Genomic DNA, 121896 nt, shown 5'->3' on the forward strand with positions numbered 1-121896 from the left:
CGAGCAAAAAACATGTTCTAAAATTCTACAACAGATCGACGTCAGAGACATAGGTCTATAGTTTTGCGCATCTGCTCGACGACCCTTCTTGAAGACTGGGACTATCTGTGCTCTTTTCCAATCATTTGGAACCCTCCGTTCCTCTAGAGACTTGCGGTACACGGCTGTTAGAAGGGGGGGGCAAGTTCTTTTGCGTACTCTGTGTAGAATCGAATTGGTATCCCGTCAGGTCCAGTGGACTTTCCTCTATTGAGTGATTCCAGTTGCTTTTCTATTCCTTGGACACTTATTTCGATGTCAGCCATTTTTTCGTTATGTGGTTTTGGCGTGTGTTCGCCCCAGCTAATTGACTAACAGATCAACAGAGAATGCAAAACTGCCGAAATATCGGATAATGCAAAAAAAAGTTACAAGGCCCTGTGACTCCTGATTTAACTACGGTGGCGGTGTTGACATTAATTCATTCAGAATTGATCAGATGCAGTTGAATAGCAGAGAAGTCAGTGATGATGATGATGTGTGACGTCAATTGGCTTACGCCATAAAATTGTTGTGGGTGTTTAGGATACATCTGTTACGAAATTTTTGAATTTTGAACAAAAACAGAAGTTGCTCAGTTGTCACTAGACTAAATCAACAGTGATATAGAACTATTCAAACGAGTCATAATAGGTGATGGAACATAAGTTAACGGATGTGACACTGAAAATAAGGCTCAGTCGTTCCAGTGGAAGCAGCCTGGATCGCCAAGATCGAAAAGAGCTCGACAAGTGCGGCCAAATGTAAAGGTTATGCTCAAGACTGTTCGATTCTAACATTTACAGTGTACCATGACCTCTTACCACAAGGTGAAACGAACAATAAGCAGCACCTACTGCTTACAAGTTCAATGTTGTTTGCGTGAAGCAGTCTGTAAAAAAAGTCTGGATCTGTGCCGGAGGAATTCATGGTTTTTGCACCATGATACTGCACCTGCTCACATTTCGTGTATTTTTGCCCAAAAACAATACTTAGGATGCCCTCGTTCCATGTGACAATTTGGTTCCCCCCCACCCCCCTCCCCAAAAACACTTTAAATGCAGTCTTTTATAAGTATAGTTAAGACTAAAAAAGCGGCGCTGAGAAGACTAATAGCCGTCTCAATGTTTCTTCTATAAGTGTTTCGGGTTTTGGAAGACGCTGGCATGAGTGTACAATATGTATTGGGGAATAATTTGAACAGAGTAAGACTAATAAACAAGGCCAGCCCTAGACCCAATGTTCACCACAATAATCCCATTGTTTTTAGTTTAAACTAACTGTAATACCCCACCCGTCACTTATGTGGTTTTGGCGTGTGTTCGCCCCAGCTAATTGACTAACAGATCAACAGAGAATGCAAAACTGCCGAAATATCGGATAATGCAAAAAAAAGTAACAAGGCCCTGTGACTCCTGATTGAACTACGGTGGCGGTGTTGACATTAATTCATTCAGAATTGATCACTTTTAATTAAAAAGGGGTGCACATTGATGTTATATTCAGCTATTGAACACTAGATGCAAATGTTGAACATAAAATTAATTAAGAAAGTGACATGGGATTTCAACTACTTGATTGAAAACAGATGCAGTTGAATAGCACAAATTTATTTTAACTCCTGACCTTCAATCATCACATTACAAGACTCTCCTACAGGCAGTGGTAATAAATTGCGTTTGCATGGAGTAAAGCGCGGTAACTCAAAAGTAATTCCTATCGACTGACCCAGGTGTAATGCGAAGTGCGAGAAGATTTCTACAATACACGTCCCACGAAACCCTCGAGGAAACTTTGCTGACGTGATCCAACGAATTAATCAGTGGCCGGAGCGGGCGCAATATCACCGAATACAGCGTGACAGAGTAGCGTCATTGTGCGGACGTCGGCCAACCTCGTGGTACTGCAAGGCTGCGCTCGTCTATTCACTCCTAGCTATCTTGCTCAGTACATAGCTGAACCAAAACTTCCTATCTCCAAGCTCAATCGTTCCATTTGCTAAGTCCTAAACTGCAGAGATGCTCACTCTTTCTCAGGCAAGCTGAGTAAAGAACGCCACGTCCGCACTCTAGGCAAGCTGGGAACGGAAGACCACTACGGGGACTTCTCCCAGTCCGCTCTTCGCCTCGGTTTCCCCTCCAGCAAAATCACTTACGCCAACTGCAGCGCAAGTCACATTAATTATGCGTCGCTTCCCAGTGCCGACCAATGCCTGCTCTGGGAAGTGAACAAATTCCCACAAAATTTCCCTTCCTCTCAACTTCTGCTATTTAGCTCCTCCCAGGCCACCCATCAAGGTTAGCGTCTGCACAAAACACCAATTTTTCCGGAATTCTGACTCCCAGGAGAGTACTTCAAATTCCTTGGTCCTTGTTCCCATCGGAGGCCAGCATATTTCATTCTGTCGCTCTTCACCTAATTTACTTCAGACTCTGCAGACCGTGAATTCAATGTGAAGTTGCTATAGTCACGAACACGCATATTTTGGCCTCTTTTGACCGCTCCACCGTAGCTTTGCGCGGCTTACTCTCATTTTTCACTGAAAACGGGACGACGGACATTTATCAACAGGCATACAAGTTCAAGTGTCAACCACCCACTCACTGTCACTCATCTTAAGCCAGCTGGAGGCCGCGCCCTGTTACCGCTTTCCCTGAGCTTGAGCCACCCTAAGCTGCCTATTGTCGCTTCCCTTCGCCGCTCCCCAGCCGGCCACGGTCAACTCGAATACTTCCCTGGGATAAACTAGCCTCCAGTAAATCGACGTGTTTCCACAAAGTTTTCACGTCGTGTGAATTACTTCAAAACCATCATCCGACACTAATTATTCCAATACGTCCATACTATACCCTCTATTAGATGCATTGTGCCTTGTCAGTCAATTTTGTTGAGCCCTGCTGTTCACTCAACGTGAGTTAGGTGATCTTTAATGACTTCATGTAAGGGGCATAGTTCTTGCCATCTTACATAACGTTGTCTATTACATCGTCAACCACAGGATCCAGACACTTTCTAAAAGTAAAGTTGTTTTACACCAATGTTTCGTCGATATAAAATAACTTTCCGTCTTACTTGTATCAAGTATTCGGAAAATTTATGGTTAGTTCCTATGGGACCAAACTGCGGAGGTCATCGGTCCCTAAGCTTACACAATACTTAACCCAACTTACGCTAAGGACAATACACACACCCATGCCTGAGGGAGACTTGACCCTCAGACGGGGGGAGCTGCGCGAACCGTGGCAAGACGCATCAGACCGCGTCAAGTATTTGTATTGCCAGTCAGTTACATTAGTTCTCTTTACCAGATTGTTTTACTTACAGATCTGTTCCAGTGAAGTCCCATTTCCCGCACTGTCTTGCGTGAACCAACTTTCTGCCAAGGAAATTGGATTTGTTTTGTTTTATTGGAATACGTCATCTGCGTAATGCCGGCAAAAATTTTTTGATTGATGCAAAAGTTCTCAGTCATTTGTCTAATTACTGATTCTTTATAGCTGTCTGTAGTGATGGGTTTCTTCAAAAATCCTTAGTGCGCTTTCTTGGCGATTCGTGTAAACCGTGGGATTTATTTTCGCGTTTCTTTCTAATGCGTCCTATTGCGGCATGGCTGACTTTTTCATAAAACGCAGCCATTTGTTTGGGACTGGCAACATTAGCCAATAGTTGCTTTTGTTTCAACTCTGATACAAGCTGTAATTACGTTAGAGGCGATTAAACACACTTTACACTTAAAAAAAAAAAACACTCCTCTTTGTATTGTGTACATTTTCTTACGATGTAGTACGTTTATCCATGGGTTCTGAATAACTAAGTATATCACAAAATACACAGACTGAATTGACTCATGCTAGTAATTAAAATCGCATGAGCAGAATCGTTGTGCACAACACATTTGGACAGGAAAACGGCAATCAGTTTTGGTTGTGCCTGTAGGGCAGCTGCAGTATCCTTCCCCGAAAGGCCACTTTCCCCACCAACTGTGCTGCTCTCTCATGAGTTTGCCAACAGACTATACTGACCCCATATATTTACTTTTTTCTTTCTTACTATTTACTACATTGATGACAAAGACATGGGGCATATTTTTAGTTTGCACAACAGCTCACAACATATTGTGGTCAAGTTGAATGAATTATCTCAACATATCCATGTGGTCATTTACTTTATGGTAACCACAGATGATTTAATTCAAGAATGGGTTTCATCTGGCTTATCCTGTTGTACTCCTTGTTGAGAGGAGTCGTCTCGTTAAGATGTACCATAAACGACTAGCAGCTTCACTCTGAAAAGACAGCAATATGTGATGTAATAAAATCACCACCGTGTATTAAGTTTCTTTACACCATCTGTGGGTATTTTATATAATACAAGAGCTAAGGAAAATGCCAAATCTGTTGATCATTGCATCCCTGCAGATAATTTAATAGTAATTTCTAACTTTTCAGCATTGTAAAATGATGATGTTTCAAGATAGTAATACAAAAAATATTGAAGCTTTATTACAACTTTTATCTTCAATCGTATTTGGTATACAGGAAATAAACACGAAGCATATCTATGAAATCCGCAAAACTAAGATATTTCACCCCACAGTTTTTCCTCTGATAAACCAAGTCTAGTGAAACTGTACCAAATTACATTCTTATCAAAGAATGGAACAAAATATAATGAACTGCAATCTGTTGTGATCTCCTGCTTACCTTGTGTGGGCATGGGTGGCAGAAAGCAACTCAGAACAATGACCCTTTCACACAGTAGTATGCAAAATATCGAGCCCAACTGTCCACAACACTCTTTGAGAAGCTGCAGTCTATACATGTAGACCTATAGTTGGTATTTAACAAAACATCAATCATTGTGTCTTAAGACACTAGATGTAAATACCAACACACAAAACCTCTTCTATCATTGTCACTGATGTTGACCTTCAAGTGATCTGAAAAAGTTTGCCAGTTTGTATGGTATAGGGTCAAGTTCCACTCACAATAGCCACTGCCAACGCTTTCCTTTTATTAAGAATGTCAATGCAGTGCAGCACATTAATGTTGTGGCCAGTATGTCTTCCAGGTGTAAATGTAATAAAATTATCTAGTATTAGATTTGAAGACTTATTACAGCTAGGTTATATCTCCAAGACTATTACAAAGTTGGAGAATTTTCATTGCTTGATTATCATTCCTCACTAGCTCATCAATAATCTCACTGAAGTCACATAGTTCAGTGGTACAGCAACGATGGATGTTCACAGGGACAGAACACTATCAAGGACACTGTGTCTATGGCTGCTTCACTTACTTTTGATCTATTTCTTGGTGCAAAAATCTGTCTCAACTTGTCTAACAAATCTACCACAGCAACTGCAGAACTGTATTCCATAATTAATAGGTGGTCCATATTATAAATTAACTTTTTCCTGCTTTAACGTGTTGACTGCCAGATGCTTAGTGATGGATGTTTCACCTCCAGGCCAAGCACACAGCACGACTGCTGCGACCGCTGGCTTCAACTAGGTGTCAGGCACGTAGATCTGCTGTGGCCAGCAATGGATACACAGTAGTCAGTGTGTTAATAGCTTATCAGACAGCAAGATCAAAGCAGGCATACAAGTGTGTTAATCTCTCTTACTAAGTTGCAGTATGATTCGATCATCATATCCTGTGCACTTGTTTCTTCTTATAAAATGTTTAGTACTACTCCTACACAGAACACTGGATAGTGTCTATGCAGGATTTGACAGTTCTTTCACATACATTTTCCAGTGTTAGGTCTTGCCCGAGCAGGTATGATACATACATATGCAGAAGGAGTACTAGTACTAAAGGCAGAAGATGAATACTAGAGAAAACAGGTAGTTACCTAGGCACAACAATGTTGAAAAGATTGAGTTTCGGTAAGTAACTATGGTCAGAATATTAGATAGCATTTATCTCCCTTCATGCAGTAGCTTACAATAGCTATAATCCTATCAGATGAAGTGCGTGGACTCTGGTCACTTCTATGGAAAACTGAAAGAAATGCTCCTTGGGTAAGAATTAATCTAATCTGTATACAACAAAGGGAGGTGATTTGGAACCAAGTGTGAACAGAATAGAGAAGACATTGAAAGATGTAAAGGAAACAGGTTAATAGTAGTGTCTCTATTTGAAGTGCAAATATGACTGCCACATATATTCTTTTAATGAATGGCCACAAAAAGTGACTGTCAAGTAATATTAGTTTCAGCATAATTTTTATGGAAGTGTACTAGCTGTCTCCAGAAAAGTGAAGAGTTGTAACAAAATGACATTCTATTTGGAGTAACATCATATGAATCTGAGGAAGAGTATTAAGCTAAATGATCAAGACCCACAAGAACGTAAACAAAAATATGAATTTGCATCACACAAAGGTCTGAGTGCTTGTTGCTCTCAGAAATCTTCATTTGTCTTGCCATGTTGTTTGTAGTTGCAGAATAACAGAGGTGCAGTAGTTAACCACCAGAAAAATGCTCCTACTGGAGCACAAATTTGTCAGTAAGTTTACATCTACATTTATACTCCGCAAGCCACCCAATGGTGTGTGGCGGAGGGCACTTTACATGCCACTGTCATTACCTCCTTTTCCTGTTCCACTCGCGTATGATTTGCGGGAAGAACAACTGCCAGAAAGCCTCCGTGCACGCTCGAATCTCTCTAATTTTACATCCGTGATCTCCTCGGGAGGTATAAGTACGGGGAAGCAATATATTCGATACCTCATCCAGAAACACACCCTCTCGAAACCTGGACAGCAAGCTACACTGCGATGCAGAGCGCCTCTCTTGCAGAGTCTGCCACTTGAGTTTGCTAAACATCTCCGTAACGCTGTCACGCTTACCAAATAACCCTGTGACAAAACGTGCTGCTCTTCTTTGGATCTTCTCTATCTCCTCTGTCAACCTGACCTGGTACAGATCCCACACCGATGAGCAATACTCAAGTATAGGCCGAACGAGTGTTTTGTAAGCCACTTCCTTTGTTGATGGACTACATTTTCTAAGGACTCTCCCAATGAATCTCAACCTTGCACCCGCCTTACCAACAATTAATTTCATATGATCATTCCACTTCAAATCGTTCTGTACGCATACTCCCAGATATTTTACAGAAGTAACTGCTACCAGTGTTTGTTCCGCTATCATATAATCATACAATAAAGGATCCTTCTTTCTATGTATTCGCAATACATTACATTTGTCTATGTTAAGGGTCAGTTGCCACTCCCTGCACCAAGTGCCTATCCACTGTAGATCTTGCTGCATTTCGCTGCAATTTTCTAACGCTGCAACTTCTCTGTATACTACAGCATCATCATTTACGAAAAGCCGCATGGAACTTCTGACACTATCTACTATGTTATTTATATATATTGTGAAAAGCAATGGTCCCATAACACTCCCCTGTGGTACACCAGAGATTACTTTAACATCTGTAGAGAACAACATGCTGTGTTCTGTTTGCTAAAAACTCTACAATCCAGCCACACAGCTGGTCTGACATTCCGTAGGCTCTTACTTTGAGTATCAGGTGACAGTGAGGAACTGTATCGAATGCCTTCCGGAAGTCAAGGAAAATGGCATCTACCTGGGAGCCTGTATCTAATATTTTCTGGGTCTCATGAACAAATAAAGCGAGTTGGGTCTCACACGATCGCTGTTTCCGGAATCCATGTTGATTCCTACAGAGTAGATTCTGGGTTTCCAGAAATGACATGATACACAAGCAAAATACATGTTCTAAAATTCTACAACAGATCGATGTCAGAGATATAGATCTATAGTTTTGTTCATCTGCTCAACAACCCTGTTTAGTTACAAGACTGACTGAAAAGTAGGGTACCAGCTGCCTCATTCTACCTTCCTCAGCACCTTTAAAATTTTTACCAAAAATTTTGGCATGCGAACATATTTGTGCTTTTTGTAAATGCAACTCGCTTCAAATGCCCACAAGCTCATCTAACTGTAACACACCTTCTAGTCTATCACCGAGAGTCACTCATACCCATCCACTCCCAGTTGCCCTTTCACACTGTTATTATGTCTTTGTGTGTGTGTCATTGTCTCCTGTGTCACAGCCACAGGTCCCTTTGTTCTGTGCTACTACTTAAGTCACCACTCACCATCTTTCTCTCTCTTACTGTTAATCTCTCATTCCTTCCTTTCTACTGCTGCTGTCTCTTCTCACTGTCACTTTCTCTCTCTTCCCCATTCTCACTGACATATATTTACAGTCTCTCATTATCACTGGCTCCCACACACTTCCACAGTGTTTATTCCCCTCCCCTTCCCACACCACCTCCTGACACTGTCTCCTTCACTTTCTTCCTAGCACTTTTCTTTCACTATCAACTATGTTCCACTGCCACTGTGTCCCTCTTTCTCTCATACTACCATTGCCTCCCTCCCTCTTTTTGTAACACAACCTCTGTCTATTATCTTCCAGTATTTATTACTTTTCTGTCTGCCACCTCCAGTTTTCTCCTCTATCAGCATAAAAAACTGCACATATGTTCACAAATTTTTGGGAACATTTTTCTAAAGGTGTTGAGGAAGATAGAATGAGGCAGCTGGTACTACACTTTTCAGTCAGTCTTTAAAGTAAACAGGAAGATATTTGCATTTTTTGTGCCTCAATAGGAGCATTTCTTCACTGGTTCCCTTCTTTTTTCTGCTGCAACAGAGCATGTAACTCATTGAAAAAAAGAATCAGTAAAATTTAGATAGTTTTGTTATATGAAACTGAAATAATGCAGGACTAATTTTACGGGCAAAAAAAAAAAATTGCATGTGCTTCAGCACTACAACATGGAGTTCACAGATGATAACAAAGACACTTTGCAGCACATTTCTCCATGCTACATTGCTTTCTAAACTATATTTTCACCTCGCACTGGATTTTGTGTGTGTATTTTACATGTGTAAGTATGGTAAATTTGAACCTTTGTGTCTCAGAAATGGATAAAGATGTGAAGAAAATTTTCAAGGTCGCTTGAGGTTGCGATCTTATGAACATATCATAAAAATTTCAGCCATTTGCAGTGCATTTGGTATCACATGCTGTTGCGTGCTTACTGGTCATGTGTTACATCAGTAAATGGGTAGTGACAAAAATGAGGGTGGAAAAAGGCTGAAAAGACAAGTGAAAAAAGACAATGACAAATGTGCATGCATGTGACATCCAGATACAAGCATAAAACGAAGATGTAACCACTGATGTTTTAATCTAATAAAACTCAAAGGATATGGTGAAATACACTTTTTTGTTAGATGCATGCACAGACCTAAAATGGTTTAATTAATTTACAAACCTTGCCTAAGGTATCCACAATATACACAACCTGTTCCACATTGTCATACATAGGACACATTTACTTGCATGGGATTCAAATATAAATTGACTAGGAAAGAACGCAAAGAGTGTGTGTATAGTCAAGAACGCCTAGAAACAGAGAGAGAGAGAGAGAGAGAGAGAGAGAGAGAGAGAGAGAGAGAGAGACACCCCCTCCACACACACACACACACACACACACACACACACACACACACACACACAGGATTTGCTAATCAACGCACAATCCATCTACATAAATTACGAGGGCAGTTCAATAAGTAATGCAACACATTTTTTTTCTGAAACAGGGGTTGTTTTATTCAGCATTGAAATACACCAGGTTATTCACCAATCTTTTAGCTACACAACACTATTTTTCAACGTAATCTCCATTCAATGCTAGGGCCTTACGCCACCTTGAAATGAGGGCCTGTATGCCTGCACGGTACCATTCCACTGGTCGATGTCGGAGCCAACGTCGTACTGCATCAATAACTTCTTCATCATCCGCGTAGTGCCTCCCACGGATTGCGTCCTTCATTGGGCCAAACATATGGAAATCCGACGGTGCGAGATCGGGGCTGTAGGGTGCATGAGGAAGAACAGTCCACTGAAGTTTTGTGAGCTCCTCTCGGGTGCGAAGACCTGTGTGAGGTCTTGCGTTGTCATGAAGAAGGAGAATTTCGTTCAGAATTTTGTGCCTACGAACACGCTGAAGTCGTTTCTTCAATTTCTGAAGAGTAGCACAATACACTTCAGAGTTGATCGTTTGACCATGGGGAAGGACATCGAACAGAATAACCCCTTCAGCGTCTCAGAAGACTGTAACCATGATTTTTCCGGCTGAGGGTATGGCTTTAAAATTTTTCTTGGTAGGGGAGTGGGTGTGGCGCCACTCCATTGATTGCCGTTTTGTTTCAGGTTCGAAGTGATGAACCCATGTTTCATCGCCTGTAACAATCTTTGACAAGAAATTGTCACCCTCAGCCACATAACGAGCAAGCAAATCCGCACAGATGGTTCTCCTTTGCTCTTTATGGTGTTCGGTCAGACAACGAGGGACCCAGCGGGAACAAACCTTTGAATATCCCAACTGGTGAACAATTGTGACAGCACTACCAACAGAGATGTCAAGTTGAGCACTGAGTTGTTTGATGGTGATCCGTCGATCATCTCGAACGAGTGTGTTCGCACGCTCCGCCATTGCAGGAGTCACAGCTGTGCACGGCCGGCCCGCACGCGGGAGATCAGACAGTCTTGCTTGACCTTGCGGCGATGATGACACACGCTTTGCCCAACGACTCACCATGCTTTTGTCCACTGCCAGATCACCGTAGACATTCTGCAAGCGCCTATGAATATCTGAGATGCCCTGGTTTTCCTCCAAAAGAAACTCGATCACTGCCCGTTGTTTGCAACGCACATCCGTTACAGACGCCATTTTAACAGCTCCGTACAGCGCTGCCACTTGTCGGAAGTCAATGAAACTATACGAGACGAAGTGGGAATGTTTGAAAATATTCCACAAGAAATTTCCGGTTTTTTCAACCAAAATTGGCCGAGAAAAAAAATGTGTTGCATTACTTATTGAACTGCCCTCGTATTTTCAGTGGAGGAGACAGCTATAGAGATGTCAATTGTAATATGATGTGAAAGGTTTACAGGAGTGGATTTTTAACAGTCTGTATCATATGGGCAAATAGTTGACTTAACTGATAAGAAAATCATACAAAGGGAAAAAATAATGAGATATCACAAGTTTGTGCTACCTGAACCAGCAAATACTGGAATTACTTAGGACTGAAAAGTATGGGGGAGGCAGCAGGGCAATACCAGCTGCAATAATGAGAGTGTAGCATACATCTGTCACTTTGGTCATCAGGCATGGCATGGTAGCTCAGTTCGACAAAAAAAGAAATTAAACACCTTCTTTGCCATATCTATTAGCACTTTGGTAGGCCTCCTAATTGCTGTTACTGATGTGGTCGTTCCCATTCATGTCATGTGGACTATGAAACTTAGCTTGTCTATAATGATTTCCATGCCTCAAATTGCATGAAAAACATTCGAAGTATGAAATGGAACCAAAGATGTTTGGGTCAGACATCCTTCAATCAATGCACAAAAATACACTAAAGTACATAACAGTAATCAATTTTTACATAATTTTATTTAACTCCTGTACATGCTTTGGAGTGACTTAACTCCATTTCACTCACAGGGAAAACTATTACTTCACTTCAAGTTTACAAAAGCAGTCGAGTGTCTCAACAAAGACGTATTGCTGAGTACAAAGGGTTTACCAGATTGCACTCACAAGCATGTTCCATTTCCTGTAGCTACGAACTAAATAATATGTGGTACTAGTTTTTAAAAATCTGGGCATAATGGGGTATTGAGGAGTGAAGAGGGACAGAGTTACCTAGGAATGTTTTCAAATAATTTATTTAAGCATCAACACCGCAATAACAATGTTCTCAGAGAATTTAAGTGCACAGAGTGGGATACTGATCAAATAGTTTGAAAATAAGTTTTTTTATATAATTTACATTTCTGTACAAAATGACTGATATATAAAATTTGTAAAAGATGAGGGAATCACATGCTGTAGATATTAACAAATGTTTATTATTACAGGTAAGTAATAAACATACCTCAACAATGGCACAATGAAAAAATGCAATGAACAAATGTCCACACCGGAGCATTGCTCCACACTCCATACTTAAAGCTAGTTAACTCCTTTCGTTTATTCTTAAAATAAAAAAAAAAACAAAGATTATGAACAAAGTTAATTACAAAGATTATACCCGTAACTTTATCAGAACAATGTAACTGAATTAAAAATCTATGAAAATTTGGAAACTTGACTGCATAAGATTCCAATGAATCTTAAACAGATGAAACAACCCATATTACAAATATTTCAATAGATTTAAAGCATTTACCACTGGAGCCACAACTTCTTAGATTCACAATATTTCCTTTTCCATATGAACTTTGAGAATATTATACACGAATTCCTAGATTTTTTTACTTTGAAATGGTTCTCTTTCAAAGTATTTTTATGTACATATCAAGGAACAGGAATTTCACAAATTTATGGTTACAAGGCAACTACCACATGTGAATAGTTCAAGCTATTACTGCCAACCCAACCAAAGTATTTACAAAAATGGGTAGAACACACAACTGGTTTAAGAAAGTTCACACCAGTATGGATAAATGTAGAGATGCGCTGGTTTCAAGAAAATCACAGGTAATTTGAGGAACTCTAGGCAGCTGTTATTAACATCAGAAATGACAAGACATTTCAGATGTGTTAAAGGCACTATCAATATGAGTTTGTCTTAACAGAAAAAACGGTAATTTTACACACACACACACACACACACACACACACACACACACACACACACACAGAAAGAGAGAGAACATCTTCAAGTATGGAAAAAATGACCAACATTCTTTAAATTTGATAAACAACATGGCACCCTTGTGGAGCTCTATAAGAGTTACATGAATGACTACAGTATACAAGTGCTCATAAAATATGAGTGGATAAATCTCTAAAAAAGAGTTAGTATGGAAAATCGTAAGTTGTCAACAACACTACCCAGATATTCACTATATCTCAGTGTAGTAATTGACGTATTGAGCAAATTACATATAATGATCAAACAGAATTTAATTTCATAAAAGAATGGAGTGAAGTTGTGGCCCCAAGGTGAAAAATTAATTATTACATACAGACCATGGATGGAGAAATGGGCCCCTTCTCACATTTAAAGACTTAATGCTAATGAAACTTGCAGACACACAAGAAACTTATTTCACCACATACAAATTAAGCTTTTATAATAAATTTTTCACCTAAGTGACAGTTGCAAAAATGCATTGATTATATCAGGAATAGTCTTATGTTTTGAATAGTTGTGCTCTTGGTCAACATCCCAATTAAATGAACACTACTATCCTCAGATGAAAAATGTCTCAGACTTTCAATTATGAAGCAATTTCTTCATGTTTTCTTTTTGGGGCCCATGTCTGCAACCCGTGTAGTTATATTTTTCAGTTTTTGGTCTTCATATATATTATGTACATCTATTTACAGTTTCCAAAATGAGAAGGTGGAAAGACAATAGTAGATAGAGAAGGCTAACTCTGCAGTCTTATACTTCATAAATATCACATAATGACATTTTCATATTTGCCCTTGCATGTTATATCACAAATTTAATTGTAGAGAAGATAGACCTTGAAAAGCTTTCATTATGTGTAATGTTGCAAATTAAAATAAATGGTTAACACTTACCAGGAACAAATACTGAAACACTAATAGCCTAATTTATAGACTGATAACTGTAAAAAAGAAAGCAAAGCAAAAAGGAAAGGCACTGTCAGCAAAATTGAGGAGCAGGTCAGTCACAAATTGCATTCCATTTTTACTGCAATTCTTCAGATGGCATAATTACCATTTCTGTTGTTACTAATCTGGGCTAATCATGTGAGTGACTTGCTCATCTCTTTTCTTGCCCTACAACACCGCCTTCCCTCATCTTCTCCTTCTGAAGATTAAGCTTAGATAGCAAAAGTGATGGGACAGAAAAAGAATGGCCATTTGCATATATATTTTTGTTCTTGTGAACATAGTTACTTTAGCAGTCATTATTAATTTGAAGAACATTGTACATGGTTTCCTTGTTGTTCCATTATTATTATTATTATTATTATTATTATTATTATTATTACTGACACACAACATTTCTAACACCTTGAGTCTATGTATGCACCAATGCACCACAGTCACATCAGTCTCCTTCAACACTCCATCACCTATTGTCCAATACGCTTATCTTTTTGTTCAACTGGGAAGCTGCAGGGTAGGTTCTGTGATCTTTCCTTAATCTTCCTTCCGTTAGATAAGTGCAGGGGGCATTTTGAGGAATGATATTTACTTTGTCCTTTCTCATAAAAAATTTGGTAAGAAAGATTTATAAAAATGTAGTACGTTACTAAGTAAGATTTACAGAAAATGCAAGTTCATTTGTTACATCAGTCATTTAGGCACATGTTGTCATTTTCTGGAAATAATGCTGGGAAATTATCTTCACAATAATTCTAGTATATTACGTGTTCTTATGATTGCATGGTGTGGGATTTCAGAGTTCGGGGGGAAAAAAAACTGAACTTACACTGGCCTTCCATAACAAGATCTAGACATATCATTTCAAAAAAGAATGAACAAACAAATCACAGCTCACTTAGCAGATGCAAGTTTGGAACTGAGAATGTAACACTCAAGGTAGAGGTTTCTTAGATATTTTTTTTGTCACTATTTCTGTTTGTTATGGCCTTTCCTTCACCTGAGGTATTCAAATTATTTTTCAAGCCTTTTAAAAATCTTGTGTCTCAACTGTAATTATTGTCTGAATCATACTACTAATTAAGTGTGAAACAGCAGTGAAGTATAATATACATGCACTGTTCTTTACATAGTATATGGGCATTAAGTGACAAATTACGTGAACTGTTTAATTCAATTACACACAGAAGTTACAATGAATGATACAATATTAGAAAAGGTTGAGTAAAATATGAAGAAGAGAATGAGTGAAAATAACCACTCACTATATGGTAGAGGCATCGCGTTGAATATAGGCACAAATAAGGAACATGGTACTTCAACTTGTTCTTTGGAGTGTGCCATTTATTTCAACTACATTACCGTGGATACTTATTTTTCTAATATTGTCTAAAAGTGATGTTTTGAAAAGCAATGCCTTGCAATTAGCTACATACATATATGCCAAACTTTGCATGTAACTTATTACTAAGAACATGGCCATCGCTGTCAGGCCTGAACATTTGAGCAAGCTATCTTCAACAGGAAGACAATCCAATTAAGCACAACATATTTCTTTTTACAGTTAAAACTTTCATGATTAAAACTTTATTTTCTGCCCATTCAACTAGTCAATATTTATGACAGCTACTGTCTTATTCTGAATTTTATTGTCTATCAAGATAACCTGTTGGATGTGGTTATTTCTTTGCTAATTGCAAAAATTAGCATTTGGCATTTGCAAAATGAATGTAGCTGCCAGCAACTTCAGAGCAATATTCGTGTGGTTCAGAATATGTAGTATATATGTATTTTACTTCAAGATACAACAGTCAATTTTACTGCAGACAACAATTTATGAACATATGTATTAAACAAATTGTGTTCCAAACACCAATCAGTATACAAGTGTATCATATTAAGTTTCTTCAAGGTCTATCTTCTGAAAGCAATAGAGGGATATTTACAACATATTCTTAACTAACCACACATAGAGGAACCACAAAGTAAGCATGGTATATCAGAAAGTGCTATAAGGATAGTGCAATCCCTTATAATTTTAGTTTATTGATCCTTACATTTACTTATACATGGAAAAAATATTGAAACCATTATTGAACAATAACAAATTCTGAGGTTTCAAAAACTGCATGGATTACATATTTTTATAGTAAGATGTTTAAAACTTTGTATAAAATGTAATTTCAAAATACTGTATATAAGTTTTAAGAAGTTTTGTACAAATCACAAAAATGTGTCTTAGTTAAAAAAAAGACTGATCACAAAAAAGCACACCAATATAAGGTGGAAAGTATGATTTTATTGATAAGCAAGCTAAGTGGGGTAATGTTTTATTTTCTTTTTTAGAAAAAGTACGCATTCCTTAGGAGCATAACAATGTCCTCAATACCAGTGATCAAACTCAAAACACTTAAAAATGAAACTCCTATACAGATTACCTTTTCCTTTTCCACCTTTTTACCGAAAATAAAAGACTGTTAGACTAATGTAATTTTACTACTTCTTTCATAAACATTCATAACATTAAAAATAATTTAACAATTAAAGAACAACACATTAAACTAGACTACAAATATTGTCAATTTATTTCATACAATGTCATGTGCAACGTAAACACAAGAAGCAGCTAAAATTACCTTTGAATAAATCTCAACAAATCAGAAGTAGAGTAGGTATTTAAAAAAAAAGGAGAGAGAGAGAGAGAGAGAGAGAGAGAGAGAGAGAGAGAGAGAGAGAGAGAGAGAGGAAGAAGAAGAAGAAGATGAAGAAGGGAGGTAGCAGAGAAATAGGTAATCTCTTTCATAACAGCAGATCATTTATCCCTGGCCACCACCATAACCACAACACCAACCAGGTCCTACAGCTCCACTCTCTTTTTCTTTTTTAATTCCAACACACAGCTATCCTGCATAGAAGGACTTTCATAACTGCTATTAACGTAAACATTCATTTCCACTGCTGCACGTTTCAATACAATAACACATTTATACTGATATATCTGGTATTTAACTGTACTGTAATTCAATACTTTTATGCAGTCCTTCGATTGGTTAATTTTGAAGAAGGAAACAACTTTCAGGGATTGCCATTTGACATTGACAAAACAACTAATGAGTAGCCTTTAAGAAAACTGCTTATGGACAAGTAACCACAGATCACAATGACAAAAATTATTGTGAAACTAGAAAATTAAAATAAGTTTCTAATGGTTACCATCAGTGCAGGGCAGCAACATTAAACAGCGGAATATGAAAGGGAAATCTTAATGCATAGTAACCGCGAAACATATCACCAAACAAATAAGTTTGTTACACATATAAGCAGGGATATCACAAAATTTGGTCTTACAGCTCACTTTCCTTATACTTCGTCAGAATGTGTCTACTAAGATATTAAATAAAAGCGAAAGGCGGAAAAGTGAAAGACAAATACAACACATACAGCCACACTACCCTATAAGACCAGGAGGCATTTATTGCCGAAAGGGATATTACATGGCATTTCTCCATCAACAAAATGATGTAATATTATTGCTCTTTACTCCATTTGCCATTTATTGAGCAACAAGATGGGCTTATGACTCACTTCCCCTGTACTATATCATTATCTGTTAGTTAACATATCAACTAAAAAAGAAAAATCATAAAATTAGAAGAAAGATTGGTTAGTGAAAGATGAGTACCATACATATAGCAAACTACCCTACAAGTCCAGAAGGCATTTAGTGCCTAAAGGAGTATTACATGCCATTTGTCCTTCAACAAAATGGTGTAATGTTATGACTCACTGGCTCTCTTGCCATGTTTTGTTCAACAACATGGGCTTATGACTCACTTCCCCTATACTTTATCATTATATTAGTGAACATATCAACTACAAGGGAAAAATCATAAAACTAGGAGGAAGTTTGGTTAGTGAAAGAGAAGTAACATAAATATAGCAAACTACTCTACAAATCCAGAAGGCATTTAGTGCTTAAAGGATTATTACATGCCATTTGTCCTTCAACAAAATGGTGTAATGTTATTACTCTGTGAACCTCTTGCCATCTGTTTATCAACAAAATGGACTAATGACTCACTTCCCCTATACTATGCCATTATGTTTTAACTAACGTATCAAGTGGAAGTTAAAAATCAGAAAATTAGAGGAAAGGTTAGTTAGTGAAAGAAAATTACAATATATACAGCAACTTATCTATAACGCCAGAAGAAAGAGACCAATTACTAGTTAAAGGTATTTTACGTGGATCACCATGCCATTCTTTATCAGAACTGTTAACTAACACATCAAGTATATGTAAAACCCTAAAAATTAATACAAAAGTTAGTTACAGAAAAATTTCAAGAGATATAGCAAACCACCTTTTGCAGCCAAAAGAATTTTGTCACACTTCACGAATCATTTTACCATCTCCCCACATTCCAATTTTCCAAAGAGTAGGTAAGGCCTTCAATTTGTAAGATATGCAACCATCTGGACTTGATGTGTATTAATTCCATGAAAATGTCTTGATCGCTAAAAACTTTATTTATTAAGTGGTCGAGTAATCATCATCGGATAACATATGTTTAGGAAAGTTCAAGCAACTGAGCAATACACGAAAATTGTACAATCTCGTGTACAATTGCTGTTAGGTGTATTTGCAAAAGATGTTATATATACTCAATCATTATGTTAGTGAACATATCAACTACAAGGGAAAAATCATAAAACTAGGAGGAAGTTTGGTTAGTGAAAGAGAAGTAACATAAATATAGCAAACTACTCTACAAATCCAGAAGGCATTTAGTGCTTAAAGGATTATTACATGCCATTTGTCCTTCAACAAAATGGTGTAATGTTATTACTCTGTGAACCTCTTGCCATCTGTTTATCAACAAAATGGACTAATGACTCACTTCCCCTATACTATGCCATTAAGTTTTAACTAACGTATCAAGTGGAAGTTAAAAATCAGAAAATTAGAGGAAAGGTTAGTTAGTGAAAGAAAATTATAATATATACAGCAACTTCTCTATAACGCCAGAAGAAAGAGACCAATTACTAGTTAAAGGTATTTTACGTGGATCACTGCCATTCTGTATCAGAACTGTTAACTAACACATCAAGTATATGTAAAACCCTAAAAATTAATACAAAAGTTAGTTACAGAAAAATTTCAAGAGATATAGCAAACCACCTTTTGCAGCCAAAAGAATTTTGTCACACTCCACGAATCATTTTACCATCTTCCCACATTCCAATTTTCCAAAGAGTAGGTAAGGCCTTCAATTTGTAAGATATGCAACCATCTGGACTTGATGTGTATTAATTCCATGAAAATGTCTTGATCGCTAAAAACTTTATTTATTAAGTGGTCGAGTAATCATCATCGGATAACATATGTTTAGGAAAGTTCAAGCAACTGAGCAATACACGAAAATTGTACAATCTCGTGTACAATTGCTGTTAGGTGTATTTGCAAAAGATGTTATATATACTCTATCATTATGTTAGTGAACATATCAACTACAAGGGAAAAATCATAAAACTAGGAGGAAGTTTGGTTAGTGAAAGAGAAGTAACAAATATAGCAAACTACTCTACAAATCCAGAAGGCATTTAGTGCTTAAAGGATTATTACATGCCATTTGTCCTTCAACAAAATGGTGTAATGTTATTACTCTGTGAACCTCTTGCCATCTGTTTATCAACAAAATGGACTAATGACTCACTTCCCCTATACTATGCCATTAAGTTTTAACTAACGTATCAAGTGGAAGTTAAAAATCAGAAAATTAGAGGAAAGGTTAGTTAGTGAAAGAAAATTATAATATATACAGCAACTTCTCTATAACGCCAGAAGAAAGAGACCAATTACTAGTTAAAGGTATTTTACGTGGATCACTGCCATTCTGTATCAGAACTGTTAACTAACACATCAAGTATATGTAAAACCCCAAAAATTAATACAAAAGTTAGTTACAGAAAAATTTCAAGAGATATAGCAAACCACCTTTTGCAGCCAAAAGAATTTTGTCACACTTCACGAATCATTTTACCATCTTCCCACATTCCAATTTTCCAAAGAGTAGGTAAGGCCTTCAATTTGTAAGATATGCAACCATCTGGACTTGATGTGTATTAATTCCATGAAAATGTCTTGATCGCTAAAAACTTTATTTATTAAGTGGTCGAGTAATCATCATCGGATAACATATGTTTAGGAAAGTTCAAGCAACTGAGCAATACACGAAAATTGTACAATCTCGTGTACAATTGCTGTTAGGTGTATTTGCAAAAGATGTTATATATACTCTATCATTATGTTAGTGAACATATCAACTACAAGGGAAAAATCATAAAACTAGGAGGAAGTTTGGTTAGTGAAAGAGAAGTAACATAAATATAGCAAACTACTCTACAAATCCAGAAGGCATTTAGTGCTTAAAGGATTATTACATGCCATTTGTCCTTCAACAAAATGGTGTAATGTTATTACTCTGTGAACCTCTTGCCATCTGTTTATCAACAAAATGGACTAATGACTCACTTCCCCTATACTATGCCATTAAGATTTAACTAACGTATCAAGTTGAAGTTAAAAATCAGAAAATTAGAGGAAAGGTTAGTTAGTGAAAGAAAATTATAATATATACAGCAACTTCTCTATAACGCCAGAAGAAAGAGACCAATTACTAGTTAAAGGTATTTTACGTGGATCACTGCCATTCTGTATCAGAACTGTTAACTAACACATCAAGTATATGTAAAACCCTAAAAATTAATACAAAAGTTAGTTACAGAAAAATTTCAAGAGATATAGCAAACCACCTTTTGCAGCCAAAAGAATTTTGTCACACTTCACGAATCATTTTACCATCTTCCCACATTCCAATTTTCCAAAGAGTAGGTAAGGCCTTCAATTTGTAAGATATGCAACCATCTGGACTTGATGTGTATTAATTCCATGAAAATGTCTTGATCGCTAAAAACTTTATTTATTAAGTGGTCGAGTAATCATCATCGGATAACATATGTTTAGGAAAGTTCAAGCAACTGAGCAATACACGAAAATTGTACAATCTCGTGTACAATTGCTGTTAGGTGTATTTGCAAAAGATGTTATATATACTCTATCATTATGTTAGTGAACATATCAACTACAAGGGAAAAATCATAAAACTAGGAGGAAGTTTGGTTAGTGAAAGAGAAGTAACATAAATATAGCAAACTACTCTACAAATCCAGAAGGCATTTAGTGCTTAAAGGATTATTACATGCCATTTGTCCTTCAACAAAATGGTGTAATGTTATTACTCTGTGAACCTCTTGCCATCTGTTTATCAACAAAATGGACTAATGACTCACTTCCCCTATACTATGCCATTAAGTTTTAACTAACGTATCAAGTGGAAGTTAAAAATCAGAAAATTAGAGGAAAGGTTAGTTAGTGAAAGAAAATTACAATATATACAGCAACTTCTCTATAACGCCAGAAGAAAGAGACCAATTACTAGTTAAAGGTATTTTACGTGGATCACCACGCCAATCTTTATCAGAACTGTTAACTAACACATCAAGTATATGTAAAACCCTTAAAATTAATACAAAAGTTAGTTACAGAAAAATTTCAAGAGATATAGCAAACCACCTTTTGCAGCCAAAAGAATTTTGTCACACTTCACGAATCATTTTACCATCTCCCCACATTCCAATTTTCCAAAGAGTAGGTAAGGCCTTCAATTTGTAAGATATGCAACCATCTGGACTTGATGTGTATTAATTCCATGAAAATGTCTTGATCGCTAAAAACTTTATTTATTAAGTGGTCGAGTAATCATCATCGGATAACATATGTTTAGGAAAGTTCAAGCAACTGAGCAATACACGAAAATTGTACAATCTCGTGTACAATTGCTGTTAGGTGTATTTGCAAAAAATGTTATATATACTCTATCATTATGTTAGTGAACATATCAACTACAAGGGAAAAATCATAAAACTAGGAGGAAGTTTGGTTAGTGAAAGAGAAGTAACATAAATATAGCAAACTACTCTACAAATCCAGAAGGCATTTAGTGCTTAAAGGATTATTACATGCCATTTGTCCTTCAACAAAATGGTGTAATGTTATTACTCTGTGAACCTCTTGCCATCTGTTTATCAACAAAATGGACTAATGACTCACTTCCCCTATACTATGCCATTAAGTTTTAACTAACGTATCAAGTGGAAGTTAAAAATCAGAAAATTAGAGGAAAGGTTAGTTAGTGAAAGAAAATTATAATATATACAGCAACTTCTCTATAACGCCAGAAGAAAGAGACCAATTACTAGTTAAAGGTATTTTACGTGGATCACTGCCATTCTGTATCAGAACTGTTAACTAACACATCAAGTATATGTAAAACCCCAAAAATTAATACAAAAGTTAGTTACAGAAAAATTTCAAGAGATATAGCAAACCACCTTTTGCAGCCAAAAGAATTTTGTCACACTTCACGAATCATTTTACCATCTTCCCACATTCCAATTTTCCAAAGAGTAGGTAAGGCCTTCAATTTGTAAGATATGCAACCATCTGGACTTGATGTGTATTAATTCCATGAAAATGTCTTGATCGCTAAAAACTTTATTTATTAAGTGGTCGAGTAATCATCATCGGATAACATATGTTTAGGAAAGTTCAAGCAACTGAGCAATACACGAAAATTGTACAATCTCGTGTACAATTGCTGTTAGGTGTATTTGCAAAAGATGTTATATATACTCTATCATTATGTTAGTGAACATATCAACTACAAGGGAAAAATCATAAAACTAGGAGGAAGTTTGGTTAGTGAAAGAGAAGTAACATAAATATAGCAAACTACTCTACAAATCCAGAAGGCATTTAGTGCTTAAAGGATTATTACATGCCATTTGTCCTTCAACAAAATGGTGTAATGTTATTACTCTGTGAACCTCTTGCCATCTGTTTATCAACAAAATGGACTAATGACTCACTTCCCCTATACTATGCCATTAAGATTTAACTAACGTATCAAGTTGAAGTTAAAAATCAGAAAATTAGAGGAAAGGTTAGTTAGTGAAAGAAAATTATAATATATACAGCAACTTCTCTATAACGCCAGAAGAAAGAGACCAATTACTAGTTAAAGGTATTTTACGTGGATCACTGCCATTCTGTATCAGAACTGTTAACTAACACATCAAGTATATGTAAAACCCTAAAAATTAATACAAAAGTTAGTTACAGAAAAATTTCAAGAGATATAGCAAACCACCTTTTGCAGCCAAAAGAATTTTGTCACACTTCACGAATCATTTTACCATCTTCCCACATTCCAATTTTCCAAAGAGTAGGTAAGGCCTTCAATTTGTAAGATATGCAACCATCTGGACTTGATGTGTATTAATTCCATGAAAATGTCTTGATCGCTAAAAACTTTATTTATTAAGTGGTCGAGTAATCATCATCGGATAACATATGTTTAGGAAAGTTCAAGCAACTGAGCAATACACGAAAATTGTACAATCTCGTGTACAATTGCTGTTAGGTGTATTTGCAAAAGATGTTATATATACTCTATCATTATGTTAGTGAACATATCAACTACAAGGGAAAAATCATAAAACTAGGAGGAAGTTTGGTTAGTGAAAGAGAAGTAACATAAATATAGCAAACTACTCTACAAATCCAGAAGGCATTTAGTGCTTAAAGGATTATTACATGCCATTTGTCCTTCAACAAAATGGTGTAATGTTATTACTCTGTGAACCTCTTGCCATCTGTTTATCAACAAAATGGACTAATGACTCACTTCCCCTATACTATGCCATTAAGTTTTAACTAACGTATCAAGTGGAAGTTAAAAATCAGAAAATTAGAGGAAAGGTTAGTTAGTGAAAGAAAATTACAATATATACAGCAACTTCTCTATAACGCCAGAAGAAAGAGACCAATTACTAGTTAAAGGTATTTTACGTGGATCACCACGCCAATCTTTATCAGAACTGTTAACTAACACATCAAGTATATGTAAAACCCTTAAAATTAATACAAAAGTTAGTTACAGAAAAATTTCAAGAGATATAGCAAACCACCTTTTGCAGCCAAAAGAATTTTGTCACACTTCACGAATCATTTTACCATCTCCCCACATTCCAATTTTCCAAAGAGTAGGTAAGGCCTTCAATTTGTAAGATATGCAACCATCTGGACTTGATGTGTATTAATTCCATGAAAATGTCTTGATCGCTAAAAACTTTATTTATTAAGTGGTCGAGTAATCATCATCGGATAACATATGTTTAGGAAAGTTCAAGCAACTGAGCAATACACGAAAATTGTACAATCTCGTGTACAATTGCTGTTAGGTGTATTTGCAAAAAATGTTATATATACTCTATCATTATGTTAGTGAACATATCAACTACAAGGGAAAAATCATAAAACTAGGAGGAAGTTTGGTTAGTGAAAGAGAAGTAACATAAATATAGCAAACTACTCTACAAATCCAGAAGGCATTTAGTGCTTAAAGGATTATTACATGCCATTTGTCCTTCAACAAAATGGTGTAATGTTATTACTCTGTGAACCTCTTGCCATCTGTTTATCAACAAAATGGACTAATGACTCACTTCCCCTATACTATGCCATTAAGTTTTAACTAACGTATCAAGTGGAAGTTAAAAATCAGAAAATTAGAGGAAAGGTTAGTTAGTGAAAGAAAATTATAATATATACAGCAACTTCTCTATAACGCCAGAAGAAAGAGACCAATTACTAGTTAAAGGTATTTTACGTGGATCACTGCCATTCTGTATCAGAACTGTTAACTAACACATCAAGTATATGTAAAACCCTAAAAATTAATACAAAAGTTAGTTACAGAAAAATTTCAAGAGATATAGCAAACCACCTTTTGCAGCCAAAAGAATTTTGTCACACTTCACGAATCATTTTACCATCTTCCCACATTCCAATTTTCCAAAGAGTAGGTAAGGCCTTCAATTTGTAAGATATGCAACCATCTGGACTTGATGTGTATTAATTCCATGAAAATGTCTTGATCGCTAAAAACTTTATTTATTAAGTGGTCGAGTAATCATCATCGGATAACATATGTTTAGGAAAGTTCAAGCAACTGAGCAATACACGAAAATTGTACAATCTCGTGTACAATTGCTGTTAGGTGTATTTGCAAAAGATGTTATATATACTCTATCATTATGTTAGTGAACATATCAACTACAAGGGAAAAATCATAAAACTAGGAGGAAGTTTGGTTAGTGAAAGAGAAGTAACATAAATATAGCAAACTACTCTACAAATCCAGAAGGCATTTAGTGCTTAAAGGATTATTACATGCCATTTGTCCTTCAACAAAATGGTGTAATGTTATTACTCTGTGAACCTCTTGCCATCTGTTTATCAACAAAATGGACTAATGACTCACTTCCCCTATACTATGCCATTAAGTTTTAACTAACGTATCAAGTGGAAGTTAAAAATCAGAAAATTAGAGGAAAGGTTAGTTAGTGAAAGAAAATTACAATATATACAGCAACTTCTCTATAACGCCAGAAGAAAGAGACCAATTACTAGTTAAAGGTATTTTACGTGGATCACCACGCCAATCTTTATCAGAACTGTTAACTAACACATCAAGTATATGTAAAACCCTTAAAATTAATACAAAAGTTAGTTACAGAAAAATTTCAAGAGATATAGCAAACCACCTTTTGCAGCCAAAAGAATTTTGTCACACTTCACGAATCATTTTACCATCTTCCCACATTCCAATTTTCCAAAGAGTAGGTAAGGCCTTCAATTTGTAAGATATGCAACCATCTGGACTTGATGTGTATTAATTCCATGAAAATGTCTTGATCGCTAAAAACTTTATTTATTAAGTGGTCGAGTAATCATCATCGGATAACATATGTTTAGGAAAGTTCAAGCAACTGAGTAATACACGAAAATTGTACAATCTCGTGTACAATTGCTGTTAGGTGTATTTGCAAAAGATGTTATATATACTCTATCATTATGTTAGTGAACATATCAACTACAAGGGAAAAATCATAAAACTAGGAGGAAGTTTGGTTAGTGAAAGAGAAGTAACATAAATATAGCAAACTACTCTACAAATCCAGAAGGCATTTAGTGCTTAAAGGATTATTACATGCCATTTGTCCTTCAACAAAATGGTGTAATGTTATTACTCTGTGAACCTCTTGCCATCTGTTTATCAACAAAATGGACTAATGACTCACTTCCCCTATACTATGCCATTAAGTTTTAACTAACGTATCAAGTGGAAGTTAAAAATCAGAAAATTAGAGGAAAGGTTAGTTAGTGAAAGAAAATTACAATATATACAGCAACTTCTCTATAACGCCAGAAGAAAGAGACCAATTACTAGTTAAAGGTATTTTACGTGGATCACCACGCCAATCTTTATCAGAACTGTTAACTAACACATCAAGTATATGTAAAACCCTTAAAATTAATACAAAAGTTAGTTACAGAAAAATTTCAAGAGATATAGCAAACCACCTTTTGCAGCCAAAAGAATTTTGTCACACTTCACGAATCATTTTACCATCTCCCCACATTCCAATTTTCCAAAGAGTAGGTAAGGCCTTCAATTTGTAAGATATGCAACCATCTGGACTTGATGTGTATTAATTCCATGAAAATGTCTTGATCGCTAAAAACTTTATTTATTAAGTGGTCGAGTAATCATCATCGGATAACATATGTTTAGGAAAGTTCAAGCAACTGAGCAATACACGAAAATTGTACAATCTCGTGTACAATTGCTGTTAGGTGTATTTGCAAAAGATGTTATATATACTCTATCATTATGTTAGTGAACATATCAACTACAAGGGAAAAATCATAAAACTAGGAGGAAGTTTGGTTAGTGAAAGAGAAGTAACATAAATATAGCAAACTACTCTACAAATCCAGAAGGCATTTAGTGCTTAAAGGATTATTACATGCCATTTGTCCTTCAACAAAATGGTGTAATGTTATTACTCTGTGAACCTCTTGCCATCTGTTTATCAACAAAATGGACTAATGACTCACTTCCCCTATACTATGCCATTAAGTTTTAACTAACGTATCAAGTGGAAGTTAAAAATCAGAAAATTAGAGGAAAGGTTAGTTAGTGAAAGAAAATTACAATATATACAGCAACTTCTCTATAACGCCAGAAGAAAGAGACCAATTACTAGTTAAAGGTATTTTACGTGGATCACCATGCCAATCTTTATCAGAACTGTTAACTAACACATCAAGTATATGTAAAACCCTTAAAATTAATACAAAAGTTAGTTACAGAAAAATTTCAAGAGATATAGCAAACCACCTTTTGCAGCCAAAAGAATTTTGTCACACTTCACGAATCATTTTACCATCTCCCCACATTCCAATTTTCCAAAGAGTAGGTAAGGCCTTCAATTTGTAAGATATGCAACCATCTGGACTTGATGTGTATTAATTCCATGAAAATGTCTTGATCGCTAAAAACTTTATTTATTAAGTGGTCGAGTAATCATCATCGGATAACATATGTTTAGGAAAGTTCAAGCAACTGAGCAATACACGAAAATTGTACAATCTCTTGTACAATTGCTGTTAGGTGTATTTGCAAAAAATGTTATATATACTCTATCATTATGTTAGTGAACATATCAACTACAAGGGAAAAATCATAAAACTAGGAGGAAGTTTGGTTAGTGAAATAGAAGTAACATAAATATAGCAAACTACTCTACAAATCCAGAAGGCATTTAGTGCTTAAAGGATTATTACATGCCATTTGTCCTTCAACAAAATGGTGTAATGTTATTACTCTGTGAACCTCTTGCCATCTGTTTATCAACAAAATGGACTAATGACTCACTTCCCCTATACTATGCCATTAAGTTTTAACTAACGTATCAAGTGGAAGTTAAAAATCAGAAAATTAGAGGAAAGGTTAGTTAGTGAAAGAAAATTACAATATATACAGCAACTTCTCTATAACGCCAGAAGAAAGAGACCAATTACTAGTTAAAGGTATTTTACGTGGATCACTGCCATTCTGTATCAGAACTGTTAACTAACACATCAAGTATATGTAAAACCCCAAAAATTAATACAAAAGTTAGTTACAGAAAAATTTCAAGAGATATAGCAAACCACCTTTTGCAGCCAAAAGAATTTTGTCACACTTCACGAATCATTTTACCATCTTCCCACATTCCAATTTTCCAAAGAGTAGGTAAGGCCTTCAATTTGTAAGATATGCAACCATCTGGACTTGATGTGTATTAATTCCATGAAAATGTCTTGATCGCTAAAAACTTTATTTATTAAGTGGTCGAGTAATCATCATCGGATAACATATGTTTAGGAAAGTTCAAGCAACTGAGCAATACACGAAAATTGTACAATCTCGTGTACAATTGCTGTTAGGTGTATTTGCAAAAGATGTTATATATACTCTATCATTATGTTAGTGAACATATCAACTACAAGGGAAAAATCATAAAACTAGGAGGAAGTTTGGTTAGTGAAAGAGAAGTAACATAAATATAGCAAACTACTCTACAAATCCAGAAGGCATTTAGTGCTTAAAGGATTATTACATGCCATTTGTCCTTCAACAAAATGGTGTAATGTTATTACTCTGTGAACCTCTTCTCATCTGTTTATCAACAAAATGGACTAATGACTCACTTCCCCTATACTATGCCATTAAGATTTAACTAACGTATCAAGTTGAAGTTAAAAATCAGAAAATTAGAGGAAAGGTTAGTTAGTGAAAGAAAATTATAATATATACAGCAACTTCTCTATAACGCCAGAAGAAAGAGACCAATTACTAGTTAAAGGTATTTTACGTGGATCACTGCCATTCTGTATCAGAACTGTTAACTAACACATCAAGTATATGTAAAACCCTAAAAATTAATACAAAAGTTAGTTACAGAAAAATTTCAAGAGATATAGCAAACCACCTTTTGCAGCCAAAAGAATTTTGTCACACTTCACGAATCATTTTACCATCTCCCCACATTCCAATTTTCCAAAGAGTAGGTAAGGCCTTCAATTTGTAAGATATGCAACCATCTGGACTTGATGTGTATTAATTCCACGAAATGTCTTGATCGCTAAAAACTTTATTTATTAAGTGGTCGAGTAATCATCATCGGATAACATATGTTTAGGAAAGTTCAAGCAACTGAGCAATACACGAAAATTGTACAATCTCGTGTACAATTGCTGTTAGGTGTATTTGCAAAAGATGTTATATATACTCTATCATTATGTTAGTGAACATATCAACTACAAGGGAAAAATCATAAAACTAGGAGGAAGTTTGGTTAGTGAAAGAGAAGTAACATAAATATAGCAAACTACTCTACAAATCCAGAAGGCATTTAGTGCTTAAAGGATTATTACATGCCATTTGTCCTTCAACAAAATGGTGTAATGTTATTACTCTGTGAACCTCTTGCCATCTGTTTATCAACAAAATGGACTAATGACTCACTTCCCCTATACTATGCCATTAAGTTTTAACTAACGTATCAAGTGGAAGTTAAAAATCAGAAAATTAGAGGAAAGGTTAGTTAGTGAAAGAAAATTACAATATATACAGCAACTTCTCTATAACGCCAGAAGAAAGAGACCAATTACTAGTTAAAGGTATTTTACGTGGATCACCATGCCAATCTTTATCAGAACTGTTAACTAACACATCAAGTATATGTAAAACCCTTAAAATTAATACAAAAGTTAGTTACAGAAAAATTTCAAGAGATATAGCAAACCACCTTTTGCAGCCAAAAGAATTTTGTCACACTTCACGAATCATTTTACCATCTCCCCACATTCCAATTTTCCAAAGAGTAGGTAAGGCCTTCAATTTGTAAGATATGCAACCATCTGGACTTGATGTGTATTAATTCCATGAAAATGTCTTGATCGCTAAAAACTTTATTTATTAAGTGGTCGAGTAATCATCATCGGATAACATATGTTTAGGAAAGTTCAAGCAACTGAGCAATACACGAAAATTGTACAATCTCGTGTACAATTGCTGTTAGGTGTATTTGAAAAAGATGTTATATATACTCTATCATTATGTTAGTGAACATATCAACTACAAGGGAAAAATCATAAAACTAGGAGGAAGTTTGGTTAGTGAAATAGAAGTAACATAAATATAGCAAACTACTCTACAAATCCAGAAGGCATTTAGTGCTTAAAGGATTATTACATGCCATTTGTCCTTCAACAAAATGGTGTAATGTTATTACTCTGTGAACCTCTTGCCATCTGTTTATCAACAAAATGGACTAATGACTCACTTCCCCTATACTATGCCATTAAGTTTTAACTAACGTATCAAGTGGAAGTTAAAAATCAGAAAATTAGAGGAAAGGTTAGTTAGTGAAAGAAAATTACAATATATACAGCAACTTCTCTATAACGCCAGAAGAAAGAGACCAATTACTAGTTAAAGGTATTTTACGTGGATCACCATGCCAATCTTTATCAGAACTGTTAACTAACACATCAAGTATATGTAAAACCCTAAAAATTAATACAAAAGTTAGTTACAGAAAAATTTCAAGAGATATAGCAAACCACCTTTTGCAGCCAAAAGAATTTTGTCACACTTCACGAATCATTTTACCATCTCCCCACATTCCAATTTTCCAAAGAGTAGGTAAGGCCTTCAATTTGTAAGATATGCAACCATCTGGACTTGATGTGTATTAATTCCATGAAAATGTCTTGATCGCTAAAAACTTTATTTATTAAGTGGTCGAGTAATCATCATCGGATAACATATGTTTAGGAAAGTTCAAGCAACTGAGCAATACACGAAAATTGTACAATCTCGTGTACAATTGCTGTTAGGTGTATTTGAAAAAGATGTTATATATACTCTATCATTATGTTAGTGAACATATCAACTACAAGGGAAAAATCATAAAACTAGGAGGAAGTTTGGTTAGTGAAAGAGAAGTAACATAAATATAGCAAACTACTCTACAAATCCAGAAGGCATTTAGTGCTTAAAGGATTATTACATGCCATTTGTCCTTCAACAAAATGGTGTAATGTTATTACTCTGTGAACCTCTTCTCATCTGTTTATCAACAAAATGGACTAATGACTCACTTCCCCTATACTATGCCATTAAGATTTAACTAACGTATCAAGTTGAAGTTAAAAATCAGAAAATTAGAGGAAAGGTTAGTTAGTGAAAGAAAATTATAATATATACAGCAACTTCTCTATAACGCCAGAAGAAAGAGACCAATTACTAGTTAAAGGTATTTTACGTGGATCACTGCCATTCTGTATCAGAACTGTTAACTAACACATCAAGTATATGTAAAACCCTAAAAATTAATACAAAAGTTAGTTACAGAAAAATTTCAAGAGATATAGCAAACCACCTTTTGCAGCCAAAAGAATTTTGTCACACTTCACGAATCATTTTACCATCTCCCCACATTCCAATTTTCCAAAGAGTAGGTAAGGCCTTCAATTTGTAAGATATGCAACCATCTGGACTTGATGTGTATTAATTCCACGAAATGTCTTGATCGCTAAAAAACTTTATTTATTAAGTGGTCGAGTAATCATCATCGGATAACATATGTTTAGGAAAGTTCAAGCAACTGAGCAATACACGAAAATTGTACAATCTCGTGTACAATTGCTGTTAGGTGTATTTGCAAAAGATGTTATATATACTCTATCATTATGTTAGTGAACATATCAACTACAAGGGAAAAATCATAAAACTAGGAGGAAGTTTGGTTAGTGAAAGAGAAGTAACATAAATATAGCAAACTACTCTACAAATCCAGAAGGCATTTAGTGCTTAAAGGATTATTACATGCCATTTGTCCTTCAACAAAATGGTGTAATGTTATTACTCTGTGAACCTCTTGCCATCTGTTTATCAACAAAATGGACTAATGACTCACTTCCCCTATACTATGCCATTAAGTTTTAACTAACGTATCAAGTGGAAGTTAAAAATCAGAAAATTAGAGGAAAGGTTAGTTAGTGAAAGAAAATTACAATATATACAGCAACTTCTCTATAACGCCAGAAGAAAGAGACCAATTACTAGTTAAAGGTATTTTACGTGGATCACCATGCCAATCTTTATCAGAACTGTTAACTAACACATCAAGTATATGTAAAACCCTTAAAATTAATACAAAAGTTAGTTACAGAAAAATTTCAAGAGATATAGCAAACCACCTTTTGCAGCCAAAAGAATTTTGTCACACTTCACGAATCATTTTACCATCTCCCCACATTCCAATTTTCCAAAGAGTAGGTAAGGCCTTCAATTTGTAAGATATGCAACCATCTGGACTTGATGTGTATTAATTCCATGAAAATGTCTTGATCGCTAAAAACTTTATTTATTAAGTGGTCGAGTAATCATCATCGGATAACATATGTTTAGGAAAGTTCAAGCAACTGAGCAATACACGAAAATTGTACAATCTCGTGTACAATTGCTGTTAGGTGTATTTGAAAAAGATGTTATATATACTCTATCATTATGTTAGTGAACATATCAACTACAAGGGAAAAATCATAAAACTAGGAGGAAGTTTGGTTAGTGAAATAGAAGTAACATAAATATAGCAAACTACTCTACAAATCCAGAAGGCATTTAGTGCTTAAAGGATTATTACATGCCATTTGTCCTTCAACAAAATGGTGTAATGTTATTACTCTGTGAACCTCTTGCCATCTGTTTATCAACAAAATGGACTAATGACTCACTTCCCCTATACTATGCCATTAAGTTTTAACTAACGTATCAAGTGGAAGTTAAAAATCAGAAAATTAGAGGAAAGGTTAGTTAGTGAAAGAAAATTACAATATATACAGCAACTTCTCTATAACGCCAGAAGAAAGAGACCAATTACTAGTTAAAGGTATTTTACGTGGATCACCATGCCAATCTTTATCAGAACTGTTAACTAACACATCAAGTATATGTAAAACCCTAAAAATTAATACAAAAGTTAGTTACAGAAAAATTTCAAGAGATATAGCAAACCACCTTTTGCAGCCAAAAGAATTTTGTCACACTTCACGAATCATTTTACCATCTCCCCACATTCCAATTTTCCAAAGAGTAGGTAAGGCCTTCAATTTGTAAGATATGCAACCATCTGGACTTGATGTGTATTAATTCCATGAAAATGTCTTGATCGCTAAAAACTTTATTTATTAAGTGGTCGAGTAATCATCATCGGATAACATATGTTTAGGAAAGTTCAAGCAACTGAGCAATACACGAAAATTGTACAATCTCGTGTACAATTGCTGTTAGGTGTATTTGAAAAAGATGTTATATATACTCTATCATTATGTTAGTGAACATATCAACTACAAGGGAAAAATCATAAAACTAGGAGGAAGTTTGGTTAGTGAAAGAGAAGTAACATAAATACAGCAAACTACTCTACAAATCCAGAAGGCATTTAGTGCTTAAAGGATTATTACATGCCATTTGTCCTTCAACAAAATGGTGTAATGTTATTACTCTGTGAACCTCTTGCCATCTGTTTATCAACAAAATGGACTAATGACTCACTTCCCCTATACTATGCCATTAAGTTTTAACTAACGTATCAAGTGGAAGTTAAAAATCAGAAAATTAGAGGAAAGGTTAGTTAGTGAAAGAAAATTACAATATATACAGCAACTTCTCTATAACGCCAGAAGAAAGAGACCAATTACTAGTTAAAGGTATTTTACGTGGATCACCATGCCAATCTTTATCAGAACTGTTAACTAACACATCAAGTATATGTAAAACCCTAAAAATTAATACAAAAGTTAGTTACAGAAAAATTTCAAGAGATATAGCAAACCACCTTTTGCAGCCAAAAGAATTTTGTCACACTTCACGAATCATTTTACCATCTCCCCACATTCCAATTTTCCAAAGAGTAGGTAAGGCCTTCAATTTGTAAGATATGCAACCATCTGGACTTGATGTGTATTAATTCCATGAAAATGTCTTGATCGCTAAAAACTTTATTTATTAAGTGGTCGAGTAATCATCATCGGATAACATATGTTTAGGAAAGTTCAAGCAACTGAGCAATACACGAAAATTGTACAATCTCGTGTACAATTGCTGTTAGGTGTATTTGAAAAAGATGTTATATATACTCTATCATTATGTTAGTGAACATATCAACTACAAGGGAAAAATCATAAAACTAGGAGGAAGTTTGGTTAGTGAAAGAGAAGTAACATAAATATAGCAAACTACTCTACAAATCCAGAAGGCATTTAGTGCTTAAAGGATTATTACATGCCATTTGTCCTTCAACAAAATGGTGTAATGTTATTACTCTGTGAACCTCTTGCCATCTGTTTATCAACAAAATGGACTAATGACTCACTTCCCCTATACTATGCCATTAAGTTTTAACTAACGTATCAAGTGGAAGTTAAAAATCAGAAAATTAGAGGAAAGGTTAGTTAGTGAAAGAAAATTACAATATATACAGCAACTTCTCTATAACGCCAGAAGAAAGAGACCAATTACTAGTTAAAGGTATTTTACGTGGATCACCATGCCAATCTTTATCAGAACTGTTAACTAACACATCAAGTATATGTAAAACCCTAAAAATTAATACAAAAGTTAGTTACAGAAAAATTTCAAGAGATATAGCAAACCACCTTTTGCAGCCAAAAGAATTTTGTCACACTTCACGAATCATTTTACCATCTCCCCACATTCCAATTTTCCAAAGAGTAGGTAAGGCCTTCAATTTGTAAGATATGCAACCATCTGGACTTGATGTGTATTAATTCCATGAAAATGTCTTGATCGCTAAAAACTTTATTTATTAAGTGGTCGAGTAATCATCATCGGATAACATATGTTTAGGAAAGTTCAAGCAACTGAGCAATACACGAAAATTGTACAATCTCGTGTACAATTGCTGTTAGGTGTATTTGCAAAAGATGTTATATATACTCTATCATTATGTTAGTGAACATATCAACTACAAGGGAAAAATCATAAAACTAGGAGGAAGTTTGGTTAGTGAAAGAGAAGTAACATAAATATAGCAAACTACTCTACAAATCCAGAAGGCATTTAGTGCTTAAAGGATTATTACATGCCATTTGTCCTTCAACAAAATGGTGTAATGTTATTACTCTGTGAACCTCTTGCCATCTGTTTATCAACAAAATGGACTAATGACTCACTTCCCCTATACTATGCCATTAAGTTTTAACTAACGTATCAAGTGGAAGTTAAAAATCAGAAAATTAGAGGAAAGGTTAGTTAGTGAATGAAAATTACAATATATACAGCAACTTCTCTATAACGCCAGAAGAAAGAGACCAATTACTAGTTAAATGTATTTTACGTGGATCACTGCCATTCTTTATCAGAACTGTTAACCAACACATCAAGTATATGTAAAACCCTAAAAATTAATACAAAAGTTAGTTACAGAAAAATTTCAAGAGATATAGCAAACCACCTTTTGCAGCCAGAAGAATTTTGTCACACTTCACGAATCATTTTACCATCTCCCCACATTCCAATTTTCCAAAGAGTAGGTAAGGCCTTCAATTTGTAAGATATGCAACCATCTGGACTTGATGTGTATTAATTCCATGAAAATGTCTTGATCGCTAAAAACTTTATTTATTAAGTGGTCGAGCAATCATCATCGGGTAACATATGTTTAGGAAAGTTCAAGCAACTGAGCAATACACGAAAATTGTACAATCTCATGTACAATTGCTGTTAGGTGTATTTGCAAAAGATGTTATATGGAGACACATCTTTTGCAAATACGTCAAATGGCAATTGCACAGAGATTTTATGTTTTTCTTGTACTGATCACTTGTATGAGCTTTCTTAAGCATATTTTATCTGATGATGACTACCCGAAATGTGTCATAAATAATGTTTTTAGCAATTAAGATGTTTCCATGGAATTAATACATCACAAGATTAGATAAGGTTTGTCTACCACAAATTGGAGCTTACTTCTCTAATTGATGCAATGTTACCAAGGACAATAAAAGGTTATTTGCAATTACACTTTTACATAGGAACTACAAAATGACTAATGATCACAAAATATCTAAGTTTACTCTGAATGACAACCACAAAGCAGATTAAGTAAAGTCAATCTCACCTCAAAACTGCTGAAACATAACACCAAAACATAATACACAGTTTTGTAGCAACTTTCACTTATTCTTTGAAAGCTATACCTTACCTTCTCATTTCAGTACACATTCACAAAATTTGTTAGTAAATATATTAAATGCTAGTAACACTCAAAATTATAAATAAAGATAGAAAGAGAAGCTCACTATAAATTAACATTACAGATACATTAACACTTGTTCATAACAAAATCTATAGACTATGTACAACTACAAAACACCAACTGCTGCCTCTCGTATTTTTCAGTTATATGATGTGGTTGTGGTTATGATGGACAAAGTTATTTATGGACTAAAGATTTTTTACTGCAACAACAAAATTCTCATAAAAACTGTTTTGAGTTTGATTCTGGGCACTTATCGGTATGTCTTCATTACCTTTGTAAATGGACAGGTTGGAGTTGTAATAATCAACTATATGCACCTGGTACAAGCTTAAAATTTACAGTATTTCGCAGTGATTTCTGATACATATGTGATTTGGAATTACATGCAAGAAATCATCTTTCAGAATTTATTACAAATCTGGAGGTTGTAGCATAAGTCTGCAAGGGAAGAAAGAAGACAAGAATCAGCTCCTACTTCCATTTCACACCACACACAGTGCATCTTAGCACATCACACTTAAAAACAAATCAATTGTTACATTTTTGAGAAGTACTAAGGATAGTAAACCTTAAGGATACACAAGATCAGTAACAGAAATATATATGCAGAGTCAATATGAAATATTTACCCACTGAAGATACACAAATTTTCTGAACAAACTTTCAACTTATAAAATTTAGTGTGAAACTACAGATCACCCAAGCACAGGGAGAAGGGTGAGAGAGGGACAAAAATGAACACACACACACACACACACAAACACACACACACACACACACACACACACAGACAGAGAGAGAGAGACTCAACAAAGATCTTCCTTCCTATTTGATTTGACTACTAGTCATGTAGAAGTAACCAAGAAATTATACAGGTAAAGGAAATATCTAGGATTTCTCTATAAAAATTTTTTGCAGATGAATTATGATCTAGGACAGCTGCAAACAAATGCAGCAACTGTTATTCATCTGTATAACTTCTCACTTCAATACTACCATATTCAAATTTAACAAATTATTACATTATAACCCTTACAAATATTTATCAGAACTTCTTGTTATGATTATAAATGTCTTTTATGAAAATTTTCAAAAACTTCTACTGAAGCTGATATAAATAGCGCTTAAATTTTGTAAAGAAATTAATAGGTTCACAACTGCCTTGGTAAATGAGAAATGAGGCAGGATGTGGGTATGGGGTAAAAACACGGTAATGGACATACACTAACAGAAAGTGTAGGAAACTTTAGTTTCAACAGCGTATTTAACAGGCAACAAACTCACAAAATATTATCTGCATTTTCCAGCAACTTGTGACAAATTATCCATGCCATACCACTGTGCAATGAGCATTTGATATATAGGAAGCATTCACAAACAGAATATCACATATTATGCTCAAGCACACTTTATCATCCGCAAATAGTTTTCAGTGCCAACAAGCAAACTTCCCTTAAGTTAATCGACACACTCAAAACTGTAACAATTTAAGATGCAACTATTACAGGTTTCACACTTCAGCATCATTTAATAGAATATCAGAGAGTAAACAGTAAATTCCAGTGGTTTTCTTGTAGAAAAATTAGTATAAAACTTAATTACAATGATGTACGGAAACCATACCTATGTCTGTTGATAGAACTTGCGAACAAGTTGTGTAAGATTCATGACTTCTCCATGACCCTTTGTTGGATCCATATTAATAAATTCTTCAAGATTGTGAGAACAAGCTGGAAGATAGAATGTAATATGACAATACAAAATAACTGTTCACATTTTTATCTTCATTATAACAACCAATACTTTTACTTTACAAAATTTTTGCTGTTGTTAGAAAATAACTTACAAGGAGTTGTGATAGGGGGATAGTCAGGTGGAGCCTTCAACCAAGCACCATCCAAACGTTTCATGTGTCTTCTGTCTGATGCAAAGTGTTGCAAAAATACTGGTGCTGGCACAACACGAAAATACCTAATACAAATAATAGATTTGATTAAAATTTATTAATACAAATGACAGAACTGAAAGTGTTTACAATGACAAAAATATCAAAATAAATTGAACACCAGTGCCAAAGGAAGGGCCAATTTGTTCAAAAAATAACAGAAGAGAGGATCGTTGTACGTTCAGCTCAAACTCTTTTTTGCAATGTGAAAATTGTAACTTAATATAAAACTACTATTCAGACAGACATCACTGTCATGACCACAACTCAATCGAAATTTTACTTTCAACAAGCAGTTTACACATTTTGACCAGCCTCTGTGCCTTCATTTACTCATGCAACCACTCTTACAATGGCATTAAACACAATCAGCTGCACTAACTTTAAGATGACAAAGAACAACCATATATTGAATGTTAGTTTTTGTTAACATCAATACAGGACATCTATACAGAATATGAACTTGCCATATACTCACATAATACGGCATGAGTACCCTAACTTGGATGGCCACAGAACAATGAAAATTACAAAGCTATACTCTGAGCAGTATTTAGTTGCAAGTACTGTAATTATTCCATGCATACTGACATGTCAAGGAGCATGTAGATCACAAACAGCCATGCAGAATATCCAGACATTTGGAATATTGTTTGAGGCTGTTCACAAGTTTTGTATGTACACAGCCCAACTGCTCTCTCAACACGAATTGTAATTTCTCTTTGTAACATATATGTCCAGGACATGCCATGCATACTCAAAATAAGATATGTACCTTAATCTCCACAATCTTATTATAGCACAGGAGACCAGATTCATTTGTGCAACAATGCAGGAAGTAACTAGCTGTGTCAACAATGCAGGAGCATACGAATGGGAAATGCTACTGCATGCCAGTGCCACTTCCATTCAAGCTCTCTTAGGTCAGCTTTCACGGAGTGTTGTCTTGGCCCAAAACGCTCTCGCTTTAATGTAAGAATCAGTTTCTGTAGCATGCTCCTTGTAAATATTCATAGGAAAGCTGCTCTGCTTTTAAGCAGTTGTTTAGTGGCATATGATGTGGAGTTGTATGACAAAGTATTAATAGGAATAACAAGACTAGTTGAATTGCAGTGCTTCTGTTCTTAAGTGACAAATCCTGAAAATTCAAGTGATAAGTACTACAAACCATCTTGCCATGACACCATCTGAGCACGATTTTTGTCTCTGGAAGGATGAGTGGGTGTTAGATCTGTTGATGTTGTTGTTTTCTTCAGTCCTTAGACTGGTTTGCTGCATCTCTCCATGCAACTCAATCCTGTGCAAGCGTCTTCATCTTCAAATAACTTTCACAACTTACATCCTTCTGAATCTGCTTACTGTATTCATCTCTTGGTCTCCCTCTACAATTTGTACCCACCACACTTCCCCCAGTACTAAACTGGTGATCCCTTGATGTCTCAGAATTTGCACTATAAGTCAATCCTTTCTTATAGTCAGATTGTGCCACAAATTTCTTTTCTTCTCAGTTTTGTTCAGTACCTCCTCATTGGTTACATGACCTACCCATCTACTCTTCAGCATTCATCTGTAGAATCACATTTCAAAAGGTTCTGTTCTCTTCTTGCAAAAACTGTTTACTGCCCATGTTTCACTTCATTTCAGACAAGTACCATCAGAAAAGTATTTGTAACATTTAAATTTATATTCAGTGTTAGCCAATGTCTTTATTTCAGAAATCCTTTTACTTCTATTGCCAGTCTTCATTTTATATCCTCTGTACTTTGGCTAACATCGGTTCTTTGGCTGCCCAAATAGCAACACTCATCTACTACTTTCAATGTCTCATTTCCTAATCTAATTCCATAAGCATTTCTTTAATTCAACTACAGTCCAGTATCCTTTTGTTAATGTTCATCTTACATCCTCCTTTCCAGAAAAAGTCCATTCCGTTCAACTGCTCTTATAAGCTCTTTGCTGCCTCTGATAGCATTACAATGTGATAGGCAAACCTCAAAGTTTTTATTTCTTCTCCCTGAACTTTAATTCCTATTCCAAATTTTTCCCTTGTTTACTTTACTGCCTGCTCAATGTACAGATTAAATAACATCAGCAATAGGCTACAACCCTGTCTTACTTCCTTTTAAACCAGTGCTTCCCTTTCATGCCCTCCCGACCCTTATAACTGCAGTCTGGTTTCTATATAAGTTGTAAATAGCCTTTCAATCCCTGTATTTTACTCCTGCTACCTTTGGAATTTCAAGAAAAGTACTCCAGTCAACATTGTCTAAACCTTCTTTCTTCTAAGGTAAGTCATAGGGTCAGTATTGCCTCGTGTGTTCCTCCATTTCTCTGGAACCAAAACTGACTTTCCCCAAGGTTGACTTCTACCAATTTTTCTATGCTTCTATACAGAATTCATGTTAGTATTTTGCAAGCATGACTTATTAAAGAACATCTACTGGGCCCTAATTCAACAAATTTGCAAGCTAGCTCATTCACAGGATAGCCTCACTCTCCAGTATCTCAGCAATGCGGGAAATTCATTAGGATGTATATTATTGCCCAAGATAAATAATTCAGGGCTCACTACACAATAAGAATTCTAATAAACATGAAACCATTTGCCTGTAACTGAAGATATGGAACAGAATTTGTGCACTGTGCACAATATTTGCTCACATAATGACCCCAAATTCACCACAATTTTCATTCCATTTTACTTTTGTAAATGGTAAAATGTTTGTCATTATTACCACAAAGGAATATGTTTAGTCATACATAAAGATTCATCTGGGAATGTAGCCCTGGATCAGTGCCATTTCTTCCAATAACAATTTTCAGTATATTTCTGGAATCTGACAGTATGGGCAGATGGGATCAAGTGGGCATCTCAGAACACTGTCCAACATTTCGCAGTCATTGTCAAATAATTCTACAAAAAAACATGGGTGAGTGAAAAGTAGCAATTTTGGGCTCAAGCTTGTTCAATTGGAGTACTTGGAATATTTGTGGATCACCTCAGCTTCTTGTACACCTTCCAAAACATACACACACAAATGCACACATTTGGAAACTAACTACTACTACTACTACTACTACTACTACTACTACTAAAATAGGTTCCTTCTGTCAAAAGACCAGGCTTTTTTGCTACTCTCACTGCACTTGAAATGTTGGCAAGACTAATTCATCACAAATCAACTAAATGTCTTTACACAATCATAATCACTCATCTGACACCTTGTAACTCTACCTAAAGGCTTACAACAGTTGCAGCCTATAGGCATTATTTTTCAAAAGACATGACCTCTAATTCTGGTGATGCGTGTACCACATATGTATGACATAAAAAGCACCATACAGATTCAGCAATTGACATGTCTATGATCACTGTCGACTATCAGGCAGTTTAGATACACGAGAAATGCAGGTTAACTGCATTCACCAGAGATGAAATAAGAGATGAATGACATAAAACAATCAGAAGACCAGTTAACTATTTAACCATGAACCTTTGGATTTGTAATCAGGCACTTACACACTCTTTCCGCATTCACACTGCCCAACAACACAAGTCAAGTATCCAGAAGGAGAGGAGGAAATGAAACTACATGGGTTGAGAGGGTATGTGGCGTTATTTCAATGATTACAATATCCAGTCAAATTTAGATAGACTTAGCAGCACGAGCTCACTTACCAATATGGTATTGCACCCCCTGTGGCCTGGATTCATGCTCCAATTTAGTTAGGAAGGGTATAGTAAAGCCAATGTTTCCTCTAGTGAGGCAAGCTGGCCTACACCTGTTGTAACTGGCCCTCAATATCCCAGACACTTGCACTGGGACCAATCTGAGGCTGAGCTGGTGCCACAGATTTTATACTGGGGAAGATCGGGTATCTTGCTGGCCACTGGAGTACTTCATCATCATGCAGACAGTTCAGTTCATAGAGAGACATGGTATGTGTGAATGAACACTGTCCTATTGAAACATGGCACTATGATACCATTGCATCAAAGGTAACATGTGAGGATGTAGGTCTGTAACATACTATTGTGCCAACAGTGATCCCATAGTCACAACCAGCCACAGCCTGAAGTCGTACCCAATGGTGTTCCACACCATGAAACATTGTGCTTATCCAAAACATTGGAAGAATGTTACCTCTCACCAGGTTGCCACCATTCTCACTGACAATGGTTATCTAAGGTAGTGCACAACTGCAAATCATTGCTGAACACAATTTGACACCTTAATCAAAATTCCATGCTTCCCAGTCATGCACCACTCCGAATACAAGTAATTTGTGGTGTGATATTAACAGCAGCTTACACACGAGATAGTCCAACACGGTGCCACTGTCACATCCAAATTCACCACAAATCTGGATACTGCATGATTCAATCAGCTGGTCAAATGGAGACCCACAATGGAGGACCCTTTTCAGTCTCTATCAGGTGCTGTTAATGTTGTCTCACACAATGCTGTTCACACCTCTTACATTCCCTACTAAACACATACAACACTAATGCACTCTGGTAGCCATTCTACCTATTACAGAGAATTGCACTTCTAATCATTTAAATATCAACTAACGGATAGTACTTAGTACACTTAGTTACATTGGCACTGGACCTTATCTTCTGGGTGCTTCATATTTTTTGTTGGGTAGTGTATTTAATAATATAAATTACAGGATGAAATGTAATTTGTCACTTAAAAAAAAAAAAAAAAAAAAAAAAAGGAAAACTGTGGGCTATTAAATGTATTCAAATAAACAAAGTGGAGATTCGTTTTCCACTTTTTGAGAACAGGGAGCCCCAGAAACAAAAGTAATGATGTTTACGAGTGTGGGTTAGTGGCACTTTCCTCTTAGTGCTGTGGCTAAAATGGTAAAACTGTCTCCATACTGACTGTATCAGACATGCTCTCTTCATTCCTGCGCAGAACTGGTAAGCATAATTATTATGTAGCTGTTAATTTGAAGTCACAGTCCTTGAAGCTGTCATATTTACCTTTAGCTGATATGATGAAAATAATAACAAATAACAATGATAATATGCAAACTCTGACTAACAATTTGAGTACATGCCACCATCCTTCGCTATTAGAAAAAAGTTTAAACATTCTTGGCATTTGTTAAAGGACAATTTCTAAACACCATGTGCACACTTTAAACATTTATTAGTACTCATGTGTACAACCCAGCAGTCAGTGGCATCTGGTAATGAGGACACCAAAAAATTGCATGTGTATCTACATCTAGAACAGGAAAATTGTATACATGACAGAAGAAACCTAAATCTACCAACATTATTACAATGACATGCATGTCAGTTATAACATCCTGAGACACTTGTGTCACTTATAACACTCTTACAACAAATTGAAAGAACATAGTTACAGAACAACATGAATATATATTAAGCTCGGTTAAGGATCTCTCCACCTCATGCATGAAGAATTGTCTATTTGACCTGAAATGTTAGATTACCCTTGGATCCAAGTCCAAACTACCAACCTCATATGACAGTGATTCTGCATTAAGGCCAACTACCTCAATATGTAATTTGCAACAATAAACATCAGTTTTTATCTATTTTGTATACATTTTTACAATTTACAATTTTATGCTTAAGTCCCAAGCCATTGGCAAAAAAAAAAAAAAAAGCACAGGTGACTCCTGTATAAAAGAAGGGTAGAAGACTGGACCCGCAAAATTACAGACCAATATCTTTAACCCTTTACCTACTACGAGGCCTCAGAGGGCTGTCTGTGATGTTTAATACTGTCTCTATTAGCAACCATATATTTTATTTCAATGAAATTTTATGAAATTCCCTAATTTGTCACATTAGTAATAATTTTGGAAAAAAATTATAAAAATTTACACATGTCTTTGTGTTAAAGTGTTGGTGTGTGTTTCCTTCCGCACGGGCATCACAGACAGTGCAATCAGAAGCAATTTTTCAACATCCAGATGTCTGTGTATGCAGGGTCTGTTACACCATTTGCCACTGTTGACTCCTGCTACTGCTCTTTCACTATTCAACAGTCCTCCTTGTGATAACCACATGTTTATTGTGGTGCATTATTTCATAACAGTTGTCTGTTCTATAAACTGAAAATGTTATGGAGAAGAGGACTACCACATGAGGAGATAAGGGAATCGTTTGAGCAGCTTTCTGATTCTGAAAACCCACCTGGTGAATGTGAATCTTCCAGTGATGATGATAATAAGGTTGATGTCACTGAAAACTTAGAACTACACAAAGAGGATGATCATGAAAAAGCCCTTTACAAAGGTGAAGAAGAATAATTTAGTGCAAATTCTGCTGAGTGTGACATCCTGGTTTTTTTTGTTTTTTTGTTTTTAGGGTGCACAACTACAGTGGTCATTAGCGCCCAGACTAAATTATGAATGCACTGCGAGGTACAATGGTAAAACAGCAACTAAAAAGGACAACACTATTAAAGGCACATTAACAGGCAAGGGATTAAAAGAAAACAGCATAATCAAATGTCCTTAGACAGGTTTGTCAAGTGGATAAAACGAATAACACGAGCAGCTGCTCCTGGGTCATCCGGTAAAATTTCATCCAGAGTACATGGCAGGCCAAGATCAATGTGCAGTGTATTAAAATTCGGACAGGATGTTAAAATGTGGTGTACTGTCAGCAATTGCCCACATAGGCAGAAGGGCGCCGGCACAGCCATCAGCAAATGGTAGTGGTTAAACCGGCAGTGTCCAATCCGTAACCGGGCCAAAACGACCTCCTCCCGCCGAGAAGGGCATGAAGAGGTCGTCCAAGCCGTGGGGAGAGGTTTCAAGGCCCGAAGCTTGTTTTCAGTAAGTGTAGACCAATCGGCTTGCCACAGCGATAAAATGCGCTGACAAATGACGCTGCTAAAATCAGATGAAGGCACACAGTAAGAATCTGTCTGAGGCTGGAGGACCGCAGCCTTGGCCGCGGCATCTGCAGCTTCGTTCCCAGGGATACCGACATGGCCAGGAACCCACATAAAGGTAACTGGAGAACCGTCGTCCGCCAGCTGCTGAAGAGAGCGTTGGATGAAGTGCATGAAAGGGTGAACCAGATACGGATCACTGAGGCTCTGGATGGCGCTCAGGGAATCAGAGCAGACGACATAAGCAGAATGTCGGTGGAAGTGGATGTAAAGAACAGCCTGATAGAGGGCAAATAGCTCAGCTGTGAAGACCGAACAATGGCCATGGAGCCGGTATTTGAAATTGTGTGCTCTGACAATAAAAGAACACCCGACACCGTCATTGGTACTAGAGCCATCTGTATAAATTAAGATCGTAGTAAGGAACTTCGAACGAAGTTCGACAAACCGCGAGCGGTATACCGAAGCTGGGGTAACCTCCTTTGGGAGCGAGCTGAGGTCAAGGTGAACCTGAGCCTGGAGTCAAGGTGGCGTTTGGCTCTCGCCCACTCTAAAGGTTGCAGGGAATGGAAAATCAAGTTACCGAAGGAGGCGATGAAAGCGAACTCCAGGGGGTAGCAGGGCAGATACATACAACCCGTATTGATGGTTGAGAGAGTCGTCAAAAAAGGAACGATAAGACGGGTGGTCGGGCATTGATAATAGCTGACAGGCATACCGACAAAGCAGTATATCACGCCGGTAGGTTAGTGGCAATTCACCAGCTTCAGCATGAAGACTCTTGACAGTACTAGTATAGAATGCTCCGATCGCAATACGTAACCCCCGATGTTGTATAGAGTTGAGGCGGCGTAAGATGGACGGTCGTACACAGGAGAATACAAAGCTCCCATAATCCAGCTTTGAGCGGACGATCGACCGATATAGGCGAAGTAGGATGGTTCAATCCGCTCCCCACGACGTACCGCTGAGAACACGGAGGACATTTAGGGAACGGGTACAACAGACAGCCAAATATGACACATGTGGAGACCAGCTAAGTTTCTTGTCAAATGTAAGACCTAAAAATTTTGTTGTCTCCACGAATGGGAGAGCAAAGCGACCGAGATGTAAGGACAGTGGGAGAAACTCTTTGTAGCGCCAGAAGTTAATACAGACCGTCTTCTCGGCAGAAAAACGGAAGCCACTGGCGACACTCCAGTAGTAAAGACGGTCAAGACAACGATGAAGACAGTGCTCCAGGAAACAAGTACGCTGCGCGTTGCAGTAGAAGGTAAAATCGTCCACAAAAAGGGAGCCTGATACATCAGCTGGGAGGCAATCCATTATTGGATTGATCGCTACGGCGAAGAGAGCGACGCTCAAAACTGAGCCCTGTGGCACTCCATTCTCAAGGCATCGGACAGGACAGAACCCACACATACCCTGAACTTTCGATCCATTAAAAATGCATGAATAAAAGGAGGGAGGTGACCGTGAAGGCCTCATGCATGCATGGTGCGGAGAATGCTCGCCCTTCAACAGGTGTCTTAAGCCTTCTCCGAATCAAAGAACACAGCCACTGTCTGGCGATTCCGCAAGAAGTTATTCAAAATGGAGGTCGACAAGGTAACCAGATGGTCAACAGCAGAGCGGCGCCTACGAAATCCATGTTGTACATTGGTAAGTAGGCGTAGAGATTCGAGCAGCCAAACCAAATGAGAGTTAACCATTCATTCCATCACCTTACAGACACAGCTGGTAAGGGAAATGGGTCGATAACTGGAAAGCAAGTGCTTATCCTTCCCCGGCTTAGGAATCGGGACAACAATAGATTCGTGCCAACATGTGGGAACATGACCCTCAATCCAGATGCAATCATAAATACGAAGAAGAAAACCGGGCAAATGCACTTTCGAGTTCCCACATGGTGAATGAGGCATTATAACTTTCATGATTCGAGGAGCAGAAGTTAGGTGGCCCTGCCTCCTCTGCCTGTTTTAGGGGGAGGAAGGCAGGGTGCTAATGAGTGGAGCTCGAAACCTCTGCGAAAAATCGGCCGAAGGCATTGGAGACATCCTCAGGGGCCACAAGCACATCATTCGCGACCGTCAAGCCAGAAACTGGTGAGAGGACCTTAGTGCACGATAGCCGGCGCACGCTACCCTAGACAACAGAAGAAGGATTAAAACTGTTGAAGGAGCTTGTGAAAGCAGCCCAGCTGGCTTTCTTTAATAACATGACAACACTGCGCATGTAATCGTTTATGACTAATACAATTCGCCATCATAGGGTGGTGTTTAAAGGTGCATAAAGCACGTCGACGAGCATGTATAGCGTCTCTACATGCTGCGGTCCACCAGGGGACCGGTACGCGACGTGGAGAAGAAGTAGTATGAGTGATGGAATATTCAGCAGCAGTGAGAATGACTTCCGTGAGGTGTGCAACCTGACTATCGCAGCTTGCGAAGTTTTGATCCTGAAATGTCGCCCTGGAAGAGACGAGCCCCTAATCTGATCTGGAGATGTTCCAACTAGTTGAGCAAGGAGATGGGGTATGATGGAGGAGATGGATAACACAAGGGAAATTGTCGCTCGAATACGTATCAGAAAGGACGTACCACTCAAACCGACGTGTAAGTTGGGTAGTACATATAGAGAGGTCTAAATGGGAACAGGTGTGAGTTGTGTCCGAAAGAAAAGTAGGGGCGCCAGTATTGAGACAGACAAGATTGAGGCGGTTGAAAAGGTCTGCTAACAGGGAGCCTCTCGGGCAGGATGCTGGAGAGCCCCAAAGGGGATGGTGGGCACTGAAGTCTCCAGTCAACAAAAGTGGTGCAGGTAGCTAAGCAATAATTTGCATCATGTCTGCCCTAGTAACGGCAGACGACGATGGAGTGTAAACAGTACAAATGGAAAATGTGAAAGTGGGGAGAGTAATTCGGACGGCAACTGCCTGCATATTGGTGTGCAATGTGATGGGATCATAGTAGATATCATCCCAGACCAGCAACATAACCCCTCCATGAGCCGGAATAACTGCCACATGGGGTAGGTCAAAACGCACAGAGGTATAGTGTGCCAAGTCAACACGATCACATGGACGTAGCTTCGTTTCCTGGAGAGCTACTACGAGTGGACAGTGCAAGCGTAGCAGCAACTTTAAGTCCTCTCGGTTGGAGCGAATGCCACGAATATTCCAATGAAGAAGTGCCATCGTGAGAAGAAAAAGAAAAAGGAGAAGCATAAAGGGGTCACCTCGAAGGCCGCTGAGGGCCTGACTTCGAGCGAGCACTGCTGCCGCTATCAATAGGCGGAGAGTCTTTGTACATTTTTTCAAGAGGTTCGTCGGCCACCATGTTAAGATGGTCGGAAGTGGGAGCTTCCTCCGCCGGTGAACGGCAAGATGTTCGGCTACCAGCGGTGCAGTCAGGCAAAACGGATGACGGCCTGAGGTGCAGGAGAAGAAACACGCTGTGGTGGAGAAGGAGAACTTTTCTTCCTATGAGCCTTCTTGGAAGGTTGTTTAGCCAAAGTACTGGTCGAAGGCTGGGAGTTCGGGGTATGTAAGGAGTCTTCATGGGACAGTTCCCTCTTGAAGGCCCATGCATCTGACTTCTGGGTCTTAGTCTTGGCAGAAGTTGATGAAGGTGCTTGTGTCTTAGGGGTGATGGAAGGAAGAGGAGACATTGACCAGGCGATCTTCGCACTGGCCGAACGGACGACCGTAGCGCTGAAGGTCAGATCGCATGTCTGCGTCGATACTTACCTGGTAGGCTGAGGAGAGCCGAGGATGGTACTGCATTTCCCCACTGGGAGCAGTGTGGGCTTCCTACTAGGAAAAAGCTTGCGAGCAGCCGAGGTGGACACTTTCTCTTTGACCCGAATTTCCTGTATACAGTGTTCATCCTTGTAGATAGGACAGTTGCGAGAGGATGCCGCATGGTCACCCTGACAGTTCGCGCAATGAGGAGATGGAGATAGTCAGTCACCCTCAAGGGCGTCCCTGCCACAAGTGATGCATTTAACCGCATTAGAGCGAGACTGGCGGATGTGATTAAAACGCTGATACTGGTAACAGCGCGTAGGTGTCGGGACATAGGGGCAAACAGAAATAACCTCATAGCCCGTTTTGATGCGCAACGGCAGCTGAACACTATTAAAGGTCAAGAAAAGTGCCTGGGTCAGACAAGGTCATTGTCGACCTTGTTCATGACTCTATGGACAGCCGTCACGCCCTGCTCAGCGAGGAAAGACTGAATCTCATCAGTCAATCCGTCGTGTGATCTAGCAGATACCACACCGTGCGATGAATTCAAAGTGCGGTGAGCCTCCAATCGGACAGGGAACGTGTACAGGAGTGTGGCCCAAAGGAGTTTATGTGCCTGAAAGGTGCTCTCAGTTTCCAACAACAAGGTACCGTTATGCATCCTGGTACAAGACTTGACAGGTCCGGCTATGGCACCTACGCCCTTCTGAATAACGAAAGGGTTGACAGATGAAAAATCCTTTCCGTCCTCAGATCTAGAAACTACGAGGAACTTTGGGGCAGGTGGTAGTACTTTTGTCACTGGTGGCTGGTCAAGTTTCCGTTTTTGGGCAGAAGTCGAGAGAGAAGATGAAGAGAAATCCATTGCAGATGAACCCCCCATGATTGCCAGCGTCACCGATGGCGCGTTCCTTCCTTGTGGGGTCCCTCTCGGATGGCGCTCCCACCTTAGGTGTATGTTTACACCTCAGGTCATACCACCAGAGAAACGGACGGAGGGACCAATCGGCATGGTCGGAAGGTGTCAGCTCGGGTAATCACTCCTCCCCAGGCCTGACCTTTACCAGGGGGTACGCACGGGCCCTACTTGTCTACTCAGGGCGGGGAATTACGCTTTACCCCGTCACCGGCTACGCGTGCGAACATGTGGATCGGTCTTCAGGCATGCGCAGGGAGGATAGAAGAATAGGGAAAAAAAGGAGAGAGGGAGAGAAAGGACAGACTGTCTCAAACGCCGAGGCGGAGACCATAAGGTGGATAAGAAGGCAAGGTAAAAAGTAAGGAAGACAGTGAGAGTGGGAGAAGGACAAAGAAAGGAAACAAACAAAGGAAGGAAGAAACCAGAATAAGCGAAAAACCAAAATGACCACAAATGTAAGTCGTTGAACCGTCCGTTTCCGGACATAGGCGCAAACTACCACCTTGAGGGGGAGGGACTCCTTTTAGTCGCCTCCTACGACAGGCAGGAATACCCCGGACCCGCAGGGGGGCCCGAGGGAAGTGTGATAGGATAACTGTTAATTTCTGTATACATAAATGATCTGGTGGACAGGGTAAGCAGCACTCTGCAGCTGTTTGTTGAAGATGATGTAGTGTATGGGAATGTGCCACAGTTGGGTGACCGTAGGAGAGTACAAGATGACTTAAGACAAAATTTTAGTTGGTGCTAGCTAGTTCCAAATATAGGAAAGTGAAAGTTAATGTGTATGAGTACGAAAAACAAACCCATAATGTTTGAATACAGCATTAGTAGTTTGCTGCTTGCTACAGTCACTTTGATTAAGTATCTACATACAACGTTGCAAGCAGTATGAAATGGAATGAGCATGTAAGGATTGTAGTAGGGAAGGTGAATGGTTGACTTCAGTGTATTGGAAGAAATTTATGAATGGTTGGTTCATCTATAAAGGAGATTGCATATACGACACCTGTGTGACAAACTGTTAAGTACTGTTCAAGTATATGGGATCTGCACCAGGTCAGATTAAGGGAAGACATCGAAGCAATTCAGAGGCAGGCTGCTATATTTGTTACCAGTACGTTCAAACAACACACACACATTATGAAGGTGCTTCGGGAACTCAAATGGGGAATCCCAGAAGGGAGGGTGACATTCTTTTCAAGGAGCATGAGTGACAAAATCTAGAGGAATGGCATTTGAGGCTGACTGCAGAACGATTCTAGTGCTGCAATGAACTTTTCCCATAATGGCCTTGAGGATAAGATTAGAAAGATTGGCGATCATATGGAGACAGACACACAGTTGTTTTTCCCTTGCTGCATTTGTGAGTGGAACAGGAAAGGAAATGGCTAGTAGTGGTACAGGGTGCCCTCCACCACACATCACATGGTAGCTTGAAGAATATGGGCATAGATGTTACTGCTAGTGAACTTCTCAAACTAGCACTTCATATGTACATTTTGCTAAGGTTCTGAGATCGAAGTTTAGTGTGCCAGTAAAGTCATATGGTTGCGTATAACAGGTGTGTGTGAAATGAAGTTAATTGTTGGATGTTTTTACTGGCAACCTGATTCTGCTGTGACAACTGTAGAGTCATTCAAAGAAGATCTACGGTCAGCATTGTGTAAATACCCAGATCCTGCAATACTAGTTGTAGGCGACTTTAACCTGCCACGTATAGACTGGGATGTCTATGGGTCCATTGTGTGTAGGGGGGAGGGGGCAGTACAGACAGACAGTCATGTGAAATACTTCTGAAAATGTTTTCTGAAAATTGACTTCAGCAGCTAGCTTGGCAGCCCACATGCAATGGAAATACCCTAGACGTTATAGCTACAAACAGACTGGACCTTATTGACAATGTCAGTATAGAAATAGGGATTAGCAATCATGTCATTATAGCAACTACAATTACGAAAGTTAATAAATCAGTCAATAAGGCTAGGAGAGTGTTTCTGCTAGATAGAGCACATAAGCAGTTATCAGCATCTCACTTGGACAGTGAACTGGTATCACTTAGTTCTGGTAAGATGGGTGTAGAGGAATTATGGGCAAAGTTTAAGCAGATTTTAAATCATGGTCTGGAGGGTTATGTGCCTAGTAAGCAGAGAAAGGATGGAAAAGGCCCACCATGGTTCAATAAAGAAATTTGGAATAAAAGAAATTATTCACCTAGTTAAGGGAGACAAAAATTTAGTAGTCATGGTGGACTGGAATGTGATCGTAGGGAAAGGAAGAGAAGGAAAAGTAGTAGGTGAATATGGAATGTGGTAAGTAATGAAAGAGGAATCCGTCTGGTAGACTTTTGCACAGAGCGTAACTTAATCATAGCTAACATTTGGTTTAAGAATCATGAAACAAGGTTGTATACGTGAAAGAGGCCTGGAGACACTGGAAAGTTTCATACACAGATTTAGGAACCAGGTTCTAAATGTTAAGACATTTCCAGGGGCAGATGTCGACTCTGAATACAATTTTTTGGTTATGAACTATAGATTAAATCTGAAGCAACTGCAAAAAGGTGGGAATTTAAGGAGACGGGACCTGGATAAACTGAAAGAACCAGAGGTTGTAGGGAGTTTCAGAGAGAGAATTAGGGAATAATTGACAAAAATGGAGGAAAGAAATACAGTAGAAGATGAATGGGTAGCTTTGAGAGATGAAATAGTGAAAGCAGCAGACGATCAAGTAGGTAAAAAGACAAGGGCTAGTAGAAAACCTTGGGTACCACAAGAGATATGAATTTAATTGATGAGAGGAGAAAATATAAAAACACAGTAAATAAAGAAGGCAAAAGAAATAAACATGTCTCAAAAATGAGATCAACAGTAAGTGCGAAATGGGTAAGCAGGGATGGCTAGATGGCAAATGTAAGGATGTAGAGGCATATATCACTAGCGGTCCGATAGATACTGCCTACAAGAAAATTAAAGAGACCTTTGGAGAAAAGAGAACCACTTGTATGAATATCAAGAGCTCAGATCGAAAACCAGTTCTAAGCGAAGAAGTGAAAGCAGAAAGGTTGAAGGAGTATATAGAGGGTCTATATAAGGGCAATGTACTTGAGGGCAATGTTATGGAAGTGGAAGAGGACATAGATGAGGATGAAATGGGAGAAATGATACTGCATGAAGAATGTGACACAGCACTGAAAGACCTAAGTCTAAAAAGGCCCTGAAGTAGACAACATTTCATTGGAACTACTGACAGCCTTGGGAAAGCCTGCCATGACAAAACTCTACCATATGGCGAGCAAGATGTACGAGACAGGAGAAATACCCTCAGACTTCAAGAAGAATAAAGTAATTCCAATCCCAAAGAAAGCAGGTATTGACAGATGTGAAAATTACCAAACTATCAGTTTAATAAGTCACAGCTGCAAAATACTAACACAAATTCTTTACAGACGAATGGAAAAACTGATAGCCGAAATCGAGGAAGATCAGTTTGGATTCCGTAGGAATGTTGGAACACGCGAGGCAATACTGACACTACGACTTATCTTAGAAGAAAGATTAAGGAAAGGCAAACCTATGTTTCTAGCATTCGTAGACTTTGAGAAGACTTTTGACAATGTTGACTTGAATACTCTCTTTCAAATTCTGAAGGTGGCAGGGGGTCAAATACAACAAGCGAAAGGCTATTAACAATTTGCACAGAAACCAGATGGTAGTTATGAGAGTCGAGGGGCATGAAAGGGAATCAGTGGTTGGCAAAGGAGTGAGACATGGTTGTAGCCTATCCCTGATGTTGTTCAATCTGCATATTTAGCAAGCAGTAAAGGAAACAAAAGAAAAAAAATTGGAGTAGGAATTTAAATAAATGGTGAAGTAATAAAAACTTTGAGGTTTGCTGACGACATTGTAATTCTGACAGAGAGCAAAGAGCCTGGAAGACCAGATGAACAGAATGGACAATGTCTAGAAAGGAGGATATAAGATGAACATCAACAAAAGCAAAACGAGGATAATGGAATGAAGATGAAGTAAATCAGGCAATGCTGAAGGAACTAGATTTGGAAATGAGACACTTACAGTAGTAGATGAGTTTTACTATTTGTGGAGCTAAGTAACTGATGATGATGGTCAAAGTAGAGAGGATATAAAATGTAGACTGGCAATGGTAAGGAAAGTGTTTCGGAAGAAGAGAAATTAGTTAAATTGAGTATAGATTTAAGTGTCAGTAAGTATTTTCTGAAAGTATTTGTATGAAGTGTAGTCATGTGTGGAAGTGAAACATGAACGATAAATAGTTTAGACAAGAAGAGAATAGATCATGTAACTAATGAGAAAGTACTGAATAGAACTGGTGAGAAGAGAAACTTGTGGCGCAACTTGACTGGAAGAAGGGATTGGTTGGTAGGACATGTTCTGAGGCATCAAGGGATCACCAATTTAGTATTGGAGGGAAGCATGGAGGGTACAAATTGTAGAGGGAGACCAAGGGACAAACAGACTAAGCAGATTTAGAAAGATGTAGGTTGCAGTAGTTACTCGGAGATGAAGGAACTAGCACAGAAAAGAGTAGCATGGAGAACTGCAACAAACCTTTCTCTGGACTGTAGACCACAAAAACAACAACAACAGCAACAACAAAAAACAACCCGAACTTTTGTTACCTGCAGAATCCTCAGTTCAAATATAATAAACTTTCTTGAGACCGAGAAGCATATGTCCACCAACCAGCATGGTTTTAGAAAGCAATACTCGTGCGAAACTCTGCTTGCCCTTTCCTCACATGACATACTGAGAACTATGGATGAAGGGCAACAGGCAGATTCCATACATCTACATTTCTGGAAATAATTTGAAACAGTGCCCCACTGTAGGCTGTTACTGAAGGTACAAGCATATGGAGTGAGTTTAGAGATATTAAAGTGGCTTGAAGACTTCTTAAATAAGAGAACACAGTATGCTGATTTGGCGGTGAGGGTTGGCAGCAATCTGTGGTTGTTTGCTGATGGTGCCATGGTGTATGGTAAATTGTAGAAGTTGGGTGACTGTAGGAAGATACAAGAAGACAATAGAATTTCAGTTGGTGTGATGAATGGCAGCTAGTCCTAAATGTGGAAAAATGTAAGTTAATTTGGACGAGTAGGAGGACTCAACCTGTAATGTTTGGATACAGTATTGCTAGTGTCTGGCTTGACACAGTCAAGTTGTTTAAATATCTGGGCATAATGTTGCAAAGTGATATGAGGTGGAACGAGCACGTGAGAACTGTGGTAGGGAAGGTGAATGATCGATCTCGGTTTATTGGGAGAATTTTAGGGAAAAGTTTTTTACCTGTAAACAAGACCGCATATAGGCCGCTGGTGTGATCTATTCTTGAATACTGCTGGAGTATTTGGGATCTGTACCAAGTCAGAATGAAGGAAGACATCGAAGCAATTCAGAGGCAGGCTGTTAGATTTGTTACCACACGTTCAAACAACATGCAAGTGTTACAGAGATGTTTCAGGAACTCAAATGGGAGTCCCTGGAGGGAAGGCGACATTATTTCCGAGAAACACAATTGAGAAAATTTAGAGACCCGGCATTTGAAGCTGACTGCTGAACGATTCTACGGCTGCTAACATACACTGTGCATAAGGACCATGACGATACAATATGAGAAATTAGGGCCCATATGAGGCATATGGACAGTTGCTTTTCCACTGCTCCATTTGTGAGTGGAACAGAAAAGGAAATGACAAGTAGTGGCACATGGTAACTCCGCCATGCACAGTGCGGTGGCTTGCGGGGTAAAGATCAACAGAAAGTGAAGATTACTACTGGAGAGTGTACAGAGTCCAAGTAGGACACAACACAGCCTTTTTTTACATGTTAGTGCTGTCTTCATCTTCCAGCACTACCCATGGTGTGCACATTTATCACTTTGAGTAATATCACACTACATTCAAACAGTTTGTCAAATTCATTTCCTGGCAACAAAGAAAACAATATAAAAGCTCAGTATTTATTGAAGGCTTTCATGATCAGATATCTTAGCTGCTGGTGAACCTTCCGGGTTATACGGCCGCAGTGCATGAAGCGTTTTTGTTCCTGACATTTCGTTCTGAGTTGTGTTGGAAATCTTCAAAGATGCTCCTGGTTCCACAGTCTCTAGTCAGCAAGAACCAGCAGAACCAGGGGCACTTCCGGAGATGTCCAGCACAGCTCTGGATGAAATGTTAAAAAAGGGAAAGTCTCATGGACCACAGCTATACAACCCAGCAAACTCCTCACAAGCTGCTAATGCATTATGATTATATAGTTTAAATAACTCTATATATAACAACCAAGACTTTGATAAAAAGAATATTGGAGTTGGAGGAGATGTAATATAAAATGTTCCTATAATATCTTATTTGGCATTTTAACTACATCTGCAACTCTTATACTTATGCCTGTCGGTTGTTCAAACTGCGGAAAATCATTTGCATATTAAAAAACTGAACACACTGAAATTTACCATCCACACCAAGAGTCACAGAATTGTTACAGCTCCTTTTTCACACACTGCATTACACACTACAACTGCATAAAAATGCTATGCTACAGAAGTCCAGTACACACTTTTTATCCAAATCGAGTGTGTCTGAAGTGTATACCTCAAACAACATATACAATAATATTACTGAGTATCAATACCGGAATGAAGTATATTTGAGAGAATTTTTTTTTCTGAGATACAAATGCATAAACTCAAAATAAAATTAACAACTTACAACAATCTCAAAACATGTAATTTTTGTTTTATTCCCTAATTATTTGTGATTAACATACCTGAAGTAGTCAGGCTTGAGAATATGATCTGTGCGGAATGTTTCTGTAACATATTTGTGGAAGTAAGTCGGAAATGGTAACTCCGAATCTAAATCATATACCAAACAACGGTCATCTGGAGTGTACAGGAAGAGTACATGATAATCCTGAAACACATGGAAAATTAAATAAATCAAGCACTTTCAAACTCACAGCCATAAAAAATATCAAAATACGTCATTGCATTCCACCGTTAAAGGTCTGTTAATTCAAAATCCATTAAAATGGTTCAACCTTTTGTTGCTTCCATTCACAGATTTCAACTTTTGCCACACGTCTTTCACAGAAAACCACGCACATGATGTAGGTTGTGATGTTTTACATTTTAAGAATAGAAAGATCACTATTAGAAATACTGAAAGCCAATAGCCACCTAACACAGAATGCTAGCTTAGTATTAAATGAACAAACTTAAATTTAGTTTTTCCCGTCTGTTGATTTAAGTTATACGAATATTAGGTTACACTTGTAAAAGCAGCTTTACTTTTCTTCTTTTGTTGAATGTAACTCTACAAATTATTTTTCATTTTTAGTTACACATGACTGTTTCTGTGTGACACAGAAATTTAGTACTTTCCTTTGTAAACACTGTACATGACATTTTTGTATCTTTTGTACAAATAATATCTGTAATTTTCATGTCATTTTATCTGCATTTGCAACATTCAGTTGTGACCTGATGGTGGCCAGAGAAGCTGAAAGCCAGCTTATGACCTACTAAATATAATTTTGCAGACCATTACGAAATAGTGTTCCTCTCTAATATTGCTGTCATGTTCAGCCAAATACTAACGAAAATTTCTGTTAATTTTTCAAATTTCAATTGTTTTCTGATTGTAACAAAATGGGCAGTTTCAAAATACAGATAACAGCATTATTTTTTACAATACGGTCCACACTAATTTCATTTAAAATTAAACAGAATAAATCTTGTTGCCCTCATATCACAGACATTTGTGAAAAAGTGTAAGGAAGTAAATGATAGAGGGATAAAATAATTTTTCCAGATTATTTTATCAAGACCAGTCAGAAGGCCATTTAGGACAGTGGGTCATTTTCACATTGGTGAAAGTAGTAGTAGTGGTAGCTTTATTCATCCATAGATCTCTTTTTACAAGAATATAGGACACATCAAAGTATTTACAAATTTAGATCAATTTAAAATAAGCTAATTCGTGTACATATATATTTACAGACTTCTAGTTAGAGACAATCATTAGATTTACTCCTGGTATACTTTTTTTTTAGAAATAACTTAATAAATAATAACGCAACTTCCCATTTGCTATCCTGGAAAACTGAGTCAGCATCACTCCATAATGAGTGAGATGTTGAGCTCAGAAAGAGGAATACGTGTTAGTATTGTGCTATGCATCGCTTGGGGTAAGTATTTCGAGGGGAAAAAAAAAAAAAAATTTTGTAATCATTATTATTATTATTATTATTTATTTGTATAACATTTTTTATCAAACCCCTACTCTGTTTTAGCTAAGCAATCGTTCAATGTATAAAACGTACTGCATAACAGGTACTTTTTAGCTGCCTTTTTAAATAAGTATATTTTGGTAATTTCTTTAATCTCTTTTGGTAATTTATTGTATAGTTTTATTCCTTGGTAGAAAATGCTGTTTTGAGTTTTATCTTTATTTTTTCTTGGTAAATGTAAGTAGAGTCTATCTCTTGTTGCATGGTCATGGACAGAGCTGTTTGTGCAGTAATTACCAATGTTATTTTTGATGTGTACAACTGACTGGTAAATGTATTCACATGGAGCAGTTAAAATCCCCATTGTTCTGAACAGATCTTTACAATGAGCTCGGCTATTATTTTTGGTTATAATTCTTATGGCTCTTTTCTGGAGTTTGAAAATTGTGTTCATTGTCATTTTTCCTCTTCCAACCTGAAATTCATGGCATTAGTTTTCTTTATGTTCAATGTGACTTTATTACTTATTGACCAATCATAAACTTCCTAGAGGGGTTCATTTGCTTTCTCAGCAAGGAATTCTCTTGTTTTCTCAGTGACTATAATAATGCTGTCTTCAGCGAAGAGGATCTTTTCACCATGAGTAACACTACTGGGAAAGTCATTGATGTATATCAGGAACAGTATTAGTCCTAATATGCTACCTTGCGGAACACCTATATTAATGTATTTTGGTTCTGATAAGTGTTTTACTAAATGTTTGGATCTATTTGAAGTATGTGTTATCTCTACTCTTTGTACCCTATCTGTTAGGTATGATCAAGACCAGTTGTTAGCTACCCCTCTTATTCCTAATGCTTCTAATTTATTTAATAGAATCTTGTGGTCAACTGTATCAAACGCCTTAGAAAGATCCAAAAATATGCCTGTGACACACTCATCTTTATCAAGAGCATCAAGTACAACTTTTGTGAATTCTACTACGGCTGACTCCGTATTTTTGCCACTTCGGAAACAAAACTATGATTCGCTTGTAACAACTACAACTTAATTTTATGTCACTGGAAAGATAAAAGAATCACCTATGATATAAAATTACTACAATGCTGGAGTCATGCATACAAATATAAACAAATGTCAAATGAAAGTCATTTCTACACATCTATTTTTTCTAAATTTCAGAAACTTTTTCACCAAAAATCACAAGTTTCATCTCAATGTTTGTTTTGCATAGCGCCTATTATCAAACTTTTCAATACAATAATATTTGATGACATAAATCTGTAAGAATATAAAAATATAGTTGTTTCATTTTGCTGCTCTTAGCTAGTGTACAATAGATGATCTGCAATTTAAAAAAATGCATTCATAACATTTTAGAAATTGTCCATATTTTTAAACAAGTTATCAATGGAGAATACTGTGTCCGAACCAAAAGTTTTTAAGGAACCTGTGCTTGTACCAGGAGCAGGCTATGTCATTAAAATGTTTTCATAGAAGGTCCAGCAAACATCAGCATGAAATGGCCACAAATAACTGAGGAAGGTCCCCTTGGTTTCATGAATTTGAACTCTGCATCTACATGTTTCTCACTGAACTAAAAAGATGTGCACATAAAAAGGCAGGTGGGAGGATGACACACAGTGGCAAGGAGTAGTACTACGTGACACTCCAGTCAATAGGGTCTGCCATGTAGCATGCGCATCAGATTGCGTGTAGAACATTTAGTACTGACTTTCATATTAATTTCAGTATGAGGAGATTACTTGGCCACACACTAATAAAATATCATAGACCTTAAGACACCTATGGATGCAATCAAACATCACCCAAGTGGCGGTTGATTCTGTTAAAAATAATTTCTCATCCCCTAAAAATAAGATTACTGCATATGCAAAGCAGGGTAAGCCTTCATTCCCACACTTAGGACAGCCGCAACACCAGACCTGGTGTCTCTCCCACTTAATCACACAGTCTATCCACTTCTTCCATGTGAAGACTTCAATATATACAACATACTTTTGGGATGCTACCACTATTTGCCCCTGGCCATGGCTACAGAGAGCCTAATGCCAAGAGAAGACTGAGAAAGGCATTATCTTTTCAATTCTCTCATGGTGTGATCCTGTGCCATTTATCTCTTGTCCTGAAAGACATTACACAATAACTTGCTATTAGGTTACCATCTATCATCTGCCTGCAAATGTCAGACAATGTTGTCTGAAAGAAAGCCATCCAAGTGAGAGCTTAGCGTGGTGAAACTTGTTAAATAGTCATCTGGTTAAGGTTGTATTTTAAAATCGGTATCTGCAACTAGGGGCCGGTAGAGCACATTAGAAACCTCATCTGCTATTCCAGCGATTTATCTATTCCACAGTTTTCTTGTAACATTAGCATTACTGATTTGAAGATGCAAATATTTGTAACAGTTGCAGGGAACTCTAAATCATTTTGGTAGTGAAGACAAAATGTTAACACACTATTACATGGAGCAAGAAGAAATCAGAGTGCAAGTTCCTGAGGCTCCATCTGCATTTATACTTCTCAAGCCACCTTACAGTGAGTGGTGGAGGGTATTACTGGTACCATTATCACTCCTCCCCCCCCCCCCTTTCCCTGTCCCATTCACGAAAGGCATGCAAGAAGAATGACTGTCAGTGTGCTTCCATAAGAACGAATTTCTTCGATTTTCTCATTGTACTCATTTCACCTTATGTCGGTAGATTTACAAATTTCATAATATTCCTAACATTTAAATTAATAACCTGTTTGCTCAGATCATAACTATTTGATATTCAACAGTCAACTCTCTTTTTTTACAGAAGATTACAACAATAGTTAGTATCTCAGGAAACTAGGCCTCTGCATTTAATTTGGTAGACTATTTGGAACAGCACGTTAATTGCGTTTCATCAGTAAACTGCACAGAGGTGTTTGAAGCCACACTCAGTTCACTGTCACAAAACCTTATTGCACTCAATAATTAACCTTGTCTCAAATGCAGTACCTCACTGTGAAGTAACCACAACTCTCAATTCTTATTTCCTATAAACACAGTTGTAACTGAAAACACAATGCCTATACTGGCCATGTGGCACACCGTAAGTCAAAAATTCCCTTAGTTATATCAAACATGTATTTCACTTGATCCAGTTGTAACTTACATAGCTACCAAGAAAATCGGAAATCAGTTTTTGCCTATTTCACTGTTTTGGTGTCTAGCTACTGATACAGTGTCACAACTCTATATCGGTAAACTTCACTGTAGTCCATTTTTAATCTGCCTGTAACGACAATTTCTGCCATCAGAATGGTGCACTAAACCAGAAACAAGAGCTGCCATAGCTTTATTCTAAGAAACTTTTTCCCGTCCGTAAATTTACTAGGAGCAGTTTTACTTTTGATTTATTTGTTATAGTGGTAAGAACACATATTATACTCAGTACCAATTACTGCTGTGAATGACACAGGTATTTTGAAATAGTTTCAACACTTGTAATGCAGTCAGAAGTATCAATGGTTGATGTCAGGATACTTCACACTACACCTACAACAGGAAGAATTGCAGTGAACAGAGACCAGCACAGTATCTCCGGCCAGAATGTCATCAGAAAGCCAATTTAAGGAAAAGTGGGCAAAGGCCCAGTCTCACTTTTGTCCACTAGATAAAGAATTCCTCTCCACAGTCAACTGAAATATTGATGGCAACTCTGCAAAACATGGGTTATTCTTTGGACTCATTTTAACTGAGCCTGATTAGAGTTTAATGCTGTCTACTATTTCTGTTAATTTCTACTTTAGTTGACTGTAACATCATTTGGCTAAGTGACAAGTCTAAGCCTTCCCTACAAGTTTGTCACCACAGTAATTCAAATTGTGCTATTGCCGATTATTTCATCAGTAGTCCTGGACAATTCACAAGAACAGTAATGCTTATGAACAATGCTTTATTGTGTGTCCAGTGTAAACAACAAGTTTTACTAGAAGACTTTTGCGATCTGAATTGGGGTCTATAAAATTGGCCAAGCTATTCCAGCTTTCTAGCCCTTTAATGACAAATTTGAGAACTGGGACATTTACCAGAAGCATTTTGCACTACACTTAAAACAAGTGATTACCTCGTACAGAAACTGGTCACACTGTCTGAAGCCTAAGAGTTACCTGTTTCTGACATTTATGTTTCACTGACAATACATTTTCCTACTAAAATGCATGTGACAGCAGCTCGATTCGAATCTGCATCATAAACCATACTCTGAAACATATGTTTCATGAATTTCATCTCTTGAAGGAATTACAGTATTTATGACTTAATTTTTGAAAGTTTGTAATTATTCAGTATAGTGTATTATATTACTGATAAGGAAAACTGTAGCCCAGTTTTTGTGTTCTGATGAGTCTCCTGTACATTAAGTCAATGACTTGAAGTTGTTTGTTACTAGACAATAAACTTCTGTTCTCTTCTATTCTAATATAATGCGTGAATTTCCATTTGCTTGTGGCCGGTTACTCATGGGAAGTTTAATTAGGGATGTGGTAATTTGTCTTGCCCCTGGTAGAGGTACACACACACACACACACACACACACACACACACACACACACACACACACACACACACACAAGCCTTACATCAGATGTGTTGTTGGCAGAGCTTTCATATAGACTACACTTTTGATATTTACCAAGCTGCTTAGCAGACTTTTAGCAATGTCTTTTAAATGTCTAAAATGGCCCCAGAAAGGCCTGACAAAGTGCAATGGAACTTCTCTGCTTTCCCTGAAATGATAAAACATGTTGCACCTTGTAGCAACCCACCTGCCCCGTACTATCCACCTTGAGAGATTCAGAGGTGTTGACATGACTGTTTTGCCTCTTTGTCCTGATTGTTTCATTTTATATCCACATCAAAAGTACTCTCAATAGGATGCCACCTGATGTATGTATGAATGTCAAGAGTCTGACAGGCCCCAGCTGCACGTCTCTACGAGTCAGATCAACAACGTAACAGCAAGTGCTTGTGCAGTGGTTCCACGAAAAAAGCTGCAAGAGAAGCTAAGCTTTCACATATAATGTTGATATTTTTTGTACATGTTGCACTTTAAGATAGAGCACACAAATGTGCCAGGAAAATTTTTAGCCGAGTCCAGTGACTTGTCCCCAAAGTATTCCACAAATGAATTAGCTACCGCAGAGGAGAGAGAGAGCTTCCCGTAGCATTACATCAATTTGCTGATAATAACGACATGAATGTCTGATCTTCTGGGCTCGAAATACTTCTAAATGGCTTGTCATCAAACGCTCTGTGATTTAAGAAATTCATCGTACATTCTCGCACATAGTTCAACTTGCATAAAAGGAAATTGACTTTGAAATTAACGCTTTTCAAACCATTCCCAGTATTTTCCCGCGACCTATTAGAAATAGGTTCATTTCAGCAGTTTTAAGAGAGCGCCAGATAACAGACGCCACTGCGCTTTGGCAGCTACTATGACGCAGGAAGACTGTATGTTCGTACGTGTAATACATTAAAAGATCTTACATTATGTCATAAAAGAAACAAGACATCAGAGGATACTCCAAGAGCATTGGAATTTCGTGAAACATACTAAAATGGAACATTTAAAGTGCATTCTTAAGGAGCACATTCGTATATCCAGATTCCCAATAAAGTAGGCCTCGACCTGATATTAAGCTTTTCAGTGTGGGTTTCGGGATGTAAATTTTCTTGGAGTACCAGTACTGTATTAACTCATTTTTGATTCTTTATTATGGCATAATGCCATATGTGCTAGAAGATGAAAACGTGCACTTGAAATGCAGTGAGCAGTTGAAATTAGCCAATAGTATGGAACTAAAACTCGTTTCAAACACATTGACTGCCTTGTTCTACAAGGCGATTAACGCACGACTGTCAAAAATTGGAAATAAAATAAAATCTGAAACTAATAACATGTATTAGCCTTCCGTAATTATGTGAATGTATATTAATTCAATTGATAGCTCCCGGCCACAGAAACCCGTTTCGTTTTCATTTGACGTAAGAGCAGCAAACAAAGAGGAAACAGCAAAATCACTAAATGTAAACACAGGTTACGTGGAGACTACCCACTTCCCCACGATAACTCAGACTGCTCTGCACATCAGCCCCAGATCTACGATATTTCCGAACCAGGGCAATACTAAGATTTTTCCCAGCTGCATCTAGCTGCTTGCTGCGACTGCTTACACAGCCAACAGCCACATTTCTATGGCCAGAATGGGGAGAAAGTACAACTCATACGCCACTCAACTGTGCATGCGCATGAGCCCGCTCGTAACTGCTAAAACGAATCTAATGTAAACAGTTGTGACGTCACCCTCATCAGAGGCAATTTGTTGTTATGAAGCATTGCATCGTCTTCCTAAAGCCTTCGACACATTTTGCTGTTGGCAAACAGCTTGTATGAGCACTGTGTTTTGTTGTTGTATATGGCACATTTCCAATGCAATTTATGTTTTATTTTGATATTTTTTTCTCGTTCTATTGTTGCAGTATTATTCTGCAGTAGAGGACACAGTAATATCCTTTGTTAGAGTATCGATTCTTACCAGCCAAAATCACAAAAATTTAACTGAAAACTAAAAACAACAAAAAATTCCTGGAATTCTAGAAAATTCCCAGTTTTCTCCGAGATGAAAACATTCCCAGGTTTTTCCCGGATCTCCTGGTTGTACCGGGTCATATACACCTTGTGTTACATTGTTATTTCATAAGGGTGTGTGTCCGATCAATTAATGTATGTACTTTAGTATTAACACCCTGACCTTAGATAGTTTGTATTCCTGTACAATGTATAACTACAAGTGGGATTAAACCTATAACCCTTTAGCTTGTTCTTTGCTACTAAAGTACATCCAGGAGAATACATTCACACCAAACACACTATTTTTTTACAGTGCAAGAGCATGCTGGACAGCCCTTTTGCACCACCCTTTCAATGCCCTCTGATTTCACTATGTCACGCACACTTGTGTGAGCCCTGCAAGAAGTAATCAGTTCTTGTTTCTATGTGGTTGAGGCCATTTGGCATAGTATCATGCTGTTTGCTGTTCGAATTTGTCAGGTATGACACTGCACACAGGGACCCATCTGGTGTGCACGCCTCGTGGATGCATGTATCAGACCACCAGGACAGCTAGCTGCCTGCCAGCCTGTTTGCTGTAAAGGAGGGTCATGAGGTTGTTTCTCACTGTCACAAGTTGATTATGTATCGCCAGCCGACTGTGTTCCGCCACATCATCCTCATCCCAGCCTGAGAACACCCATGAGTGATTAACTGTCATTATTCTAAGCCACCTTGATTGCTGAAGCTTCATTTAGAGCTTAACAGAGTAATGACATGAAGGTTGGCTATATACACCTTCATTGAGGCAACATTTGCCTGACAATATTTGTCTATTATAATTATTAGTGATTTGTTGTCTCGTGTAGCTTAAGTGTGGCACTATGCTATTTATTTTATTATTCTATTCATTGTGTAAAAGACGGAAAAATTTTTAGAATGTAGGTTAGGACAAATAATGGTTAGGAATAAAGCTCAGGAAAAGATGCACACTGCACAAGAACTTTAGTTGTAACGGGAATTATTATTGTATTCTGGATGAGGCAACAGAAAATTGCTGCACTCATGTCAGAAAGCCAACAATGGAAAGAAAGTTTAAACCAGGCAGTTGCAACTGCAGCAGCATCTAATGAGGACAAAAAGATGCAAACCAATCCCACTATAGCAACTGTGTCAAACCCACAAGCACCTGTGGCAATGGCAGTTAACCTATTAGATGTTTCCTTGAGTAATTTTGTACATTCCGTTTTAAGGAAAGTTGAATGAAAACGTGCACACACTTCTACAGAATATTAGAGATGTGAGTCATTTGTATGCATGATGGAGAGTTTCAATTGAATATCACACAAATTGTCCGGTGATGCCAAGAGCTATGTTGAGTCAGTAAATCCACTCAGAAAGGCTACCTCTTCTGAAATGCTTACACATGGGTTGGTGTAATGTTTCATCAAGACAAAGCAAGTGTTAGTTTTTATTGGGATAAGTTATGCATGTTGAGGAAAAAACCTGCCAAAGACCTTTTAATCATTTGCAGACAAAATGCCACTAACACAACGATAAGAAGTTGCACAAGGCATAGGTGACCACAACTGATGGCTTTGTAAAAAGGATTGATCCTAGAATAGGAAATGAAATAAAAGTTGTGTCTCCTAATACCTCACAAGAAGTGGTACAGCAGAGGCAAACCAATCTGCAACAACTGGAAGCTGTGAGACTGATGCACGCCACTTTTTCGTAACTGGCACACCAAGTAGTTGTGACCAATGACTGGGATACCGTATGTATGAGTGTTTCAGAGGGATGTCATAGGCTACGATATGAGCAAAATAGGAATTTACAGGGTGTTCGAGTTCGCTGCAAAGGTAATAATAGAGGCCAAAATGCAGGAAACGCATTGGGAGCCAGAGTAGCCACTGCCCCCATCTCCCATTGACTCAGGTTAATCTAGTGAGGAATCAAGAATTAGGAAACATGGTAAATGTGATGATGAAAGGAGAATTAAATGAGAAGAAAGTGAAGATACTTTTGATACCAATTATTATCCCACCTCAGCAACAGGCATACCTTGTGGCAGCATCACATCACCTGAGTGGGTTAGGAAATGAAATAATAAACCCTGTAGGATTACAGAAGGTTAATTTGAAGATTCATAAAGAAGTATCGGCACTTACAGTAGAGGTCGTGTCACGGGAAAATCCAGGTTTTTAACATGCTCCTAGGGAGTGATTTCTTGCACTGCATTACTGGTGCAGTTGACTTTGGGTCACATAGTGTCTTAATAGGTGACCAACAGTTCCTATTTGGCAGAGAGAGTACTATACAGGCACCTGAGAATGGCAGGAAAGGACCTGTCCTATCAGAGGATTGATGCACTCCAGTGCTTAAGTCAACTGACTATGGAACTATATACAGTAGAATGGGAAGGATTTTGTGGGTGAAGGTCAAATATAAAATCCCATGCACTCATTTATTCTGGTGGACCTGACCCCAGGAACAATTTGCTCAATGAGTTGCAAGTGCACGTGAAAAGAAGTATTTGTCAACCAGCTGTAAGGAATGAAGAAATATTTTTTGCCAGTTAGTATTAATAATTTTGGAAGGACAGATGCCACGACACCCAAGGGAACAGTTTTACCAAGTATACAAGAATTGCCGGAAAATGAACAGCTACGAAGTGTGAGAGTAAAAAGAATAAAACAGTTGTAACGCTTCAGGCTTCCCCGGCGATCTAATGACATCTTGGGTTGTCGGGTGTTCTGCCGGATACCAGCGTCGTACTTGCACGATATTTCGTGGTGAGCGGGCGGGGACCGCAGGGGGAACGCTTGGTACCCCAGACCGTGGATGAAACCCCCAGGAGCAGGTTTGGTGGGCGCGGACCGCAGAGGGAACACCTAGAACCGCAGCGGACAGAAAACGGAGCAGCAACGCTCCAGCAGGTCGCAGGGAATGGGCGCGGACCACAGAGGAAGCGCCTGCAGCCGTTGGTGGAGGGGGAAGGCCATAGGCATAAATACTGGACCAGGTCCACTCGAGGAGCAGTCTCAGGTCGCACCTGATGAAGGACACGAGCTACATGACCGAAATATCGTGCAAGTACGATGCTGATATCCGGCAGAACACCCGACAACCCAAGATGTCAATAAAACAGTTACTGGTAGCTGCCAGGAGAGCTACTGTTTCCAATGTATTTAATTAATGGTTAATATATACATGAGAAAAATTTTGTGTTATTCACTTTGTCCCTTGTCTTTATGTGCACTGAATGAAAATGTTACAAATGTGGTTGTTAGCCTTCGCACTGATAAAGAAAGTTAAGCGTGGTAACATGTACTGATGTTTTATGTCTGATGAGTACGTTACTTTTATGTTCGATGCCTACAATCGATGGGATCAATAATGTTAGATTTGTTACATAATGGCTAATATAATGAATGCCTTTACCTTAGTACATGTATTGATGCAGGGTTCAACAGTACATCATTTAGCTTTGTGACAGATAATGGTATCTTAGTGGGTATGTTGTCAGAAGGATGTGGATCCATGCAACACTTGCAAAGTGGCTGTCCTAAAAATGAGAACTGAGCAGACCAAACTTCCTCTTCTTCTATTAAAAAGAAAAAAATAATCATGTTTGGGTTGTAATCTGTTAACAGGTGTAATCTGCCATGAGGAGGATGATCTCACATCTGCTTTGTGTGCTTGTGATTTCTCCTTACCTTCTGAGATAAGCCTTATATAATAGCTTCAGTGTATCCACTGCTTTCCACTTGTTCTGGGAAGTACATAGGTTTCTAAGGACTTCACGATGATATCAACACGCTATAGTTATAATAAAGTGACAGACACATGTGCTTTCTGGAGTCAAACCACAAATCAACATTATCCACTACAACTAGATAATTTTTTTTTCTGCTGTGGCATGATCTTACATTCCTGACAAAAAGAAAGTAGCCCAACTGGCCAGTGAGACTATTTTTCCTAGTCTATCATGATTTCATGTACGCAATGGATATCTTCCATATCCTACTAGTATCCTTACCACAGTATATCTATTCCCTTTCTAAAATGTTTTTCGCAGAAACAGAACCCTTAGTTCCTATATTTATATTCTGTTGATAACCTTTGCTTTATGCATTATGTCAAATCCACAGTAGGGCTAATCTAACCACTAGCGTAAACAAGCTGACCGCAAATGTCTGCACCGACACATGCAAATTTCTTGTCACTTGGAGCACTGGCTATACCTTGTCCCACCTCAGGTCGTCTTCTGTCTTATGCACTCTTCTGTTATCACCAACAGCCACCAATTCTAATTTTATTTTCACATGCTTTCTATCTAGCCATTTGACACTTTGCTATACCTCCCCCACTTTAATGTCCACTTTAGAACATCTTGACTGTTGCAGGAAGTGCCTAATTCTACTAATTATGAATTAATTACTTTTTGGAACAGTTACAGTTCAACAGCAATAGCAACTTTCATTAGAGAAAGCAATTCTCTGCACAACAAAGCTGCATTATCACAACAAAATGCTTAATCCAATTTACCTCATTTACAATCACAACTTTATTAATAATGAGTATATTTGAAAAACTACAGAAAGAAGGATACCTTATTTCCTGCTACTGCCCTGCCTAATCCACATACTGAAAGAAATTATAGCTCCCAAGAATCTGTAGATCCTGACATAAGTGGATGATTAATCCAGTTTTGTTTATGTTTACATGTGCATACTGATTGTATGTATTTTATATGTTTATTGGAGCGTAAGTACAAGATTTGTAAAGTGTGGCACCACATTTCAATTTATTCTATGCGTATTAGTAGTAGCAATTGAAAGATATATTGTTAATGAATACTTCATTTTGTGACTCTTCCCCATGTATATTTATCTCTGTTAAAGAAATTGTGCTGTATTACACTCGTGTACCCTGCACCATTTCACTAGTGCACCCATTTGAGGAATCTGTCAAAAACATACATTGTACAGCAGACAACTAAGCTAGCCATATCTAGTTCTTCCAACCCTCCTTGACTAAGGAGATTTAGTGTGTTCCTTGCATATTATACTTACCTTTTCAGACAATGAATGCATATAATGCTTATCTAAAGGGACCTACGATGTTCTAATTTCGTATGCACACTACCATTGGTCTAGCTGAAGACTTTTTTCTGCATCCATGCACTTCCTACAACACCCCATTGCTGAAGGGAGCAATTCTATGTTATTCTTATTTGGTCTCACGACTGATTCTTGCGAGTATGAGTAACTAGAGGAGGGTATTATGGCTATTATGATATCGATAATAGGTAATCTCTCCCTTTTCATCAGTTCATTTTTAAAGATAAGACTGATCATTATGCTATATTTAACCTACTTGTAGACGTACAAAGGAGATCAGTATAATGCACACTTGTTTTCTTAATCTATTTTAAGTAGTTAATTTTGAACCTAATAAAACACCGGGAATATTTAACTATTCATATAAATGTGTGCGCACTTTTTGTTACATTAAGTAGATTTAGTTAGTGTCAATTTCTCACAATTCCCTGAAACATATATAAACTACTTAACTTTAATTTTTTTATTGCAGTTCTTAATGCAACAATATGTTGTCACTTCATTCTCAAAAAGTAATTATTGTTAATTTTTAACTTCATTACATCAACTAAACATTTTAAATTATAATGTTTAATATTACCCCTCCTACGATGACAATGTCATCACTGTGCTCTTACAAGTTGTACAAGCTTCAGCTCACCTACACGTACCTACCAGCCACTCTGCCCTGTCTACTGCCACTGCTTATAAGAAGGCCAGTCACATGAACATTACTGTTACTTTTGCTTTCATGGCCTTCAAAAATTGCATACTGTAATGCAACCCTTCTTAAAATTTTCTTCTTCAATAATTCCTCCATTATTAAGAGTCAGCAATCAGAACAGAATAACAACAAATGGACCTTTGTGAATGGGTAGGAGTTTACAATGTATAATTATTAAGTACTATAACAGCCTAAATATTTTTGATTCTTCTTCTGACGCGGTGGCAGGGAGACGAGGACTCTCACGCTGTACCACCTCTGTGGTGGCAGCGCTGATGTTGCAGAAGCCAATGAGCTTTTACCACTCAGATTGGGAAAGTTTTCCTGGTAGCAGATCTGAGAGGGAGCTCACACTGTTACGGGCCCTTCGAGGAACATATTATTTTAAAACCTTCCGCAGTGATGTGTTTTTTAAAAGCTTGTTACTTTGTTCAAGATAAGTTTTGTTGAAATTCCATATTCTGGAACAGCAGCAAGTGCTTTCATCTATTTACTTTAGCTAATGGGCGTCTCCCTTATTAGTAGTACATAAAATTGGTGACCAAACAGATTATCAATGCCCTGGTGGAAGCAAGTTCCTATTCTTTACCTGAAGTGATGGAATTTTTTTACAAATTAGCTGGTAGCCAGCTCTGAAAAAAAATTTCTGGGTGAGACTTATTTCCTGCTTCCAGTGACAGAGGAGTGGAACAAAATCTTGGTAGTGAATATGTTTTTTGGCCTTCACCAGCGTAGGAGGCTGCCGTCTGGTGTCATGAGTGCATCTAGTATCTTCCAAAAGATTTTAAAACAATTTACAGATAATCCCAATGCATCAACTATATGTCAACACTTTGGTTGTACAACAAACAAGGAAATACGTACATTCTTTGCATCAGTGTTTTTGCAGCTCTGTCTGAAAAGGACTGACAGAGCAATTTTTCAAAATGTTGATTTAATCTCCCATCACTACCCCAGGGTACATCTTTAGCAAAGAGGAGTTTCGGTCTGCATGTGTCTATGTCGAGGCAATTAAATATATGCTGTTTCTCAGATCTGTTAAGGAGCTCATGGTGTTTCTTGGAAAGGTTACATATTACGCCTGTTTGCCTCTGTAGCTGGATTGTCAGCATGGCTGACTGACATACAGGTTCAATTCCTGGTACTGCCATGGAGTTTTCCTTAGTGAGAGGACTGAACGAGGTCAACTCAGCTTCATGATGCTAACTGAGGAGCTACTTTAATGGTAAGTAGCAGCCTATGTCTGCAAAGCCAACGATAGTTGGGACAATGGTGTTCTGACCCCACACCTCTCCATACCGCATCCAACTGACACCATAAGCTGAGGGCGACAGCAGTCAGTTGGTACCAAATTTTCTGCCTGAGGCCAGATCAGTGGAGATTTGCTTCACTATTATGCTCAATTTATTCCTTAAGCAGCTTCCACTGCTTATCCTTTGAATCAGTTGTCTCTCAAGTGTGTGCTTTTTTAATGGTTTGCAGCTTATCAGCAAGCATTTCAAACTTCAAAAACTTTCTTACACTTAGCCCCTTGTTTAACAATGTATGAGGTTCAGTTACCATTAGTTTTGGAAACAGATGCCTCTTATTGCATTCGGGCCATCCCATCCCTTAAGTTCCCAACTAGTTCCAGAAAGCATTTCTTTCCAAAACCTTAAATCAAGCTCAATAACGTTATTCACAAAAAGAGAAGGAAGTACTCACTATCAGTTGCACAGAGAGTACTTTCTTTATGGAAGTAACTTTAATTTAGTTACCAACCACTAGCCTTCATAGTCTTTGAGACCAAGGCTAAACTGCTGGAACAAATGACTCACAATTTCCCTCTCTGGCCTTTTACTAACCCAGTTACAAGTAATACATACTCTATCACCCTTCCCATTGACATTCTAACAACAGATGCCCTCTCCAGACTATACAAGGGTCTAGATTTGAAATTAAACAGGGATCTGTGATTTTATATTGACTCTCACGTTGAGTCATTGGAGGACTTTGTGTTAAATTCTAAGGCTGTCACAGAGGCATCCCTACAGAGTATCCCGTTGCAGTGTGGTTTTCAGCATGTTCATGCAGGATAGCCTACCAAAGTGCCAGCCGAAGCCCTGCCACATGTTCACTGTTACCAGCTTCACATACACCAAGGTGTCAACTGCTGCTTGTGGTAGTGGTGGTGGTGGTGTGGACGTATGACAGCAATGTCTTTAGTGGTCGTACTAAAATGGAATGAGACAAGCATGGATGGAGGTCGTGAAATTATTAAAATGGGAACCGCAAATAAAATCATAACGAACGACCTAAAAACACAACACACGCCCTATTCCCCCCCCCCCCCCCCCCCCCACTGCGCATGGGTGCACACACACACACACACACACACACACACACACACACACACACACACACACGAGCCCCCCCCCCCCCTCCCACACACACAAAATGAAAACAACTCAGATCTAAAACATAGTAACAAGGGGGAAAATCAGTGGAAAGAATTTAAAGAAGACAGGCACCTGCGGCTGGATGACCACTGGAATAAAAGAGATAAGCCAGCCATTCTGCAACACACTAAAACCTTCAGCCTAAAAGCTTAGGCCACAGTCCAGCAAAATTTTACAACCTGCACCACACTTGTCTCATCATCAGCTAAAGTAGAGGGTGGATACCCGCTTAAATCTGCTTCTGCCCACTTATCACAAAATAAAATACACTCAGTTAAAATGTGGCGTATAGTGATTAGCACACCGCAGGCACTACAGACAGCGGAGTCCTCTTGATGGAGTAAAAACTTATACATCAGGGGTCAGTGCCCAATTCGGAGGTAGGTCAGGGCCACTTCTTCTTGCCAGAGCAAACGGCACAAGGAATGCCATGGCTTGATAGTTGGCTTCACTACCTGTAGCGTATTGTCTCTCACTGTCAGTCACTCCTCCTCCTCCTCCTCCTCCCCCCCCACAACTGCATGGAACTCAGACTCAACAAAAGGATAGTCTGCACGAGGATAGTATATTGTGTCATGTTTCCTGCAGGCATTCTTGGCAGCTTTGTCTGCTCACTCATTTTCGCAAATTTCCATCTGTTGCAACACCCAGCATAATTATACCAGCTTCGCTCGTTGCTGATGGAAGTGCAGTTGGTCAAGTATTAGCTGCACCATTTTCTCTGCTTGGTACGTGTGCTGCAGACTGGAGGGTACTGAGGGAATCAGAGTAGATCAGTACTGTTTACTCGGCAGACAATCCCATCTGCTATGGCACCTTCAAGATCAAATGGAGCTTTGTAGTAAGTACAGTATATTCACGGGGAAGTTTGGAGCCTGAAGACATTGTTGGGCAACATTACTGAACAGGCAACACAGTAGGCAACGGTAAAACTGATGCCTATCTCAAATGTTAAAAAACAAAGATTGGAATGTAAAAACCAGAGTGCAATCTTCCTTATAATGTTTCCAGTCTAAAACAATTCTTAGTCTCTATGGGAGCCAGAGTGAGCATCTGCTCTAACTATGGTTGTAAACCTTTAAAAACAGCCACACTAATGTTGAAAAGACAATCCTCCATCCAAGTCCAGTTAAGCCTCATTTCTTGGTCTCAATTATGGAAAAACTGTTCCACTGGTGGCCTAGCAATGGTATGGTAGGGGTGCCATGGACACCAGTGGTGAAGGACCCGACAGCACTGGGGAAGCACTTGTGGTAGCGATGTCACGTGGGAAGGGGTGGCAGCATAAGCTGTGGGGAACAGAGCCCAGAGCAGAGGCAGGAGGTGGCAACATCCCCAAGGTCTGGTCGAAAACCCCCACCCCCCCAAAACTGACATCCCATGAGGCCTAGACAGGACGTAAAGGTGGCAAGGTGGCAGTAGTGGACATGCAGCAATAGCTGTGGTGCAACAATATATTCTGATTGTGGTGGCACACCACTGGGCCCTCACTGATGTGCACCATACAGAGGCAGCAGCCTCAATAGCTGTGGATCATGGAGAAACTGCTGGACCCAGACTGCAGAGCCAGGAGTGAACCATAATGAGGGCTGTGCTAATGGCCGTTGGTGTGATGGCATGAGCAAATGTAGGAGGGTGCACGGCTTGTGAGTGTAGAGCATTTCGGCCAGACTCCGATTCCTCACCGACAAAGCTGTTTTTACTCAAGAAACGTGTCACGGCATTGTCCATGAAGGAATATATCATCATTTGAACCTCGAATATGTGGATGAGACATTCTGCCTTGCTGTTAGACTGGGGTGGAAAGGAGGAGCAGCCACATGGGAAATGCCTTCCTTGATGGGCGCACAACTCGTGGAAGGTCTGAGATGCAAACCGAGGACCTTAATCTGTCAAGTGTATAAGGCAGTCCTTAAGCATTCAAGAAAGAAAACAGGAGTAAGCTACTGAATTACAAACACTTATCACTAACTTTAATTTGGAGTAGGATTTTGGACATTTACTGTCCACTAACATTATGAATCACCTCGAAGAAAACAATTTACTGACAAATAGCCCATATGAATCCAGAAAATATCATTCTTGTGAAATACAAGCAGCTCTTTATTCTCACGAAGTACTGAGTGCTGTTGACAGGGGATGTCAAATTAATTCCATATTTGCAGATTTCCAGAAGGCTTTTGACACAGTTTCTCAAAGCAACTTCCAATCAAATTATATGTCTATGGAGTATCATCTCAGTTCTGTGACTAGATTCATCATTTCCTGTTAGACATGTCACAGTTTGTAGTAACTGATGGAAAGTCACTAAGTAACTAAGAAGTATCTAGTGTTCCCCGAAGAAGTGTTACAGGCCCTCTGTTTTTCCTCATCAAAATAAACAATTTAGGAGATAATCTGAGCAGTCCTCTTAGCTGATTTGCAGATGATGCCATTATTTACAGTCATTTGAAGTCCTCAAATTATCAAAACAAACCGCACAATGTTTTAGACAAGATAACTATATAGTGAAAAAGTTGCAATTGACTAAATCATGAAAAGCAACATGACAATGTAAGGACTTAATCCTGACCTGCCAAGTTGCATTTCAACCCAGCAGAATATAAGACCATAAACAAGGTACATAAGCTACATAAATGCTCTTTCATCAATGCACCCACAATGACGATATTGAGATAGTTGATGCAACCTGGAATGAATATTGTCAGTTGTTCCAAACAATGCTGAAAAATTGCTGGGTCACTTACCACACTGAATGGTTGGTGCTGATATTGCTACAACCTGAAGACGTGTTAATCACAAGAAGCCTTTTAGAATTCTCATCAAACAGAACCTGTAAACAGGCTTCAGATACACCAATTTTGGAGACAAATTGCCAACCTCCTCCCACCCACACCCATCCCTCTGCTGGCAATTTTAGTGATAATTCATCCAGATGGGGCAAAGGGTAGGTGTTGACGGCAGAGTGAGCATTAATTGGCACTTTTAAACTCAGAGAGGAAAAGCTGACCAGTCAGTTTAACAATCACAAGGGGAGTCGCCCATTTACTCTATGTAATCAGTTGTATGACCACCAATAATGTCAGCTTATCCAATTCTGATTTCAATTTATCGCACAAAGCACATGAACAGGGTGTGTGTTGAAAAAGCACAGCCACACCATAGGTTTTAGGGTAATGCAGGTCACAATTAGTGGCACAACCTAACCCTTCCAAAAAAATAGATGAGAACACACTCTACAGAGAATGTAACAGCTGGTAAGGGACCTGGACTGAAACGAGGCTCACCATACTCTAAATGGAAAAACCAAAAGCAGTGAAAGCATCCAGACTGAACCAACTGTCAGCACCAGCATCATCCACTATAAAGAAAGTCAAGGAACGAACCAGAAATTTACACTGTGGGAGCTGTAAATTACCCCAAAACTGGAACATGATGCTTGTTGTAACTCACCAAACATTGAGTAACAGGAGAAAATGCCAGAGCCCAAACCCACATCAGTTTGTGAGTTAAAAAATAAAAGAAATATCGTGGCTGCACCCGTGTCCACTTGCAGTCTGAGCACTTTGTTCATCATTCACAATTAAATGAACAGTTTGTTATGAGTTGTACGCACTGGAGACAATTAACATCCACAGCCATATGAGGGTCCTGGGAACAACGCAGTCACCTTATGTCCATTTCCCCTACAGTCGTTGCATGTCGCCCAGTGCTTAGGGCATGTGGTCTTGTCATGTTGCACAAAACAGTATGGTCAAGATGGGAGGGTGGAGTACTGCCACTGTTGTTCTCGTTTGGCACAGAGCTGTCCAGTGCACTGGCTGCATTTGTATGGCTGCCATGTTGTCCTCCCGCTGAGATCTGACTGAAACCTGTCAACCAGGAACAGGAGCCACTGTGGAAATGTTACACCAAGCCTCAATCTGACCATGTGTAGCAAGAGACAGCTCTAAAGATTGACCAACATTTAACACATCAGCCTAAGAGGGAGCCTCGCACTGTAGTGTGTGCTGATGCACCTACTTGTCAGGAGCCAACCAAATTATGGCATCACATGCCACAAAATCAGCATGGGAATCATAATTAGCATTGGTAACAAACTGCGACTGAGGCCATCAATTTTGGCTGCCCAAGCCTGGTAGGACTGTAGGGGCTGTTCACAACAACGCTAGAAGCTGCAGTAGTGTGTGTGCATTTATGGTGATAATTTGACAACAACGTACACATTTTCTCAGACAAAGGCAAGGCATGTTCATGAAATGGGGCTACTTGGCACAACACCTGGTAGATTTGAGGCAAAATCTTGAGACAGCAATAAAGCCTTACACATGTTTGCATCAGTGACACAAAATACGAGGAAGTGCTGCTGAAGCCACTTCTGATAAGCCTCCCAGACTTTGGCCGTATTGTCATTAGGGAGAAAGGGAGATGGGTTTGCCGACAATGTGGGAGCCTCTACATCTACATCTACATGATTACTCTGCAATTCACATTTAAGTGCTTGGCAGAGGGTTCATCAAACCACAATCATACTATCTCCCTACCATTCCACTCACGAACAGCGAGCGGGAAAAACGAACAACTACACCTTTCTGTTCAAGCTCTGATTTCTCTTATTTTATTTTGATGATCATTCCTACCTGTGTAGGTTGGGCTCAACAAAATATTTTCGCTTTCGGAAGAGAAAGTTGGTGACTGAAATTTCATAAATAGATCTCGCCGCGACGAAAAACTTCTTTGCTTTAATGACATCCATCCCAACTCGCGTATCATATCTGCCACCCTCTCTCCCCTATTACGTGATAATACAAAACGAGCTGCCCTTTTTTGCACCCTTTCGATGTCCTCCGTCGATCCCACCTGGTAAGGATCCCATGGACTTGCTGCATCTTCTAAATGTCCTGCCAATGAAACACAACCTTTGGCTCGCCTTCCCCACAATATTATCTATGTGGTCTTTCCAACTGAAGTTGTTCGTAATTTTAACACCCAGGTACTTAGTTGAATTGACAGCCTTGAGAATTGTACTATTTATTGAGTAATCGAATTCCAACGGATTTCTTTTGGAACTCATGTGGATCACCTCACACTTTTCGTTATTTAGCGTCAACTGCCACCTACCACACCATACAGCAATCTTTTCTAAATCGCTTAGCAACTGATACTGGTCTTCGGATGACCTTACTAGACGGTAAATTACAGCATCATCTGCGAACAACCTAAGAGAACTGCTCAGATTGTCACCCAGGTCATTTATATACGTAGATCAGGAACAGCAGAGGTCCCAGGACACTTCCCTGGGGAACACCTGATATCACTTCAGTTTTACTTGAGGATTTGCCGTCTATTACTGCGAACTGCGACCTTCCTGACAGGAAATCGCGAATCCAGTCGCACAACTGAGACGATACCCCATAGGCCCGCAGCTTGATTAGAAGTCGCTTGTGAGGAACGATGTCCAAAGCTTTCCGGAAATCTAGAAATACGGAATCAACTTGAGATCCCCTGTAGATAGCGGGCATTACTTTATGCGAATAAAGAGCTAGCTGCGTTGCACAAGAACGATGTTTTCTGAAACCATGCTGATTACGTATCAATACATCGTTCCCTTCAAGGCGATTCATAATGTTTGAATACAGTATATGCTCCAAAACCCTACTGCAAACCGACGTCAATGATATAGGTCTGTAGTTTGATGGATTACTCCTACTATCCTTCTTAAACACTGGTGCGACCTGTGCAATTTTCCAATCTGTAAGTACAGATCTATCGGTGAGCGAGCAGTTGTATATGATTGCTAAGTAGGGAGCTATTGTATCACCGTAATCTGAAAGGAACCTAATCGGTATACAATCTGGACCTGAAGACTTGCCCGTATCAAGCGATTTGAGTTACTTCACAACCCCTAAGGTATCTACTTCTAAGAAACTCATGCTAGCAGCTGTTCGTGTTTCAAATTCTGGAATATTCCATTCGTCTTCCATGGCGAAGGAATTTCAGTAAACTGCGTCCAATAACTCCGCTTTAGCGGCACAGTCGTCGGTAACAGTACCATCGGCACTGCGCGGCGAAGGTATTGACTGCGTCTTGCCGCTTGTGTACTTTACATACGACCAGAATTTCTTCGGATTTTCTACCAAATTTCGAGACAATGTTTCGTTGTGGAACCTATTAAAGGCATCTCACATTGAAGTCCATGCCAAAGTTCGCGTGTCTGTAAATTTGAGCCAATCTTCGGGATTTCGCGTGCTTTTTCTGTTGCCTCTGCAACAGCCTCTTTTGTCAATATGGCTGACAAGTTAATAATAGCAACCATAAGAGCCTGCTGCTGCTTCCACCTGAGGAGAGATCTGTGCAATGCCTCTACAGTCAGAAGAACTGAAGGAACACCACACGTCACAAACTGTGTAATAATGTAAGACACAAATAAGATTGCAGCCACAATTAACCAATAGACACGGGTTCACAGGTAGATGCCGTGTTTCTTGATTTCCGCAAGGCGTTTGATACAGTTCCTCACAGTCGTTTAATGAACAAAGTAAGACCATATGGACTATCAGACCAATTGTGTGATTGGATTGAAGAGTTCCTAGATAACAGAACGCAGCATGTCATTCTCAACGGAGAGAAGTCTTCCGAAGTAAGAGTGATTTCAGGTGTGCTGCAGGGGAGTGTCATAGGACCGTTGCTATTAACAATACACATAAATGACCTTGTGGATGACATCGGAAGTTCATTGAGGCTTTTTGCAGATGATGCTGTGGTGTATCGAGAGGTTGTAACAATGGAAAATTGTACTGAAATGCAGGAAGATCTGCAGCGAATTGACGCATGGTGCAGGGAATGGCAATTCAATCTCAATGTAGAAAAGTGTAATGTGCTGCGAATACATAAAAAGATAGATCCCTTATCATTTAGCTACAAAATAGCAGGTCAGCAACTGGAAGCAGTTAATTCCATAAATTATCTGGGAGTATGCATTAGGAGTGATTTAAAATGGAATGATCATATAAAGTTGATTGTCGGTAAAGCAGATGACAGACTGATATTCATTGGAAGAATCCTAAGGAAATGCAATCCGAAAACAAAGGAAGTAGGTTACAGTATGCTTGTTCGCCCACTGCTTGAATACTGCTCAGCAGTGTGGGATCCGTACCAGATAGGGTTGATAGAAGAGATAGAGAGGATCCAACGGAGAGCAGCGCGCTTTGTTACAGGATCATTTAGTAATCGCGAAAGCGTTACGGAGATGATAGATAAACTCCAGTGGAAGACTCTGCAGGAGAGATGCTCAGTAGCTCGGTACGGGCTTTTGTTAAAGTTTCGAGAACATACCTTCACCGAAGAATCAAGCAGTATATTGCTCCCTCCTATGTATATCTCGCGAACAGACCATGAGAATAAAATCAGAGAGATTAGAGCCCACACAGAAGCATACCGACAATCCTTCTTTCCATGAACAATACGAGACTGGAATAGAAGGGAGAACCGATAGAGGTACTCAGGGTACCCTCTGCCACACACCGTCAGGTGGCTTGCGGAGTATGGATGTAGATGTAGATGTAGAAGTTTATTCATTCACATACAAATGAAAAACAAACATAGAAGCATGTACAAGTAAACAGTAAGAATACGTCTGAGACCAAGTGCCTGCTGCACAGTCCTTATACAGAGGAAGGCTCCCCAGACAATGAGCCAGCTGCCGTACTGTGTGCACAAGTACTGTGACCCACTGCAGACAACCTCTGATGGCCAGAACGTGCAGGTGCTGGTGGTGGATAATTTGAAGTTTAGCATGCTGGTGGCTGGTGCCATGGTGCTTATCCACATATTGCAAACTGGGTTACAGCAACTAGTAATGCTAGAATGGCAGGGCTCAGCAGTGTAGATACTTTGAAGAGATACATATCCTTTCTAATTTTAATGGAAAAGCAATTTCTCATGCCAGGAGGAAATTCAGATGTCTGCTCCTGAATACTATTTGTGTGTGCCACAAATCATTCTGCTATAGGTAAGTGGTTGTCTTTCCTTTATAAGGTGTTTGATAGGTAGAGTATATTTTTATTTTCAACATAACATTGTAAAACAGTGATCTAGGATACATATAAAGAACATACAGTACTTAGAAATTCAGCTATGAAAAATGTAACAAAGATCGACAAGAACATAATACAAACATTGGCTACAAAATTACACTATAACTGGCCATAAAATACATTATTGCTATCCAAGTTCCTGATGTCCATATTGCAGCTTCTCTTTTGTGCAAAGGTTTCTTTAATTTTGCATAACACGGGCGAAAGTGTTTCCTTTTTAATATTTCCTTTTCCTGCTCTAGCCATTCCTGCTTCACAGTTGTGCACTTCCCATTAGTCTCATTTTTAGGTGTCTACTCTTTTTCAGCTCTTATTAGCAGCATTTCTTTCTTTTTATCAATTAAATTTAATAGAGTGCTATCTAAGGACTCTTATTAGGATCATTTCATTTAGTTGTTCCTCTGCTACCTTCACCATTTTGTCTAACAAAGCTACCCATTCCCTCTAAATTATTTCTTTTGCTTATTTCAGTCATTTTTTTCTAATGCCTCTGCTGAAACTTTATGAACTCTGGTTGTTTTAACTTGTTCAGGACCCATCTCCTTTTTAACTGAAACATGTTCAGCTACCATAACAGCAATCTGCAAAGCCTTCATTATGTGGCACAGCAAAATGCATGACTTGTCCCAGAACCCAAAAAGATTTTGGTCATATGTTAAGGCACTGTCAGTGGTGAAAAAATGTCTCCACATACTTATTTACAATACAGGAAGCAAACCAGGAAACAGCACAACAGAAGCCAACAGACTGAATTCTGGTCCCGAGTTCGAGTCTCGGTCGGGCACACAGTTTTAACCTGCCAGAAAGTTTCATATCAGCGTACACTCCGCTGCAGACTGAAAATCTCATTCTGGAAACATCCCCCAGGCTGTGGCTAAGCCATGTCTCCGCAGTATCCTTTCTTTCAGGAGTGCTAGTTCTGCATGGTTCGCAGGAGAGCTTCTGTAAAGTTTGGAAGGTAGGAGACGAGGTACTGGCAGAAGTAAAGCTGTGAGTACCGGCCGTGAGTCGTGCTTCGGTAGCTCAGTTGGTAGAGCACTTGCCCGCGAAAGGCAAAGGTCCCGAGTTCGAGTCTCGGTCGGGCACACAGTTTTAATCTGCCAGGAAGTTTCATATCAGCATACACTCCGCTGCAGACTGAAAATCTCATTCTGGAGACTGAATTCTGTCTTCAAATGGTAATTCACATACAAAGATCAATGACTGCAGCCTTTGCAGAATACCTGTACTGCTGCTAAGATGAATGACATAGCAATCAGTACTAGTCATGTTGAAAAACAGCTTAAATTGCAAAAACACAGAAGCACTAGAGTCTGATGTTACCCCAGTCAAGTTTTGTACTGAATTTGTGAGTGGATCAGTTTAATGTATCACAACTTTAATCAGTCATACCACTTAAACATTAGGGAGGAACAGTATGTACAGATATGAAGTGGAACCACCATATAGGCTCAGCTGTAGACAAAGTAAAACTAAGGCTACAACACAGAGAGAGAATACTGGGAAACGGCATGTTGGCTATGTATGAGGCTGTAAACAACACTTATGACCTGTACTTGAATCCTGCTGAAGTGTGTGGGACACATGCCAGGTTGCTGTAGGAGACGCTGAGTTGTATAAAGGATGTATGTGAATGGTCACAACCATGTTTGTATGGGAAGGAGAGTAAAAGAAGTATTGAAAAATCTTAACTGGCACACCTAAAGAAAGACAGTGATCATTTCATGATAATTTGTTCACAAATTTGAAGAACTGACTCTCAAGACAGAAACTGAATAATCTACAGTGCCCTGCATTTCTATCTTTTATAGAAATTACGTAGGTAAAGTCCGAAAGGTGACAATTTGCATAGTATCATACGAGCTGTCATTCTTCCCATTCTCCATTTGTGAATGGAAAGGGAAATCTTAATACAATAATCTTAATAGATTATGCAATAAAAGTACCCTCTATTAGACACATCAGTAACTTACAGAGTACAGCTGTATATATAGTTGCTGTAATAACCACAGTTGTGTAATGTAGTTATACTGATTATCAAACAGTTTAAATAAATCTAATGCAGCAATGGTTGTTCTTTTGGCAGGTTGTGCTGAATGCCCAGTTTTACTCTTATTGCCAATAAAGGTATGTGAACAGTTACCTGTATCCATGTTTGTTTTATGGTGTCTGTAGGAAGTATCTGAGTGAATGAGCAAATGTATCATACACACCATCAGATTACTTTTATAGCCAATTATGAGAGCAACTGTGTGTACATCATTGAATGTCTCAATTTTATCTACCTGCCCACAAACCAAAACTCAAATCAAACATGCTCAGGACCAGATTTGAGCTGGAGGCCTCTGGTTTACCATTGTGATGCTTTAAATCAATGAGCAATTGAGACTGATGCAGTTACTTTTGTAGCCCTGATTTTGATCACAAGTCACTTGTTACCATTTTTTGATTACACTGAAACACAAAATGAATGACACATTGTTCGAAAGCATTACTAATCCTGTGGATTATCTAGGACCACAAACAGAACATTCGGCATTAACAACTCAAGTTATAGAGGTGGAAACCACTTGCTGGAGAGACAATTTAGTTACACAGCCAAATGCTATCACAGTCCATCTGAGTAGTAGTTAACAGCAGTAGGCAGACAACACTACATTCAGATCTCGAGCTGGCTGGAGATACTGTGCTGTTCCTCACCGGCAGCGGCTATACTGGACATGGGTGTCGTGCAGCTGATGAATAAAGTGGCACTGTTCATATCGATACGCCTTCACGGCATTGTGGCAACACAATGATGCCAGGTGAGTCTTTGCTAGCACTTGTGAGATGTTGATAGCCATGGCTTTGGGGGGGGGGGGGGGGGGGGGCGGAGAGGAAGGGGGTAGAGTAGTTTAAGCAAGAGCTGTAGTCAAGAAACAGGCTGAAGGTCCATGAGGACCTCCAACAGCAGACACAAACAAGATGCGAGGGCCAAACAGCTGTATCTAGCAAGATTCTGGAGATCGTGCAGCAGAGGTATCCACTGCTGTGGTAGTCCCTCACATGGCAGGCAGGTCTAATACGGATGACACACCCAAAGCAGATTATGATACCTGTGGAGCAATCCTCGTGCAATGGCCTCCTTAACTAACAGGCCTGTTTAACTGAAATTGACCTCCAGACCTAATCTGGGGTCTACCTGAAGGTATACTAGATGAGAGGGCCCACAGGAAAAGGTGTTTCCCCTCAAGCAACACCCAATGGGGATGCGCATACAGTAACCCACCGGACTGCAGTCGATTGGTGTCACTCTGTAAGAAGCTAGGAAATCAGAGCCACTTCAGACTGACCTGTCCTCTTAACATTTGACATTTGGGTCTTAAAAATAGGGACAAAGCATTCCACCAGGCTGTTTGAGGCAGAATGAAATGCAGGAGCTGTGATGTGTGTGATACCATTATTGGTGCTGAATCTCCAGCTGCAACTGCTGTAAACTGCGGTCTATTATTTGTGACTAAGGTACTGGGATACCTGTAATAGGAGAGGTCCCTGGCTGTAGTAGTCAGTCGTCTGCTACAAACTAATGACATAGGGGATTTAGGAAAGAATCTACATGGATGAACTATGTGGCTCCCTAGAGTGGTCCAGAAAAAAAGTGGCATGCAGGCAGTCCAAGTACTAAGTGGATTCCAGCTGTTGTTGTTGTTGTGGTCTTCAGTCCTGAGACTGGTTTGATGCAGCTCTCCATGCTAATCTATCCTGTGCAGGCTCCTTCATCTCCCAGTACCTACTGCAACCTACATCCTTCTGAATCTGCTTAGTGTATTCATCTCTTGGTCTCCCTCTACGATTTTTACCCTCCACACTGCCCTCCAATGCTAAATTTGTGATCCCTTGATGCCTCAAAACATGTCCTACCAACCGATCCCTTCTAGTCAAGTTGTGCCACAAACTTCTCTTCTCCCCAATCCTATTCAATACCTCCTCATTAGTTACGTGATCTACCCACCTAATCTTCAACATTTTTCTGTAGCACCACATTTCGAAAGCTTCTATTCTCTTCTTGTCCAAACTATTTATTGTCCATGTTTCACTTCCATACATGGCTACACTCCATACAAATACTTTCAGAAACGACTTCCTGACACTTAAATCTATACTCGATGTTAACAAATTTCTCTTCTTCAGAAACGCTTTCCTTGCCATTGCCAATCTACATTTTATTTCCCCTCTACTTCGACCATCATCTGCTATTTTGCTCCCCAAATAGCAAAACTCCTTTACTACTTGAAGTGTCTCATTTCCTAATCTAATTCCCTCCAGCATCACCCGACTGAATTCGACTACATTCCATGATCCTTGTTTTGCTTTTGTTGATGTTCATCTTATATCCTTCTTTCAAGACACTGTCCATTCTGTTCAACTGCTCTTCCAAGTCCTTTGCTGTCTCTGAACCTCAAAGTTTTTATTTCTTCTCTGTGGATTTTAATACCTACTCTGAATTTTTCTTTTGTTTCCTTTGCTGCTCGCTCAATATACAGGTTGAATAACATCGGGGAGAGGCTACAACCCTGTCTCACTCCTTTCCCAACCATTGCTTCCGTTTCATATCCCTCGACTCTTATAACTGCCATCTGGTTTCTGTACAAATTGTAAATAGCCTTTCGCTCCCTATATTTTACCCCTGCCACCTTTGGAATTTGAAAGAGTATTCCAGTCAACATTGTCAAAAGCTTTATCTAAGTCTACAAATGCTAGAAACGTAGGTTTGCCTTTCCTTAATCTTTCTTCTAAGATAAGTCGTAAGGTCAGTATTGCCTCATGTGTTCCAACATTTCTACGGAATCCAAACTGATCTTCCCTGAGGTCGGCTTCCGCCAGTTTTTCCATTCGTCTGTAAATAATTCGCGTTAGTATTTTGCAGCTGTGACTTATTAAACTGATAGTTCGGTAATTTTCACATCTATCAACACCTGCTTTCTTTGGGATTGGAATTATTATATTCTTCTTGAAGTCTGAGGGTATTTCGCCTGTCTCGTACATCTTGCTCACCAGATGGTAGAGTTTTGTCAGGACTGGCTCTCCCAAGGCCATCAGTAGTTCTAATGTAATGTTGTCTACTCCCGGGGCCTTGTTTCGACTCAGGTCTTTCAATGCGACTCAGGTCTTTCAATGCTCTGTCAAACTTTTCATGCAGTATCGCATCACCCATTTTATCTTCATCTACATCTTCTTCCATTTCCGTAATATTGTCCTCAAGTACATTGCCCTTGTATAGACCCTCTATATACTCCTTCCACCTTTCTGCTTTCCCCTCTTTGCTTAGAATTGGATTTCCATCTAAGCTCTTGATATTCATACAAGTGGCTCTCTTTCCTCCAAAGGTCTCTCTAATTTTCCTGTAGGCAGTATCTATCTTACCCCTAGTGAGATAGGCCTCTACATCCTTAAATTTGTCCTCTAGCCATGCCTGCTTAGCCATTTTGCACTTCCCGTTGATCTCATTTTTGAGACGTTTGTATTCCTTTTTGCCTGCTTCATTTACTGCATTTTTATATTTTCTCCTTTCATCAATTAAATTCAATATTTCTTCTGTTACCCAAGGATATCTACTAGCCCTCGTCTTTTTACCTACTTGATCCTCTGCTGCCTTCACTACTTCATCCCTCAGAGCTACCCATTCGTCTTCTACTGTATTTCTTTCCCCCATTCCTGTCAATTGTTCCCTTATGCTGTCCCTGAAACTCCAGCTAAGGTGAATAATACTGTGGAGCTGCTGGAATGCCTGATGGGGGGAGGAAAGGGGGGGGGGGCAGTGGCAGTCACTGTGCATGTCCACGGATGTGCGACTTCCATCCTCACTCACGCATTTCAGCCCAGAATCTCCTTCCGATACTGCCGTCATCACTTGCTGCAAAGGCAATAGTTATCTCACCAGTTACCCAAACACCTGCATCAGAGCAGCACCCTTTCCCCAAGGTGAGAGGGGTGCTGTAACCCTGAATGCAATACCTGCATACATGCTGCAGCACCAGGCCACTGGTGTGCTACATGCCAAATCGTCCACCGATGGCATTGTGTGCGCCGGCCACCAGAGGCTGCCAGCAGTAGGCTACAGAACTTGGGTACACAGCACGGTAGCCACTGCACAGTCTTCCCATAAATAAGGTCACTGCAGCAGGCAATTGCTCTCACGTGTTCTTACTGTTTACTTGTATCAGCTTCTATGTTGTTAATTTGAGGATGGATGAATAAACTTTGGTTAATTGTTGCCACACTGTTAATCATGTCTTACATCATGACACCAGTGTTCATCAATATCATCTTAGAGTTGAAATGAGAACTTAAGTCCATAAAAATGAACTTGCATGGATCTGTGGCTGAGAGAGTTGTCAGCCCAATTTGAAGGGTCAGCCCAGTGCATTTCATCATTTCATTCACCGTTAAGTGAGTTACTTATTTCTTCATGATTTTTAAAAGCTTTCTGGTTTCATCGCCTAGAATTCCTTTTCCAGCAATAATGAAATCATTTTCAGACTTAACCCAGAACAGAGGCAACAGTTTTAACTGCAAGCACCTTGTTCCCAGTAGTTGAGCACAACAAAACACACCCAAAACAACACACTTTGGAGAGATCTTTAATGTGCTTCATCATGCAAGTTAAGTACTTTAGTACACAACCATAAACAGAGAAACCTCCAAATATGGCACTTGAGCTTCACAAACAGGTAAATCAACAAGTTGCCTGCTTGGGCTCATTCTATCAACCAATCACAGCAGAGGATAAGTGACATTACACAAACATGTTCCTGATGATACAACAGAACACAGCGATTTTTATTTCAATATTTATTCAGTATTATTTTACTATTTGGTGAGTAAATTTGTAGTGACAGCCTGACCTTTCGATGCCAAGTTTATGTAAGAATCCCATGCGATGATGGTTATGTTTTCATGATGTCTCATATCTTGGGCTATGATTTGCTGACAGAAGCGAACTGAGCAGAAACAATACTGATTTACATGTTTGCAAAGCTACACTGCCACTTATGGAGCTTTTCTTATTTATAGTTGTAAACTACAAATACATGTACCGGAAACTGGGATGAATAGGGACAGTTTTGTGTTTCTTTTGCCACTTGTGAACAGTAAATAACTTCTGTACTGAAGGTTATATTTTTATATTGTGTAACACTGTTCATGCAATCCATGCCATATAATAAAAATCTGTTCTCCTTTTTCTTACACATGTATATATTTCGCTTGTTTGTGTCCCTGTTCCCCCCAACGTCGGGGTGAAAAGGGACATGTATTTAGAATGAGATTTTCACTCTGCAGCGGAGTGTGCGCTGACATGAAACTTCCTGGCAGATTAAAACTGTGTGCCCGACCGAGACTCGAACTTGGGACGTTTGCCTTTCGCGGGCAAGTGCTCTACCAACTGAGCTACCGAAGCACGACTCACGCCCGGTACTCACAGCTTTACTTCTGCCAGTATCTCGCCTCCTACCTTCCAAACTTTACAGAAGCTCTCCTGCGATACTGGCAGAAGTAAAGCTGTGAGTACCGGGCGTGAGTTGTGCTTTGGTAGCTCAGTTGGTAGAGCACTTGCCCGCGAAAGGCAAAGGTCCCGAGTTCGAGTCTCGGTCGGGCACACAGTTTTAATCTGCCAGGAAGTTTCAGGACATGTATTTATTTATCACTGTGTTCCCTATCCAAATATCTGATATTTATCACTGTGTTCCCTATCCAAATATCTGGTGGGCTGTATAGGGACATAATTTTTCTTTTCAAGATGAATTTCATGATATTTATTACATAAATGTAGCAGTGTAAAGGAACTTTTGTTTATTTTAAACCCATAACTATAATTTTTACAATACAATTTACAATTATACACATAAGGGCTAACAAAAAATGAGCAAATTGATTATCCAAAGAAATCAGTCATTACATAAATAGGTTTGGTTTGAAGGTGTAACGTCCTCTTTGCACAGTTGGTGCCTTCAAAACACCAAGAATATCAGCTTTTGTGAAAACACACTCATCGGGCACATCAGGAAAAACAAACACATCGGAGCACTTGTTCGATTGGCGAAGAAATGTTCCATTGTATTGTCCATTTTCTTTATCAATTTGAAGAACCTTTCCAATCAACACCTTCACACACTTATCATAAGAAAACTTGAGCTTAACCCAGTCTCCTTCCTTTAAATTGTTTATCTCATCTGCAGTGGCTGCATCACCATTTTGCGCATCTTCTACAGAAGAGTGTAGGTCATCTGGAATGGTTTCTTCTTCTTCATCTGATAACTGTTCATGGTCATCTACATTAGTTTTCTGAAAGTCCGCCAGAATAACACTGCGACCGGCTGGGACATTCAGTCTCTTTTTCCGACCCCTTGTCTGCTCTGTGTCATCATTCCCATAACGCATAATTTTTAAAAATTCTGTCAGACTGTCTGTTGTAGAGGTTGGGGCAGCAGTTCCATCATTTTCTTCATGTTCAATTGGCAAGTTGTCAAGTACTTTCTTCTGGTTAAGAGGAAATATACCTACCTTTTGAAAACCAGATTGGATATTATCTACCAACGCTTCTTCCATTAAATTTAATGTTTTCTTCAGAAGAGATGGAAAATACTTTTTCTCAAATGCTCTACATTTGTCATTTGCTTTGGATTTATTATTCTCAAGAACTTTTATCCAGTTTATCTTGAGTGGTCGGAATAGGGCAATATCTAATGGTTGTGTCAGATGCGTCGAATTTGCAGGAAGGAATACAAACGAGATGTTATGGTCCTCGCATAGCCTGATAACAGTTGGTGGTGATAAGTGAGAACTTAAATTGTCACCTGTCACGAACTTCCTCCCCTCAAATCGCCGACAGTAAGGTATTATAACTCTCTGGAACCAGTCAAGGAAGCTATTTCCGTCCATCCAGCCAGACTTACTGCGGTTATAAAAGGCACTTGGAGGGCCGCCTTCAGTCCACAAGTCATACATATAAGCTGCTTTGTAGATTACATAGAAGGGGGGGGGGGGGGGGGGGTAACAGCATCCCAGAAGCAGATGCTGCAAACATGACAGATACACTGGACTTGCTTTGATTCATCACCCTCTCTGGGTATTTGCAACCTCTTTTAAAAATAAGTTTTCGTCAGCCTGGGTCATCAGAGAGAGCAGTCTCATCATAGTTTATTATCAGATGTGGTGGTACACTGGCTCCAGTAAGTGTTGATAACTGCTGGGGACACTTGTGCTCGGCTCCTTTTAATATTTTGACACAATCGTTGGGAGAGTTTTGTTTTGTGTCTAGTGAGGAAGCCAAGTGTCCACTCATATCCAGGCATGTTACCTTTAAATTTAGCTACATTCTTGCCCTCTCTGTCCAAGTGATATTTTACAAAGCAACACAAGTCAAAGGCACTTAATGGATATCCCCAACCTGCACAAACTGTAAGACATTCAACAAGTTGTTCTTCAAGATGATTAGGAAGGCAAGTCTGACCACCTTTCTCCCTGAACTCAATATTCCCAGCAAGCGTGTCTCTTGATTTCTTCACATAACGTTGTAGGGCTGATTAAGAAATTTCAAATTTTTTTTCTGCTTTTCTTATAGACATTCCACGAGCAACTGCCTGAACTGCCTGCATTATAATCTTTTCATCAACAGGACGATGTATGTTCGATCGAGGATCTCTTTTATATGTCCTAGGCATTGTGAAACACTGGAATGAGGGTAACCAGTAAGTAAATAAAGTTGTTAAAAGTAAATTTTGTCTATCATCAAATTAAATATTTTTAAGTTACATGTGTCACCAGAACTACTTCCGGTATTTTTCGCCTTGTCCCTATTCACCCCAAATGCTACACAAATGCTACTTGAAACAAACAAATTAAATGGGTGCTTTCAGATCCATTTTACTTTTACAGCTTTCTGTACTTTGTTGCCACAATTACTTCTTGATTACTGATCCAAGTCTCATTATGAATGTCCTTCAAAGATTTTGTGTCTGACTATTGCCAACAAGTCAAACATATTTCCCATCATGAGTAGGATGCAAAACTATTAGTTTTAGGTGTTCAATTATTTCACAAAAAATTCTTTCAGTCATTACTAAAACTTCAATTTTGTCAACAAATTGGGTGTGAACAAAATCTATTGCTATTATTATAGCATGAACTGAAACCTAACTCGTATACTAATCTTAATAGTCAATTAAGGGATAGAGAGAAAACAAGTTGCACAATTATAGTTATTACAACAAACTAAGGCAATCCCAGCTATTTTAAAAGAATTTCTCCATAAGACCTATAGATTTTACTTTACGTTTAATTAAAATTGCATGTGAATGTATTTAAAATTATATCATTTAGTCACAGTCATGCAGGATAATAAAAGTATTGAGCCGTTCCATGTCAAGTGGTCTTTCTTACTAACTCCTCAGCTCTACAGCCCTTGATGCGCCTTGGCCTGCATCACAATATCCTGCCATTCTATCCGATCCATGGCTTTCCGTCTCCATCCTCTGACACCCAGCTTTTTCATATCTTCTACAACTCTATCCACCCATCTCTTTCTGGGGCGTAATTCTGTGGTCTAGAGATTTGTGGAAGTAATTGTGGGATACACATGAAACTATACTGGCCCATATCCCGCTTGTACTCAAATCAAATCTGACATCTGTTGTTGTGTTCTGCAATTGTTTAGTATTCTCTGTGGAAAATAATATTGAAAGTCCTGGTCACTAGCAAATGAGCTTAACTGCAAGGCAGTAATCTTTTGACATCTACGCAAATCTTTTATAAAAAATGAAATAGAATAAGGACTTCAATAAAAATAACAGATTTCTCTTTTTTGTGCCTCTAATAATTTAAGGTAATCACATTTGGAAAGTGTAATTTTTTGGATACTGTCTTACAAAAATTTCTTCCCAAATAATCCTGTCAGTGATAACATTTAGCCAATACTGTAGTTTTTGTCATGACATTCTACAGCAAACTAATGAAAATTTTAAAAATTGTAGAAAACATATGCTTAGGATCATAAATGAGACCTCTTCTAGCTTTAGCCTCTTAGTCTTATAGAAATGTATCACCTGGTTGGGATCCAGTGTGAAGAGACCCTTATGTTTGGGAATCTGTGCTAAAGAAACTCACCTGTGGCTGCTGGTGCACAGTTATCAGGCATGGTCCCTATGATGATGGGGATGCTGGTTTTCTCACTTTAAAAGGAACCAGCAGTGTTTATGTCACCATAGACCGTACCAACAAATTTATGCAATTTTTTAAGTGTACACTAATGTTCCGCATTAACTGCGAACTATGCAAACACCAAGTACGCTAGACCTTAAACTGGAATTAAAGTAGCACATCAATAGCATTACACAATAAAGACATACTAATAATTCTCTATAACATGAATCCATTTCAAGAAATGTCAGGAACTCTGGTGTGAACTTCTCCAGTATTTGCACAATGTGGCAATGGTGTAAAACTCGAAGGCTATTTATACGATGTGTGCTGCAGCTGTTATGCAACGATTTTACCACTATGATCACCAGTGCCTTATTTGGCCACATTACAGGAAAAACAAAACACCAAATGTAGTTTTGGTGGTTGATGACATAGCCTTTCTAATGAAAACAATATAAAAGTTTGCACCAAAACTTTTTTGTAATGAGTGCACCAAAAATAGCCATTTTTGACATTTTTAGAAAAATTTACTAACTTCACATTATTTTCAAGTGTCTTTTTCCAGATCTTGGCTGTATGCAAATCACTCAGGAAATCTTTTGTTATTATCTCACTGAAGAGAGCACAAAAAATAAAAAATTACCTCATTTTGTTTCTTTCCCAAAAATTTAGCCGAGATATTATGTCTCTAAGGTTACCAAAAACTCATGGGTGCACAGTTGACAGCTGCACTATGAGGTCAAACAAATGACTATATCTCTGGGAGTATTTAATTAATGATTGTGAGACTACCTATGGTCGTTAGGGACAAGTACGATTGTTCATACAAAATTTCATCAAAATCTGTGATGGTCATGCACAAATCTCTAGACCACTTGGCATGGAATGACCCTATTACTAGTTTCAGCTAGTTATAGCCTTTTTATGTGGCTATATTACAGAGGTGTACAAATTCCCCTTGCAGCCTGCTTGCCCCTAGCACCTCTGCAACCATTGATGCAGGTCAGCCTGCCGCGATGTAAACACAAGAGTGCGCGTGTACTGAGGCATAGTGGGCAATGCGGGCGATACGGGCTCCCGTAAGCCCGGGCTACCTGGGTTCCCGCAAGCCTGCCAAGCTTCACGGGACCCGCTCAGCTTGCTGCGCCTGACAACAGGTTGCGCTGTCAAGCTACCGTGACTAGAGTAGCCAGGTAGTTAGCCTGCAGTTCATTTCTCGCAACGGTGGAGGCAGCACAATGAATAGGTCGAACTTTAGTGAGATTGAAAAAAAAATTGACAACTGGCGAATACATGCTGGTAACGAAACAGAGCACAAGTGCCGCATGGGAAACGTTTTCGTGTGTTTATGAGGCCGCTTCAAATAAATCGGTAGGTGTGTCTCAATGCAAACTATGTAAAAAGCTCTTAAGTACTTATTCGGGAACCTCGAGTATGTTACGACATGTGTGCAAATTTGACAAGCAGTTCCCTCACTCCGTAAATATCTTGAAAGAGGACAAAGATTTAGTGGCCGAAAAGTGCATCGAAATGTGTGCTAAGGACCTGAGACCATTTAGCAGTATAGAGGGAGAAGGATTTCTTAATTTAGGGCAGACACTGATCGACATAGGTAAAAAATATGGCTCAGTTGATATTAAAAATGTTATGCCTTCCCGAGTGACAGTAGCTAGGAAAGTTCAAACCTTAGCTGATAAAGTGCGCAGCAAAATGCTCCCAGATATAGTGCATGTGATTCGTTCTGGTATATGTGCCAGTACAATTGATCTATGGACAGACAATTACAAAGGGGTGCATTACATGTCCGTGACAATGCATTACATAAATTCAGACTGGCGTTTGAATAAATATGTACTAATGTGCTCTGCGTTTCCTGACTGCCCAAAAACTGGCTCGAATAGTCGAAACGAGTTGGAAGATGGCTTAGAAACTATGGGTGTTTCTCGTGAAGACATTGCCAAAATTACGTTTGTCACAGACCAGGGCAGTAACATTGTCAAAGCTCTCGAAGTATATCAGCGTCTTCCATGCATGGCTCATAGTATAAACACAGTCTTGAAACATGTTCTGAGCGAACAGTTTTTGAAAGAAAATGTTCCAAATATATTAGCCATTCTTAATACAGTGCGGGCTACGGTTTCGTACCTCAAGAGAAGAGGTCTCTGTGTGAGACTGAACTCATCTTTAAAGCAGTGGGTTTCAACTCGTTGGAATAGTTATTTTGACATGCTTGTATCAGTCCATTCTCAGATTGATTCAGTGAAGGCTGTTTTACATAATGAAGGTGCCTCTGATAAGATGCTGGGTTATGACCACTATATAACTGGCCAGCTTATAGAATTTCTTAAGCCGTTTAAAGAAGCCACAGTTGATCTAGAGTGTGACAAGGATCCAACCCTACATTTAGTTCTACCGTGGTTTTATGCCTTAAAAACTCACTGTACCGTACGGGATAACGATGAAGAGGTTTGTAATTTTATTCCATCTGAATATTATAGAACCACTTGTGAAATATGTATGTTGAGAAAATGTATTTTCAGGACATGAAACCTTTGAAACAAGCCGCTAATGCCTTCCTAGAACAGAAAATGTGCGTTAGTATGTTGCATAAAATTGCAACGTTTATGGTGGCTAACTACCGCACATTAAGAAAGTTAACCGAGGATGAAATAATTGAAGTTTACCAAGCAGCACGACAGATGTGTGCTGAAGGTAAGCTCCTAAGATAATGCATATATTCTTCATCTACACGTACATGGTTACTCTGCAAGACACACGCAAATGCTTAGTTGAGGGTTCATCGAACCACTTTCAACTTATTTGTCTCCTTTTCTCGAATTTCGCGCGGGATAGAACACCTACAGCTCTCCGTCTGAGCGCTGGTTTTTTTGTATTTTATTCTGATGATCATTTCTTCCAATGTATATGGGACTCAACAATATCTCTTCGAATTCGGAGGTGTAAGTTGGTGATCGAAATTTCATATATAGATTGCGCCACGTCAAAAAACGCCGTTGTTGAAATGATTACCACCCCAACTCTTGTGTAATTTCCGCGACACTCTTTCCCCTGTTTTACGATAATACCAAACCAGCTGCCCTTATTTAGACTCTCTCGACCTCTTCCGTCAATAGTAAGGCTCTCCAACTTCGTAGCAATGCTCCAAAAGAGTGTTTTGTCATTAAAACGCCTACAGCATTTTCTGTGTGTCCATTCCTATTTAAGTAGGTCGTAATTGTAATCAGAGGTATTAAGTAGAATCTACAGCCTTTAGATTTGACTGGTTGATCTTGTAAACGAAGTTTAACGGACTTAGTTTAGTACACACAGGGATAACCTCACTCTTGTCATTATTTATTGCCAACTGCTAATTTTCACACCAAAAATATATACCTTATTTAAATCGTCCTTCAGTTAGTTTTGATCTTCTGGTGACTTTACAGGACGATATATGAAAGCATCATCTAAAACCTATTATAATTTCAACTATGTGTAGTACGATCTTCACATTATTCTGCAAATATTAATTGGAACCTGTACAGTTTCAGTACAAGTGCCCAATCACAGCAACCAAGAAACAAATCCAGGGCTGTACAAAATGGCGAAATTTGAGGACTGGGCAGAAGAGCCTCCTCTCCTACATGATGAAGTCAGCAGATACTTGCAAGAACACTGTGTGAACGAGGGAGAAATTCTACAGTGGTGGAAAAATAACTCCCAACGACTTCCTCGACTTGCGTGTGTGGCAAGAAAAATATTAAATATACCAGCCACTAGTGCGTCTATTGAGAGAATTTTTAGTTGCGCTGGAAACCTAATTAGCGAAAAACGATTGCGTCTTAATGCAGACAGACTTAACGATCTCGTCATAATTAATTCAAACACTAATCAGCAGACACATTGAAAATACAGTAGAACATTAAACGGGAAACTATGAGTTTGAGCGCAAATTTACTAATTAAGAGTGCAGATTTCTTTCTTGTGCTTTCTGGGCGTCAATTTCTGAGATAGAAATTTTGTAATGCATACAGTTCATTTTTATTTTAGACTAAAATTTTTGATTTCAATCCTTCCAAGTGACATTAATTATTGTTTGTAAACCATTTTCTGTTACTTGGGTTTGCAAAAGTAGCCAAATATTTTTAGGAGTATCTGGTTTGGCCTAAATAATACTTTCAGGGGAACTGAAGGAAAATTTGTAAAGATTTTATGTTGAAAAGTGTTCTGCAAAATAAAATATTCATTTGTGGAGTAAGGCAATACACATTATGAGTTTAAATTACAATTTATTTTGTTGAGTTCCACACACATTGCAAAATGTAATTTTATTCTTGTATTTCTATATTAAGGGGAATCCCACATGCAGAGTCAAGATGCTGAAGACCTAGACACTACAAATACTCCTAAAATGAAGAGCGTCTTTTTCCATGAATGTATTGTAGTAGGAATATAATGGAAACTCTGAGCCACTCTCCACAGCGTCTATATCTGCGTCATGAGGATTCAGACTCGTCGTTTAGGTCTGTGTTATGAGGGTCTAGAGTCGTCGTTTAGATTTGCATCATGCAAGTAAACACTCGTCATCTTAGTCTGCATCATGATGGTTCGAAATATGGTCCCTCATGATGCAGACCTAGACTACAAGTGTGGACTCTCATGACGCAAACGTAGGAGCCGCGAAAAATGGCTCAGGGTCGCCATTGTATTCCCAGTACTATAGTTTTTAGACGAACTGGATACGAAACAAGTCCTTCGATTTTGTTAAAATGCATTTTGGCAATTTAGAATGATTTTTCCAACTTCGAATGAATTCACAGAACCAGTAAAATACATCCTGGAAACGTAGTTAAATATTTATATAATTGGTGTCATACTTGGCTGAAACATACTTAAGTTAAAGAATCTAGACTTCCAAAATCTTAATTTGGTTCTCATTGCAGTACAGTGGTTAATAGAGGCGTAGATAATTTATTCTTCTGGGGAGGTGACCAATCTTTTTGGGGGGGTGGAGGTTCACTTCTTTAGTACAAATATCCATCCGTTTCGGTGTTGAAAAGTGCAGCACAGACTGCATTGCATTGCCTGGGCATTTATTTATTCCATACTCTCGTAGTCCATCTTCCCTCCCGTATTTTCTCTCTATCCATTTAGTCCTCTCCCACTATCTCTTTGATCACCTCCACCCCCCCCCCCCACTCCCCATCACTTGGCCGGCCGAAGTCGCCAAGCAGTTCTAGGAGCTACAGTCTGGAACCGCGCGACCGCTACGGTTGCAGGTTCGAATCCTGCCTCGGGCATGGATGTGTGTGATGTCCTTAGGTTAGTTAGGTTTAAGTAGTTCAAAGTTCTAGGGGACTGATGACCTCAGAAGTTAAGTCCCATATTGCTCAGGGCCATTTGAACCATTTTTGAACCCATCCCTTGGCCCATCTCCCCCCCCCCCCCCCACCCTCTATCCTTCTCCTCGTCCTCTCTCTGTTGGATTCCGCCACCTCAGTTCATCTCCTCTTCACCTATCTATGAAAACTCATATATATCTGTCACCTTTTGTGGTGATCAGTGAATCAGTGTCAAAGTTTATTGCTAGGTAGCATTTATTGTAATATTTTTTGATACGCAGCATTGATAGTTTTGTTTTCTGGTGCGTAAACAAATGAAGTTGAAGGTGTCCCGACAGGGCAATATGCGACATACAAATAGCCATGTGAAAAACATGATTTTCAAGACTGATGCCACAAACATATAACAACTGCCCCTGCGATTTATCTATCGACATGGCAAACGTAAGCTGCACTGGAAATTATAACCGTTTAAAGTCGAATGGCATGTCGGTCGGAATCTTAGTGATATTGGAATCAAACTGTCCTCACCTTTGTACTTTCCTTTTAAAATTGTGGCTTCGATTACGTTGTTCTTTAACTTCTTCCCCGCAAGCCGGGTGCCATTACAAAGACGTGGCTGGTTTACCTTTCGCAACATGATTCCCGATCCGACTTAATTACAGATTGGGAGGCGGTAATCCGGGGAAATCCAGCGAATTTAAAAATTCCGTAGGATAGTTGACTACATCATCTTGGTTAGTAACGGAATAAACCGACTTGTATGTCAGCAATTCGCCAGGTGTCATATTTTGAATCTGAAAATTCATTTCGTTAACATCAAGGTTTTTTGCAGCCAATATAACACGTTCACTCAACCAAAAATGGTTTGCAACTGTTAAACGACATTTGCTGTGCGCGAATTGTCCAACACGATGACTGTGAATGTGTCAGACAGCTCTCAAATTTCAAAAAGATCATAGACATTTCGTTTAAAAGAAATGTGTGTATAACATGCGTACATAGTGAACTTTCATGGTAACCCGCAAACGATGTCAAAATCTTTTGTAAGGTACTCTCTTCAATGTACTGTCCGAAATATTATGTAGACAGTGATGTTCCTCTTGATGGTCAAGTGTGCAAAATTTCTTCCAGATCGGAATAAAATTGTAGGTTGGTGTAGAAGTGTGTACGTAAAGTACCCTCCACCATGCACCATTCAGAATTTTAAGCAGGCAGCGCCCTTCATCCTGCTTTGAATATCAAGTGTGCCAAATTTCATCAAGATCGGAATAAATACGTACAATTTGTCGAGTTCCGTTATGTAAAGGAACCTCTGCCATGCACCATATGAAATTTTATGTAGACTGTGACCTTCCTCTTGGTTTCAAGGTATAGTGTGCAAAATTTCATCAAGATTGTATGCAATACAAACACACGGACACAATGAAAACGCACTTTCAGTTTTTGTCAAATTTTCCAATTTTTCGGTCGATTTTCGAAAAATTTTATTTCATAAAAACCTTGTCCTGAGAATTACGAACACAGCAAAAAAAATTTAGCCGAACTGGTCCAGGCATTCTCGAGTTTTACGCTTATCAACACATTTGGCAATTAATTTTTATTTATATAGATAAGAAGCTCGAAATATACGCGTAAAGGAAGAATATACAAATAAAACCAATATTTTTTTTACCTGAAATTAATACATATATATATAATGTTGGGGTTTGTCTTTTGGTGCTCAGGTAAAATAAAAACTTTTGATTAACGTTCATAATACGACAATGACGCGCGCAGACTAAATGGCTGCGTAGCGCAGCTCAGCAGTAATATGAGCAGGCAAGCAAGTTTCCCGCAGCCTGCCCGGGTTGGGTTCTGCTTGGCTTGGCTGGGAGTGAAGCAGCCTGCCCGTTCTGTTGACAACGAGCGGTGGCCTGCCCGCCTGGCCACCGGGCAAGCATGGGCGGGTTAAAAGCGGGACATGTACACCTCTACTATATTATACTAGTTGTCATGAAGTGATTTGTAAGAAGTACTGAAACAAGATTAAACAAAAGTGTGCTAATAAGACTGCTAGTGAAGTGGGAACCACTCACTATATTGTTTAATGAATGGTGAAGTTTTCCTGCACTTTGACGAATCAATGTGACAGAGTATAATACTGATATCTTAACAGGGCTACGAGCAGGTCAGTAATGTATTTGTAAATTACCATTTACAATTTAGACTGTAGTAAAACTCATAAATGTTTAAAATCAGATTGTTGTTTCTTAATTAAACAATATGTTGACACACAGTTTCTCACGTTTATGTTCTGAATAAGGTTTACTAGTTACAGAACAACATAATACAAAGAAACTTACCCATATGACAAGTTTTTCTTCTTCATGCCCGGCTTTCTGCCTCCATAATGGGACAGTACGGTGGTCGTTCGACACAAATACTACATAACAGTGCTGGAGTTCCTTAGGATGGTGATTACTTACAGCATGACATAAATGCCACACATTTTCTTCACTGAAAATAAGCAGGTAAAACCGGTAAACTAGAATTAACATTTAATGACCTATACAGTATGTAGGTATTAATGATAAACACATCTAAGGTGAAATTATTTCATCTTTTTTCTATAAAGATATAGAAGCACATTATCACTTGGAAAAGCTATTTCAACAGTGCATGAGAGCCTATAGAAAGACACATACAATGATGTGATGCTGATTAATGTTTTTAATGAAACAGTTTCATGATAATAGCAGCCAGTATGATCAGAATGAGAGCACCAAAATTGCTGTCAGATTACAGTTTCACCTTCATTCTTACGTGTCCATTGACTAAGAAGGCTCCTTTTAATGTCTTAGCTCTCACACTTAAAATATTACACAATTATGAGTTTTTATTTATTTATTTATTTTGCAAACAACTATAAATCCTACATGACACTTGTTTCCAAGGATCACCAAATGTCACTGAAGTTTACTATTAAGCTAAAAAAGCTATTGTCACTTTAACATGAGTGTAGAAAAAATGAGAGTATTAATCACACCAAAATACCCCCTTCATATGGTATATGATCATGTATCACAAACACTGTTCAAAACTCTTTAACCCCCTACAAAGCATGAGGAGACATGGGACACTCAATGTGTTTCTGCAGCACACAACAGAAACTAAAGTGAATTTTGTCTATTTGACCTAAAAATTTTGTATTTACTTCACAGAACTTACCAAACCTCTTATTATACACTGAAGGACCATAGAAATTGGTACACCTGCCTAATATCGTGTAGGGCCCCCACAACACAGAAGTGCAGCAACATGATGTAGCATGGACTCGACTAACGTCTGAGGTGGTGCTGGAGGGAATTGACACCATGAATCCTGCTGGGCTGTCAGTAAATCCATATGAGTACAAGGGGATGGAGATCTCTACTGACCTTGCAAGGCATCCAATAATGTTCTTGTCTGGGGAGTTTAGTGGCCAGCGAAAGCATTTAAACTCAGAAGAGTGTTCCTGGAGGCACTCTATAGCAATTCTGGATGTGTGAGGTGTTGCACTGTCCCGCTGGAATCGCGCAAGTTCGTCGGAATGCACAATAGACATGAATGGATGTAGGTGATCAGACAGGATGCTTACATACATGTCACCTGTCAGCGTCATATCTAGACGTATCAGGGGTCCCATATCACTCCAACTGCACACACCCTGTGCCATTACACATCCCCCACCAGCTTGAACAGTACCCTGCTGACATGCAGGGTCCATGGATTCATGAGGTTGTCTCCATACCCATACACGTCCATCCCCTCGATACAATTTGAAACAAGACTCATCTGACCAGGCAACATGTTTCCAGCCATCAACAGTCCAATGTTGGTGTTGATGGGCCCAGGTGACGCTGACACACGCTGACAGCCCGACATTGAAATCTGCAGCAATTTGTGGAAGGATTGCACTTCTGCCATGTTGAATGATTCTCTTCAGTCTTCGTCGGTCCCATTCTTGCATGATCTTTTTCCAGCCACAGCGATGGAGATTTGATGTTTTACCAGATTCCTGATATTCACAGTACACTCTTGAAATGGTCGTATGGAACACTCTCCTCTTCATCGCTACCTTGGAGATGCTGTGTTGCATCGCTCATGCGCCGACTAACACCACGTTCAAACTCACCTAAATCTTGTTAACCTGCCACTGCAGCAGCAATAACCAATCTAACAGCTGCCAGACACTTGTTGTCTTACACAGGTGTTGCTGACCACAGTGCCATATTCTGCCTCTTTACATATCTCTGTATTTCAATACGCATACCTATACCCATTTCTTTGGTGCTTCAGTGTAATATTCCTATGGTGTCTTCTCTGTGTTCCTATCTCTTTAGATTCTGTATTCATATTCCCCCATTTACCTTGTTTCACACCTTCAATACACTTTTAGTTATCAATAAACCAACTACCAACAGTTCTTCAGAGAATACAACAGTCTCCGATATGATATAATGAGAATAAAAAGGCTGTCAATATTGAAGTGAAAATCAGCATTGAAATGAAAACTAACCTTTACATGACTAGTGTTTCCTTACAATATATCAGAAACCTACACAAACTTGACAGCAACTACACACAAAAGGTATGTGCTTATAGATAAATGTGTCTAAAGCAAGGGCACATGTACAAACTCTTGTTTGAATCAGGTTTTTTCTGTTCCTTTAATTTTGCCTTATATGATTCAGTAACAAATAGTCTACGTCATATCATGACATGCTTATGTATGTCCTGTTTCTTCCACCATCATTTTATGCAATACTTCTATAAACAATCCATGTATGTATGTTTAACCATGATACCTATACTAAGAAATCTGCCTACAGATGAATGAACAAATGATACTAGATAAAATATATAAAAATGGTTTCATCCCGTCATTCTGTAACACACTGGTATGCAAAACATTAAGGATGAAACTAACTTTCACACACTGTCACTACAAAGTGACATAGCCCAATGAAACTTGAAGCATTCAAGGGAAGAATTGCTACAGTATAGTAAAAGTAAGTATTAAAAACTTGCAATGAGACAAATACTTTTACTCAAACACAATAATTATGCTGAATGCAACAACAAATTTACTGTTACCAGTCCCTGTTTATCTTCACGATGCATTTCAAAGGTTTAAGGGGAGATGGTGGCAGTCTTGCACTGATATTTTTGTAAATCCATATCTTTGCCATTTTTTGTTCAATCTCATTGAAATTTTACACATAGAAATCTAATATGATTTTTAAAAAAATTCAGAATTTTTAATAACAATCTAATGCAGTGAGATAATTTTGAATTTTTTATTGCATTATTTTTTTAAGGTACACTTTTTCATAATTTTGAGGCAAATTTGGAAATTTGTTTAATGGTAAAATAATCTACACTAATAGGTGTACAATTAAGTGCAGTAACTTTTTGGTAAATTAATGCTATTATTTTCTGCCATATTTTGGATTCGAACATTTTTTACAAGCAAACTTTTCAATATATTATCAACCACAAAACTGTGTATAGTATCTCGATTAAAATTTTGTTCCACTTAAATATTGCTTCAAAGTAAAAGAATAGATGTGCCAAATTTAATTGTAATCCTTCCAGTAGTTTCCGATATATGTGTTCCTGAAAGCAGAAAACCTTCAGTTGCAGAAAAATCATTTTAAAGTTTGGATGAAATGTAAAAAAATCTATCCTACCTTAGCTAAAACTGCCGATATCCATATTCCATTTCTTCCTCATCACCCTCCTCTACAGCTCTTTTAGCTTCTCTGCTCCTTTGCCTAGCAATTTTTTGTATGTTCTGGACTGAAGTCTCCGCCTTCGCAATTCTTTGCTTATCGATGATCTGCAGTATCTGCTCAGTGAAGACTCCAGATGTAAAGCCCTACTTGCTGAGGATGTGAAATCTTGCCACATTCCCACCATTAAACAATGCTGCAGCTTCCAAAGCAGAAATCTTCACCACCAAATCGGAAACAAACACCGTCTTTGGACATCTTTTCCAAATAAGAGCATTGAAACTTTCATTTGGGTTCTGTGTTTTCCCATGCAGACATTTTTCTAGCAGTTCTGGTGAAGCCAGTGCTCTAAAAGTTGATTTAACGGCCATTGAATCCTCATAAGGAAGGTTATTTTTATGGGTATAAGCTTCCCCACTTCCCTTACTTTTCACAAATTTGCACCATTCATTAGAACAGAGGCCATGTTGAGATGTAGTGTCTGTTGACAAGTAATGAAACCAAATGGCCCATACTGCTTTCCTCATACTGTCCAAGCTTGTGAGGTTACTTCTAATTGCAGCACCATAATAGACTTGTAGGCTGTCAATTCTCTTCTTTGTATGTCCATTTTTACCTCCCAGTGGCTTCCCATCCTCTAGTAGCTTGCCTTTATTGTCTGCAACAAGTCTTCGGAGTCATCCACCCATCCGCTTCTGAATATGGCCTAAGCACTCCAGTTTCTCAATAGTGCAAACTTTTCCATAGGGCTGACATTCAACTACATTCTTGAAAGCACTAGAGTCTCCATTTCCTAAATACTGTACTTATCTTACTCCATACTTTTGCAAAGATCTAGGGAAAATGAATTTCGTACCTGCAGCTTCCATCCCACCACTGGAGCCTGCATAATTTCTGCTACAAACAGCTTTATGGGCTTCTTGCCATTCTGTTTCTTTACCTGCATCAATATATTTCTTGTGCAAGGAACATGCAGAACAATATTTAGACATCACCTCTAAGTCTAATACTTTTCCAGTGTCAACACTAATGATTGTTGAAACTCCATGCAGTGAAGTATGCCCCCCTCTATATCCAGGAACTGTCACAGGAAACTGCTATATCATTGCTTCACAATGTTCTTGAATTGCCCCCAGGACTGCCATTATCATGCTCTCTTCACTTACTTCTGCAACTACATTGAGGAGAGCAGTATTCATTGCAGAAAATTTTAGGGGAGGACTAGGCATGTTCATAATACCACATAAAAGGTTTCCACCATCTCTTCCAATCCCTATACATCTTAGTCCATAAGCAAATCTCATATTGGCTTCATAGATTCTATTACTGGCCTCTGATGTCTTGAATGGTCTGTCAGCATCACAGTTTTGACACAAAATGTGCAATGTGCAAATCAAACCTTCTCTCTTTCCATCATCATCAACCAAATCCACATTTCCTCCACAAACAGAGCACTTGCAGGCTTTTCGAAGTGCTTCTGCCACCATTTCCATATCCACAATTCTGAAACCTGTATTTCTGTCATGATTTGTTTCTTCTGACACAATCCCTGTCCCAAGTTTTATTTTAGATGCACTTGGAGACAAGCTAATGTTTGCATCTGTATGCCCGACCCTAACCTCAATGTCAGTTTTTCGCTTTAAATCGGAAATATGGGACTTACTATATTTTTTAAATACTTTACCAGGCCTAGGCATTGTAAAAAGGGATCAACAGATTCAACCTTGCACAAGGAGTGGCACAATAAATCAAGCATCACTCGAATTCCACTGAACAGCACAAAACTTTTTTACAACACTCCCCACCCTTCTACACCACACTGAACCAGAAAATGGCGCCACAGCCTTCTGTACAACACTGCTGTTACGTATACAAAAAATCACAGCCTTCTAAAGGTTTATTTTCTAGGTTAACAGGCCAAATTCTGCAATAAAATTTTTCCTCCATTTGGTACATTGAAAAGTGGGCTTGGCGTATTACCCTGCTTTGGGTTTTAATGTTTTTTATGCCATTTGTAGTTCAAATCTCAAGGAAAAATTTTTGGATAATAATCTCAATTATATTTATTATGGAATAAGCAAAGAAATATAATTTGTAAATTTTTCATTATTTCTGCCACCATCTCCCCTTAAACCTCCATAATCAGGTGGATTTACATTTGTTACTATTGTGAGTGAGTGTGTGTGTGTGTGTGTGTGTGTGTGTGTGTGTGTGTGTGTGGTGATTTTTTGGTGGAACTTATGGCACTGTCTAGTGGAGAAACAGAACACTATTTCAGAGCATGGTCTTTGATTTCTTTCGACAAAAACTAAACATATATCTAATGGAAAAATAAAATAAAGAGTACCTCCAGCAGTCACAGGTTTCTTTCACCGTCTGAACACATGACATATATACTGTCATATTTCGTAAAAAAAGTATGGTGTCTGGTAAATATTAGGTGCAAGGATTATATAATTGAAGAGAAACATTATCACAAAGTACAAAGAAAATACATTGTAACAACATTAGTACAGAATAAGTTTTAACGGATTTTGGAGACCATTGTTTTGAGGCGTTTAACACATGCATTGGAATAAATATTTCATTTGGTATTTTGTAAAGTTAATATAGCTTAAACTTCATATTCATTTAAATAATCAGATTACATGTAGCAAGCTTTAATTACAATAATTATATTGTCTATAGTGGTAAAATTTTACATAAATAACAATTTTGGTTGGGATTCACTGATAGGAATGAAAAGCTGGAGGCAGAAGCAAAGGAAGAGAAGGGGAAAGTGAGAGGAAGAGAAGAGATGGTGGAAGGAGTGGTTGGATGAGAGCAAGCTTTCCAAAGTAGGGGTTTCTCAAGATTATATCTGCTACATGTAATAACTGCCATAGGTTGGGTTAATACATTGTTTAATGCTTTGAAATATGCAGATGGATGTACAATTTGTGCCATTAATTGACGTACATATAGTTTCAAGCTGACAAGGGGTATAAGCTGTTGGGCTGCTGGTATATTTGTAAATGAGGTCAATCCCTTTTGCTTTTGAGGGTATCATGGTAACAAAATGAAATACTTATGGTAAATATTACTGTGTGTGTGTGTGTGTGTGTGTGTGTGTGTGTGTGTGTGTGTGTGTGTGCATTGCAAATTTAACAACATAGGCAGTTGCTAAAGACAGAGATGATACTATTGTAAATATTGTCATTTAAGATGGCTTCAGGTTGTTTTGTTTGATGTTTGCCTATTTGGAGTGTTTCAAGGATGTCTGGTGTTTTACCCTTAGGTTGGACATGCAGGATGCCGATACTTGTTTTGTTAACATGGCATTTTGTTTTATGCAGGTGGGTGGCTATTGCTGATGTGTTATTTTTTTGTTTTTTAGTGCTGCCATGTGGTCTTTGAATCTAATCTCAAATGATCTGCCTGTCTGGCCTATGTAGTAGAAGCAATCACAGTCCAAACATTCGATTTTGTACACACGTATGTGATGATGAGTGGGTTTCATGTGTGGATATTGTGAGGTAGCTTCTGTCCAATCTTATTGTCTGCGGTAAAGGATATGTTTACGTCTTTTGGTTTGAAGACGTTTGAAATCTGATATGAAATATTACCTAGAAAGTGGATTGTATGGAAGATGTTTTATTTTTGTGATGTTATTGCTTTGCCACTATTGAGTGTATTAGGGTGTCTACCATGCAGCTGTTATAGCCATTTGCAATAGCTGTTTGTTTTATTATTTAAATTTCTTGTTCACATTTGTCAACAGAGTGTGGTAGCTGGATAGCCCTATTGACCATGTACCGGTATGTTGCCATCTTGTGGACTGTAGGGTGAAAAGAGGAGCTGTGAATGGCAGTATGTGTTTTGGTTAGGCTTCCAATACATTTCAAACTTATGACGTCTGTTGTTTATTCTAATGATAAGGTGTAAAAAGTTTATATAGTCACTTGCTTGGTGTTCAACTGTGCATTTTGTTTTCATGGGAATCGTTGAATAATTGGTTCAACTCATAATAGCGTCTTTCGTGCCATTGATTAAAATGGTGGTATCACCTACATATCTGTAGTAGTAGATATTTTTGAGGAGGTAGTGATTAGAATTCAGGATTTTTTCTTCTAAGTTACTTTTAAATATTTCAGCTAACAATTTATCAATGGTTAGATAATTTCCTCCCTATGCCCGACAAGACGCCTCCTGAGACGCGACAAGGTAGTAGTAGGCAAAACGCAACAGGGAATAACAATATTAATGTGGTAATAGTAAACTGCAGGAGCGTCTATAGAAAGGTCCCAGAAATTCTCCCATTAATAAATGGTCGAAATGCCCACATAATACTAGGGACAGAAAGTTGGCTGAAACCAGATGTAAACAGTAATGAAATTCTCAACTCAGATTGGAATGTACACCACAGAGAGAGGCTGGGCAGTGAAGGGGGAGGCATGTTTATAGCGATAAAAAGTGCAATAGTATTGAAGGAAATTTACGGAGATACGAAATGTGAAATAATTTGGGTGAAGGTCATGGTTAAAGCAGGCTCAAACGTGGTAATTGGATGTCTCTATGGACCCCCGGGCTCAGCAGCTGTTGTGACAGAGCACCTGAAGGAAAGTTTGGAAAATATTTCGAGACTTCCCGACCATTTTTTAGCTCTGGGTGGAGATTTTAATTTGCCAGATATAGACTGGGACAAACGGGTGGCAGGGACAAGGAACCCAGTGAAATTTTTTTAAGTGCATTATCTGAAAACTACCCTGAGCAGTTAAACAGAGAACCGACTTGTGGCGATAACATATTAGACCTTCTGGTGACAAACAGCCCCGAACTATTTGAAACAGTTGACACAGAGCAGAGAACCAGTGATCATAAAGCAGTTACTGCATCAATGATTTCAGCTGTAAATAGAAATATTAAAAAAGGTAGGAAGATTTATCTGTTTAGCAAAGTGACAAAAAGCAGATTTCAGAGTACTTGACGGCTCAACACAAAATTTTTGCCTCAAGTACAGATAGTGCTGATCAGTGGCCAAAGTTCAAAACCATCATACAATATGCATTAGATGAGTATGTGCCAAGCAAGATCGTAAGAGATGGAAAAGAGCCACCGTGGTACAACAACCGAGTTAGAAAACTGCTGCGGAAGCAAAGGCAACTTCACAGCAAACATAAACATAGCCGAAGCCTTGCAGACAACCAAAAATTACGAGAAGCAAAATGTAGTGTGAAAAGGGTTATGTGCGAGGTGTTCAATGAATTCGAAAGAAAAGTTCTATGTACTGACTTGGCAGAAAATCCTAAGAAAGTTTGGTCTTATGTCAAAGCGGTAGGTGGATCAAAACAAATGTCCAGACTCTCTGTGACCAAAATGGTACTGAAACAGAGGATCACAGACTAAAGGCTGAAATACTAAATGTCTTTTTCCAAAGCTGTTTCACAGAGGAAGACTGCACTGTAGTTCCTTCTCTAGATTGTCGCACGGATGACAAAATGGTAGATATTGAAATAGATGACAGAGGGATAGAAAAACAATTAAAATAGCTCAAAAGAGTAAAGGCCGGTGGACCTGATGGGATACCAGTTTGATTTTACACAGAGTACGTGAAGGAACTTGCCCCCTTCTTGCAGCGGTGTACCGTAGACCTCTAGAAGAGCGTAGTGTTGCAAAGGATTCGAAAATGGCACAGGTCATCTCCGTTTTCAAGAAGGGACGTCAAACAGATGTGCAGAACTATAGACCTACATCTCTAACGTCGATCAGTTGTAGAATTTTGGAACACGTATTATGTTCGAGTATAACGACTTTTCTGGAGACTAGAAATCTACTCTGTAGGAATTAGCATGGGTTTCGAAAAAGATGATCGTGTGAAAGCCAGCTCGCGCTATTCGTCCATGAGACTCAGAGAGCCATAGACACGGGTTCCCAGGTAGATGCCGTGTTTCTTGACTTCCGCAAGGCATTCGATATAGTTCCCCACAGTCGTTTAATGAACAAAGTAAGAGCATATGGACTACCAGACCAATTGTGTGATTGGACTGAAGAGTTCCTAGATAACAGAACGCAGCATGTCATTCTCACTGGAGAGAAGTCTTCCGAAGTAAGAGTAATTTCAGGTGTGCCACAGGGGAGTGTCGTAGGACCGTTGCTATTCACAATAAACATAAATGACCTTGTGGATAACATCGGAAGTTCATTCAGGCTTTTTGCAGATGATGCTGTAGTATATCGAGAGGTTGTAACAATGGAAAATTGTACTGAAATGCAGGAGGATCTGCAACGAATTGATGCATGGTGCATGGAACGGCAATTGAATCTCAATGTAGACAAGTGTAATGTGCTGCGAATACATAGAAAGAAAGATCCTTTATCATTTAGCTAAAATATAACAGATCAGTAACTGGACACAGTTAATTTCATGAATTATCTGGGAGTAAGCATTAGGAGTGATTTAAAATGGAATGATCATATAAAGTTGATCATTGGTAAAGCAGATGCCAGAGTATGATTCATTGGAAGGAACCTAAGGAAATGCAATCCTAAAGCAAAGGAAGTAGGATACAGTACACTTGTTCGCCCACTACTTGAATATTGCTCACCAGTGTGGGATCCGTACCAGGTGGGGTTGATACAGGAGATAGAGAAGATTCAACGACGGAGAGCAGCGCGCTTCATTACAGGATCATTTAGTAATCGCGAAAGCGTTACAGATATTATAGATAAACTCCAGTGGAAGACTCTGCAGGAAAGACGCTCAGCAGCTCGGTACCGGCTTTTGTCGAAGTTTTGAGAACATACCTTCACTGAGGAGTCAAGCAGTATATTGCTCCCTCCTACATATATCTTGCGAACAGACCATGAGGATAAAATCAGAGGTGTTAGAGCCCAAACAGAGGCATACCGACAATCTTTCTTTCCACGAACAATACGAGACTGGAATAGAAGGGAGAACCGAGAGAGGTACTCAAGGTACCCTCCGCCACACACCGTCAGGTGGCTTGCGGAGTATGGATGTAGATGTAGATGTAGATGTTATGTAAAATTTTACCACTGTAGACAACATAATTAATAAGTTTCCTTTAGTTTTGTCTATGGTCACAAACTTTTTTTTAACAGATTACCGGTGTCAGTCTATAATGACCATCATCGGATCTGTTTTATAGACACAAAGTAATAATGTTTTTATAAAACAGATCTGATGATGGTCATTATAGACTGACACCGGTAATCTGTTAAGAAAAAGTTGTGACCATATACATAAATTAAAGGAAACTTACTGTGTATACAGGTCACAGTTTTATTCGAGACAATGTCGCAGCTTGTGAGACAACGTAATTATTGTAATTAAAGCTTGCAACATGTACCCTGATTATTTAAATGAATATGAAGTTTAAGCTATATTAACTTGACAAAATACCACATGAAATATTTATTCCAATGCATGTATTCAACACCTCAAAACAAAGATCTCCAAAATCCGTTAAAACTTATTCTGTGCTAATGTTGTTATAATGTATATTCTTTGTACTTTGTGGCAATGTTTCTCTTCTACTATATGATCCTTGCAACTGACAGTTTCCAGATACCATATTTGTTTACAAAATATGACCGTATACATGTCATGGGTTATGTCAGAACGGAACCTGTGACCACTGGAGGTACTCCTATTTTACGTATTTTATTTTTACCGTTAAATGTACGTTTAGTTTTTGTCAAAAGAAATCCAAAACGATGCTTTGAAATAGTGTTCTGTTTCTCTACTATACAGTGCCACAAGTTCCTCCATAAAATTTTACCCCCCCCCCCCCCCCACAAACACACACACACACACACACACACACACACAGCGCGTCATAGTAACAAATGTAAATCGACCTGATGGAGGTGTAGACCTTTGAAACACGTTGTGGGGATAAATAAACAGTGACTGTAACAGTACACTTGTTTCATTTAATGTCAAAGTCACAGTAAAGCTTAACCTAAAATGTTCGCATACTTTTAAGTATGCTGAAACAGCTGCAATTCACAATGGTCTCCCCAACGTTACAAATGGTGGGGCCACGGTTTTTAACAAGTTGTTGGATCACCAGAGAGCAATGCATGCTCTGTAATGTGCTCCCATACTGGCCACGGGTTAGGTGAGGGGATCTTGTGAAAGAGCATTCCGGTCCTCCATCAGTGCAGTTGCGAAGTAATGAATTGTCGTCGGTGCATGTGAGGTGCTGCAATATATCTCCCTAAAAAACGTGCTAGATGGGAATTAAGCCGGGAACAAGTAGGCCGGTCTTTTTGTTGAGTATTCACTTATTCCAGGAGCTGCTTCACATGCACAGTTCGATGGATTTGCATCTTGTGGTCCATAAAAATGAAGTGAGGACCAAATGCATCCCTTGAAAGGCAAATATGGGGAAGTAGTACAGAGTCACTATAATGTTGACTCCTGAGTGTACTGTGTTCAAAGATTTGGGACTCGGGGCCATCACAGAAGTTGGGAAGGAAAACATACGTACAAAGAAGGTAGCTGCGAAGAAACCATGGGTAACAGAAGAAATACTTCAGTTGATTGATGAAAGGAGGAAGTACAAACATGTTCCGGGAAAATCAGGAATACAGAAATACACACTGAGGAATGAAATAAATAGGAAGTGCAGGGAAGCTAAAACGAAATGGCTGCAGGAAAAATGTGAAGACATCGAAAAAGCTATGATTGTCAGAAGGACAGACTCGGCATACAGGAAAGTCAAAACAACCTTTGGTGACATTAAAAGCAACGGTGGTAACATTAAGAGTGCAACAGGAATTCCACTGTTAAATGCAGAGGAGAGAGCAGATAGGTGGAAAGAATACATTGAAAGCCTCTATGAGGGTGAAGATTTGTCTGATGTGATAGAAGAAGAAACAGGAGTCGATTTAGAAGAGATAGGGGATCCAGTATTAGAATTGGAATTTAAAAGAGCTTTGGAGGACTTACGGTCAAATAAGGCAGAAGGGATAGATAACATGCCATCAGAATTTCTAAAATCATTGGGGGAAGTGGCAACAAAACGACTATTCACGTTGGTGTGTAGAATATATGAGTCTGGCGATATACCATCTGACTTTCGGAAAAGCATCATCCACACAATTCCGAAGACGGCAAGAGCTGACAAGTGCGAGAATTATCGCACAATCAGCTTAACAGCTCATGCATCTAAGCTGCTTACAAGAATAATATACAGAAGAATGGAAAAGAAAATTGAGAATGCGGTAGGTGACAATCAGTTTGGCCTTAGGAAAAGTAAAGGGACGAGAGAGGCAATTCTGACGTTACGGCTAATAATGGAAGCAAGGCTAAAGAAAAATCAAGACACTTTCATAGGATTTGTCGACCTGGAAAAAGCGTTCGACAATATAAAATAGTGCAAGCTGTTCGAGATTCTGAAAAAAGTAGGGGAAAGCTATAGGGAGAGACGGGTCATATACAACATGTACAACAACCAAGAGGGAATAATAAGAGTGGATGATCAAGAACGAAGTGCTCGTATTAAGAATGGTGTAAGACAAGGCTGTAGCCTTTCGCCCCTACTCTTCAATCTGTACATCGAGGAAGCAATGATGGAAATAAAAGAAAGGTTCAGGAGTGGAATTAAAATAAAAGGTGAAAGGATATCAATGATACAATTCGCTGATGACACTGCTATCCTGAGTGACAGTGAAGAAGAATTAAATGATCTGCTGAACGGAATGAACAGTCTAATGAGTACACAGTATGGTTTGAGAGTAAATCGGAGAAAGACGAAGGTAATGAGAAGTAGTAGAAATGAGAACAGCGAGAAACTTAACATCAGGATTGATGGTCATGAAGTCAATGAAGTTAAGGAATTCTGCTACCTAGGCAGTAAAATAACCAATGACGGACGGAGCAAGGAGGACATCAAAAACAGACTCGCTATGGCAAAAAAGGCATTTCTGGTCAAGAGAAGTCTACTAATATCAAATACCGGCCTTAATTTGAGGAAGAAATTTCTGAGGATGTACGTCTGGAGCACAGCATTGTATGGTAGTGAAACATGGACTATGGGAAAACCGGAACAGAAGAGAATCGAAGCATTTGAGATGTGGTGCTATAGACGAATGTTGAAAATTATGTGGGCTGATAAGGTAAGGTATGAGGAGGTTCTACGCAGAATCGGAGAGGAAAGGAATATGTGGAAAACACTGATAAGGAGAAGGGACAGGATGATAGGACATCTGCTAAGACATGAGGGAATGACTTCCATGGTACTAGAGGGAGCTGTAGAGGGCAAAAACTGTAGAGGAAGACAGAGATTGGAATACGTCAAGCAAATAATTGAGGATGTAGGTTGCAAGTGCTACTCTGAGATGAAGAGGTTAGCACAGGAAAGGAATTCGTGGCGGGCCGCATCAAACCAGTCAGTAGACTGATGACAAAAAAAAAAAAATTTTGCCCTCATACTGCATGAAAGTTTTATGTAGATATTCTAATGTAGTTCCAAAATATTTTTGTTGGCTGAAGGCCACTGGATATATGCCTTATCTGTATGGAGTTATTTTTATACTGTTTGGAAATATCTCTTCTTGTAGTTCTGTTATTAAACTCGGGGGACTTGAAAGCAAAAATCCTGGTTGCCCAGTTGTTGCTAATCATGTTATCAAACTGTTTGCATTTAATTACATAGGTACATATTGTTATGGCACCTGATATATTGTAGGCTTCTAATGATTGAATCACATCTTACTTGTGATGGTTTAGAATCCCAAGAAGTCATATATATGAAACAATATTCTGTTTATCAGAAAAGCTAAGTGTAATTCATTAGGCACATGTACTGATCAATAAACACACACACACACACACACACACACACACACACACACACACACACACACACACACACACACACACGCACGCACAATATATACCATTTTATTTGGAATGTATTATAAGAATTTAAACTGTTTGAAACTTGTGGTGCATCATTGTTGCTAACATCACATTTGTTAAACTGAAGAAAAAACATTTTCGAAGTTGTTTTGTGTAATATGTAGTTGAGTGATGGATGTCAGGCAACTACAACAGACTTCTCCTTATTTGTTTAATCAAAATTCTGATATCATTCTTAAGTCAGACCTGACAGTTTTTTTATGAAAGTGATGTTGTCTCAGATGGTGACTTAATAAACGAAGTATGTGTGAACAAATCAGTTTTGAAAATGGTTTATGATTATCCCATTGAAACTTGCACCGTGATGAGTAAAACAAATTGTTCTAAAATGTGAGTAGATTTCTAAAAATCATTCAATAAACACAATTATTGTGCTCTTAATGTTCATATAAAACCTCAAAAACAGTCTTAAGGGTGAAATTGCTTTTGTTAAATAAAAGAATATTTTCATAGGAATATGTGTGCCAACAAAGTGCTTTCCAGGTGAGCGTATTTGTGATGGGTGATTTTCAGGGTCAGTGTCAGAGGTTTATTGTAAGCCCCCAGAAAAGCGGTAGGGATGTATTGAAACAGGATATAGTAGGGGTAAGTGAAGTGGAAGGAAGACAAGGATTTCTGGTCAGATGAGTATCGGGTAATATCAACAGCAGCAGAAAATGGTAGAACAGGTGTAGGATTCGTTATGAATAGGAGGGTAGGGCAGAGGGTGTGTTACTGTGAACAGTTCAGTGACCGGGTTGTTCTAATCAGAATCGACAGCAGACCAACACCGACAACGATAGTTCAGGTATACATGCCGACGTCGCAAGCTGAAGATGAAGAGATAGAGAAAGTGTATGAGGATATTGAAAGGGTAATGCAGTATGTAAAGGGGGACGAAAATCTAATAGTCATGGGCGACTGGAATGCAGTTGTAGCGGAAGGAGTAGAAGAAAAGGTTACAGGAGAATATGGGCTTGGGACAAGGAATGAAAGAGGAGAAAGTGTAATTGAGTTCTGTAACAAGTTTCAGCTAGTAATAGCGAATATCCTGTTCAAGAATCACAAGAGGAGTTGGTGTACTAGGAAAAGGCCGGGAGATATGGGAAGATTTCAATTAGATTACATCATGGTCAGACAGAGATTCCGAAATTGGATACTGGATTGCAAGGCGTACCCAGGAGCAGATATAGACTCTGATCACAATATAGTAGTGATGAAGAGTAGGCTGAAGTTAAAGACATTAGTCAGGAAGAATCAATATGCAAAGAAGTGGGATACAGAAGTACTAAGGAGTCTTTGCATTTGCCTTTTCAGATTTTCTAGTTTCCCTACCACGTTCAAGCTTCTGACATTCCACGCCCCGCCCGACTCGTAGAACGTTATCCTTTAGTTGATTATTCAATCTTTTTCTCATGGTAACCTCCCCCTTGGCAGTCCCCTCCCGGAGATCCGAATGGGGGACTATTCCGGAATCTTTTGCCAATGGAGAGATCATCATGACACTTCTTCAATTACAGGCCACATGTCCTGTGGATACACGTTACGTGTCTTTAATACAGTGGTTTCCATTGCCTTCTGCATCCTCATGTCGTTGATCATTGCTGATTCTTCCGCCTTTAGGGGCAATTTCCCACCCCTAGGACAAGAGAGTGCCCTGAACCTCTATCCGCTCCTCCGCCCTCTTTGACAAGGCCGTTGGCAGAATGAGGTTGACTTCTTATGCCAGAAGTCTTCGGCCGCCAATGCTGATTATTTATCAAAATTTAGGCAGTGGCGGGGATTGAACCTGGGACCGAAAACATTTTGATTATGAATCAAAGACGCTACCCCTAGACCTACTAAAATAGGAAATTTTAATTATCTCCTTGATAAAACAAAGTCAGGCTACATAATCTTTTGTTTGCAGATACATGTGTGTGTACACATACATCCTCACACCACAGTACTCCAGCACACTGCTAGATGGGCCAAAACATAATGGCGCAGCCTGTCTCCACTTTATCTGGGGATGGGTGGTCCATTTCACTTTGGCTCCTCTAGCAGGACGCATCAGCACTTTCACATGTGGATTTCTCTGTGCCAGATATGCAGACATGTACCTGCAAACAACAAATTATGCAAATTTATTTTTTCATGGCGGCAATCAAAATTTTATTAGGACTGACGAAGGATGTAGGTTGCTGCAGTTACTTGGAGATGAAGAAGCTTGCACAGGATATAGTAGCAAGGAGAGCTGCATCAGTCCAGTCTCTGGACCGAAGACAACAATGACAACAACAACCCCCACAGTCGCGGTAGATAGGTACTTCACGCCTTTTTTTTTACTGGAGTTCATGGTATGTGACTATATGTTTCACTGAAAATGCACACACTTCATCCACCAAAACCAGAATTTAGACACTTACATTGCTCCAAGATGATCAGTTTTGACTGTCTTATGCTGCCATCATCTGATTGTCTGGAACTTGCTATAAAATTGCCACGTTACTTTACAGGAACTTAAAGTATAAATGGCACTCTTCATGTATACCTGTCTTGATAAAAGTCCAGTCGATAAAATACACACAGTAGTGCGGTGCTGTGTGGCAAGCTCATGAGAATTGTGGTCACCATCAGCTTGCACAGACAATATGAGGTTATCAGCTGTGTGCTTTTTAACATGCAAGTGCATTTTTACCAACTGTGTTTACTTTATCGACTGGACTTTTATCAAGACACGTATATGTGGAGAGTGCCTTTTATACTTCGACTTCATGTAATGTAACATGGCAATTTTACAGCAAGTTCCAGACCATCAGATGATGGCAGCATAAGATTGTCAAAACCTGTCATCTTGGAGCAAATAAAGTGCCTAAACTGTGACTGCAGTGTATGAAGTGTGTTCATTTTCAATCATATTGATCACCCCACAGAACATTATATGACTCATCTCTGCATATAATGTATAGCTTCCCTTTATTGTTACTGACAAGTTTTTATAGTACTTTCTTATTGAAATTTGTATTTTTACATTGATTTGTATAGCTCGGTATATCTTCTCAGTGGAGAAGTATAATTTACGTATCATCTTTACCTTATGGCATAGAAAATAGAGTTCTGAACAAATACCAGTATACTGTGAACAGATTTCTCAAGATTAATAAGGAAATTTTTTAGAATACAGTTTTAAAAGGAACTGCTAAAATGAACAGTTCAAAACTGAGTGCCAATTTTTCAAAAAGGGATAAAATCTGGTAAATAACTGCACTGTTGGGTGCTGAGTTTGGATGGTGTACAATGCAAACTATCCACACAGCATGATTTTATCCTGGTACTTCAGACCTTCTGCATACTAATGTTACTATTTACTGACAGCTCAACACAGCTGCTAAACATCTACAGTGCTTTAAATCATATTACAATGCACAATGAAGCTTTGCAAGGAGGAGGAAAGTATAGATAAGACTGAAAATTTCAGTCGAGATACAAAGTGAAAATGGCCAGCTCAGTTGGCAGGGCACAGATTACAAAAGATGAGACTCAAGAGACCCAGTCAGACACACTTAATGCCAGAAAGTTTCAGCACAGGCACACATTTTCAATGTCCGATAAAGCCACACAAAAACACCCAGCCTCATTAGCAAAATAATCTAGCTCATGTCAAATAGCCTTGCACAAATACATGATTATTATGAAACTTCCTGGCAGATCAAAACTGTGTGCCTGACCGAGACTCGGTCGGGCAAACAGTTTTGATCTGCCAGGAAGTTTCATATCAGTGCACACTCCGCTGCAGAGTGAAAATCTCATTCTGGAAGATTATTATGGGTTAGCAGTCACTAAATACATGGAATGATTATGAACTACCTTCCCACCCCATCTTTCCTATCAGACCCTTTCGTCCTCTCAAAACTAATCTAATATGTATGCTGAAAAGCCTTTAATGATATTTTTGTGAAAATCCAGAGAGTACATACCACAGGCATGTCTTTTTCTCCAATTACGAGTTCATTTTTTTCAGCCAATCTGCACTATATGCAGTCTCACAAAACTGTTCAAATGGAAACCTTTCACATTTCAGCATTACAACTCATTTTTTAACACACTTTTCTATTCCACCATTGTAACTTTTTAAACCCAAGATCTCAAGCATGTGTTACTTCCTAAATGTAACTGAACATTTTTTTTTTAATAATTTCTCTACACAATTCAGTGGAACAATGAATGAAATAAATGTCATAGCCTAATTCTACTGTAACTCCATACCTTATCTTCAACGTGTAGTAATGACCCATAAGAACCTTTCCCATTATTTTTTCAACATCAGCTGAATTGAGAATCATTCAAACATTAAACACTCCCACAATTAAAGCTGTGTGCTGGACCAGGTCTCTAACTTGGAACCTCCCATTTTGCAGGCAATGCTCATTCTCGCTACAATATATAGGCACAATTCACAACCTGCCATTATCCTGTATCCTACTTTCCAATTTATTCAGCGTACAATCCCCTAGATTGCGATTACGTCATTTCTCCCCAGTAGTCTTTCTTCTGAGAGTGCTGGTCTGCCAAAGTACACAGGAGAGCTTGTGTGAACTGAAGTGCACCTTTTAGTGCGTCACGAGTCGTGCCTGAATGGTTCACTCTGTACTAGCACTGCCTCCAACATGCAAAGTTCTGGATTTGTATTTCAGTTCAACACACTGTGTTCATCTACCAGAATGTTTAAAAAAACACCACACAGTGAAAATTCATTCTTGATTCAAACATTCCAACTGTGCTAATATATCAATTCCACAAAAAATATCAAGACTCTTGGTCAACAATGTCTGTTGTCATATACCAACACTGCAAAGCTTTTATTTCTACCACATGCAATTCTTTGATAATTACAGTGCCCCTACAACGATAACTAGGTAAAATTTTAAAGAAATGAGTAATTCTAGAAAGCTTATTGCAACAAGGCTAGCCATTGGGACTTTTTCCACTTCGTAAATTGGATTATTTAACGCCAACAGCTGTTAGTATTCTCCGACATTTCTACTGCCACTGAATAAAAATAATCATTGTAATGTTTGTGAACGCTTAAATTTGGCTACCGGTTATGAAGTTAAATAGGATTAAAGAAAAGTCCCCAAACCAAAGGAGTGTCCAAAAACTGGGCTGCGTTTATCAATACTAAATCTTCAAAGAAAAACCTCGCCCATAGTTACGTACGTAACCATTTCAGATTAAATAACCGCTACCGGTGCTACCGTATTCGAAGCTCACGTTGCATCAAAGTAAAATTGGTAAGAGTTCAATTTTTATGTTTATTTTGTTTCGCAACCTGCTATTCACAATATACCATTATTGCATGCTTACCAAGAATTGCGTTTTCTCCATATGCGTCCGTTAAATAATACATTCAATTGTTGCAACGACGAAGTTATTATGCAAAGCATGGTGAAGATCACTCACTTCGCTTCTTATCGTCCATGACTATTTCTTCCGACATTTTGTGTTCAATCCCTACGTATCAACAAAACAACAAATAGTTACTTATTGTAAAGATTGAACTCTCCACACCCAAGTGGGTGTGCGAAGATGATTGCACCATCGGCTATCAAATCCGCCTATTGTAACCCGGTGAGAACAACGGTTGCGCGTCATTTTATTAATTTATTCTGCCCGAAGCATGACTCATGCCGCTTATAGACATCACCTAAACCTATGTAACTACTGAATCTAGCTTCACTGCAATGCAGACGTGGTCGGCATGAATATTATTCATTATAATATTACACTAAATACTCGGACGCCAAAAACATTAGAAAATGGAAGGCGAAAGAATGTTTCCGCCAAGAGAAACACGATAAACAGTTGCAACATAAACTGGAAACGGGGAATCCCAGTGCCGCCACCAAAGACTCCCACACGTATTGAGCATGTTCTTAAAAAAGAAACAATACTGAAGGAGGTATCCCAACTAGTCATGCACGCTGCTTATATATCATAATAAAATTTTCAAATCAAAAATAAATTGCCATTACTTGTTCACATAATTTTTCGTCGTAACGCACCTTACCGAGTTTCATTTACGCGCCGTGCTTGTCCGTCATGTCCGCGCTAATATTACATACGATTCTAATATAAACACATATTTATACACAACTGAAAGATTATAAGGTTTATATATTCTATAAATTACGGTTCTGTATCATATTAAGAGACTAATATCATCCCACATCAACACACTGCAGCATGTTCCATTATATTGATCTCACTGCAGTAGCGTCTGAATGCAACAAGTGCCTAACTCTCAGTAAATTATCAGTTTATTAAATTGACTGAATTGGAGACTGCAGATACATAACTAAATACTTACCAGTAGCTGGGTGTATATTTACAGTCGGACCGTTGCGGAAATAAATTCAGAAGTGGTTTTTTCGTTGAACTTGTCACCACTCCGGTATCCTGTCTCTGGACTCGGGCTGCATTGGACACCTTTTCTGCCATTATAGTCCCCCGTGCTTGAAGTTTCCTACAAAAGCTACATGAGAAATATCAGGCTAACTTGTGTACCAGATCATTCTAACGCGTTCTAGCGTCTCTACTAAGCGTCCGATTTATGCGTCTGCATCTACTTTGAGCAGTGCATTGCAAAGCATTTCACACCGGTATGTCTCAAAGATGGCACACACACCCTCTGAAGCGTTGATCTCTACCCTACGGAGTAGGTACTTCTCTGATGCGAACCAAAAGAAGGGTGTGAACATTCAGACGCGCAGAACAGATTTTTGTCATCAACATGCATTGTGTCTCTTGTCATATGACCCCGATATAATAATAGTTTTCGATATAGGCACTCTGCTGAATTTACTTGTCATTACGTCGAACTAAAGGAAAAAGTAATGAACAGTTCTATATGGCCTTAGAATGTAGTATTATGGCGTTTTTTATTCCGGAGAACATTTAGGCATCAGTACTATAGAGCCTAATATTGCAGGTCAACAAAACTGGAATCAAAATCTCTACCCATAGTTTTAGCTAGTGTAAATGTTCAATGTCTACGAACAAAATGTCATCAGTTGCCTATATTTATAGAAGATGCAAAGCCAGATGTGATATGTGTATGTGAGCACTGTCTCGACAAAGAAGAGGGTGAAAATTGCAGATGCATTGAATACCTAGAGATGGTGAGCTCATGGTATCGAGAAACTACCATTCATGAAAGCGCGTTTGTGTATGCCAATAAAAATCTCAACATTAGGGATGTGGACTTGAGAAATTACTGCTCGGATATGGATTTAAAACTGGCTGGCTTCGAACTAGTAGATATGCATATGATTACTGTTTCAGTGTATCATTCACCAAATGGAAAGTTCGGAAACTTTATCACTAACTTGGAAAGTTGTTTACGTCACATAACACACCTTACACCAAAAACTGCAGTGTGTGTCCGTCTCAATGTAAACATAGGTGAAAACAGTACTACAAAAGAGACAGCATTCTTGAATCTAATAAATAGTTATGGTCTCTATATAGCAAACAGATTTCAAACTAGAGGTGATGCCTGCCTCGACATTATTATTACAAATTTAGATACCTGCAGTTACAAAATAAATGTAGTTGATGCAATGATAGCATTAGTCATGAAACTACAAACAAAGACTCTGGTTAACCAACAGACAAATTCATGGCAATCAAATTATGTTTCACAAAAGAGTAGTGCCAAAAGATAAACTAGACACTTTCAATGCCTCAATGTCCAGTATAAACTGGCAGCAATTAATTACAGAAGCAAAACCCAATGTTGCCTTAAATGTTCTTTTCCAGACACTAAAATACAAATTTGGTGAGATGTTCTCACTGATACCAAAGAAAAGCCACACAGGTGTAGCACGA

The 121896-nt window shown here is 38.6% G+C and overlaps 1 protein-coding gene across 1 annotated transcript; it reads right to left on the minus strand.

Annotated features, from left to right (window-relative positions):
* Positions 1-36495: 36495 nt before the first annotated feature.
* On the minus strand, positions 36496-120655 carry LOC124555601 (protein N-terminal glutamine amidohydrolase). The gene is made up of 6 exons (XM_047129569.1): positions 120377-120655; positions 99708-99861; positions 56414-56559; positions 37949-38073; positions 37726-37832; positions 36496-36540 (listed from the first exon to the last, which is right to left on the minus strand). The coding sequence occupies exons 1-5, from the start codon at positions 120505-120507 to the stop codon at positions 37726-37728; spliced, it is 663 nt and encodes a 220-aa protein (XP_046985525.1). The 5' UTR covers positions 120508-120655; the 3' UTR covers positions 36496-36540.
* Between the last annotated feature and the right edge of the window lie 1241 nt (positions 120656-121896).

The sequence above is a fragment of the Schistocerca americana genome, chromosome X, assembly GCF_021461395.2.
Source record: "Schistocerca americana isolate TAMUIC-IGC-003095 chromosome X, iqSchAmer2.1, whole genome shotgun sequence".
In the NCBI taxonomy this organism is placed as follows: domain Eukaryota; kingdom Metazoa; phylum Arthropoda; class Insecta; order Orthoptera; family Acrididae; genus Schistocerca; species Schistocerca americana.

Bases quoted from the DNA above. Each gene is read 5' to 3' on its own strand.
- LOC124555601 (XM_047129569.1), bottom strand. From the start codon at position 120,507: ATGGCAGAAAAGGTGTCCAATGCAGCCCGAGTCCAGAGACAGGATACC. The intron at 99,862-120,376 runs GTAAGTATTTAG...GCTTATTTTCAG, and splicing joins AAATATACACCCAGCTACTG to TGAAGAAAATGTGTGGCATT. The intron at 37,833-37,948 runs GTAAGTTATTTT...TCTATCTTCCAG, and splicing joins TCCCCCTATCACAACTCCTT to CTTGTTCTCACAATCTTGAA.